This window comes from Amyelois transitella, chromosome 13 (genome assembly GCF_032362555.1).
Source record: "Amyelois transitella isolate CPQ chromosome 13, ilAmyTran1.1, whole genome shotgun sequence".
NCBI lineage: Eukaryota > Metazoa > Arthropoda > Insecta > Lepidoptera > Pyralidae > Amyelois > Amyelois transitella.
In genome coordinates this window covers 9,478,333-9,622,511 of record NC_083516.1, presented here as the reverse complement: position 1 = coordinate 9,622,511, position 144,179 = coordinate 9,478,333, and the positions used below count along the sequence as shown (strand labels likewise).

The 144,179-nt window shown below is 36.0% G+C and overlaps 2 protein-coding genes across 4 annotated transcripts; one reads left to right on the top strand and one right to left on the bottom strand.

The window, feature by feature from the left end:
- Positions 1–54,929: 54,929 nt before the first annotated feature.
- On the top strand, positions 54,930–124,947 carry LOC106132887 (RING finger protein nhl-1). Of its 3 annotated transcripts, XM_060947307.1 has the most exons (13): positions 54,945–54,968; positions 56,224–56,297; positions 83,191–83,287; positions 112,109–112,268; positions 112,550–113,986; positions 114,187–114,397; positions 114,482–115,417; positions 115,516–115,688; positions 116,742–116,882; positions 120,594–120,734; positions 121,842–122,059; positions 123,864–124,078; positions 124,791–124,946. In XM_060947307.1, exons 4-12 carry the CDS (start codon positions 112,134–112,136, stop codon positions 124,075–124,077), a joined length of 3,606 nt encoding a protein of 1,201 aa, XP_060803290.1. In that variant the 5' UTR covers positions 54,945–54,968; positions 56,224–56,297; positions 83,191–83,287; positions 112,109–112,133; the 3' UTR covers position 124,078; positions 124,791–124,946. The 3 variants fall into 3 exon arrangements, with proteins under 3 accessions (XP_013187903.1, XP_060803290.1, XP_013187902.1); XM_013332449.2 differs by having other exon boundaries at positions 54,930–54,968; positions 114,187–115,417; positions 124,791–124,947; XM_013332448.2 differs by lacking the exons at positions 54,945–54,968; positions 56,224–56,297; positions 83,191–83,287 and adding an exon at positions 103,509–103,597 and having other exon boundaries at positions 114,187–115,417; positions 124,791–124,947.
- On the bottom strand, positions 104,997–106,511 carry LOC106132883 (piggyBac transposable element-derived protein 3-like). Its single transcript, XM_013332444.2, has one exon. The coding sequence runs from the start codon at positions 106,509–106,511 to the stop codon at positions 104,997–104,999; it is 1,515 nt and encodes a 504-aa protein (XP_013187898.2).
- Positions 124,948–144,179: the final 19,232 nt, after the last annotated feature.

Here is a 144,179-nt window from a genome sequence, read left to right as displayed (position 1 = left end):
CACTGATGTGGGAATAGATTGAACTATGTGATAGTTTTTAACATACATACATACATAAAATCACGCCTCTTTCCCGTGGGGTAGGCAGAGACTACCTTTTTCCACTTGCCACGATCTCTGCATACTTCCTTCGCTTCATCCACATTCAATAGTTTTAACATACATACATATAATCCCGTTTTTATCCCTTACGGGGTAGACAGAGCCGGCAATCTCGAAAGACTGAAAGGTTTACGTTCAGGTATATGGGAGGGTGCTAGCCAATCGCCTTAAATAAAAATCCCAAATTTAATATATATGTATATGTGCCGTGTGGTCCCCGGCACCAATAAAAAAAAAAGAATAGGCTGTGCCCGCGACTTCGTCCGCGTGGAATATTTATTTTGGGCGTCATTGAAGCCCTCAAGGATGAATAATTTTCCCCGATTTTTTACACATTCTCCATTATTTCTTATATTTTATCTTAATAATTTCTTATAATAGGTGCAATGTGATGTTATTTAGCCTAAAGCCTTTCTCGATAAATGGTCTAATCAACGCAAAAATATTTTTTCAATTCGAACCAGTAGTTCCTGAGATTAGCGCGTTCAAACAAACAAACAAAGTCTTCAACTTTATAATATTAGTATAGATATTCGTCTAATGATTGCAATTAACATATTAAATTATCAAAAGTGCATTTCAAAACGTGGATGAGATTTTTTTTCAAACAAAATTTCATTACTCTGATGAAAACGAGATTGGATCTCGCCGGCGTGGTGTCGATAAAAGGAGTTCTTGATTTTTACAGTTCATGTTGAATAACATACATACATTCCATAGTCTCTGCCTACCCCAATGGGAAACGGGCGTGATGGTATGTATGTATGTATGATGTTGAATAACAGTTCAGATATTTCATAAAGATAGATAAAAATATATTTATTATACTTAGTCTTTTCAAGACTGCGGACTCTGTCTACCCCCAAGGTATAAAAACGTGAGTATATGTATGTATTTATTATACATACATACATACATATGGTCACGTCTATATCCCTTGCGGGGTAGACAAAGCCAACAGTCTTGAAAAGACTGAATTGCCACGTTCAGCTATTTGTCCTATTCCTTTTTGTATTGGTGCCGGGAACCACACGGCAAACTAGCTACTAGTCCGTAAAGTTGGATTATTAAACTTATTTATAGGTATCTTCTTCCTACCAAGACTTTTGGCTCTGTCTACCCCGCAATGGATATAGACGTGACCATATGTATGTATGATGTTACGGGCTAGTATTTAAAGTTTAGATTTATTCAATAACCATATCAATGAGGTGAGTAATAGTTGAGCAGTTATCGTGAAGCTTCGTTACATCAATTTCTGTGGCGTAATATTTCTGTGGGTATTACGTGGGATTAGTTCCGAGTTCAGAACAGTGGTATAATTGCCACAGTATATGATAAAACAGAAGTGAAACTGATTAACTTACATATATAAATATAATCACGTCTATTTCACTTGCGGAGTAGAAAGAGCCAACAGTCTTGAAAAGACTGAATGGCCTTTTTCAGCCGTTTATCTTATTGATAGAGTTGAGATTCATACAGTGACAGGTTGCTCGCTCGTCGCTTTAAAGTATAATCCGAAGTTTTTAAACCAATCACACACACACCTTTTAATTTTTTTAAATTTTAATATAAAATTTATTTTTCGTCTTTAATTAAAAAAAAAAAAAAACAAAATTCTCTCAAAACATTTGAAATTGATATTTTCTGCTTGAATACATACTTATTATAAAATATAGTTTCGAATTTCGAACATACATCGAGGTGCACGCATATGAGCCCTGTTTAAAACCAGCGCATAGTTCCTTTAAAAACAGTTCACATAAGATTTAACAAAAATAAACATGCAATAATTATTTCTATGATAACATACTGTTAATTTTATACTATGACAAAAGTTATCTTTGTTCAACCAAGTTATTAATTTCCCTGCCGATTTGCTAACTATGGATATGGCCATTCTCAAAGTGCTAATTGTTAGTTACCTTGAAACGGATTTTGAATGAATGAATGAATGAATGGATTTAGTTAAGACAGTGGTTCCAAAAGTCTTATTATTGTGCCGTGTGATTCCCGGCACTTCAGAATAGGATCCTCTCTTTGATATGGATGTCGTAAAAGTCGACTAAGGGATAGGCTGAAACTTTAACTTGGGATTCTTCATTTAACCGATTGCCTAGCAACCTGTCACTATTTGAAGCTCAATTCCATCATGAAGCCATACAGCTGAACGTGGTCTATCAGTCTTTTAAGACTGTTGGCTTTGTCTACCTCGCAAGGGATATTGACGTGACTATATACATATGTATGTATGTCTAATAGGGGTAGGCCAATACCAGCTACGGTATTGTATCTACATCTGTTGTTATTTCTACGATCAAAGTTTAAAGACCGTTGGCTCTGTCTACCCCACAAGAGACATAGACATGATTATATGTATGTAAGCTTTAAATAACATGGCATACTATACATATATGTATATTCATTAATAAAAATTTTAACCATCATAACTAGCTCAACCAATTTCTTTCAAACATTAAACATACTAAAGAATGATCTAAAATCCCAGATTTATTTCAAAATCACGCCCTTATTCCGGACGGGGTAGGCAGAGACTACATCTTTCCACTTGCCGCGATCTTGCACACTTCACTCGCTCCATTTTACGATTTGAATTTAATCCAGAAATACATTGTAACAAATATAAGCTTCAAACACAATTCTATACAAAAGTTGTCAAGCTCTCAATGAGCTTGAAAGCGAACGTCTTCGTGAGGAAATGAAATCGACCCGAGTCGTCAGCGGAGAATACAGAATGCCTAATACATGACGTCAAACGTCGTCGTATACGTTAAGGCGAAGCCATACATTAAAGTTTATGACGTATAATTTTATAAAAATCATTTATCACTATACGATACACATTTTATAAAGAACCCATACATACATTTAATCATACATACATACATATTATTACGTCTATATCCCTTGCAGGGTAGACAGAGCGAATAGTATTGAAAAGACTGGATATGCCACGTTCAGCTGTTTGGCTTAACAATGGAATTGAGATTCAAATAGTGTCAGGTTGTCAGCCCATTGCCTAAGAGAAGAAACCCAAATTTATAAGTCTATCCCTTAGTCGCCTTTTACGATATCCATGGGAACGAGATGGAGTGGTCCTATTCTTATTTATACAGGTGCCGGGAGCCACACGGCACATACACCACAGAGCTGTGCATCTACCATCCATATTTTTCTTTTGGATATATATATATATATATGGGTCGCTAGTTAATGTAATAATGAATTATTAGGTGGACATTTTAGATTCTGATTCTTTCCTCAGTGTCGATAAAATTGGAATCCCACCTCTGCCTCCCCCAATCTAGAATCCATGATCAAAGGCTCCTCCAGAAAGGTGAGGATTCAACCTATGTTTCAATATAGGAACAGGTAAAATTGGAATCCCAAATTTAATGCGGTATTTTTGATAAATTGTTTTGTTTGAAAATCTTGGTAGAACGTGTAATGGACTATGGATACCATAAAATCAAAGACACGATGAATCCTCACAAGAATTTAATTTTGCTCGCTTTTGTAAACGTTGAGAGAAATAAATATTGTAACTAGAATCCTCAATGCGTCATCTTAAGGCCTTTTAAAGTTACTTTCTGACCTTAACTGAAAACATACCCTATTCCTGCTTCATAAAGTCGAGATTCTTCTACAAGGTTTTCCATAGATTGTGTGTAAAAGCTATTGGAAATTAGACGTTGTTGACTTTGTAATAGAATTTGTTTTGCATTGTGGATTTTTGCTAATACTCGTCAATTGGTATTAGCAAAGTATAGAGATTACAAGTCTTATGTCCAAAGGTTCCCAAAGGCGGATCTAATATTGATTAAGCATGGTAATTTGGTTTCATATTGACAGTTTAGCATAATGATTAATGACATAATTAGGATGTATGATGTCATTATGCAAGAAAGTAGATTGTCACTGTGATAATTTTGACGGGCTCTTTGGCACAGTTGTCGGATTTACGGCACTGAATCAAAAGGTACCGGGTTCGATTGAAAAAGTTTTTTATCTACTACTACTAAACAACTATGACACTCAAAGTGAATTCACTTTGGAATAGAATATGTTTATTTGTGAAACTCTTCTGTGGAGAGTGCAACTTGGACCACGCGGAGATAAGAGAGATGAGAGAGAGAATATGTTTCCTTGCTTATGTAGAATGATCACATATATTGAGTGAGCCCCAAAGTAAGTTTAAGACTTGTGTTATGGGATACTATCTCAGCGTTACTATGTTTTATACTAGCTTTTGCGGGTTGCACAATCCGACCACTGTACCAAATAGGCCAACACAAAAGTACAGCAAATCCCATTGGGGTTCAATTCTTTGACGTATAAAATTAATCTAACTAAAAAAAGTAGAATCACTCCATCTCTTTCCCATGGTAGCCGTAAAAAGCGACTGAGGGATAGGCTTATGAACTTGGGATTCTTTAAGGCGATAGGCTAATCTGTCACTATTTGAATCTCAATTCTATCATTAAGCCTGACAGCTAAACGTGACCTATCACTTTTTCCAGACTGCTGACTCTGTCTACCCTAAAAGGGATATAGACGTGATTTTATGAATGAATGAATGATTGAAAATACAAAATACACGCCTGTGTACACGTCTCTAGCAAAACACTTAAGATACAGAGCGGATCTCAATCTAATGGTAGTTGGAGTGTTTGTTTATACGAATTACATAGGAAGGGAGCTACGAATTGCTCCCAAGACAGACGTAATACGGATTGAAAATCTCGACTTTGTTACGTCAAAATGAGAGGGCTGGCTCACCGCAAAACCTGGAAAATAACATTTGTTCCGACAAAAGAGTATTTTTAACTCTTTTGTCGAACAAGTGTTATTTCCCAAAATATTAAAAGAAAACTTTACTAACGTGTAAATAGTAATTTCAACTTACTCCCATAAAGACCTGGTAAATAACATTTTTTTTAAGAGAAAGTAATATAATTTTTTTTTAAATAAATTTAGAAATGTCTTTTAAAATTTTGACGTAATTTTTATAACAATTTTAATTGGTATGTATATAAAACATTATGATCGCAGATTTTGCACAGCTATTTATAACTAATAGAATTATAATATTTTTCATGTAATGCAACTAACTAGCTTAACAAGTCAAATAAAGTTCGGAATCCCAACAAGCCGAGCAAAAATAGGGCACGGCCACATAAACCCTTTTCCGAAATGTTCGCCTTCAGGCCATTTTGACCTTTTCTTAAATTTGTTGTGGAAACACTAGTGATCTGAATTTTTATTTGGACATAATTAAGGTTAGGTTAATTACAAATTAAACTCCGCCTGGACTAATGTGAGTAATACATAACTCATACTTTTATAAGGTCAAAAATTCTGTTAGATGGTTACCTACGTAGTATTATGGGTTCGTAGTTATTTTTTTCTATGTTATTATCGGGGCCATGTGGTTGCACAAATGGTAAAAACAATAGGACCACTCCATCTCTTTTCCAAAAGGCGACTTAGGGATAGGCTTACTTATATGGGATTTTTCTTTAAAGGCGATGGGCTAGCAACCTGTCACTATTTGAATCTCAGTTCTATCATTTAGCCAAATAGCTGAACGTAGGACACGTTCAGTCTTTTGAAGACTGGTGGCGCTGTCTACCCCGCAAGGAATAAAGACGAGATTATATTATCAATAATGTATTATCAAGAAGAAACGAAACCTTTTTTTAGGTCTTCCGGAGGTAAACATTGAATGTATTTACTAAGTTTTAATTTACGCCAGCCGTGATTTCATTCTATTTATGTCTCTGTTAGAATCGGGATCAAATAATCAAGAAATCTAACTAAGTTTTCAAAATAGTCCTTTAGACCTTTTTTTTGTTTCCAATTTCTTCTTATTTCTGTCTGAAAATGAAAAAAAAATTATGTATTAAAAAAATTATGTATTATATAAGTTAATATCGTTAAATTAAAATAGACTGACCGTTAGGGATAAGTAATTTCGTCATTACACAACATGCAGCAAGAAATCTTATACATAAAATTCTCGTGTCACAATGTTTTTGCCCGTACTCTTCCGAAACGACTTGACCGATTCTCATCAAATTTTGTGAGCATATTGAGTAGGTCTGAGAATCGGCCAACATCTATTTTTCATACCCCTTAGCGATAAGGACTGTCCACCCTTAACATTTTTTTAACTAAAAATTATTTATATGGCAAAACAACGTTTGCCGGGACAGCTAGTAATATATACATATTTGTTATCTTCAATTCCTGAGGGTAATACAACAGTGGATTATTCACGTTTAGTTGGAAAGACTATCCAGCTTTAGTTCCCTCGAGAGGCTAAGTCCGGACGTGGTCCGGTCAGTCTTTTGTAGAATTTGGTACCCAGTGGTATTGTCTCGAGAAATATAGTGTAGTTCGAATTATGTTTACAGGGTACCTCCCTTCTTCCTCCTGGATACATCCTCACCACTCTGGAGAGGAGCCCGGGGTATGCCTTTGACCATGGATCCTTTGGTGAGTCAGGTTTTTACACGAAGCGACTACCAGCTGTATAGTTTAGTTCGAATTATGTTCACAAGGTTCCTCTCACATTTTCTTCTTCCTCCTGGCTTTACTCCCGGTAGCATCTTCACCACTCTGGAGAGGAGCCCGGGGTATGCCTTTGACCATGGAGCCTTCGGCGAGTCAGGTTTAAACACGAAGCGATCTGACTTCCGAAACCTTTGCAGGTAAACCTAAGCCGTATTGGATCGATCATGGTTACACTACACATCCAGTTTTGGTGCCTCATACATCTTTACTTATGTGCCTGTGAAAGTGTGTTTGACTCCACGATTTATTTACTATATGCGCCTGCTACTGCTGTTATGCTATGTATATGTATGCTGTTATATACGACAATCTTGCATGAACAGACTTATGATTATGTATGAAGCGTAAGAAGTAAGAAGTATGATCATGGAAAATGTTATCTCTGCTTATCTCTCTAGGAAAGAGATGCGATTTTATTTATTTAAGTACATTTTTATGAGCTACATACCTATGTATCTGAATCTGTTATATCGAAAAAGCCTGTACGTGTATTATTTAATATAAACATATGCAAAATGGCGCGTAAAAGCTGGTATTTCTATGAGGAACGCCTCCCTAGAGAAAGGCCTCCCTAGAGATACAAATGATCAAATAGCCTCACAAATAACAGCTGGCAGTTGTAAAAAAAAATTTCGTCAGCGCACAATACGCCACTTTATCATCGTTAAATAAAAAAGATCCTAAATCCTTCTCGTCTCAAACCCATATTTTTTCTTCGAAACAACTGAACCACTACTATGTGTGCGTGCGTACCTTTGTCGTACCATAACATAATCACGTCTATATCCCTTGCGGGGTACACAGAGTTAACAGTCGTCAATAGACTAAAAGGCCACGTTCAGCCGTTTAGCTTGATTTCGCTAACGGGTGTAGGTGTGGTATTTTTTTTATTTATCCGATCATTTTTTAAAGGCGATGGGCTGAAAACCTGTCACTATTTGAATCTTAATTCCATCATTAAGCCAGCAGCTGAACGTGGCCTATCAATCTTTTCAAGACTGTTGGCTCTGTCTACGCCGCAAGGGATATAGACGTGATTATATGTATGTACTGTATCAGCATTGATTGACACAGGAGGCTCCGTGAACTCGTTAGCGACAGTATACATTTCTATTCTAAATTTGAACTGAAGAGGAAAATGCTGCAGTGCAGTTCGTTACCACTTCTTCTGCACTGACGCTTTGGAAGCGGCAGCAAATTTAATAAGTAATTTATTTGACATCAACCAATGTTGTGAAACCAAAAGATACGACAATTATTCAATGATATTGAGGTGTCTCATAAGAACGAATGAAAATTTTAAATTTGAATTTGAAGTAGTATTTTTTGTCTCATGGTAGTGGTACCCAAAATCTAAATAGCACACGTACCGTCTCGCTCGCTCAAACTGCCACTCGACAGTTACTACGTGGTGCTTGTTTTTGAGAAATGGTAATACATATCTTGTTTCATCGACTTCGACACTGTCTTTTTCACTCTTTTATATATGATGCGGAAGTGTTTGGGTGTTAAGACTTATGATATTCATTCATATAATCACTTCTATAATCCTAGCGGGTTAGACAGAGCCGGAAGTCTTGAAAGACTGGACTGACTGGCCACGTTCAGCTGTTAGGCTTAATGATAGAATTGAGATTCAAATAGTGACAGATTGCTTTCCCATCGCCTAAAAGAAGGATCCCAAGTATATAAGTCAATCACTTAGTCGCCTCTTACTCCATCCACCGGAAATGAGATTGAGTGGACCTATTTTTTTTATATTGGTGCCGGGAACCACACGGCACATTTATGAAATTTTCTATTCACACATATAGATCAGGTGAAGACTAGCTTATCCGCTACGTCCACGTGGATTTTTTCACAATGAAAGTAACCTATATTCTTCCTCAGGGTCAACTCTATCTTTGTACAAAATTTTATCAAAATCGATTCAGTGGTTTAGGCGTCAAAGCGAAACATACAAACAAAGTTACTTTTGCATATTGGTAGGGAACTTGGGATTTAGAGAGTTGCTTTTAGGTCGCGTTTTTACACAAAATGAATTCCGGCGTGTCTATTTTTTTTCATCATGAACGAATTCAAGTAGGTAGTTCTCGTATTTTTGCAAGTTTTCGTTAAAATATTCACAGACGTGGCCCAGCTTTGGTCAAATACGGATATTAAACGACTCGGCTCGGTGAACACCCGCTATAAGCTGTGTTCTTACAAAGACTAAGAATGTGTGGAGGTGATGTGTGTGGTTCCCGGCACCGATACAAAAAAGAATAGGACCACTCCATCTCTTAACCATGGATGTCCTAAAAGGCTAGTTAGGGATAGGCTTACAAACTTGGGATTCTTCTTTAGGCGATGGATTAGCAACCTGTCACTATTTGAATCTCAATTCTATCATTAAGCCAAATAGCTGAACGTGGCCATTCAGTCTTTTCAAGACTGTGGCTCTGTCTACCCCGCAAGGGATATAGACGTGACCATATGTATGTATAAAATAACTAACAGCTTGACGGTTGTGGTCTAACCGTTAAGGTGCCTGAATGAAAATCGTGATGTGCAGAAGAACACAGGTTGAAACCCTATTGGACATGTGCAAATGAGTTTTGTAGGGCGTTAACTGGTTCTATTACACTAAGGGAAAACATTATGAGGAAACCTCAATACGGGTGAAGCTACGGGCAAAATCTAGTAAATTATTAAGGCAAAAGTCGTTACATTTTCATTTTACAAAATAATTAAAATTTTAGAAAAATTAATTCGATACTTACATGTGCCTTATTTTTTTACGAAAACATTCTTCTCATTTGCCAGTGTCACGGACAGGTAATTAAAATTGGAAGTTGAGCGTATTCTAATTGTTCCAAACTTGAAATTGGTTAAGACGTTCGAAATTCGAAATTGACTCCAGAGTTTATTGGCTCCCCCTAAATTATTTCAGTTCGAAACTTTTTGACTTTGTCATGTTTTCTGTTTAAAACAATATTGTATTAATTATTGCAAGCCTTTCAACATGGGTTCTTCCACGTTAATTTTCTCAGGTATTTTTTGCCGAAGCGAAATCCTAATTCCTCAGTGGCTCAACGACGATAATCTAATGATGACATCCGAGGTTCTCTATCTATTAGCATAAGTAGTAAGTAAGTGGTCCTATTCTTTTTTGTATTGGTGGCGGGAACTACACTGCACTTTTAGTTAGTTATTTAACTTATACTTACTTAATTATTATTTTATTTTATTACGTGCCATATCCAAATAATATTAACGCTTTCTCTATATGATCGTATGACTGCTAAACCATGGTTGAGCGCGCGGCGGATACCTATCAGGAACTTAAAATATTGGTGCAAGTTAAAAGCGAATCCTGCTAATATTATAAATGCGAAAGTTTGTTAATTTTGAAAATTTGTTAAGTTAATATTGTAGATTCTCAGCTAAGTGACTATGTTTGAACTTAAGTTTGTGAGTATGTAAGGATGTCAGTATGGATGTTTGTTACTCTTTCACGCAAAAGCTACTGAACCGATTACAATGAAATTTGGTATGTACGTAGCTGAAGAACCAGAATAATAAATAGGCTACTTTTTATCCCGGAGTTCACGCTGGATTGATTCCACGCGTACGATGTCGCGGGCGGTCTCCAGTGTGTGAATGAAGACCCAGAATATCATATAGACTTTTTATCCCGGAGTTCGCGCGGGATTGATTCCAGACGAAGTCGCGGGCTGCCTCTAGTGTGTGAATATAACATGACTTCATTCATCTTTCTATACATACATATACATATCTAGGCTTATATACTTGGGGTTCCTCTTTTAAGGCGATGGGGCTAGCAACTGCCACTATTTGAATCTCAATTCTATCACTAAGCCAAACAGCTGAACGTGGCCTTTCGGTATTAAATTATAATATTATGCCAGACGCCCATGACTTAAACCGCTGGCTGTAAATTTTTATGCTTACTGAGCTTACCACAGAACAGCTGAATAGCACTAAAAGAATATTGGTTTCTTGCAGTCTTATCATTTTTTTTTTTCAATTTTTTTTTATTTTACATAAATGGATATTATATTGTGCAGCGTGGTTTCCGACACTTCCCATTCCCGTTCCTTTATTTTCTTGAAACATAGACAGTTTCGCTGTATAGCTAAAGGAAGGAATTGACTTGAATTTATCCCTTAGTCGCCTTTTACGACATCCGTGGGAAATATATGGAGTGGTTTTATTCAAAAGTGCCAGGAACCACACGGCTCTTTACAAAAATGTGATTATTACAGTATTTTTAAATTATGAAAATCAATGTTTGATCAAACTTTTCATGACTGAAACTGGCCACTTAGAAAAAAAGAAAAATCAAAATAGAATGTTAATTCAGATGTTGTTTAAAAAATCGTATCATTATGAAATATGAGTCTATTGTCCAGTTCCGAACTTACTTCGAGGCTAATTCAATCTGTGTAATTTGTCCCGTATATATTTATTTACAAGCTGTGCCCGCGAATTCGTCCGCGTGGAATAGTTATTTTGGGCATCACTGAAACCCTCAAGGATGAATAATTTTCCCCGTTTTGTTTTTCCACATTTTCCATTATTTCTTCGCTCCTAATAGTTGCAGCGTGTTGTTTTATAGCCTAAAGCTTTTCTCGATAAATGGTCTATTTAACACAAAAATTTTTCAATTCGGACCAGTAGTTCCTGAGATTAGCGCGTTCAAACAAACAAACTCTTCAGCTTTATAATATTAGCATAGATTTTTTTTTATTTTTGATTTATTTATTTATTGTAGTTCATACCCTTAATATTGATTTTAATTGTATTGTCAAACTACCTTAATCAGTTATTACAGCAGTGTTATATTCAAGCAAGTGCAGTTTTACTTGTATCATCATAAATTCCAACCGTCAAAATCAAACCAAGATCATCTTTAACGATGGTTGACTTTAATGATGAAAAGATACATACATATGGTCACGTCAATATCCCCTGAGGGGTAGACAGAGCCAACAGTCTTGAAAAGACTGATAGGCCACGTTTAGCTGTTTGGCTTAATGATAGAATTGAGATTTAAATAGTAACAGGTTGCTAGCCCATCGCCAAAAAAAGAAACCCTAGTTTATAAGCCCATCCCTTAGTCGCCTTTTACGACATCCATGGGAAATGAGATGGAGTGGTCCTATTATTTTTTGGATTGGTGCCGGGAACCACACGGCACAAAAATGATAAAAAGATATACATTACAATATCTTTATTTGTGTGTTCATAGAGTTTTTGATTACTCGGAAATAATAAAGGTTTTTTGTTGAACGACAGATGGCGTTAATAGCACCCATTACAGAGGTCGAGTGGGGGGGGGTCGTTCGCTATAATCGAGTCTAATCTTGACAACCCCATACATTTGAGAGTTTATGTAGCTGAAGACTAGGTAATATTAATATATTGACTTTGTCATAGGACGATTTGTTTTAAACAATACATTTATACTATTTATCATTAATAGTTATAAGTGTCGTGTGGTTCCCGGTACCAATACAAAAAAAGAATAGGACTACTCCATCTCTTTCCCATGGATGTCGTAAAAGGCGATTAAGGGATAGACTTATAAACTTGGGATTCTTCTTTTAGGCGACAGACTCATGACTAGCAACCTGTCACTATTTGAATCTCAATTCGGATGTGGACTGTTTTCAAATAAGTATAAAATTTTACCACAAAAAGGTAGTTTCTATAGTAAAAATAATAAAAAACACAATAGTTTCCTCAATAAACAAGGGATTATATTTTTATTTAATAAAATGTAGTTAAGTTTTTCACCCTAAAGTCACGTGGCAATGAACACCAATGTTGCTAACAAGAATTTTCGCTATCAAGTACTATGGTGTTTGTTGATATTTGGGTAATATTATTACTTTGATTTTCGTGCTACTCCTTCGAAATTAGTTTGATTATTTTTTTTAATAAATTTTTAAAGCCTTATCCATTATGGAAAGTGGATATATTAAGATAGTTCAAATTTGCCAAGAATTGATTGTTTTACGATGGCTAATTTCTTTGCAACGAATATTAACTTCTGCTCTGCTGAATTTAGAAATGTGAAGACATCCATGTAAGTAACATACCCACTCAAGATACATGATAATAGTAAATAGTAAGTATTTTAAAACTCGAAAAGGTAAATTATAAGGTAAAAATAAAATAATATGATTTTGAGGTTATTTTTGATCTATTTAACAAATTGTTTCATTTCTTTTTAGTTCCTCGAGGCAGTCGATATGGACGTGATTATATGTATGTATGTATGTTTTTATTTTAAATCCGACACAAAAATTTCATTTTCGTTACACATACGAGTATAACCATAAACTTTTACGCAGCATGCAAATATGTCGCTGTGACATCACATGCCACGTTGGGAAATTAGTGTCGCATGACACATAAAAGCTAATAAAACATTACAATTTATCATTGGTATGCAAGCGTTGTGCTATGACGTCACACGCTGAATATACAAAACGTCACCTGTTGCGATACGTGTGCAATTTCATGACACTCACTCAATGCAAAATGATGAGAGAACAGAGAAAAAGCCTTCAAAAAAACTTATTTATTTACTAACTAGAGGCCGCCCAGGACTTCGTCCGTATGGAAATCCTATCAATTCCGCGGGAAATCCGGGATAACAAGTAGGCTATATATTATTCTAGGTCTTCAGCTACCTACATACCAAATTTCATCGTAATCGGTTCAGTAGTTTTTGCGTGAAAGAGTAAGAAACATCCATACTGACATCCTGACATACTCACAACATACATACATACATAAAATCACGCCTCTTTCCCGGAGGGGTAGGCAGAGACTACCTCTTTCCACTTGCCACGATCTCTGCATATTTCCTTCGCTTCATCCACATTCATAACACTCTTCATGCATACTCACAAACTTTCGCATTTATAATATTATAGTAGGATTTATGTACACAGAGAACATCGATAATTATAAACACAAGAAACAAAATAATATATATCCTCTTACTTATAAAAAATTATAAGGACCACTCCATCTCGTACACATGGATGTCGTAAAAGGCTACCAAGGAAAATGCTTATGAACTAGAGATTCTTCTATTAGGCGATGGGCAAGCAACCCGCCACTTTTTGAATCTCAACTCTATCATTGAGCCAAACAGCTGAACGTGGCCTACCAGTCTTTTCAAGACTGTTCGCTCTGTCTACCCCGCAAGGGTGACTATATGTATGTATGTAATTTTTAACGAAAAGTCAAGTTGGTTTATTCAATACACGCGCCAATATTGATAAAATACAGTACATAAAGGACTTAAGTTTTAATTAATTTTTTTTCGCTTTTGCTTTTCACTGTCGCTAGTTTATGCTCATATAACCGGAATAACAGCAGTGGACTGTACAATTTTACGTTACACAAACAGGGTGACATTACTCTGAAATGAATATTGTATTAGGGTACATTTTTACACGAATTTTTATTAGGTATACATATTTCTTGTATCATTTATGTGTTTTTCCTATTGGTATGAAGAAAAAAAAATTAAAAAATGTTCGCACATTTATTAATTTTCTTTTAAAACTGTAAATTGATTAAAGTTTGAACCAATGCTTTTTTCTTCTTCATGGCTTTAGTCCCGGATAAAACCTCATTTCTCCGGAGAGTTGGATTTGAACTTGTGCTTTTTCATGAGATATATGTAATGTTTGGGCGTTTTTACATTTTTAGCATTTCTGTCAGTCTGTCAGCATAGTTGAACTGAAATAACGCGAAAACTATTACTCCGTTAAGCTTGGTCCAACTTAATTTGTATACTTAAACTAACCTTATCCCTCTAAAGCAATACAAGGGGTCAGTTTTTTTAATTAAGGTTTTATTTAGACAGTTTCTATTTTTTAAGTCGTCAACATTCGTAAATTAAAATAAAAAGATCACTATAAACAAACAAACATAAATACACATAATCACGTTTATATCCCTTGTGGGGTAAACAGAGCCAACAGTCTTAAATAGACTGATAGGCCACGTTCAGTCGTTTGGCATGACAGCTTGCTAGCGCATCACCTAAAAAAGGAATCCCAAGTACATAAAGCACACGCTTATACAAGTCTTTCCCCTAGTCGGTTTTTACAAAATCCATGGAAAAGAGACGGAGTAAATGTAAATTGTATTTTAAATATTGATAATTTGTAGAACTTACAAGGAGCTTTAATGTCAAGCGTATAATAAGTTAATACAATTTAATTTAATAACGCCTACACTGTCTGCGTACGAGAATTGAGTATTATATTCGTACTTATATGTAGGTAATTAAGTTAAAAGATTCAGAAATTATGGTGAATAGAAACATAAAAACTTATATGACAGACAATTATTAAGACTTTGATAATAAAATACTTTGAATGGCTAGATACTAGAGTATTTTGAATAAGGAGAATTTAATTTTAAGAACTACATGTTTTGCTACTAAGTCGTTGAGCAATCTTGATTTTAATATCGAAATGTTTAAGTGAAAGATAGGTTCATTAACTTTTAATTTCTCTTGTACGAGTAGGCGATGAGCTAGCAACCTATCTCTATTTGAATCTCAATTTTATCATTAAGCCAAACAGCTGAACGTGGCCCTTCAGTTTTTCAAGACTGTTGGCTCTGTCTACCCTGCTGGGGAACTAGACGGGATTATATGTATAATGTACTTTTATCCTTGACTTGGGGTATACACAATTATCATAGTTCTCGAAGTCAACCGAAATAGTGATTCCTTAACAAAAAAAGCGAACAACTCTTCCAACCAATAAAAACGCAACACTATATTTCTCGCATGCTCGCTTAAAAAAAAAGGCGATAACGTTGCATAATCCTTCATTTTATAACACTATTACGTCCCAAGATCACATTTTCGATATGGAAATCAAACCCTTCTGTCATTGTAAGCCGACCCCTGTCGGTTAATGTTTTCGCAATTTTCTCCAAAACTCTCAACCGTTCAAAGTAATAGGTAATAAAGGACGAGATAGCATGACGCAAGGTATATTACACTGCCTGTCCTCGACTCGACATTAGAGGCGTGAAATTAGGCGTTTTTTTCTTAGAAAATAGCACAGTCTTTTGTGCAAACGGCCAAGAGTGATGTTGGAATTAATTAAGTTGATAAAACGTGTGATACTGTTTAATTTTACGCGTTTTATATAAAAAGAGGAATGGAGACGTTTTTTTACGCGTGTCTTACTCGAATAGGTATTGGCGCTGACTACCTTTTTTGTATGTTCAGAAAAATATTTCTGTGATGTTTTATGTACTAAAAACAGATCTTACGTTTAAGAGATACGCAAGTTATTAACAATTAAGGATTTTACTTATACTATTTGAATCTCAATTTCATCATTAAGACGTGGCCAAATAGTTTTTTTAGACAGTTGGCTCTATCAACCCCGCAAGGTATATAGACGTGATGACATTAATCTGTTGTATATATCTAGGATTCAATTTAAACATATACATATATATAATCACGTCTATTTCCCTTGCGGGGTGGACAGAGCCAACAGTCTTGAAAAGACTGATAGGCCACGTTCAGCTGTTTGGCTTTATGATGGAATTGAGATTCAAATAGTGACAGGTTGCTAGCCCATCGCCTAAAAGGAAAATCCCAAGTTTAAAAGCCTATCCCTTAGTCGCCTTTTACGACATCCATGGGAACTAGATAGAGTGGTCCTATTCTTCTTTTTTTTTATTGGTGCCGGGAACCACACGGCACAATGTAGGACAACATAATACAGCAAGGAATAATTAGAAGGCAAGAAAATATATAGCCTACCGATCAAGATCTTATTTATAGCCCGAACAATCAGTAAGAGGATCCAACAGCAGTACAAAACTTTGTAGGAGCAACTCCAACTTGGATCCCCGTAGCGTCGGCTTAGTCCAAATCCCTGGATCTGACTCAAATTATCCCGTCGTAACGATAGTTCCCCACTACAAGTTGCGCCGTTCCATTTCATGTGAATGTCTCTTTAATTGTTTGTTTAGTTCCAAATTGGCTTAGATGGAGTGTTATGGTTATCTGGTATTTAATTCGATTGTCGTATGTTGTGGCTGAAGATAACGGAATATTACCCAATGATTTCTCTTCTTCTCAAATTTAAGAGCTAACTCATCTCGATGGAGTTCAGTACTCCATGCATATATGTATTTTCTCAGTATATTTTTACATGGCTGTTTTTTGCTTCATCTGGTCAAAATATTATTACTTGGTTATTCTTTTCCTCTCTTTTCATAAATTTTTCCTCCTACTTTATTTTTTTTTAAATCGTCATGATTTCGAAAATAATAAAATGTAATTGTATGACCTATGTTCTGAATTTTGTTTAAAAAATGCGTTATGCGCATAAAGTCTCAAATTGGATGTAAAACCATAATCCAATATGCATTAGGTTTCACTGCAAAGGTTGGGGAGGTCTGACAAGAATCGTTTACTGTGAACACCTGACACACCCAATCCAGGATCGATCTCAAAATCGTCCGGATTCTGAGATTCGGACAGAACAGACAGAATCCGGACTCTTCTCCAGAGTGGCGTGGATGTAACCAGGGCTATAGCTAGAAGGAAGAATTTCTTACATACATATGGTCACGTCTATATCTCTTGTGGGGTAGACAGAGCCAACAGTCTTGAAAAGACTGAAAGGCCACTTTCAGCTATTTGGCTAAGTGATAGAATTGAGATTCAAATAGTGACAGGTTGCTAGCCCATCGCCTAAAAAAGAATTCCAAGTTTGTCAGACTATCCCTTAGTCTTATAATTTCTTCTTATATGGACTTTTTTGAAGAATTGTTCTATTCTTTCTGTTATCTCTTCCATCATTTAACTATCTAGCTAAACATAGCCTTCTTTCGGACCTCAAATTATTGGTTACGCCCGTCATTAAAGGACCCAGTCATATCATTATAGATAGATAGATAAAACTCTGTATTGCACCATAAGAGTAAAACATACAAAACAGCACAAAACAGATAGAGTTGGTACAAGGCGGACTTATCGCTAATGCAATATCTTTTAGTCAACCTTTGGGTGGAAGGAAACCAAACAGGAGATTGGCGTTGGCGCAGAACAAGATAAATACTTAAACATAATAAAATGTACACAGAATATATATAATATATATATACAAATAACGCAAAAATATTTAAAAATACAGATAAATACATAATAATAACATGCACTTAGAATAGAATAGAAAGATAATGAGATTTTTGAAACTATCAATAGTCTGAGCTTTCCTGATATCGACAGGGAGAGCATTCTATACACGGACGGACATGATAGAAATTCTAAACCTGGGCATACATAATCGGTTGTTAACTACAAGAAAAGAAGTCACAATTTAATCTACTGATACCCAACGCTGAAAAGAAATCAAATGTAGATTTCTTTCATTTAGCGAAGTGAAAATAAACGATGTGCTACTATGAATAATGTATGGTATAAATTCTATGTTGGCTCGCTCCTGGTCACTTGTAGAGACCTTTCTTATAAGGATTTCGTTCAATTGGAAACATATCATACTAGACTTTAACTTATAGCTTTGATGCTTTGGGAATTATCAAAATATTAACTCCTGAAGACCAATTTATCGCTATGCCTACTTTTTTTTTTAAAATCAGAACCATATTTTTTGAGGTTATAAAATATACTTATATCTCTTTAAAATCTATGGATTGATTTTTATTACAAGTTATTTGACCGCCTGTTTTTGGACTCTCACCTCTGGTTAGGTTTAAGTTAGGTTATGACGAATACAGACCTTTTTCAGATTGGCTTGGCCTTTGGATGTTTAACTATCTAAGGCCTTCCTTCTGGCTTTAGTCTCCGTTGCATCCTCACCACTCTCGAGAGGAGCCCGGGTATACCTTTGACCATGGATCCTGGATTGGGTGAGTCAGGTTTTTACACGAAGCAACTCCCGTCTGACCTCCGCAACCTTTGCATGGGAATCTAACTCGTATTGGATCGATCATAGTTACACATCCAGTTGCCTGAATGTGCAGGTTTCTTCACAATGTTTTCCCTTACCGTAAAAGCATCGGTTAGTATTCAAACTAATGTATTACACTTACAGCTTGCATGGAGAGTTAGGAATGTGGATGAAGCGAAGGAAATATGCAGAGATCGTGGCAAGTGGAAAGAGGTAGTCTCTGCCTACCCCTCCGGGAAAGAGGCGCGATGTTATGTATGTGTGTATTACACATAACTTCGAAAATATGTAGTAATTGGTACATAGCCGTGGTAAGATTCGAACCTGTACCTTATTGCGCGTTTAAACTGAACACTTTACCGAAGCGACCACCGGCGCTCTGTAAATAAGGCATAAATGTATTTAAGAATAAAGTACCGTTGAGTTAGTATCTCATAACATACATACATACATATGGTCACGTTTATATCCCTTGCGGGATAGACAGAGCCAACAGTCTTGAAAAGACTGAATGGCCACGTTCAGCTATTTGGCTTAATGATATAATTGAGATTCAACTAGTGACAGGTTGCTAGCCCATCGCCTAAAAAGAATCCCAAGTTTGTAAGCCTATCCCTTAGTTGCCTTTTACGACATCCATGGGAAAGAGATGGAGTGGTCCTATTCTTTTTTGTATAGGTGCCGGGAACCACACGGCACCTCTCTCTCATAACGGCATCTATCTCATAACACAAGTCTGGAACTATTTTGGGACTGGCTCAATATAGGTATGTTACACTAGCTGACCCGGCAAACGCTGTTTTGCCAATTATTTTTATATATTATTACGGAACCCTATTTTTTTCCAAAATAAAATATAGTCTATGTTACTCGTGGATAATGTAGCTTTCGAATGGTGAAAGAATTTTTAAAATCGGTCCAGTAGTTTTTGAGCCTATTCATTACAACCAAACAAACAAAGTTTTCCTCTTTATAATATTAGTGTAGATAACCCGTATACTTATATTTATATCTATTAGAATGATCATGATCATTAAGCCAAATAGCTGAACGTGGCCATTCAGCCTTTTTAAGACTGTTGGCTCTGTCTACCCCGCAAGGGATATAGACGTGACCATATGTATGTATGTAGAATGATAACCCCAAGTAAAGACATAGGTATCATATTAAAGTCAAGTACGGTCGCTTTTGTCACCGCAAACACAATATTGGTCTAAGAATGGTCTGCCGATCCAATAATGTCAAGTGAAAATTGCTTTTTAGTTTACCATAGAAATGTTCCTCACATTATTATTGACATTTTCATCCAGTTTCCTACAAATAGAGTGTGTATTCATCTGTTAGTTTGTAGAGAGCAACGTGATGTGGATGACAACAAATTGAAGTGACTGTGCTGAATAAATAATAAAAATGGGGCGTCGTCGGATGACGATACTACTCGTGAGGGTACGCGTCCGACTTATATAGGCGTATCGACAAAAATGAAAGTTATAATATTAAAAAAAATATTTTAATTTTTATAAAATATAAAATTTAATAGTCTCTTTCTGCATTATATAAATAAAGCGGATTTTTGTACATCACCGTATCACAAGTCTAAAATAAGTTATTTTTGTTATAATACATACATATGGCCACGTCTATATCCCTTGCGGGGTAGACAGAGCCAACAGTCTTGAAAAGACTGAATGGCCACGTTCAGCTAGTTGGCTTAATGATAGAATTGAGATTCAAATAATGACAGGTTGCTAGCCCATCGCCTAAAAGAAGAATCCCAAGTTTATAAGCCTACCCCTAAGTCGCCTTTTACGACATCCATGGGAGAGAGATGGAGTGGTCCTATTCTTTTTTCTATTGCTGCCGGGAATCACACGGCACTTTTGTACATCACCTTGTCATAAGTCTAGAATAAGTTATTTTTGTTATAATTTATGTGCAATAAAATCTATAGGGTATTCAATTGTACTCTGCAGAAGCCTTTACGGCTAAAAGTGAATAGTGAAATGAAGTGTATTCCTGACCTACATTGGTGGAAGTCTGCCATCAACATTTGGTCAAACGAAGCTAAACTTCAACTGAAATCTACTTTTTAAGCGGACGCCATTTATAAGTCACGACTATTGTCACTTTTTTGATGTGTTCTTGAATTCTATCTGCCCGATGTTGAACATGATGCGAAAACGTGAATATAAAAAAAAAAAAAAATAAATAATAAAAAAAAATATTTTAAAACAAAAGTGATGACGGTAAGGATGCCTTCGTGCGCATCCAACTCGCACTTGGCTGGTTTTAAAAAAAATATTCTCATATTTCTCCCGTGAAAAACAAAATCTATTTATTTTCAAGGTAACATTGCATACCTATTTGCGTGAACGTGCAGTTTTCCTCACGACGCTTTCTCTCATCGCGACATTATTAACCAAACTAAATTCAGGTAGGCAGTTGTACAACTAAAAAAATCAAACTGTTTTATTCTATTACTGATTTTAAACTTTGGCGTTACATTATATTATTTATAAATACTACAGGTTACCTTTATTTTACGTCAGACGTTTCGTATAATGTTACAATGATCTGTAATCACCGAGCGACTATTCTGATTTTCTATTATCGTTCGACCACCGAAACTCTGACTTCAGAAGAATGGTGACTTTAAAGTTACTACTATTTATGTGGTTTTTCAGCAGTCAGCCTCGGCATGTTGACTTCTATTTACAAATATATATAGACGCATCTATATCCCTTTGGGTAGACAGAGCCAACAGTCTCGAAAAGACATGGGTCACCTTCAGCTATTTGGCTTAAAGAAAGACTTGAGATTCAAATAGTGACAGGTTGCTAGCCCGTCGCCTAAAAGGAGAATCCCAAGTTTATAAGCCTAAATCCTATCCTACTCGTGTCCGAAAGCCCTTCGATCTAAAGTAAAAATCAACAAATCCATCCATGGGAAAGAGATGGAGTGGTCCTATTCTTTTTTTTTGTACTGGTGCAGGGAACCACACGACTAAAAAGCAATATCTTATATCGTATAGTATAAAAGAGGATCTAATCAATCCCCAGTCCAAACAGAGGCTCTTGATTTGAGAGAAACTTTGCCAGCACTGGACAGTAATTAAACCGGCAACTTTCGATACGGATAGCTTTAAAGCACACACGAAACGATTTTACTTACTTTAAACGACAAAAGTGCCGTGTGGTTCCCGGCACCAAGTGAAAAAAAGAATTATGACCACTCCATCTCTTTCCCATGGATGTCGTAAGAGGCGACTAAGGGATAGGCTTATAAACTTGGGACTCTTCTTTTAGGCGATTTGCTTGCAACCTGTCACTATTTGAATCTCAATTCTATCTTAAAGCCAAATAGCTGAACGTGGCCTATCAGTCTTTTCAAGATTGTTGGCACTGTCTGCCCCGCTAGGGATATAGACGTGATTATATGTATGTGGACTTAATGCCACAAGGCATTTTCAACCAGTCGAACCTTTGGACCAAACTGAGATGGATGTTATAGCACTACACTATATTTTTATCTTTGCTATCAGACTACCATTGAAATTTGATTTCACCATAGAGAAAATTTAATTCAGTAGCTCAATCCCCAGTGACAAATAGACAGATATCGGTGGAAATAAAAACCGTTTTAGGATTACCGCCTCGTTTTCTAATTCCACTTTGGAGGATAATAGGCGTGCACCGATAAGCAGGGCTTTATTTTTTTGTAATTTTCTCCCGCTAAGCTATATTTTTGAGTTGCGAATTAACGCAGAATCGATACGTGTATATCTCACCCCTGTAGACAGAGCCAGCAGTCTTGAAAAGACTGATATGCCTAGTTCAGGTGTTTTCAGAATTCCCAACTTTATAAGCCTATCCCGTAGTCGACTTTAACGACATCCATGGGAAAGAGATGGAGTGAACCTATTTTTTGTTTTTCTATTGGTAAATAATACACCTAAAAAATAGGTGCAGCGCTACAGCGTACATACGTAGTATGTACGTAAATAAACTTGCACAGATTACATACAATAAACAAAAAATATCGTAACTGCTTGGTTTAAAGATTTTAAATTTGGACTGTAGACTAGACTACACTGTAGCAGATGACGTAGTCTAGTGATGCACTAAAACCGCAATTCCCGAGCAAACGGTAATTACCGGTATTTTTATTTCACGCGGGCAACAACTAGGCCGTACTCTAGTCTAACTATAAGCTCCGATTCACTCACCCGTATCACCCAAAGGTATTAATATGTAAATCCCTATGCTAATATGTGTCTATCAGTTACAAATATGGTTAGGTTAGGTTATAAGGCTAGCTTAGAGGCAGCCGTGTCGCATAACAATATGTTTGTTATGTAAATCGAAGTTACTGATTCAAATGAGCTGAGTCCCTTTTGCAGTTATTCAGTCACTGATCCCTATTTTTGTATACGTATGGTCAGGAGCTGTACGGTACTTATTGGATATAGAAATGAATTTATCCTACTACTATTATAAAGGCGAAAGTTTGTATGGATGTATGGATGTTTGTTACTCTTTCACGCAAAAACTACTGAACCGATTACCATGAAATTTGGTATGTAGGTAGCTGAAGACCCAAAATAACACATAGGCTACTTTTTATCCCAGAGTTCCCGCGGGATTGATAGGGTTTCCATGCGGACGAAGTCGTGGGCGGCCTCTAGTTTTATATAAAAACAGAATAGGACCACTCCATCTGTTTCCCACGGATGTCGTTAAAGGCGACTAAGGGATAGGATTCCAAACTTGAGATTCTTATTTTAGGGAACCTGACACTATTTCAATCTTAATTCTATCATTGAGCCTAACAGCTGAATGTGGCCTATCAGTCTTTCAAGACTGCTCGCTTTGTCTAACCCACAAGGGATATAGACGTGACCATATGTATGTGTGTAAGTAAATTTATTTTGAGAATACTATTTACCGTGTGGTTCCCGGCACCAATATAAAAAACGGAATAGGACCACTCCATCTCTTTCCTTCTTCACTACATAGTATAAAACAAAGTCGCCCATTTTGTCTGTAGTCCCTTCGTATGCATAAAACTTTAAAACTACGCAACGGATTTTGATGCGGTTTTCACTAATAGAAAGAGTATTTTCTCCGACAGGTTTTTATATATAATTGAAATTCATTGAAACTATATTAGCTGAGTTATAGCGATTAATGTCCAAGAAGTCAGAAAAAAAATCTAATTGAAGATTGCATTTGTGCGTGCGCCGCTTATACCGTTGGATACAAGTAAGAACAATGTATAGCAAAAACATTGGTCTTTATTAGTTCTACAAAAAAGTCCGCGATGACATATATCCAGCTTTTTTATTTAAGTCACAAAAACTACTTTTCTGTATTAAAAAAAACATTTAATTCGTTGGGTGATGTTTAACTGGTGATATAACCAATAATACATATATCCTTATCAAAATAAGTAAGTTCATCATCACGAGCATTTAATTTAGATTATTTTTGCAGTTTACAGTGTGTTATTTAGACATATAGTTTAGGAGATATCACGATATTAGTATTGCGGCACGGTACGGGCCGGCCGCGGCGGCGGGGGCAGCGGCCCTATAAGACAAAAAAAAATCTGTACATTACTTAAATATTTTTTCCAAAAACTGATAGGGGGGGCGATCAAAGAAGAGTCACAGAAACCAAAAAACATTTTAATATTTTAAACGCGGTTAAGGGAAAGAGAAGTTATTGTGAATTGAAAATTAGTATCCAATATGTGTTGGTGCGTTGACTGTATTTGTCGAAGTAGCGGGATACACGCAAACGAAGTTGCGCGGGTCAGCTAGTTTTTAGATAATGTGAAGAGGGAAATATAAACAAACATACCTTCGCATTCGTCGTATACGCAACCCTAATAAACCCTAATAAAATTGTGGCTCATAGAGAAATGTTTTTACACTACTGATGAGTTTTTCCAATGGCGCCAACGGTGATATTATTGTAGTTAACATTGATATTAAGATGACATTTTAAATTATTTAACTTATTTGTAACAGAATTTTAATTAAGCGCGATTGTAAATTAGGATTTAGATAACTGACATCCAAATATTTGTACGCCTGATTATGATGAAGGCAGAATGCATGTACTTAATTATATCGTGACCATCTGATTGTAAAAATTGTATTCTAACAAATAAATGATTTGATTTGATTTGAAAACCCTTATGGAATATGCTGACATCGAACGTTCTAGAACAACGTGATGTTTCTATGTACCTAAAGTAAACCGCTGACGACACGTGAAGTCACATTGGAACATCAGCTGTGCATTGCGTCAGCCCTCAAGACTTGAATTCCTAACTTCGGATCGTCACTACGTTAGCTTATAAGTTATATATTGTAATTCTTTTACTTTAAATAAATTAGTAATAAATTAATTTCGTTTTTTTTAATCCCGCGGGAACTGCTGTCGTAATTCATTTATAATATGAGTTAGTTATTGACTATGATTTTTATCAAAATATATATAAAATGGCCGTGTGGTTCCCGGCAGTGCCGTGTGATTCCCGGCACCATTACATAAAGAATAGAACACTCCATCTCTTTCCCATGGATGTCGTAAAAGGCGACTAAGGGATAGGCTTATAAACTTGGAATTCCTCTTTTAGGTGATGGGCTAGCAACCTGTCACTATTTGAATCTCAATTCTATCATTAAGCAGAATAGCTGAACGTGGCCATTCAGTCTTTTCAAGACTGTTGGCTCTGTCTACCCCGCAAGGGATATAGACGTGACCATATGTATGTATATACGTATGTATATATAAAAAATAATAATAATAAAGTCAATACTTCACACCTTAATGACGACCCGATCCACAACGATTCTCGGAAAAGGATCTCTTTTACTTTCAAAATAAAATGAAAAAATATCTTCTGAAATTCTATTCTGTACAAACTTGACTCCCCGCTTGGTCCAAGGCATGCATCTTGGCTGCAGTTTTTGTCGAGCTCAATAAATTCCGACTGCGGAGGTAAAAGAACGGTAGCTTAAGCTGACAAGTTAGGATAGGTAAAGTGTGAAGTTAGTAGATATTAAATAAATAAATAAATATATACGGGACAAATTACACAGATTGAGTCAGCCTCGAAGTAAGTTCGAGACTTGTGTTACGAGATACTAACTCAACGATACTATATATTATAATAAATACTTATATAGATAAACATCCAAGAGCCAGGCCAATCAGAGAAAGTTCGTTTCTCATCATGCCCTGGCCGGGATTCGAACCCGTGGCCTCCGGTGTCACAGACAAGCGTACTACCGGCGCTGCGCCACAGAGGCCGTCAAAGATAATGATAAGCGATTTATAGAATAGACATACATACATACATACATACATATTGTCACGTCTATATCCCTTGCGGGGTAGACAGAGCCAAGAGTCTTGAAAAGACTGAATGGCCACGTTCAGCTATTTGGCTTTATGATAGAATTGAGATTCAAATAGTGACAGGTTGCTAGCCCATCGCCTAAAAAAAAAAAAGAATCCCAATTGTGTAAGCCTATCCCTTAGTCGCCTTTTACGACATCCATGGGAAAGAGATGGAGTGGTCCTATTCTTTTTTCATTGGTGCCGGGAACCACACGGCACAGAATAGAATAGATTTATTTTCAAAATTGGATACAAGGTACCACTTATTGACGTCACATCACTTAAATCTAATTATAACTACTACCGCTTCCAAAGCGCATGTGTAGATAAAGCGGTGGAACAAACTACACTGCAGCATTTTCACCGGAGGTCAATTTACAAATACAGATCTCTTAAATCTAAATCTACAGTTAAATTTCTGTAGCGAAACTTTGAAATTTCTTATTATTCCGCAGTTTAAGCGGTATAACCTTGATCTCAAAGAGTCTTTATCTTGGAATCTCAAACGGGACGAGACTTTAAAGTCGTCGTGCGTCCACCATTGTAAGTTTTAGACAAACTCTCGTCTTTAAAGCACATATTGACTATATTAACCTTGGAGACAAAAAGAGGGTTATTTAAGTTGACCTATCTGTGTCTAACACACATACATACATACAGTCACGTTTCTATTCCTTCCGGATTAGACAGTGCCGTGTTCCCTTCACCAATACAAAAAGAATAGGACCATACATACATACATACATATGATCACGTCTATATCCCTTGCGGGGTAGACAGAGCCAACAGTCTTGAAAAGACTGAATGGCCACGTTCAGCTATTTGGCTTAATGATAGAACCGAGATTCAAATAGTGACAGGTTGCTAGCCCATCGCCTAAAAGAGGAATCCTAAGTTTATAAGCCTATCCCTTAGTCGCTTTTTACGACATCCATGGGAAAGAGATGGAGTGGTCCTATTCTTTTTTGTAATAGTGCCGGGAACCACACGGCACTGGCACGTGGCCATTCAGTCTTTTCAAGACTGTTGGCTCTGTCTACCCTGCAATATACCCGCAACGGATATAGACGTGACCATATGTATGTGTGTATGTACATGTATGTTAGACAGTGCTATCTTTCTTGAAAAGATTGAAAAGCCGCATTCAGCTGTATCGCTAAATAATGGAATTATTTAGTCGTGTGGTTCCCTGCACCAGTACAAAAAAAAAAGAATAGGACCACTCCATCTCTTTCTATTGGATGTCATAAAAGGCGACTAAGAGATAGTCTTACATACTTGGGATTATTTTTTTAGGCGATTTGCTTGCAACCTGTCACTATTTGAATCTCAATTCTATCTTAAAGCCAAATAGCTGAACGTGGCCTATCAGTCTTTTCAAGATTGTTGGCACTGTCTGCCCCGCTAGGGATATAGACGTGATTATATGTATGTGGACTTAATGCCACAAGGCATTTTCAACCAGTCGAACCTTTGGACCAAACTGAGATGGATGTTATAGCACTACACTATATTTTTATCTTTGCTATCAGACTACCATTGAAATTTGATTTCACCATAGAGAAAATTTAATTCAGTAGCTCAATCCCCAGTGACAAATAGACAGATATCGGTGGAAATAAAAACCGTTTTAGGATTACCGCCTCGTTTTCTAATTCCACTTTGGAGGATAATAGGCGTGCACCGATAAGCAGGGCTTTATTTTTTTGTAATTTTCTCCCGCTAAGCTATATTTTTGAGTTGCGAATTAACGCAGAATCGATACGTGTATATTGAGATATACAGGGGTGAGACCCCTGTAGACAGAGCCAGCAGTCTTGAAAAGACTGATATGCCTAGTTCAGGTGTTTTCAGAATTCCCAACTTTATAAGCCTATCCCGTAGTCGACTTTAACGACATCCATGGGAAAGAGATGGAGTGAACCTATTTTTTGTTTTTCTATTGGTAAATAATACACCTAAAAAATAGGTGCAGCGCTACAGCGTACATACGTAGTATGTACGTAAATAAACTTGCACAGATTACATACAATAAACAAAAAATATCGTAACTGCTTGGTTTAAAGATTTTAAATTTGGACTGTAGACTAGACTACACTGTAGCAGATGACGTAGTCTAGTGATGCACTAAAACCGCAATTCCCGAGCAAACGGTAATTACCGGTATTTTTATTTCACGCGGGCAACAACTAGGCCGTACTCTAGTCTAACTATAAGCTCCGATTCACTCACCCGTATCACCCAAAGGTATTAATATGTAAATCCCTATGCTAATATGTGTCTATCAGTTACAAATATGGTTAGGTTAGGTTATAAGGCTAGCTTAGAGGCAGCCGTGTCGCATAACAATATGTTTGTTATGTAAATCGAAGTTACTGATTCAAATGAGCTGAGTCCCTTTTGCAGTTATTCAGTCACTGATCCCTATTTTTGTATACGTATGGTCAGGAGCTGTACGGTACTTATTGGATATAGAAATGAATTTATCCTACTACTATTATAAAGGCGAAAGTTTGTATGGATGTATGGATGTTTGTTACTCTTTCACGCAAAAACTACTGAACCGATTACCATGAAATTTGGTATGTAGGTAGCTGAAGACCCAAAATAACACATAGGCTACTTTTTATCCCAGAGTTCCCGCGGGATTGATAGGGTTTCCATGCGGACGAAGTCGTGGGCGGCCTCTAGTTTTATATAAAAACAGAATAGGACCACTCCATCTGTTTCCCACGGATGTCGTTAAAGGCGACTAAGGGATAGGATTCCAAACTTGAGATTCTTATTTTAGGGAACCTGACACTATTTCAATCTTAATTCTATCATTGAGCCTAACAGCTGAATGTGGCCTATCAGTCTTTCAAGACTGCTCGCTTTGTCTAACCCACAAGGGATATAGACGTGACCATATGTATGTGTGTAAGTAAATTTATTTTGAGAATACTATTTACCGTGTGGTTCCCGGCACCAATATAAAAAACGGAATAGGACCACTCCATCTCTTTCCTTCTTCACTACATAGTATAAAACAAAGTCGCCCATTTTGTCTGTAGTCCCTTCGTATGCATAAAACTTTAAAACTACGCAACGGATTTTGATGCGGTTTTCACTAATAGAAAGAGTATTTTCTCCGACAGGTTTTTATATATAATTGAAATTCATTGAAACTATATTAGCTGAGTTATAGCGATTAATGTCCAAGAAGTCAGAAAAAAAATCTAATTGAAGATTGCATTTGTGCGTGCGCCGCTTATACCGTTGGATACAAGTAAGAACAATGTATAGCAAAAACATTGGTCTTTATTAGTTCTACAAAAAAGTCCGCGATGACATATATCCAGCTTTTTTATTTAAGTCACAAAAACTACTTTTCTGTATTAAAAAAAACATTTAATTCGTTGGGTGATGTTTAACTGGTGATATAACCAATAATACATATATCCTTATCAAAATAAGTAAGTTCATCATCACGAGCATTTAATTTAGATTATTTTTGCAGTTTACAGTGTGTTATTTAGACATATAGTTTAGGAGATATCACGATATTAGTATTGCGGCACGGTACGGGCCGGCCGCGGCGGCGGGGGCAGCGGCCCTATAAGACAAAAAAAAATCTGTACATTACTTAAATATTTTTTCCAAAAACTGATAGGGGGGGCGATCAAAGAAGAGTCACAGAAACCAAAAAACATTTTAATATTTTAAACGCGGTTAAGGGAAAGAGAAGTTATTGTGAATTGAAAATTAGTATCCAATATGTGTTGGTGCGTTGACTGTATTTGTCGAAGTAGCGGGATACACGCAAACGAAGTTGCGCGGGTCAGCTAGTTTTTAGATAATGTGAAGAGGGAAATATAAACAAACATACCTTCGCATTCGTCGTATACGCAACCCTAATAAACCCTAATAAAATTGTGGCTCATAGAGAAATGTTTTTACACTACTGATGAGTTTTTCCAATGGCGCCAACGGTGATATTATTGTAGTTAACATTGATATTAAGATGACATTTTAAATTATTTAACTTATTTGTAACAGAATTTTAATTAAGCGCGATTGTAAATTAGGATTTAGATAACTGACATCCAAATATTTGTACGCCTGATTATGATGAAGGCAGAATGCATGTCGTGACCATCTGATTGTAAAAATTGTATTCTAACAAATAAATGATTTGATTTGAAAACCCTTATGGAATATGCTGAAATCGAACGTTCTAGAACAACGTGATATTTCTATGCACCTAAAGTAAACCGCTGACGACACGTGAAGTCGCGTTGGAACATCAGCTGTGCATTGCGTCAGCCCTCAAGACTTGAATTCCTAACTTCGGATCGTCGCTACGTTAGCTTATAAGTTATATATTGTAATTCTTTTACTTTAAATAAATTATTTATAAATTAATTTCGTTTTTTTAGTCCCGCGGGAACTGCTGTCGTAATTCATTTATAATATGAGTTATTGACCATGTATGTTTTCTAAATACATACATACATATAATCACGCCTCTTTCCCGGAGGGGTACGCAGAGACTACCTCTTTCCACTTGAAATAAAATAAAATGAATATATATTAAAAATTAAATTGTAAAATCAATACTTCTTACCTTAATGACGACCCGATCCACAACGATTCTCGGAAAAGGATCTCTTTTACTTTCAAAATGAAATGAGACAAAGTGAAAAATATCTTCAGAAATTCTATTCTGTACAAACTTGACTCCCCGCTTGGTCCAAGGCATGCATCTTGGCTGCAGTTTTTGTCGAGTTCAATAAATTCCGACTGCGGAGGTAAAAAGAACGGTAGCTTAAGCTGACAAGTTAGGATAGGTAAAGTGTGAAGTTAGTAGATATTAAATAAATAAATAAATATATACGGGACAAATTACACAGATTGAGTCAGCCTCGAAGTAAGTTCGAGACTTGTGTTACGAGATACTAACTCAACGATATTATATTTTATAATAAATACTTGTATAGATAAACATCCAAGACCCAGGCCAATCAAAGAAAGTTCTTTTCTCATCATGCCCTGGCCGGGATTCGAACCCGTGGCCTCCGATGTCACAGACAAGCGTACTACCGCTGCGCCACAGAGGCCGTCAAAGATTATAAGCGATTTATAGAATAGAATAGAATAAATTTATTTTCAAAATTGGATACAAGGTGCCACTTATTGACGTCACATCACTTAAATCTAATTATAACTACTACCGCTTCCAAAGCGCATGTGTAGAAGAAACGGCGGAACAAACTACACTGCAGCATTTTCACCGGAGGTCAATTAACAAATATAGATCTCTTAAATCTAAATCTACAGATAAATTTCTGTAGCGAAACTTTGAATTTTTTTATTATTCCGAAGTTTAAGCGGTATAACCTTGATCTCAAAGAGTCTTTATCTTGGAATCTCAAACGGGACGAGACTTTAAAGTCGTCGTGCGTCCACCATTGTAAGTTTTAGACAAACTCTCGTCTTTAAAGCACATATTGACTATATTAACCTTGGAGACAAAAAGAGGGTTATTTAAGTTGACTTATCTGTGTCTTACATATATATACATACTTATAGTCACGTTTATATCCCAAACGGGTTCGACAGTGCCAACTTTCTTGAAAAGATGGAAAGGCCGCATTCAGCTGTATCGCTAAATAATGGATTTCGTGTAAAGTTCTGAATTCCAGGATGAAAGTTAATAGTCGCACCTCAGGCTCCTCTGAAGAGAGGTGCCGTAGTAACCAAGACAAAATCCTAATCATCTTAATCAGTGTTAAATTTTTAAAACAACATAAGAAAATATTCCTCATTTTTAAATCGTAGTGCCGTGTGGTTCTCGGCACCAATACAAAAAAGAAGAGGACCACTCCATCTCTTTCCCATGGATACCGTAAAAGGCGACTAAGGGATAGGCTTGCAAACATGGGATTCTTGTATAGGCGATGGGCTAACAACCACTCACTATTTAAATCTCAATTCTATCATTAAGCCAAATAGCTGAACGTGGCCATTCAGTCTTTTCAAGACTGTTGGCTCTGTCTAGCCCACAAGGGATATAGACGTGACCATATGTATGTATGTTTTTAATCGTAGGATGAAAATATAACAATGAACAAACAAACTTGCAATTTCATTAAACAGAACACATCCAATTTTAAATGCTAATGCGCTGTTACGTATTCAATCTGAATGTGATTCCCAGCAGATACCGATGTCTTACTAGTTGTATTGAAATCCGGTTAATTCCATAGAATAGAATAGAATAGAATAGAATAGAATAGAATAGAATAGAATAGAATAGAATAGAATAGAATAGAATAGAATAGAATAGAATAGAATAGAATAGAATAGAATAGAATAGAATAGAATAGAATAGAATAGAATAGAATAGAATAGAATAGAATAGAATAGAATAGAATAGAATAGAATAGAATAGAATAGAATAGAATAGAATAGAATAGAATAGAATAGAATAGAATAGAATAGAATAGAATAGAATAGAATAGAATAGAATAGAATAGAATAGATTTATTTTCAAAATTGGATACAAGGTATCACTTATTGACGTCACATAACTTAAATCTAATTATAACTACTACATACATTATGTATGTATGGAATTAACCGGATTTCAACCGGAATTCTGTCATACCTAAAGCCAAACAGCTGAACGTGGCCTGTCTGTCTCTTCAAGACTGTTGGCTCTATCTACCCCGCAAGGAACATAGACGTGACTATATGGATGGATGGTATAATACTATAATAAAATTACATTTCAAATAACGTACTAACAAAATTTTATCATTTACATTGGTATGATAGTTTAACTCGAACAATAAAAACAAACATCTAGTTTACAGAATTAACTAGTAAAGTTAAAATTGTCCCATTTGTATTAAAATACTTTAGGTGGGACAATTTCGTGCGGGCGGTTGGAACTGGTATTCTCTGGACGAATCCCCAGTTTAAACTTGTAAATACCGTTGGAAAATTGAATATGCCCGCCATTTTGTTTCGGATTAGATAGTCGGAACCCTTATAATTGTTAACTTTGGATGTAGTACAGTTTCAAATTCATACGAACTACATGTACAATATAGTCACGTCTATGTCCCTTGCGGGGTAGACAGAGTCTTAACAAATACATCCTTTTTCCCAGAATCTCTCCACTTGCCAGGATCCTCGAATGTTAAACAATTTTTTTAACACTTAAAAGTAATTATTGAATAATCGTTAGTGGTATTTAACTTTTTGCATCAATTTTGTACATTGAATATAATCTTTTTATACTTATCTAACTAAATAAGTAAAGAAAAACGTATCAAATTCGATCAATTCATATTATATCCATATTTTTATTCATTCATATAGTCTAGTCTATATCCCTTGCAGGGTAGACAGAGTCCTGAAGAGACTGATAGGCCAGCTGTTTGTATTTATAATATAATTGAGACATTTGTATGATTAAAGTGTGTTGTAATGTATAAAAAAGGAGATTTTCATTTTTTTATATACGGGACAGATTACTTTATTTGTATTACGGGTATTTGTATTACGAGATACTAACTCAACGATACATACAATATTTTATAATAAATACTTATATAGTACTACATCCAAAACCCTGGCCAATTAGAAAAAGTTCTTTTCTCATCATGCCCTGGCCGGGATTCGAACCCGGGACCTCCGGTGTCGCAGACAAGCTTACTACCGTTGCGCCACAGAGGACGCCAATATCCTTTTAGTCCAAGGTTATAAGATATGACAGTCTAATAAAATTTTCAATATTATCTGATATTCTAACTTAAACTCGATTTGAACCTCATAACTTATATCAAGTATCAAGATCAAGTAAACTACGCGATAAACTTAATTTCGAAATAAAATTTTTCAAATATCTAAAATTTGCTTTCCGAGCGGTTGGCTTTATAAATCTACTTAAAACTTTGAATCTGACTTCGGATCTAAATGTAAGTTCAAAATCATATTATCTCAGTTTTTGCCTCTAGAGGATCCAAGGTTCGATGCCAGGGTTAGACGTTGTTATTGTTGCTAGTTAAATGTATCGTTGAGTGTCAAAATAATTTTACTTTCCATTTATATCAGCGTTATTTCCCCCAATAGTTTTTATAAGACTATTGAAACTTGCCAAAATAACTTTATGATAATAAACTGAATTAAACTTACTTTTAATTATACAGTAGTAGTATGCTAAGATGGTTTGGTCATGTGGAGAGGATGAATGAAAGCAGTTTGACCAAGCAAATCTACAAGGAGAGTGTGAAGGGAAAGGTCAGAGTGGAAAGGTCTAGATGAACGTATCTTGATCAAATTAAGGACGTCCTGGTAAAGGGTCAGGTCACCCGAAACCGTCGAGCTTGCATGAAGAGAGTTATGAATGTGGATGAAGCGAAGGAAGTATGCAGAGATCGTGGCAAGTGGAAAGATGTAGTCTCTGCCTACCCCTTCGGGAAAGAGGCGTAATTTTATGTATGTATGTAAGGCTTTAGCTTTATCTACGTAGGCACATACTGGCTATATTTTACCTATACTTAGCTACGTACAAACATAATCTATACGTTTAGCGACAAAGTTCAACGCACTCTTCTAGAGTGACCAGTCAGATAATCAAAAAGACAGTATCTTGATATAAAAAAGTCGGAAAACTACGAACATGTCTAGCCTAGTTCATTTTGATGAGGTGAATTTTATACTGGTCAAGTTAGTGTTAAACTGGCACGTTGAACATCCTCATGTCATGTCCAGGTAAATTCTTTTACGGAGAGATAGATACAGATATGTCAGTCAGTCATTCACCATCTCTTTTTTACATTCTATTCTAAGTTTAATTGATATTGTGAAGTTGACGTTGTTGAAGAAAATGCTGCAGTGCAGTTTGTTACCGCTTTTTCTGCACTGACGCCTTGGAAGTGGCAGTAAACTTAGTTTTAAGTAATTTATTTGACGTCAACCAATGTTGTTAAACCATACGTTTTGACAATTATTAAGCGATATGAAGTATCCTATAATAATGAATTAAAATTTTGAATCTGAATTTTATTTTATATATTAAGATAGATTACTCGTTCGCTCGGACAACGACAGTAGACAAACTTGCCCGTTCCACTCGCCTTGTGTGAACTACTCGTATACCGTGTCGTGGAAATGTCAATGCAATTTTCACATGTGGCTGCGTTTTATCGAATTATTTTAGTGGATTAAAACTATGCGGTTAGAAAATATTTGTATTTCGGTTTCAAAAGATAAGTCCTTAAAGAAACAAAACCTAAAAATATTAAATGTACTTTCTTCATGAATTACGTATCTTAATACAAACATTCATTTAGTAATGTCTGTACGCCTTGCGGGAAAGACAGAGCCAACAGTCATAAAAAACTGACAGGCCACGTTCAGTTATTTGGCTTAATGATAGAAATGAGATTCAAATAGCGACAGGTTGCTAGCCCATCGCCTAATAAAAGAAGTTTATAAGACTATCCCTTAGTCGCCTTTTACGACATCCATGGGAAAGTAATGGAGTGGTCCTATTCTTTTTTGTATTGGTGCCGGGAACCACACGGCACCTTAATATGAGCATGTTAACATAACTTTCAAACTTTTTGTGTAATAGTTTATAAGTAATTATTACTACGAGTATAATACGTCTACGTCTAATCTCTTTAATTCAACCACGTATCATTAAATTGTTTAAAATAATTTGGATCATTACATCCTATTCTTTTTTTTTATTTAAATTCTAACATTTCGGTGGTACAAATTTCAGATTCGCAGGCTCATACCAGCCTCAATTAAAGGGCTTAACACAATCAGTGCAGGTGGTGTAGTCATGAATAATACATGGTTTTGTCCGCGTACCGCATTCATATCCCGGGTACGCATGTGAATGTTAAATTTTAGGGTGAATTGAAGAGGTCACGGAGGTCAGATGATAGATAGATAAAATATTTATTCGACAATGTTTTTCGAAACCGCCGAGCCTGCATGAAGTGAGTTATGAATGTGGATGAAACGAAGGAAATATGCAGAGATCGTGGCAAGTGGAAAGAGGTAGTCTCTGCCTACCCCTCCGGGAAAGAGGCGTGATTTTATGTATGTATGTTTTTTTCACATTTTCCATTATTTCTTCGCTCTTAATAGTTGCAGCGTGATGTTATATAGCCTAAAGTCTTACTCGATAAATGGTCTACGCAAAAAGAATTTGTCAATTCGGATTAGTAGTTTCTGAGATTAGCGCACAAACAAATATTATAACAATAACAAATACTCAAAACTAACACAGGTGAGCTGTAGCAAGTCGAAATGGTCATAACTCGGCTATTTTTTGCACTGAAAGAGTACAAAAATCAGCTGATTTTCAGTTATTACCATTTGATGTAGATGCGGTTAGTAAAACAAATATAAAAAATAATATGTGGGTATTGTCACGACGTGTAGGCACGGAAACTATTGTGTATAGAAAAAAAATAACTAATAATTAAGTGATAACTTAGTTTAGCCCCGTATATATTTATTTATTTATGCCGTTGTATAACAAAAAGTACCCGAAACCATTGAAATAGCATGATGCATGATGCATGAAGCGTTAGAAGCAAGCAAGGAATGGTGGCAAATGGAAAGATGTGTCTCTGCCTACCCCTCTGGGAAAAAGTCGTTATGTTACGTAAATAATGTTAAAAAAAGATACAAAGAAAACTTAACATCGCACATATCACGTATAAGTACATATGTATATCCCCTGCCGTAGACGTATGATAATTACTTGATCTTAGAAATTACATAAGTAATACATTATCACTTAATTCTCCTCCTTTGATCAGCGGACTGAAAATAATATTCCAATGAATGTTAATAAAAATATTGACATGTATTACATAAATAGATATACATGGAGGGTGTGGAGGGAAAGGTCGGAGTGGGAAGACCTAGACGAACGTATCTTGATCAAATTAAGGACGTCCTGGTAAAGGGTCAGGTCCAAAGTACCCGCAACCGCCGAGCTTGCATGAAGATTGTTATGAATGTGGATGAAGCGAAGAAAATATGCAGAGATCGTGGCAAGTGGAAAGAGGAAGTCTCTGCCTACCTATTAGGTACATAAATATTCAAATCTTGCGTAATATATAAGATGTAATCTAAGGGATAGCCCTTAGTCACCTTTAACATCACGGAAACCACACGGCACGCGTAACAATAAGACATTATTTATTTTTACAGACATATTATTGTCATTAATTTTATGTGGATGAAGCGAAGGAAGTATGCAGAGATCGTGGCAAGTGGAAAGATGTAGTCTCTGCCTAACCCTCCGGGAAAGAGGCGTGATTTTATATATGTATGTATGTATTAATTTTAAACTAATCTTATGATTCCAATTACATTCAATTATTATTTCCAATTTAGTAATCTTTAAAAGTCGTCTCAAAGATATATTGAAACTACAAAGGATTCGGGATTTAAGCCTGTCTACTTGATACCCTCCAGTTATTCCAGAAATTCTTGAAACAACTGTCACCGTAGTTCAGTGAGCTGGATAAATAAGCCGACTGAGAAAGGGAGGTTTTGTTTTTCCATGTTTTTACTTACTATGTGAATATAAAATATGTGCCGTGTTGTTCCCGGCACCAATACAAAAAAGAATAGGACCACTCCGTCTCTTTCCCATGGATGTCGTAAAAGGCGACTAAGGGATAGGCTTATAAACTTTTTTAGGCGATGGGCTAGCAACCTGTCAATATTTGAGTCTCAATTCTATCATTAAGCCAAATAGCTGAACGTGGCCATTCAGTCTTTTCAAGTCTGTTGGCTCTGTCTACCCCGCAAGGGATATAGACGTGACAATATGTATGTATGTGAATATACAAAGCGAGTTCACGTGAATGCGAAAAGGACATGCTTAGAACATTATTATATACTAGCTGTGCCCGCGACTCCGTCCGCGTGGATTAGTTATTTTGGGCATCATTGAAGGCCTCAAGGGTGAATAATTTTCCCTTTTTTTTACATTTTCCATAATTTCTTCGCTCCTAATAGTTGCAGCGTGATGTAATATAGCCTTAAGATTTTACACAAAAAGATTTTTTCAATTCGAATCAGTAGTTCCTGATATAAGCGCGTTCAAACAAACAAACATACTCTTCAGCTTTATAATATTAGTATAGATTTAGTATAGTAAATATATACATTATTTATTATCAATGGTAGACTGTTAGACAATGCTATTAACACTAATTAAATAATACATACATAAATTATTATTACGTCTATATCCCATGCGGGATTAACTGAGCCTATTTCAAGACTATTAAAAAGACTATATATACTAATGAAATTGAGATTCATATAGAGATAGGTTGCTAGCCTATCGCTCTTCTTTAGAAATGAAGATTAAGCCAAATTAGCAACTATCATTAGTCACTTATGGGTCTACTGCTACAAAAGAAGTTTACAAGTCTCTGCCTACCCCACCGAGAAAGAAGTAAGATCAAGATGTAACAAAACTAATGTCTTCCCTTTGTTACCAATTGTGCTGTCTCACGTGTGTTTATTACATGCCTAGGATAGCAGGGGAGGGGCTAGCCTGTCAAACAGGTAAAGAAGATTATACACCATGTTATTGAGGCATTATATCTATTTATTATTTATTTATTTATTTAAACTTGTTTTTAATTTGTTGAAACATATATGGTCACGTCTACATCCCCGTGGGGTAGACAGAGCCAACAGGCTTGAAAAGACTGAATGGCTACGTTCAGCTATTTGACTTAATGATAGAATTGAGATTCAAATAGTGACAGGTTGCTAGCGCCTATCGCCTTAAAAAGAATCGCAAGTTTGTAAGCCTATCTCTTAGTCGCTATTTACGACATCAATGGAAAAGAGATGGAGTGGTCCTATTCTTTTTTGTATTGGTACCTGGAACCACACGGTACAATTAATTTGTTGAATTTGAATTAATTTGTTTTTAAACAAATTTTTAGTAAAATAATTTGTAAAATCGGTCCGGTAAAGTATGGTTAGGATTTCGCCTCAAACATACAAACACACAAACGCTTACGTCTTTATATTATTGTTATTTATTTAAACTTCATTGCACAAAATACAAATGTATAGCACAATTGGCGGACTTAATGCTAGTAGCATTATCTATTTTTATTTTTATTAATAACAATTCCCGTTTTTTTTTTCACGGTAATGACGGGAAATCCTCAGTATCAGTCAGTTATTCATTTTCTTTCATTAATTAATTCATGCATATAATCACAGTTATATCCCTTACAGAGACAGCAGTGTTGAAAGACTGACAGGTCACGTTAACCTGTTAAGCTTAATGAGAGAATTGACATTCAATTAGTGACAGGTTGCTAGCCCATAGCTTATAGGGAGGATTCAAAGTTTATAAGCCTATTCCTTAGTCGACTTTTACGACGTCCATGGGAAAGAGATTTACTAACTTCTTTTATAAATCTTGTGTGTAGTCTCCTTAACAGTTACCTCAGGCACGCCACAGGAATTGTTGTAATTGGATGACTCCGGCGCATGCCAATTTTCTACCTGCACGAACTTAATCTATTGCACCAATAACACATACATGAATCATCATTTCACATACTAATGATTGCATACAAACATACACGTCCCAAGGATTTCGTAAGGCGACTAAGGAAATAGGTATCCAATACATCTAGTGCAAGATTCCATGCTGATATGGTGTCTTAGAAAATACATATTGTATTATATGAGCAACTTTTTTTTTCTATATCGTGTGGTTTTCGGCACCAATAGAAAAAGAATAGGACCACTCCATCTCGTTCCCATGGATGTCGTAAAAGGCGACTAAGGGATATGCTAGCAACTTGTCACAAGTTGAACGTGGCCTATCAGTCTTTTCAAGACTGTTAGCTCTGTCTACGACACAAGGGATATAGACGTGATTATACATATAAAGATAAACATCCAAGACTCAGGTCAATTAGAAAAAGTTCGTTTCTCATTATGCCCTGGCCGGGATTCGAACCCGAGAACTCCGGTGTCACAGGCAAGCGTACTACCGCTGCGCCACGGAGGACAAAAACAGAAAAAGACTCATTAAAAATTAAAGATTTATTGACTGCACGTTTCCAAAATTTATATACTACTCTGTCAAGAAAGTAGCAGGAAAAGATCAATAATACACAAACTGTTTGTTATTCATCCAAATTTATTTTATCACCTTCAAAATATGCTCCTTTAGAAACGATACACTTACGCCAACGAATAATCCAATCATCAAAACATTTTTTAAACGCTGTTTCCGGAATTGAGGTCAGTTCTCGCCGCGAATTCTCTTTTATGTCTTCTACCGATTGAAAACGGGTGCCACGAAGTGGTAATTTGAGTTTAGGAAAAAGAAAAAAGTCGGCTGGAGCCATATCTGGTGAATATGGTGGTTGCTCGATGGTATTTGTTGAGTGTTTGGTTAAAAATTCGTTCACAATGATGGCCTTGTGCGAAGGTGCATTATCATGGTGCAAAATCCAAGAATTTTCTTTCCACAAATCTGGCCTTTTTCGTCGGATTTGCTCTCTTAAACGCCGCATAACACTCAAATAATATTCCTTATTTACCGTTTGACCTTCCGGCAAGAATTCCGAGTGCACAACACCGCGATAGTCAAAGAAAACAGTCAACATGACTTTGACTTTTGAACGACTTTGGCGTGGTTTTTTCGGTTTCGGTTCAGTTGGAAGGCGCCACTCCGAAGCTTGTTGACTAGTTTGCATGTCAAACTCGTAAACCCACGTCTCGTCACCAGTAACAATGCGTTTCATGAATGTTGGGTCGGAATTGACTCGTTCTAGCATGTCCTCAGCGACTATCATGCGATTGAGTTTTTGAAAAAAATTCAGGTCTTTTGGGACTAGCCGAACGGCAACATGTTTCATACCCAAATTATTAGTTAAAATGTTACGGATCGACTCGTGAGATACAGAAAGTTCGGTGGCTATCTCTCTCAAAGTTGAATGAGGATTTTCAGTCACTATTTCCTTCACTTTTGCGATGTTAACTTCAGTTGCAGACGTTGATGGCCTACCAGAGCGAGGCAAATCTTCCATCACATCTCGACCGCTTTTGAACGCTTTGTACCACTCATAAGCACGAGTTTTTGATAAAGTCGATTCACCGTAAGCCTTCTGTAACATTTTCAGTGACTCCGAACACGATATTCCATTGGCAATGCAAAATTTAAGACAAACTCTTTGTTCGATGTTTTTATCCATTATGAAATTAGCAATACACACTAGATATGATATAACTAAAAATAGCACTGTATTTAATGTAAACAACAGATGCAACTCAAACTCCGCGCCAAAATGGAAAACAGTTGTGCCAATCTAACAACAACAAAAAAAACAAAAATTTGAATTTGGAACCATAAATAAATAATCCATTCCCGATACTTTTCTGACTGAATGTATATATATTTAAGTCAATTAATTTTAATTTGCCAACAGCTCATCGATAGAATCATATTATCAGGCTAATACATAAATTGTTTTTCTGGAAAATTAATTTAACTTTGATACAAAATCTCCGAGTGTATAATATTCCAATAATTAAGCTGATCTGTAATTTCATCATTTAAAACGATGTAAAGGTATGTGTACACCACATCTTTTATTTTTATTTGCAATTTATTTACTTGTACTTATGCTGGCCTGGTAGCTAAAAAATAAAATAGTGTTTGCCAGTTGCTTCTCTTCCCAGGCAGATTGAAAAAATACTTACATACATATAGTCACGTCTGTATCCTTTACGGGGTAGCAGAGCCAATAGTCCCGAAAAGACTGAATGACCACGTTCAGCTGCTCGGCTTAATGATGGAATTGAGATACAAATAGTGACAGGTTGCTAGCCCATCGCCTAAAAAAGGAATCTCAAGTTTGTAAGCCTATCGTTTAGTCGCTTTTACGGCATCCATGGGAAAGAGATGGAGTGGTCCTATTCTTTTTTGTATTGGTGCCGGGAACCGCACGGCAGATAAATATAATCACATATATTTAAAGTAGACACAACATTTTACAATTTAGCGTTACAACTACACAAAAGATAAAAAGCTACAGTAAAGAAATACAATTACAAATAATTAGATCTGCTTTAAAAGTACTAAAGTGATTATTATTATATCTATGCATATGACGGCCTCTGTGGCGCAGCGGTAGTGCGCTTGTCTGTGTCACCGGAGGTCCAGGTTCGGATCCCGGAAAAGGCATGGTAAGAAACGAACTTTCTCCGATTAGCCTGGGTCTTGGATGTTTATCAATATAAGTATTTATTATATGTGCCGTGTGGTTCCCGGCACCAATACAAAAAAAGAATAGGACCACTCCATCTCTTTCCCATGGATGTCGTAAAAGGCGACTAAGGAATAGGCTTACAAACTTGGGATTCTTTTTAGGCGATGGGCTAGCAACCTGTCACTACTTGAATCTCAATTCTATCATTAAGTCAAATAGCTGAACGTGGCCATTCAGTCTTTTCAAGACTATTGGCTCTGTCTACCCCGCAAGGGATATAGACGTGACCATATGTATGTATGTATGTATGTATTTATTATAAAATATAGTATCGTTGAGTTAGTACCTCGTTACACAAATCACGAACTTACTTCGAGGCTAACTCGATCTGTGTAATTTGTCCCGTATATTATTATTTATTTATATTTGTTATTTAAATAGGTAGTTGATGTAAATTGTATTTTCTTGTCAGTGTAAACACGACTTTATAATATCGTTCATATTCATAAATGAATTTTAGTAGGCGTACCTAATATTTGTTACATCTTATATTTTTTGCAAGCTTTGAATATTTATGAAATACATATTAATATTTTTGATTAACATTCATAGGAATTTTATCTTTAGTTCGCTGATCAAAGAAGGAGAATTAAGTTATATAAATATAATTTTGTAATTTCCTTAGATCAAGTAATTATCATTATGATGATAGAAAGATTTATTTTTAAAATTGGATACCAGGTATCACTTATTTACGTCTACTACTACAGATTGATGTTGTAAAAGGCGACAAAGGGATATGCATATAATCTCAGGATTTCTCTTGCAGGCAATGGGCTAGCAACCTATCACTATTTGGAACCCAAACAGCTGAACGTGGCCTATCAGCCAATCTATAAATTAAACTTTTTGTTGTCTATTAAACTTACCTTTTTTTTATAATACGAAACGTCAAACGTAATGATGTTGTCATGTAGTTTTCGTAAAGATTGAATCAGTTACAATACATTTTTGCACCTTTCCACAATTTGTTTGACTCAATATTCCTAGCAATTACCCAAGAAACCTCATCATCTTTTCACTTTTTAATTATATATACGTAACATTTCAAAATGATGGGTTCAGTAACGATAACTTATAACACACAATAACTTATAACACAGATAACGCGTGATTAGCAAACGAACAAAGTTACATACATATATATGTACATATCATCACGTCTATATCCCTTGCGGGGTAGACAGAGCCAACAGACTTGAAAAGACTGAAAGGCCACGTTCACACTATTATATTTTTATTCACGAACAAACTTACTTTCGCATTATAATATTAGTTTGAATAAGATACCATAATCTTTCCCCTAACAAATTTTCATATAAGAATACTCTCAAATCATACGAAAAAAAAAAACTCCCTATATTCCGCGGCTTATCCCGAAAATGTTTCCGCGTTCGTCTCTAGGGGATCCCCTAGGGGTACCCTGAGGGGTTCCCTGAGGAACGGATGTGATCGTTAATCAATCCTGGATGTCTATACGCGTCTTGTATATTTAAGTGGATTATTGAAAAGTTGGTAGACTCACAGAAGTAAGTTATTATTGATTCCTTTGAGATCGGAGTTATAGGCTGTCAGTCTTAGAATTTATATGAGAAATATCTCAATCTTATTATTAAGGTTTCTTAGAGACATCAGATTTGTTTGATGTAAGAATGAGAGTGATTTAAATAAGATTTTTTAATACAATTAGGAGGTGCCGTATGAATTCCGGCACCAATAAAAAAAAGAATAGGTCCATTCCATCCCTTTCCTATGGATTTCGTAAGAGACAACTAAGGAATAGGCTTATAAACTAGAGATTCTTCTTTTAGGTGATGAGATAACAACCTGTGACTATTTAGATATTAACTCTTTCATTAAGCTGAACAGCAGAACGTGGCCTATCGGTCTTTTCAAAACTTTCGGCTCTGTCTATCCCGCAAGGGATATAGACCTTATCATATGTATGTATGTATGTAACTAGGAGGTTGGCGATCCCCCTGACTTTTAGGAGGTAGTGTAAGTCAACTGATTCATTCATTAATAATTTAGTTATTTGATTATTAATTAAGTTAATTATTAATAATTATTTATGTAATTATTTAGTCTATATCAAGAGAACCAATAATTACAATAGATGATCAGATTTTTACAACGCATTTTTTGCAAAATTAAAAAGATAATTTAAACATACATACATATGATCACGTCTTTATCCCTTACGGGGTAGACAGAGCCAACAGTCTTGAAAAGACTGATAGGCCATGTTCAGCTGTTTGGCTTAATGATAGAATTGAGATTCGAATAGTGACGGGTTGCTAGCCCATTGCCTAAAAGAAGAATCCCAAGTTTATAAGCCTATCCCTTAGTCGCCTTTTACGACATCCATGGGAACGAGATGGAGTGGTCCTATTCTTTTTTTTTGGTGCCGGAAACCACACGGCACTTTTATTAGTGCTGGGAACCACACGGCGCTGCCACAGTTACACACTAATTTAAACACATGCCTTATATAAATCGGAGCAATACTATGACAATGATATTCCGAATTTAGTGTCTGACTCCCTTATCATGTCAATAGGGAAAATTAATCCAACAGTTTAACCCTTAGTCGCTACTTACTTTATTGGAGAGAAGTACACACAAACGATTTTTTAAATACGATCATTAACAACAAAAATAAATCGTAGCAGCTCTCGTAGCTTCGTAGACCTCTCGTAGCAGTCTCGTAGTACAAAATAAAAAATATAGTAGGCAGAGAAAAATATGTTCCATTATAGTCCATACAAAATCGTATTTGGTACGTGGTTGAAATGCCCAATAATTCCCAAAACCATATTTCTGTCACTGACCGAAGGAGAACGTTAGTGGAAGTGAAGCGCGAATGAATTATTTTATTACAGGTGTTCTGTATTATATTATTTTTTTTTTGGTAAGATTATATTTAGTTAGAAAAAAAAGTAATTTATTCAAAAAGTTTCTAATAGAAATAGGTATTATTAAACACTAAAATAAAAACAATATTTTTTATAGGAACATTTTATAAGATAAAGATTTACATACATACATATGGTCACGTCTATATCCCTTGCGGGGCAGATAGAGCCAACAGTTTTAAAAAGACTGAATGGCCACACTCTGCTATTTGGCTTAATGATAGAATTGAGATTCAAATAGTGACAGGTTGCTAGCCCATCGCCTAAAAAAGAATCCCAAGTTTGTAAGCCTATCCCTTAGTCCTTATTTACGACATCCGTGGGAAAGCGATGGAGTGGTCCTATTCTTTTTTGTATTGGTGCCGGGAACCACACGGCAAACACGGCAAAGATTTATTTGCCAAACTAACTAAAATAACTTTTAATTCATAAACTTTATATAACTAGAAAGGTGAGAATCAAAAATCAAGAAAAAAAAGAAGCTAAAATTAAATTTGTCCTTAACTTTTTAACGTAAAAATGTCGAAGCATAGATCATCAAATCGTATTGAAATTGATATCGTGTCGAAATATTTACGTAAATGTCAATATTCTGTTCAAAATTTTGTTTTCAAATTAAAGTTTTAATTAATAATTTGGGTTTCATATACGAGTATATTCGTTTTAGCTAGCCAGGTTATAGTTTTATATATCACCCGCGGGCCCCTAAAGCCTTAACTGTTCCCAACAAAAGCATGAATCACTGGCGTCATGAATGGATTTTAGTCATTCGTCTCTCGTTCAGTAAACAATGTGAATGCGACATTTTATTTCAGTGCGCTCCCAATTCAAAAGTGTCGAAACTGTATTTATTTATTGCAGTAAAAAGTGGGAAACTGCTGTGGTTTTAGGGAATATAGTCTTTGAATATTTGAGATTAGGAGAGATAATATCGATAAAATTTATGTGTAAAAGTGAAGTGTCGTGTGGTTGCCGGCACCAATACAAAATAGAATAGGACCACTCCATCTCTTTCCCATGGATGTCGTAAAAGGCGACTAAGGGATAGGCTTACAAACGTGGGATTCTTTTTTAGGCGATGGGTAAGCAATCTTTCGCTATTTGAATCTCAATTCTATCAGTCTTCAAGACTGTTAGCTCTGTCTACCCCGCAAGGGATATAGACGTGACCATATGTATGTATGTTTGTATGTAGGATAATATCTTTATTTTATTAATTTGACGAAATATTCGTATTGAATCATTAATTTGGCTTATAAACTTGAGATTCTACTTTAAGGCGATAGGCTAACATCCTGTTACTATTTGAATCTCAATTCTATCATTAAGCCAAATAGCTGAACGAGGCCTATCAGTATTTTCAAGACTGTTGGCTCTGTCTGGCCCGTGTATGTAAATCATAAATTGCATATTAATTCATATTTCTCTAATGTAGACAATGTGCATTTGTCCACGATTTAGATTTAAGTGATGTGAGGTCAATAAGTAATACCTTTCCAATTTTGAAAATAAATCTATGCTATTATATTGTGTTCTAATAAAGGTTAGCTATCGTGTGGTTCCTGACATTTTAAAATAGGACCACTCCATCTTTTTCCCGTGGATGTCGTAAAAGCGCAAAGGCACCACGGTACCTAAAAATAGATTTTAGTATATTTGTGTACGCATTCCCAGAATAGATGTTACGCAAAATAAAAACAAATTCATGTTTTCATCAGTCAAACTGCGAAGCTGGAAGTGTTTTTCGTACAAAACAACAATACTTAGGCTTCGCAATACATCACGGACAGGTAGAAATCATTAGTTAACTGTCAATCAGGTTAAATGAAAAAAAGTTCAACTCAAGGACCGTGGTGGGCCATTATAACAGCGATCTGTAAATTTTTTAAAATAACTAGTACCTAGTACTATTGCCTTGTGGTTCCCGGCAGCAATACAAAAAAGAATAGGACAATTCCATCTCTTTCCCATAGATGTCGTAAAAGGCGACTAAGGGATTGGCTTACAAACTTGGGATTCTTTTTTAAGGCGATGGGCTGGCAACCTGTCACTATTTGGATCTCAATTCTATTATTAAGCCAAATACATAGCTGAGCGTGGCTTTACAGTCTTTTCAAGACTGTTGGCCCTGTCTACCCCGTAAGGGATATAGAAGTGACCATATGTATGTATGTAACGTAACTTAACGTAAGGCAACGTAACGTAACGTAACGTAACTGAACTAACGCCAGGATTATTAAAGATGAATAAGTACTTCACTTACGACTTGTAGGCCTACCTACCTCTAGGCTATATACACAAAATTTTAAGCCAATGCCACGATAGAAGAATCATAATCGTTTGGATTGTCTTATGATTCCTCTTGCAGGCGATGGACAAGCCATGCAGCTGAATTTGGCTGAATTCAAGACTGTTGGCTCTGTCTACCTCGCAAGGTATAAAGACGTCACTATATGTATGTAATATTGCGCTACTTGTAATATATGCGGTTTATTTTTATCACTAGTCTATTTTGGCCAGAAATATTCGCAAAATATTTCTAGCGTTACTTCAGAGCGGTCGCCGCGAGGTGAGCCAAAAATAAAATATGGCATCATAAGTAGGTAATTTTTATATTCGTTCCAAAAATTTTACAGGTGTTAATAATATTTTGCGTCGTAAATATTACGCAGAGTTTATTATTAGATAAGCTGTGTCTGCGACTTCGTCCGCGTGGAATAGTTGTTTTGGACATCGTTGAAGCCCTCAAGGATGAATAATTTCCCAATTTTTTTCACATTTTCCATTATTTCTTCGCTCCTAAAAGTTGCAGCGAGATGTTATATAGCCAAAAGCCTTCCTCGATAAATAGTCTATTCAACACAAAAAGAATTTTTCAATTCGAACCAGTAGTACTTGAGATTAGCGCGTTCAAACAAACAAACATACTCTTCAGCTTTATAATATTATTACAGATTTGTTTCGGAGAATTCTGTGAATTAAATCTGGGCTCGGCGACCACAGATCATTGTAACATGATCCGAGATAAAATAAAGATACGTTATATGCGCGCGTTTAATACCTGAAGTATGTACATACGTGTAAATAGTATAATGCAATGCAAACGTTTAAAATCAGTGATATACACTTATAATGCGCAAAATTTATTTATTTTGTAATTTATGTAGGTACACAGAAAACATCGAGCATGATAATCACAAGAAACAAAATAACATAGGTTCTGCTTATTTCAAAAGTTATATCTTTCAACAGACCCGAGATACTCGTAAGAGACATGACTGATTTATTTTCAAATAATTCCTCATTTCACTTTTGAAAACTTATTTTCAAATCGCTGAAGAACGTCAACATTTAACTCTTACATCCGCGCCCTAGCTTTTAAAGCGTCTAAAGCTGTGTCCACACTGCCAAACTACATCGCATGTAAAACTCTTGACCTTTCAGCAATTTGACGGGGAGAGTGTCAGGCAAACACATTACGTACCATTGACATACTTACTGTCAAGTCTTGTGTACACATTCGGCTAGTTTTAGGTTAATATAATGTTAATAAGTACAATGTCATTGAATTATATACCTTACTAGAGGCCGCCCGCGACTTCGTCTGCATTGAAACCCTGTCAATCCCGCGGGAACTCCGGGATAAAAAGTAGCCTATATGTCATTTTGGGTCTTCAGCTATCTATATACCAAATTGCATCGTAATCGGTTTAGAAGTTTTTGCGTGAAAGAGTAACAAACATCCATACCGACATACTCACAAACTTTCGCATTTATAATATTAGTAGGTTAACTAAAACACAAGCTGTTTTTTTTTTCATAAATTCTATATTCCGGACTACAGTGTCCTGGCTTTCCAGGATAGTAGGGACTGGCTGAAGCCAGTAATTTGCATAGTGTAAGATTTTTTGGATGGAAAATATATAATTACTACTCATAAAATAAAAAATAAAATAAAAATATACGGGACAAATTACACTGATTGAGTTAGCCTCGAAGTAAGTTCGAGACTTGTGTTACGAGATACTCACTCAACGATACTGTATTTTATAATGAATACTTATGTAGATTAACCTCATCATCACTCATGGTTCTACAAACCCTGTGGTTACACAATTTAGTGTGATGTACACATTCGGCTAGGGACTTGCCAAAGCCAGTGATTTGCACAGTGTAAAATATTTTAAATGGACACTATACCATTACTACTCATAATTCTATCAACCCTGTGGTTATACGAACCGAATCATGGAGGGAGTGAACAGCTTCCGCGTTTGCTCTTCCGGGTGCACTAATAACCTTTTTTTACATACATACATATCATCGCGTCTTTACATACATATCCTTACGGGGTAGACAGAGCCAACAGCCATGAAAAGGCTGATAAGCCACGTTTAGCTGCACCTTTTCTTGACTCCTTATAGTTCCCACCTCCAATACTTCATTTTTTCCTCATTTTATGTTATTTTTTCTAATAACAGAACTTGATTGTAACCGACGCACAAGCGTAACTCACTAACATACGGTTCCCAAAATTCAAATTCATTCATTCATTCATGTTTTTTAATGTAGACAATGTGCATTCGTCCACGATTTAGATTTAAGAGATCTATATTTGTAAATTGTCTAGATTTAAGTGATGTGATGCCAATAAGTGATACCTTGTATCCAATTTTTAAAATAAATCTATTCTATTCATTCTATTCTATCCAATGTTATGTGACTGATATTATTCACAAACATTTTGAAACAGAATCAGCCTTCTAATAATAATTATCATAACAATAATTGCACCTATTTCTTATTGTGTAAGACAGGATATATAAACTAAAATAATGCCTTCTCATTCTTAACAATATATACGTAACATTCGCAATCAAGTTGTATAAAAGTTTCTTCCCGAATTCTGTAGCGAACTACGTATTCTCTGTTAACAAACCACCAACTATCTTGAAGACAGTATACTTAACAAGTCACTTGGCATTTAAGAGTCGGAAGTATAAGTTTTCTGAAACTTTGTCTTTCATGGAACAGACACCTCATTTCAATGAGTAATTTCCTTTTCAACTTAACATCGGTATATCATTTTCATGCTCCACGTTAAGTATTGTATTATTTTTTTATTTTCTTTTTACATACATACCTACATACATATGGTCACGTCTATATCCCTTGCGGGGTAGACAGAGCCAATAGTCTTGAAAAGACTGAATGGCCACGTTCAGCTATTTGGCTCAATGATAGAATTGAGATTCAAATAGTAACAGGTTGCTAACCCAACGCCTAAAAAAAATCCCAAGTTTGTAAACCTATCCCTTAGTCGACTTTTACGTCATCCATGGGAAAGAGATGGACTGGTCCTATACTTTTTTGTATTAGTGCCGGGAACCACACGGCATATTTTCTTTTTACTTGCGTTAATCTCGGCTTTATCCTCACGATTCTGAAGGAGAAAGAAGAAGAGGAACCTAGGCCTAACCTTAACCTTAACTCCGGGATAAAAAGTAGCCTTTATATTATTCTGGGTCTTCAGCTACCAACATACCAAATTTCATCGTAATCGGTTCAGTAGTTTTTGCGTGAAAGAGTTACAAACATCCATTATGACATATAAACTTTGCCTTTATAATATTAGTAGGACGAGAAATACCACGACACATTAATTAAACTAACAATCAGAATTTCATCTCGCGCCATTTTAGCGCAACCGATTACGAACGCGTTAGTAATGGTACATTAAGTCGACATTAGCTGAAGTACAACTTCGTAGATGATGGATGTGACCAATGATAATATAGCGCATTAGATGAAAATTATGTTTGGCAGAATACAATGTGTTATCTTTTTACAATGATTGTGTTGTCTTTTATTTTCGTTCATTTTAATTAATCGTGGCAACAAACAGTCATACAGATACATACATATAGTCACGTCTATATCCCTCGCGGGGTAGACTGAACCAACAGTCCCGAAGAGACTGAAATACCACGTTCAGCTGTATGGCTAAATGATGGAATTGAGATTCAAAAAGTGACAGGTTGCTAGCCCATCGCCTGCAATAAGAATTCCAAGTTTATTTAGCCTTTCCCTCAGTGGCCTTTTACGACATCCATCGGGAGATATGGAGCGGTACGATTGTAGTTTTCTATTTTAGAAAAATGGTAAATAAATAACATAAGCTCTGTCTTATGAAGTGTTTATGTCTTATACAAGAATAATCTAAAAAAATTTTCTTTGTTTTACATCAAACTGGTATCCAAGACTTAAGATTTAACCTTTGAAGCAATAAAAAATGTCATGTCTATAACTTAATTCAGTCTATGCCACCACAAGTTGGATTGTCGTTTATACCTACCTATTATGTAGACATCAGATTGCAGTGTTAAGTTTGATAACATACCGTTTTTATCTGGGACATGTCTAAAGTTGTAATAGATGAGTTGATGGTAGGTACCATGATGTTCGGCTTCTTTGTAATAAGCGCGAAAATATTTTCTATCAAATAAGCTTCAATGGTAAGATTAAATGTCCTTGCAAATCCAAACTGTCACGTTGCTTGTACATACATACATACATATGGTCACGTCTATATCCCTTGCGGGGTAGACAGAGCCAACAGTCTTTAAAAGACTGAATGGCCAAGTTACTTGGCTTAATGATAGAATTGAGATTCAAAAAGTGACAGGTCACTATCCCATCGCCTAAAAAAGAATCCCAAGTTTGTTAGCCTATCCCTTAGTTGCCTTTTACGACATCCATGGGAAAGAGATGGAGTGGTCCTATTCTTTTTTGTATTGGTGCCGGGAACCACACGGCACGTCATGTAGCGTGTCAGTGTAAGTTTTCAACTTTGAAACTTTAGATAGTAAAATTGTCTTTAATACCGACTGGACATTCTGGTAATAAGAACTTAAGTGACAACAGAATATGCAGAATATATAGAATTTGTTCCGATTTATCTGGGCTTGTAATTTTTTTAAGTGTATTATAAGGTTAGGTATAGAGTGGACCCTGGATTCTGATTGACTTATTCCATCTAAAGATATAAATACTTTGTCTTTACCATGGATATCGTAAAAGGCGACTAAGGAATAGGCTTATAAACTTGGGATTCATCTTTTAGGCGATGAGCTAGCAACCTGTCACTATTTGAATCTCGATTCTATCGTCAAGCCGAAAAGCTTAACGTGGCCTATAAGTCTTTTCAAGACTGTTGGCTTTGACTACCCCGCAAGGGATATAGATGTGATCATATAAATGTATGTTTGTAGATATAAATACTACGTCTTTCACCTTTTCAGCCGGAGTGCTAAAATGGCATAGGTACCTATTGAGAATCAGAGTAAGTGACTGGTTGTTAGCTCTTTGCCTCTAAGTTCATAAACTTTTTCCTTAAATTGACTTTTAAATGTGCATAAGAGGAGAATCGTAATGTAAGCCTGGATTACGTTAATCTTAACTACTGGCCCAGAATAGAAGATTACTCTGCATGATTCCCTTAGTCGCCGTTAACAACATCCACTGGAAAGAGACAAAGAACTGCCGGGAATCACACATGATGAATGATTTCACACATACATACATACATACATATAGTCACGTCTATATCCCTTGCGTGGCAGACAGAGTCAACAGCCTTGAAAAGACTGAATGGCCACATTCAGCTATTTGGCTTAATGATAGAATTGAGATTCAAATAGTGACAGGTTGCTAGCCCATCGCCTAAAAAAGAATCCCAAGTTTATAAGCCTATCCCTTAGTCGCCTTTTACGACATCCATGGGAAAGAGATGAAGTGGCCCTATTCTTTTTTGTAATGGTGCCGGGAACCACACGGCACATGATGAATGATTTCATATACACCAGATATAAATATTATTTCATTTTCAAAAACTTTCCAGCCATTTCCCTCCTTACGAAACGTTGGCACGATCCAGCGTCTATTTCTGGCGGGTTAAGGGCATCCACTATTATTACGTGTCATATTTTACGGTCTTTGAAAAATAGTTCGTAATAGCCATACATTTTTGACAATTAAAATTGTAGAGTTTTAAATTCAAAATCTTTATTCATTAATATGACCTGTGGCCGCGACTTTGTCCGCGTGCAATAGTTATTGGGCATCATTGTAGTACTCAAGGATTTTCCCCGTTTTTTTTACATTTTTCATTATTTCTTCGCTTTTTGTAGTTGCAGCGTGATGTTATATATGTATAGCTGAAAGCCTTCCTAGATAATTGGTCTATTCAGCACAAAAATATTTTTTTAAATCGAACCAGTAGTTCCTGAGATAAGCGCGTTCAAACAAACAAACTCTCCAGCTATATAATATTAGTATAGATAATGAAACACTTCAATATCACTTAATAATAGTTGTTTAAAATTGTATAGCACATTGGCCACATAGAAAAGTAAATAATAAATTGAAGAAAAATAGTGATCTTCTTTTGTTATTTTCAGAATGATTGTCATGAATTAGAATTACTCACGATAATATATTTATGATTTAAGTTTTTATAATTACCTATAGTTTTATTTTGATTTACAAACACGTATTTATTTTATTTTATCCCGGCATATTCTTTTCAACAATAGTCATATCTTTTGGTTTCATAACATTAGTTGACGTCAAATAAATTACTAAAAACCAAGTTTACTGCTGCTTCCAAAGCGTCGGTGCAGAAGCTAACAAACTGCACTGCCGCATTTTTTCTTGTCGCACCATTACTTCGCTCTTCGATATAAAAGCAATATCAAATAAATAAAATGTCCTAACTTAATCCGCCTTTTTACTTCTTCTTCTTTATCTAATTCTACTTCTTTATCACAAATTTATTAAAAAGCTAAGTATGTGGTGAGTACCACAGCGCAGAAATTCCTTAATCAGTTGGAAACACTAATGGAAGCTTTGTTTAGAAGCTCTCGGGGCGCCGCTCAAAGCTTACAGTAAACTTGTAACGGAATTCATATATGAAATTTTACCTTGATCAAATCTGGGATGTATTGGCGAACGGTCATGGAATGAAATTCGCACTTATCATGTTTCGAACAGAGTTCGGTATCATGGTTCGAATTAGGAATTAACACTGGCTGGTAAAATTGGCTAAAAATAATTTAATTTATTTATGTCTCTAAAGCGAAATTTAGGTGTTCTAAAATTATAATTAAATCGAAATGTCACTAATGTAAAATTATGAAATTACACTTTCAAAGTTGTTTTTTTTTTATAGGTAACTGTGATTGTTTGCTTCATTTGAATTATATATTTTTTTAAAAGGTTATGTATACTACTAAAAAAGATGAAACGTGATATGTTTATATTTTCTAAAAAGAAAATCTGTACAACTTTTCGTAAAAAAAATGCAAAAATGTTCCCAAATAAATATTCGACTCATCTTGACATTAGTTATTTTAGTAAAAATTATTTTTAATACGTAAATACCTGTAGTCTCATTCATAATTTACGATTAGATAAGAATGTTTTAAATGCTACTAACGCTGACAACTATAGTACTATGAGTGTCTCGTCTTTTTATAGATTTCAGCGAACGAATTTCAGTGTCCACCTAACGCAGTATCGTTCTGATAGGCGCGCGCACCACAGTAAGTTCATTATAAAAAAAAACATTTTTTATAAAAAAAAAAAATTATCTCATAAATTATCCTAATAAATATATTTAACAAAATGTTATTTCAAATTCATGTTAAGAATCACATTCAAAATCCAAACAATGATGTTCGAAATCGAAAATAGTAATAAATGTGTCTAAAAAGTGTGAGTGGCCAGTGTTCGAGTGAAAGTGATACTGTGACGGATAGTGGCGATTTTTCTGATAAGATATAGGAATATTCGTTCACAAATGCGACATTTCTATTTTAGGATCGTCCGAACCGGTATTTTATTTAAATTGGACGGTATCGGATTCCAATTATTCGTAATGAAATGGTCATGAAATTGTTTTCAATGTAAATTAGGGAAAAATAACGGGTGTAAGGAAAGAATGAGTTTTCTTAATTAGTTATTTTCGTCCGTGGTTTTACTGACCAATAACACATACTGTGAGCAAAAAGTTCTAATATAATATGTTATCTAAATTGGACTGCTATTTTGCTTACAAAGTTATATTGTGAGATATGCATTTTTCTCACAAGAAACCTTACAATTAATGTTTAAATAATTAAGCTCATACATACATACGTACTCACGACTTTATCCCATATGAGAAACACAGAGCCAACAGTCTCGAAAAGACATTAAGCATATCAGTTTTATAAATTCATTCATTAGGACTTTTAGAAATTCCTAATTGAGTGAAAACTCTGTCAAAATCTATTATAAAAACTGTGTCGTTAAAATTACACATTGAACAGCTGCTGACAATACAATGTAAACGGCCCAGTTTTTATTGCTCTGTTGACAACAGAAAAAAATAGCACACTTTCTACACTCAATGTTGGCAGATGTCAATGATATTAGTATTGGCTTTATTTTTTTAAAGGTATTTTACAAATGATTTCAAATTCGGAATTGGAATTCTGGGGACAAAAAATGGTTTTATAGTTTTTATTTTTTTAACACACGTTCAAAAATCAAAAAATAACAGAATTTCATTTCAGGATTCCAAAACAAGCAGTTTTGAAATTTTGAAATGTTTATACATATAAACTTATTTCAAGACTGTTGGCTTTGTCTACTGCTCAAGGAATGACGATGATGAGGACGTGACTGTATTTAAAATTCGGCCTGCCTTATATTGTCTTAAGATATTATATCTAATGGTTAATTAGTTAGTACTATTTTTCTCTAAAACTATACGAGTATACGTACATTGTTTTCAATTAACATGTTAATTTTCAGGTGCGGCGCCAGGGAAGTGAAAATTAAGTGCAGACGTAAAAAACAACAAGATTCTCTGGATTTTTTAACACCAGGTAAGCCTTCAAAAATATTTTTTCCTACTTATAATTATTTGAATCTCGATTATATCATTAAGTATAACAAGTACGTGACTTATTAGTCTTTCGAGGCTGTGTCTACACCGCAATGGATATAGACGTGATTGATATAAATGAATGAAAGTATAATTTCTTCTTCTTCCTCCTGGCTTTAGTCTCGGATTCGAATGGTCAAAGTTTCTTAAATGTGCAAGTTTCCTCACGACGTTTTCCTTCACCAATTTTATTAGAGCAAGATCCCAGAGCCGTAAGACACAACTTATTTTCTAAAGAATGGATCTTTCGATTCTCAGTAGTCTTTCATGTACTTTTAATACCTGCATGTTTGTGAGACTTGCCCGGTGACACCTGCGCAGGTACCAGGCGAGAAAGGTAACTAAAAATCACAGTTACTTAACTTAAATTTTTATGACTGATTTTTATATATATTTTATAGACTATTACTCTGAAGTCATATCAGAGAAGTCAGACGCTTTCCATGCGCCAGAACTTTTGTCAGACGCTTTAAAGGTCTATCAAAAAAAATTAACTTAATTTATTTTTAAATGTCTGACTTTTATATATGTTATTCAGATAACTATTACAAAGTTGTATTAAATCAGTCAGACAGTTTGTAATGACCAAACACCCCTTAAACACAAGAATTACTCAGCCTCGAGTATGAGCGCGATAGCACAATGCGCATGCGCGTCAGAGTAAAATCTCTAATATTTGAAAAGTACTTACTGTTTTCAATTTCATATTTTTGCATATCTATTCAAATACGATGAAATTTATAATTAAAATAATAATTAATCATTTTTAATATAATATAATATATTGCATATAAATAGGGGAAAATGAATTTTTTTGTAGCAATAGCCTGTCAAAAAGAATGATTTTTATTTTATTTAAAAAAATATATCTGTTATAATAATTTCAATAAAAAAAAATTAATTATGATTAATCAATTGAATAATTATTTTATTGTCTCTTTATGATCTTCATCATCAAAATAATCATTTGAATTTTCATCATTTATTAAATCTCTATACTGTCCACTCAAGTCATCGTCCTCATCATCAGTTAGATTGTCGTTGCTGGCAGAATTTTCCGTAAAAATAAAATCATAAACAATTAAAAAATAGTATAGTAATTGTAAACCTATAACATATTAATATAAGTGAAAGGCGACTAAGGGATAGGCTTACAAACTTGGGATTCTTTTTTAGGCGATGGGCGAGCAACCTATCACTATTTGAATCTCAATTCTATCATTAAGCCAAATAGCTGAACGTGGCCATTTAGTCTTTTCAAGACTGTTGGCTCTGTCTACCCCGCAAGGGATATAGACGTGACCATATGTATGTAGTCTACTTTAATTTCGACACTACCGCAACGGCTTCGATGGTCCAGTGATTAGCGCGTGAGACTGTGAAGTTGGCGGTCCGAGTTCGAGTCCCAACAATAACAAGATATATATTAATTTTTATTAAAAATGTTTTTTTTTGTGTTGTTTGAGTATTTATTAAAAAAACTGAAAATCAAAATACTACATATAATCATACGGTAAAAATATTTTGTCTGTACATTTAATATTTTGACTGAAACAAATAGAGATTTTTTTTTTACATTTTTTGTCTGTCTGTATGATTAAGATTCAACTCGAACTTTACGCGGACAACGTCGCGGGCAACAGCTATTATGCAATATATTATATTATTTTAAAAATGATTAATTATTATTTTAATTATAAATTTCATCGTATTTGAATAGATATGCAAAAATATGAAATTGAAAACAGTAAGTACTTTTCAAATATTAGATATTTTACTCTGACGCGCATGCGCATTGTGCTATCGCGCTCATACTCGAGGCTGAGTAATTCTTGTGTTTAAGGGGTGTTTGGTCATTACAAACTGTCTGACTGATTTAATACAACTTTGTAATAGTAATCTGAATAACATATATAAAAGTCAGACATTTAAAAATAAATTAAGTTAATTTTTTTTTGATAGAGCTTTAAAGCGTCTGACAAAAGTTCTGGCGCATGGAAAGCGTCTGACTTCTCTGATATGACTTCAGAGTAATAGTCTATAAAATATATATAAAAATCAGTCATAAAAATTTAAGTTAAGTAACTGTGATTTTTAGTTACCTTTCTCGCCTAGTACCTGCGCAGGTGTCACCGGGCAAGTCTCACAAACATGCAGGTATTAAAAATACATGAAAGACTACTGAGAATCGAAAGATCCATTCTTTAGAAAATAAGTTGTGTCTTACGGCTCTGGGATCTTGGACTATATGTGCATAGTCATTGTTACATACATACATACATATAATCACGTCTATATCCCTTGCGGGGTAGACAGAGCCAACAGTCCTGAGCGGACTGATAGGCCACGTTCAGCTATTTGGCTTTAAGATAGAATTGAGATTCGAAACAGTAGTATTAGTCATTGTTACATTGTTGAATTCGAATTAACTGGTCACTATTTCGATTGGACCACTGACGCTCAATTTTAATTTAAAAAATAAAATCTTAATCCAAATTTATTTTACTCCTATCATTGTAAAACCCAGTTTTACGATGGCCAGATGGCAGTTTAAATTCGTTGATAAATCTGAAAATATTTTTAGATGAAGTCTTTTACACTAAACTAGTGTTGCCGAACTATCGACAGTCGACCTCGACAATAATGGTAATATAGACTTATCGATAGATATTCCGGAGCAACACTATTGGTAGCTAAAAATACTATCAATAGTTGTATATTTAACAGATTATGAATAACACAAGCATTTCTTACTGTAATTGTCACTGTGTCAGGGAATATTGCCAATATAATAGATAGTACTGTACTGTATATATATACGTTCTATCTAAGGACGTCTATATCCCTTGCGGGGTAGACAGAGCCAACAGTCTCGATAAGACAAAAATGCCACGTTCAACTGTTTGGCTTAAGGATAGAATTGAGATACAAAAAGTGACAGGTTGCTAGCCATTGCCTACAGGAATCCCAAGTTTATAAGCCTATCCCTAGTCGCCTTTTACGGAAAGAAATGGAGTAGTCCTATTACTTTTTTCAATTGGTGCCGGGAACAATACGATAATATTATATAATTTTATTTTTTTAAAGTTTCAACACCTGTAATTTAGAATTAAATCAGTGAACCATTGTATCTTGGCATCAGTACCTTCCGTGTTCCACCTGTCATGTCGTGCGAATTGAGTTTATTTTAGACTACAGCAAAGGTTTCGGTGTAAAAATAGATTATTGATTCACTTTTGACACGACTGTGCAGAAATTGGAGTGTAATGGTTGTTGCAAATGCAATTTCTAAAAATCTGATTTATGAAAAGAGTTATTAAGACGCAAAAGCTTTAACGAAGGTAGTTTAGGTTATTTAGCATACTATTTAAATATTGCTTTTTTCTATTCATATCATATACTTTACTACTACCTATTATGAAAAAAGTACTAATGGAACCTTTTATTTTATACCAAAATGGTGGTTCTAGTAATTCTTTGGTAAATTGTAGATCCTGTCAATATCTGAATAATAATTGTATCATTAAGCCAAACAGCTAAACTTGACCTTTTGGGACTGTTGGCTCTGTCCAGCCCGCAAGTGATATAGTTGTGATATATCTTCTTCTTTTTTCTTTTATTGGTAGTTTTAGTTTGTAATCATTAAGTTCACTATTTACATACATTTAATCACGACTGTATCCCATGCGAGGTTGACAGAACCAACTGTCTTCAAAAGACTAACAGGCCACGTTCAGCTATTTGGCTTAATGATAGAATTAAGATCCATATAGTGACATGTTGCTAGCCCATCGCCTAAAAGAAGAATCCCAAGTTTATAAGCCTATATCTTAGTCGCCTTTACGTCATCCTTGGAAGAGAGATGCAAATTCATTACTTAGTTGATAATATTATAAATTGAGTAATTTCAAGATGTTATTATATTAGGTTAGGTATTTCTAATTCAACGACCTTAGTTATTGAAGCAGTATATTTTTGACTCCGCTAAAGGTTATCGTGTAAAAATACCCACATGATTGATTTACAAGCTAATTTTGGTGCGGGATAACATTAAGGCTGATATTTACTCCTAGTATTTTTGACCTTTGATATTTTTACACTTGTTCATTTCAATTATTTTTCTTTTTTTTTCTTCCTACGCAGATTGTAATAGTCAATAAATTAAATGAACTTAATATTCTTTATTAAGGACGCCTATCGTCCTATCTCTGAATTTCAATCCCATCAAAAAGAATAAACACGCGATATGATATGTACCTATTTCAATGCCGTGTGGTTCTCGGCTTTGGAATAGAATCATTCCAAATATTTCCAATGGATGTCGTAAAAGACGATCAAGGGAAATGCTAATTAACTTTTGATTCTTCTTGTAGGTGATGGGCTAGCAACCTGTCACCATTTGAATATCAATTCTCTCATTGGCAATACAGCTGAGTGTGGCCTTTCAGTCTTTTCAAGACTGTAGGCTCTGTCTACCCCGCAAACTATTCCCTACATAATTTTATTCCAATTATATTCTGATAATTATTAACCTTCATACAATTTAATTTAATTTCGCGTCTAACGTCATAAACTGAATATGCAATACTGTAAAATACACAATCATTATGTGTAACTGCATAATATTTTCAATGGTATGCATAAAATTTTATTACCACAATACGTCATAGTTTGTTTTGATTGTACAAAAATAAACGGAACATGGAAATACTTTTATATGTTTATATTTTTTATGGGTATAGATCAATACTAAGGGGTAGACAGAGCCAACAGTCTTGAAAAGGCTCACAGTGAAAACAGATAAAGCCAGTGAAAACTAAATTAATTAAATAATTTTTTTATAATATCCATAAAAAAAAGATGAAAAGAGAATCTACATACAAACATACATATGGTTACGTCTATATCCCTTGCGGGGAAGACAGAGCCTTGAAAAGACTGAATGGCCACGTTCAGCTATTTGGTTTAATGATAGAATTGAGATTCCAATTGTGACAGATTGCTAGTCCATCGCCTAAAAAGAATCCCAAGTTTGTAAGCCGATCCCTTAGTCGCCTTTTACGGCATCCATGGGAAAGAGATGGAGTGGTCCTATTCTTATTTATTCTTTTTTTGTATTGGTGCCGGGACCCACACGGCACTGCCGGGAACCACACGGCACACGGCAAAGAGAATCTAAATTGCCGTAAATCATAATACTAATTATGTATAGCTATTTAATATAATTCGGCGTAAAACTTAATTTCACATAGTCATTGTAACTAACCATTCATTATCGTAGGCACTCCTCATACGTACATACATACATACATACAACAAACGCACGTCTGTTATGGCGTAGAAGACGAACACTAATGGCTTTCGGAGAGACAGTTTAGGTCGCATTAAAATTCCTTACATAGCAAACCTTGTCACTTGTTAAGGGGCGATTCTGTTAACTTTAACTGTGTAGATAAAATGTTTAAGATATTTATTTAAATCCTACTACTATTATAAAGGCGAAAGTTTGTATGGATGTTTGTTACTCTTTCACGCAAAAACTACTGAACCGATTACCATGAAATTTGGTATGTAGGTAGCTGAAGACCCAGAATAACACATAGGCTACTTTTTATCCCAGAGTTCCCGCGGGATTGATAGGGTTTCCATGCGGACGAAGTCGCGGGCGGCCTCTAGTAATATTATAAATTCGAAAGTTTGTGAGTATGTCAGGATGTCAATATGGATGTTTGTTACTCTTTCACGCAAAATTTACTGACCCGATTACGATGAAATTTGGTATGTAGATAGCTGAAGACCCAGAATAACATATAGGCTACTTTTTATCTCAGAGTTCCTGCCGGATTGATTCCCCGCTCTAGTAAATAAATAAATATATACGGGACAAATTACACAGATTAAGTTAGCCTCGAAGTAATTTCGAAACTTGTGTTACGAGATACTAACTCAACGATACTATATTTTATAATAAATACTTATACATATAGTTAAACATCCAAAACCCAGGTCAATCTGAGACAGTTCTTTCCGCATCATACCCTGGCCGGTATTCGAACCCAGGACCTCCGGTGTCACAGACAATCGTACTACCGCTGCGCCACAGAGGCCGTAAAAATTTAACTTAATGCATGCACATATCACGCGTGTTTATCTCGAACGAGGCAGTTTAATTGGATGACGTTGCGATTCAAAAAAGACTATTTTTTTTTTCTATTCTCAAGTTTATTTTGAATCTAATTGTCACAATATACAATCGCCAGGGTGTTCGTTATTAAATACAAAACCATGAACATACATACATACGTCACGTCACGTCTTTATCACTTGCGGGGTAGACAGAGCCGACAGTCTTAAATAGACTAATAGGCCACGATCGGCTGCTTGGCATTAAGCCAAGAATATTTATAATAGATAGAATTGAGATTCAAATAGTGACAGGTTGCTAGCCTGTCACCTAAAGGAAGAATCACAACTTAATAAGCCTATCCCTTAGTCGCCTTTTACGACATTCATGGGAAAGAGATAGGGTGGTCCTATGCTTATTACACTAAATATTGCATAACTTAGAAAAGAGTATTGAATACCTAACCACGGTAGGAAATACTAACGAATAAACGGAGAATGCCATCCTGATACTAAAACATACTTTAAAGCTGTAATACACACAGGTATAAAAAAAAATCTGAAACTAAAAAGTTTCCCCACAAAATGGGAGTAACGGAATAGCTCCGCGCGGTTTTTAATAAGCGATGGAAACTCTTTTTTTTTTTTCAGGGAAAGCTTTTAAGGCTCTCCAGAGACTCGATTGATAGGCAGCGGAGCCGTGGTCTTTGTTTGTGTTAATTTATGATAATGGTTATTGTACTAAGCACGTATTGAGGTAGATTGTAAAAATAGACCAAGGACTTTTAGGATTCCGTATCTTAAAGGTAAAAACGGGACCCTATTATTAAGCCCTATTATTAGAGCCGTGTGGTTCTCAGCACCAGTACAAAAAAGAATGGGACCACTCCATCTCTTTCCCATAGATGTCGTTAAAGGCGACTAAGGGATATGCTAACAAACTTGGGATTTTTTTTAGGCGATGGGCTAGCAACCTGTCACTAGTTGAATCTCAATTCTCTCGTTAAGCCAAATAGCTGAACGTGGCCATTCAGTCTTTTCAAGACTGTTGGCATATGATCATATGTATGTATGTATATGTTATTCTGGGTCTTCAGCTACCTACATACCAAATTTAATCGTAATCGCTTCAGTAGTTTTTGCGTGAAAGAGTAACAAACATCCATACTGACATAGGTACTTACAAACTTTCGCATTTATAATATTAGTAGGATTTCAAAAGTATAAAATGTGAAATTCAAACAATGCAAGTACATAGAACAAAACAAGTCATATTTTATGCTCTCACAAATGTAAATCTTTGCAAAGTTCCCCATTCAACTGAACTTACCGCGTCGAAATACCTGTTTTGTGTACTACAGTTTTTGTTATCTTGAAAATGCGTTGGTTTTTACCCGACTTTGCAATAGATGATGTGACTTTTGTTTACAAGTAATTTGGTGTAAGTATTTAAAAAAAATCATATTACTACCTCTTAAATAACGACTTATGTGTTTGCAAGTATACTTCTTGCAATGAAAACAAATATATAACTATGATAAAAAAAAAGTCAATAAAATTTTCAATATAGGCCTCCTTCGTTCCCTTCCATTTTTGTAGAAATTTCCATTGGAGTGAAGATTGGTGCTAAAGCTTGCAAATTAAGTAAGTAGTTAAATAGCATGGAATATCAATCAACTTTTATTGTCGCGTAATAAAAGAGCATTTTAGACTTTGTTTCGTCGCCAACTCTAAAATTCTGGCTCTAGTGCTGAAACAATGCTTCGTTACGTGTGTAAGTACAACTTTAGGTGTCTTAAACCTTGACTACCACAGAGATAGATCTAGCTAGATACGTCAAGTGTTTAATTGCGATTTCGCTAATTTGCGGAGCAAACCTCCAGAGTGATTGACCAATGGACCTATTTTCTCTGTTTACCCCGATTTTTGCTCTTCCAGTAGGCGTTAGACTCAGTTGCATCCTGACCACTTTGCTGTGAAGCTCGATACGCGTTAGGCACTATGATCATTGATTGGGTTTCACATTATTACGAGACTCCACTTCTGACCTCAGAAATATTCAATAAATCAGCGGAATATTTAGATATCCTCACGATATTTTCTCTCGCCGTAAGAGCATGAATTGGTTATCAGTTGTGACAAGCTCAAAAGGAAATTCAACAAAGAGTCATTGTAGTTGGCGATAGGATACGAACATATGCGCGCTAATTAATTTGAATATAACCATATGACCACTATCTCTTTTACTATGGGTATGAGTTGTTAAATTAATCTTTCATTCATTCATTACTTAAAAAAAAATGTAATTCACTGTAACAACTTACACAGGCGTTATCTAGTGGGACATATGTCTGTGCTGACAGCTCTTTGAGTGGGCAATTAGCGGGCGTAGGAAATCCGCAGCACTTTCACACCTTTGCTCAACTCTTTAGTGCCTTTTTTACTTTCTTCAAAAAAGGTTCCGCTCCTTTTTTTAGTGCGTAGTTTTTTAAAGGCGTTTTTAGTTTTTTTTCCCTCAGTTTTTTGAAGATCCCTTTGGGCATTTTCTTTTAAAGATTTTGTTACTTAGTTTCACAACGTTTGAATTGTCTAAAAAAAGACTCTAATACCTAGTTATAAGATGTTTATTCTGTTAAATTAAATTTGAATTTTTTTATAAAGTAAAAATGGAAATACATAAGATTGTTAATGATTTTCTTTGCATTGTTTGTTAGCTAATAGTTGTGTCATGAAATATTGTGTTCTTAAACAGTTTCGCGTTATGCAAGTCTATAATTTAATTTGAAGCTAGCTTAATCTGTGTAATAAATCCTATATTATAATTATGCTTATAATATACAAGCGTGGTCTTAGATACTCTCGCTTCGAAAATATTGGGTTTTGTCTACCCTTATATATGTATATCCTGTATGTCTCAATGTAAATAAAAAGCTTCTGGGTACGACGAGGTAGGACGAGTATTTACTGATTTATATTTTGTTCTCACTTTTTTATATTTTTTAAGGAATGCGATTACCTGTAAATATTCTAAAGTGATTGAATTAGTTCAGTTGCTTACTTCATGACATTTGTATGAACGTTTTCAAAATTACAATTCTTTAAGGAATTTAAAATTAAATCTCGGATAACAAAAAAGCTTTTTTCTCTTACTTGTACTGCATTTTTTTTAAATATACGAATAAATAAATAAAAAAGTTACTTGCCAAATTGTCGGAAATTTCTAGAGACTGCAGTATTGTTGCCAGTTTTCAAAAGAAGTAATGAGCTTTAGCATTCGCCGCACGGCTTCGCTTGTTTCTTAGTGCTATACTTACAAACATACATACATATTGTCACGTCTATATCCCTTGCGGGGTAGACAGAGCCAACAGTCTTGAAAAAACTGAATGGCCACGTTCAGCTATTTGGCTTAATGATAGAATTGAGATACAAATAGTGACAGGTTGCTAACCCATCGGCTAAAAAAAGAATCCCAAGTTTGTAAGCCTATCCCTTAGTCGCCTTTTACGACATCCGTAGGAAAGAGATGGAGTGGTCCTATTCTTTTTTGTATTGGTGCCGGGAACCACACGGCAGATATATGTATGTATGTACCTAAATATATTTTTTTTAAACAAATACACTATAATTGCAGCTCGTATATGAAATTGAGAAGTTAACAGAACGAGAATGTAACAACATTTAGTGCTAACTGGATAATATGATTTGTGCGCTCGGATGCGAGTTGAGAACTTGGTGTTTCATTTGCCACGTTTCAGATCTCAGAGTTCATTGAACTTGATACATACATATAATCAATACATATAAACGTCTATATCCCTTGCGGGGTAGAGCGAGCCAACAGCCTGGAAAAGACTGATAGGCCACGCTCAGCTGTTTAAAAGCAAGTTTATAAGCCTATCCCTAAGTCTCCTTTTACGACATCCATGTGGAAGGAGATGAGTAGTCCTACGAGTATTCTAATTTTTCATTGGTGCCGGGAACCACACGAAACTTGAGATTGGCTCACTATTCTATCTACGAATTCATATTACAGACTTTCGAGTAAATCTCACTCTCTGTCTAATCAATGTAAAGTAAATAAATGCTTTATAGTTTAATAAAGAAGTGCATTACCAATATAAAACCGTAGGTACAGTACAAAGGCGGGCTTATCCCTAAGTGGGATCTGTTCCAGCTAGCCTGACATTTAGAGGATCGCATACAAAATTGAGGCAAGGGTTAACAACAGGTCAGTTACGAGGTATTATGCTTTAGATTTTATATATTAACTTGAGATTCAAATAGTGACAGGTTGCTAGCCTTAAAGAAGAATCACAAGTTCATAAGCCCATCCCTTAGTCGCCTTTGACAACATCCATAGGAAAGAGATGGAGTGGTCCTATTCTTTTACCTATTGGTGCCGGGAACCACACGGCACTCTTTATGAGAGGTGATAATTTTGTCGCTTTTTTGTAGATTGCGTTAAATTCGCTTCATATAGATAGATGTAGCAAAAATCATGGCGGTTTAAACTAGTCAATTAATAGTTATGTAAGAATGGTTCTTCCATTCAATGCTTGCCGTTTAATAGAAGCCTATTTTCAAATTAAATAAACATCATAATGACTAGCTAATTGAGTCAATTTGCAAACGCCATTGTCACATACTGTTGTCTTTGTAGTTATTGTTTCACTAATTAGTGGCAAGAGCACAGATCTTGGAATAATATTAGACTATAGAAGTGGTAAGTGCTTATAAACGTGTCATCGTAACTTATAGCAAAGTCACCGTAACGTTTTGTCTTATTAGTCAGCTGTCAATCTGTGCGGAAAACACGCCACATTATTTCTATAGTTTTAATAACATTATTTCTGGAATAAAACCACTTTATCTCTTTCCTATGGATGTCGTAAAAGGCGATAAAGTGAAGGCTTAAAAACTTGTAATCCTTCTTCTAAACGATGGGCTAGCAACCTGTTGAATATCAATTCTATCATTAAGCCAAACTTAATGTTGACTGTGTCTACCATTCAAGGGTTAAAGATGTGAATATATGTATTTTAAAATATTTCTGTTGACCTTCATCCTGGCTTTCAATAAGCCTGTAATTCAGGTTTTTACAAGAAACGACACATGGCTTATCTCCGTAATCTTATGAAGAGAACACTTGTAATTATTACCTAAAATTATAATGTCAAAGTGAGTTTGTGTGTTTGTTTGTTTATCATTTACGTCAAAACTACTTAACCTATCTTAATATAATTTTGTGTGGAACACGGAGAAGGACATAGGGTATTTAACGCGAATGAATCCGAGGGCGAAATTTTGTAATATCGGATTATCGTTAGACATTACGAGTATATTATCGAAATTCACAGGTTTCCTCACGATATTTTCCCTCGCCGTTTCACAAGTAACATCGGTTATCACCTAAACTTATCAATGAAAAATACGTCAGAAATAAGTCGTTGCTACAAAGCAAGGTTAGGCAATTCTATTGTCTTATGCTATTCCAATTTCTATGGCCAAGAGTAAATTAACTGATTCCATAGAAATATTATGCCTTTGATGGCTATAATATCAAACATCTACTGCATGATAATTATCCCATTTAGTTTCGATTCAGAATTTAATGGAATAATGTTGATATTAGGCATCGTGGCGTGGAATATAGTTAGTATTGTCTAAACTTTACATACGTATCTTGCGGGGAACACAGCTAATATAAAGCCAGTCTTGAAAGACTGATAGGCCACGTTCAGCTTTAAGGCTTAATGATAGAATTTAAATTCAAATAGTGACAGGTTGCTAGATCATCGCTAATAAGAAAAATCTTATGTTTATAAACCTATCCTTTAGTTGCATTTTACGTAATCCATGGAAAAATATAGAGTGGTCCTATTCCTTTTTATATTGGTACCGGGGACCACACGGTATAACTTGACGGTGAGAGAAAATATCTTGAGGAAACCCGCACATTTAGGAAACTGGATATTGTAAAAGTAAATTCTTAGACGTAGATTTGTATTCTACTTGTAAATAGTATACAAGATAGCATTTCATGACATTAAGACAATTAACATATAATTTAATCAACAACAGCTTTCAAAGGGTAAATGTAGAAGAAGCAGCGCAACAGACTGCACTGTAGCACTTTCACCGGACGTAAATTCACAAATATGATATTTAAATCTAAACCACAGACAAATGTATAAACCAATTTTTTATCCAAACCCATTCAAAAAAAGCATCCAGTCTCGTGGAAAATATTTCAAATTTCCATGAAATTCGAGATTCAATAGAAACAAAAAAAAAATTGAATTATTCAAATAATATTCTCACTCAATATTGGACTTTCCCAAATCACCGGTCACTATGTGCGCTCATCAGTTGGGAAACGCAATGGTGCGTACCATTTTGAACAGACAGTGAGTGAATTTTATAAGGATAATAAGATAAGCCCTTTTGCACATCCCCACTCTGTTTTATCTCATTTAGTTACCCGGGTATCAAAGGCAGTGTTAAGGTTTTATTTGCAAGCCTATTTTGCGTTCACAGAAAAATAAAGTGAGAAATAGTATTGATATTTTTAAAGCTTTTGGAGAGACGGTTTACGTCATAACATACAATACACAAGTAATAAGTACCGGTTCAAGTCCTACCTCGGCCTGTACCATTGACTCTTATCTGAGTCATGTACATTAGTTTGAGTGCTAACCGAGCGAGCGGCGAGGGAAAGGATTGTGATAAACCTTTACATTCAGGCAACTGAATGTGTAAAATTGATCCAATATGGCTTCGCCTGAAAAGGTTGTACAGGTAAATTGGGAATTGGTTCGTGAAAAACTGACTGACTTACCAAATCTTAAAGCGAATCGATATACGTGGACACCATTTTACTCTCTAAAATGGTGAGGAAGTAATCGGGTCATCATCAAGGTGATAATACTTAGAACTAACTAACTAACTACGTCCCATATTCATGTACATTTTTTTGATACAAACAGTCATAAGAAACAAATAAATACAATAATACAGTTTTAAAAAGATAGACTAAACAGTATCGAGCAATTATACAAATACCAATTATCTTTATTGCCCATAAAAATACATATGTAGTAGAAACATACATTATGAATATGTTGAGCAAAGGCGGACTTATCGCTAAGCAATCTCTTCCAGCCAACCTTTGGGTAGTGAAAGGTAAAATCCTGGAACCGGGTGGGCAGCATACCTAACAGATGTAACTTATTTTAAATATAAATAAATATATACGGGACAAATTACACAGATTAAGTTAGCCTCGAAGTATGTTTGAGACTTGTGTTACGAGATACTAACTCAACGATACTAAATTTTATAATAAATACTTATGTAGATAAACATCCAAGACCCAGGCCAATCAGAAAAAGTTCGTTTCTCATCATGCCCTGGCCGGGATTCGAACCCGGGACCTCCGGTGACACAGACAAGCGCACTACCGCTGCGCCACAGAGGCCGTCATAAACAACTGATACCGAATATAGAGTTAAAAACTTTATTTCAAGTATCGGAAAAGTTATTAATATAACAATGCAATCTTTTCTCCAAATTTATATCGTTTGGAGTCAAGATTACTAGACTCTTCTATTGCTTTGTAGGGTTGACACAAATTGGATTTATTTTTTATATGTGTGGTGGTTAAGTGCATATTTTTTTCAAATTAATTATTTTGTCCTAATTTTCTTTGACATAAAGTATTTTGGCATAATAGGTCTAAGGCGTAACTAATTTTGGGCATAATTCACTTTTAGGCTAGCTATTATTTAAATAGATTTGCGTAAATCGTTATGACGATGAAAGTTATGTTTAAAAATCGTTATGCCATAAAACATGTAACATTACATTAAGGCTCATTTTTTATATGCTTCTCCATTGATTTATATTTCATAAATCACGCCTTTCTCTTAGAGGGGTAGGCAGCCCATATCTTCCTACTCATCACGATCCCTTCATTCTTTTTAAACAAGCCCGTCAGGATCGTGTACTCGTGACTGGATTTTTACCCGGAATAAATTCATTGGGATACATCCGTCTGGGCTTCCCCTACTACCCCGCTTCTCTGCCTCTGTCTACCCTGATAACTTGGGGATTTTTAAGGCAAGCGTGAATAGACATTATTTGAGCATGCGTGCACCACTCATCTTGCTTACCACCAGAGTGAAAAACGCACTCAAATGTTTCATTAAAAAGAAAATTGTCTTATTAATCTATGTACAATTATACAACAATAGCTGTTGCCCGCACCTTCGTCCGCGTAAGTTTTGAATTTGCAAGCAATTGGTGAAAGTTTTAAGTAAATCGGTTCAGTACTTTCGGAGATAAGCGTGATTATACATACAGACAGACAGACAAAAATTTAAAAAAAAAAAATTCTTTCTGTTATTCATTCTAAGTGTTTCTCTATCCATTTCAGTCAAAAATACTAAATGAACAGACAAAATATTTTTACTGTTTTATTATATGTATAAATAATCCTTTACAACAATTATTCGATTGGATTTGTTCTTTTATAGAGCAAATAAGAAGATTCGCGTCAGTAGTCCACATTCAGGTCTCACTAATATTTTAGTCTCAAAGTCTTATCAACTGTCACAGTATTTCCTTTTTCTTTGAAATTCAATTTTGTTTACGGCCTGAACTTTGGACTTTCAGAGTGCGATCTTCCATTAGCAAGCTAAAAAAATCAAGTGAACCAGCCCTATAAGTAAACATTTACAATTTTCCTTATGAAATACTCGGGTCTTTTAACGAGAATTTATAGAGGGACTTCGCGCAAGTAAGAGAAGTTTCAATACCGTCGAAATCGCGAATATTTTGATGCAATCTCGTTCAATTTCTACTTTCCATCGAGTTTTCCTTAGTATATTCCTGATAATTTACCTACGAATTTCTTTGAGATTATTTCACACCAAAATTTTTGCTAGGTTGCTTTGTTACATATATTTTTTTTAATTTTTTGAAGCTAGTAATTCTTTTGTTTTAAAGATAATCTGAGTTAATTTAGATAAAAGAAGGAAATGTTATTCAGTAATACTGAGATTCATCATTTCCTTCATTTGTTCTTCGCTTTCAGACCGTTTTTTAAGTTATTTCTATATTATTATAATATAAAAATTATAGCTTTTATCCGCAGCTTCGTCGAAATTAACATCACCTTAAAAAAGCAATTAAACGTCACCTGCAAAAAGCGATGAATTTAGCGCCACCTACAAAAGAGTAAAGATTTTTCACAAATCCACAAGATCTTTGGTTTTTACCGGGATGAAAAGAACACTATATTCTTCTCCAGACACGTTGCATTTAAAAGAAATTAAAAATATATGATTTTTCAACAAACAAATAAACTTACTTTTGCATTTATAATAGGTACATATATAAGTCGGGATTACGACAAGTGCTTACCACCACTCTCTGATTCTCTCTGATTCTTCTTCCTCCTGGCTGCTATACCGGTTGCTTTCTCGCCACTCTGGAGAAGAGTCCGGGTTATCCCTTTGACCATGGATCCTGAATTGGGTGAGTCAGGTTTTCATACAAAGCGACTCCCGTCTTGACCTCCACAACCTTCGCAAGGGAACCTAATCCGTGTTGGATTGAGCATGGTTACCAACCCCAGTTGCCTGAATGTGCAGGTATTTTCACAATGTTTTTCCCTGAACGTAAGAGCATCGGTTAATACTTATTGGATTGAGCATGGTTACCAACCCCAGTTGCCTGAATGTGCAGGTATTTTCACAATGTTTTTCCCTGAACGTAAGAGCATCGGTTAATACTTATTGGATTGAGCATGGTTACCAACCCCAGTTGCCTGAATGTGCAGGTATTTTCACGATGTTTTTCCCTGAATGTAAGAGCATCCGGTTAATATTCAAACTAATGTAAATTCTAAAATAGTCATCGGTACATGGCCGAGGTGGGATTCGAACATGTGCCCTTTTTGCGCCACACGCATTTTAACCGGGCTCCTTACCGGTTCGACCACCGACGCTTATTTGATACCGACAAAAATCAAAATATAATCATGGAAACATTGAATGAGAGGTGCAAATCTCTAATATCATTTCAATAATGTCGTATGCATTTATGTTGGTACCTAGTTTTTGGAGTGCAGCCAACTCGATCTGCGGCTTGCATCATGGAATCTGAATTCATTTTACAACTTCCCCGAGAATAATATGGGATTTTGTCGTTTGAATATCGCGTGGAAATTGAAAAGGGATCCCGCCGTGGATTTATTGATATCCTATTTTCATTTATAATTTTTAATCCTACATAAGTACATACATACTTATAATCACGTCTATATTCCCTGCCGGGGTAGACAGAGCCAACTGTCTTGAAAAAACTAGTATTATTATACCGGCACCAATAAAAAAAAGAATAGGACCAATAGGACACACGTCTCATTTCCATGGATGTAGAAAAGGCGACTAAGGTATAGGCTTATAAACTTGGGATTTTTCTTTTGGGCGATGGGCTAGCAACCTGTCACTATTTGAATCTCAATTCTATCATTAAGCCAAACTGCTGATCGTGGCCTATCAGTCTTCAAGACTGCCTGCTCTGTCTCCCCCGCAAGGGTTATAGACGTGATTATATGTAAGTATGTTTAATATGTTTTATTGTGATCTCCCGATAGGGGAAATAAAATTTTGGCCGAAATGGTTTTGGGACCAAAATTGAGCGTAATAGTTAAATCGATTGAGGTCTCCGTATCGCTAATAGCAATTTTACAATCATTGATAAAAATGTACGTGACTTTTGTGGGCCGTAACTGTAATAATGTTAAAGTTTTTATAGGTTTTGTTACTGATTTCAGTTTTATAGGCGATAAAATTGGTAGAATTGAGTCACTTACCATGTTATAACGTCGTACATGCGAAAGAGACTTTACGTTACTTTTTATACAAACTTTCTTTTCTATCTTATTTCTTCGTAACATACATACATATTGTCACGTCTACATCCCTTGGGGGGAGATAGAGCCAACAGACTTGAAAAGACTCATAGGCCACGCTCAGCTGTTTGGCTCAATGAAATAATAATTCAAAAAGTGACTTATTGCTAGCCTAAGAGAAAAATTCCAAGTTTACAAGCCTATCCTCAAATCGCCATCTTTTTTTAATAACCCAAGATTGGTTAGACAAAAAAACTTGCTCATACAGGCTTCTGAAAAAAACTTTTCTTAGGCGTAATTTTTTAGTTATGAGTTGCAAAATATAAGTTCCTTAATTTGTACTGAATTCTGTTTCACAACAATTAATTAACTTTTTGTATTAAGATGTAGTAGAATAGATTTATTTTTATATATCAAAATGGAATATAAGTATGTTTGTGGCTTTCAATCTTCATAGCTTGACGACCTGCCCATACGGTTTTTGATAGTAAACAAAAACAAAAAATAAAATAGGTTTTCGTCCTAAATCGTTTCATATTCAAAAATAGTTATATCCAAGCAATTTTCTTCCTTCACTTAGTCTTTATTATCAGTCAATATAAAGATGACCCCGACGGCTTAATATTTCAACCCCACATCGTTGAGTTTTAGTGCCACGAGATCACATGCGACGGTTTGCCGGTTTTCTATGGGCGAATAGAGTTAGCAACGAATAGACAAGGATAATAGTATCCTAACCTAACATATATACCTATACATTTTTATAGAAAAACTAGCTGTCCCGGCAAACTTTTCTTGTCATATAAATAATTTCTAGTTAAAAAAAAATGTTAAGGGTGGACAACCCTTAACACTTAGGGGTATGAAAAATAGATGTTAGCCGATTCTCAGACCTACTAAATATGCATGCAAAATTTGGTTGAAATCGATAAAGCCGTTTCGGAGGAGTACGGAGACAAACATTGTGACACGAGAATTATATATACATACATATAAGATGTATGCCCTATTTGACGGCCTCTATGGCGCAGCGGTAGTACGCTTGTCTGTGACACCGGAGGTCCCGGGTTCGAATCCCGGCCAGGGCATGATGAAAAACTTTTTCGGATTGGCCTGGGTCTTGGATGTTTATCTATGTATATAATTATTTATTATAAATATAGTATCGTTGAGTTAGTATCTCGTGACACAAGTCTCACACTTCATTCGTGGCTAACTCAATCTATGTAATTTGTCCCGTATATATTTATTTATTATTTACGTATGAAATTTTGTTGAGAGAGGACAGTTTTCTTTGTTTCTGTCTACTGGGGCAAATCCTTGTTCCAGCTTCACCCCTCTAAAGAGGAGCCCAGTAGCATGACACGCGCGACGCCGTTTTTATCGCGCGGAAAACGTCGCTTTTAATTATGACTTGAAACGGGACAGTGATAGTTTTTGTGTGCATCTCTTTATTAAGATTCTGGATTCAGCTCAGGTTTTTACATGAAGCGACTCCCACCTGTCTCCGCAAAATTTAGAATAGAATAGAATAGATTTATTTTCAAATTGGCTACAAGGAATCACAATATTGACGTCACATCACTTAAATCTTATTAAAACTACTACCGCTTCCAAAGCGAATTTTTAAGGCAGCCTAACCCATATTGGATCATTGTCACAACTGTACTAGACTAATGTGCCCATGCCCTTAGTCGCCTTTTACAACATCCATGGAAAATAGAGAGTGGATCTATTTAAAAAAATATGTTTTAATTTTTACTTCTACAGATCATTATATCGTTCGGTCCTAACAGAGTAACATAGTATTAAAGTTCGCGATATATTTACCGCAAAACGGACAGACATAAACACTGTCAAAACAAGTTACTATTGTGATCATTGGGTAAAAATAAAACCCGTTTAAGTACCAACCGCGATGTTTAACGTAGTAAAACTACGTTTTTATTGCTGGGTCAACATTTTGAGTAATTTTATTGCACTTTAGTGCCCTACTATTTTAAATGAGAATATATATACTTACATACATACAAACACGCCTTTATAGGGATATATGCGGGGTAGACAGAGTAAACAGTCTTGAAAAGACTGACAGGCCGCGTTCAGCTGTTTGGCTTATTGATAGAATTCAGATTCAAATAGTGACAGGTTGCTAGGCATCGCTTGAAAAAAGAATCCCAAGTTTAATAAGCCTATCCTTTAGTCGCCTTTTATGACATCCATGGGAACGAGATGGAGTGGTCCTATTAATATTATTAGTGTTGAATATTTAGAATTGAAACGAATAATTTTCTTGTAACTTCGCGTTGGTATGACGTTTAATTGTGACGTATAAATTTCTGTCACAATTAAGATCATTAAATTTGAAAGGGTAGTTATTACTTTGATAATAAACAATAAAAAGTAACTATTCTGTTCACAACACTAATGTCTTTATCCCAACAACTACCTGCGCCCGTGACTCCATCCCCGAGGAATAATTATTTTGGGCATTATTGAAGCCCAATCAAGGATGAATAATTTTCCTCTTTTTTTTCACATATTCCATTATTTCTTTGCTCCTTATAGTTGCAGCGTGATGTAATACAACCTAAAGCCTTTCTCGATAAATGGTCTATTCAACGCGAAAATAATTTTTCATTTCGAACCAGTAATTCCTGAGATTAGCGCGTTCAAACAAACAAACTCTTCAGCTTTATAGTATTAGTATAAATGTTATAAATGGGAAAGTTAGTTTATTTGTCTGTTTGTAGACTCTACAGGCGTTATCTTCTGACCCAATATTCTTGAAATTTTACGAATGTATAAGGAAGTATCTGGAAAAGGACATGGGCTACTTTTCATCCCTGTAAAAACTATGGTTCTCTTGGGATTTGCGAAAAACTCGTATGTTTTTGTAGATGGCGCTAAAAAGGCTGCGGTTAAAAGCTGGAATTGTAAATTTAACACTTCGCTAGTTGGCTTGGATGGCTTAATAATGGAATTAAGTTTCCTAATATGGTAGGTTGCTAGCCCATCATTCTTAAGAACGTAAAAATCATAACTAACTTACCGAACAGAAAAAATCTTAGCACTGGAACACCGCCTTATAAATTACTTTTCCTCATTTACCGACCTTCCACCCACCCCACCCGTTAAGTTTTCATATGCTATTATTTCTTTTATCATCAGAAAGGGAGGGTGAGAAAAATGAGCGAATGTTAAATTTCACCGCTTACAATTTATCCCGAAATGTGTTTCCCGTAGTTTTTTTTCCTTGAGATATATATATATATATGTTTCTGGGAAATTTTTCTATTGTTTTACTAGTCGAAGTGAGGATTGGAAAACAAACTTTATTATGTTGCTTTAAGATGTAGGCTAAAATAAATTTCTCAGTTAGCTATGATGAAGAAATGTTAACTATAAAATAATAGTAATAACAGTAATATATATGTATTTGTTTGGGGGAACTTATAATTTTATTTGGACAGACAGCGGAGGCTACCCTGTACTAAAGTATGGTCCTGTTTCATTTTGTAATTTATTTATCTTTATTAAAGTGTAGCGGGAGCGATTATTCTTCTCGACCGCCACCAAAAGGAAGACCTTCCGCCAGGCTAGGTATTATGCCTAGAGAACCGCGGCTCCGAAGTTATTGTGTCGGAGTTTGTATAAATACTCTAATCTGAGAAATCTTTGCTTGCGCGATTTAGACTATTCGCTGTTTTTGTGACTTGTGACGTGGAGAAATCGCCACAAAGGAAACAAGCAGTTAGGTATATGGTTGTTTATTAATATAATCTTATACTTTGATGCATAAACCTTTTACCATTTTAGCTACGGAACACCAAAAAGGATTTCTTATTTCAAACCATTAAACATCTTTTCTCAACGGATAATCCGGTTAGAGAAACAAAAGTGATACTCCAGCAAAAGTCGAGTAAAGTCCGGTTAAGTTTAAATATAGTTAGCGAATCGTGAATTGTTACATTGATTAGATTCGCCGACGTCTGCGCTCTGTGCTTTCTTTGAGAAAACCCCCAGTATCGGCAACGTTGGCCTTTGATCTCATTAAAATGGATCTGTGCAAGGTGGGACGGCGGGTCGTGGATTCAAATTTGGTGAAATTTCATTAAGTTTATTGCTTGTTGCAAACTTAAAAATGCTTTTGTGAAATCACGCCTCTTTCTAAATTGTTAATAATAATGTCACTTTACTTTGTATTTACATGTTTTTATTTAATTGATGATGGAATTGAGATTCGAATAGTGACAGGTTGCTAGCACATCGCCTAAAAGAAGAATCCCAAATTTATAAGCCTATCCCTTAGTCGCCTTTTACGACATCCATGGGAAAGAGATGGAGTGGTCCTATTCTATTTTTTATTATTGCCAGGAACCACACGGTTCATTTAAACTCGCATAAAATAAAGACGAAATTCACAAGATCGTATAGAAAGCGGACGGAACAAATGCCGTAGAAGCAACACTCACTCCCAGATAAACAGCTTCTTGCAATAATTCTCGCTATCCGCTAGATTTACTTCAGACAGATTGTTCCTTTTTATTTTCTGTGCCATTTCTACGGCACATTACTGGGAACCTTCGGATGCATTCGCTATGAAATGGTTTTATCACGTCTCATTGGATTGTGAATTTTATAGATTGATTTGTTGGTGTTTGTTACGAGTTTTGTTTAGAAAATTTTAAAACTTTTTAGTGTGAAAATCTGGATATTTATTGATAGGAAAATTTAATTACAATTTTTTTCGGATGCGGTCGGAGTTGTCCACTTTGTGATAAGGAAGTGAAGTGCGATTTTAGCATTTTTTATATCTATATTTCTAAGTTGAATTTCTAATATTTTAATACCTTTTCACTATTTTAAAATCCATTAGCTTTAGTTTTATATTTATACCTTTGCGATTTGTCTTTTTTTTTTTGTAATTGTAAGTTGAAATTCCATAATTATTTTTTTTCACCACGAAATAATTGACCACCTTTTTTGTATTCGAAAACGTATCGTGTGATTAGCGTGAATGTAATCAACCGGTATTGTTAGCGGGTAACAGGATGTTCACCAAAGTCACTAATTTCAGAACCGCCTTGCGTTGGGGACTATTTTGATAATAAAAAACTTATTTTTTTTTAAGTTACATTTTTGGCAAGCTGCTACGACATATTATTCCCTGTCCGCATTGCTATTCCCCGATGCCTTAGACATTTTCATGGCATCATTTAATATATCGTTCACCTTAAAGTTGGTGTTTACCATTAGGCAGATTGGGAATAAATTCATTCGAGTTTCGTATATAAAAAATAATTTACCGGGTATATTCACTAAACGTACTATAACTCTTATACTTGAGCGGGTGTGTTGATAAATTTTCTTATTCACTTCATAATGAAATTAATCCAATTTAACTTCAAACTTTTTGTAGCCGACAAAAACACAGTAAGGTATTGCCTATAGCATAGAATGAGACTAGGAATTAGATAATTCCTACAGTCTCTTTCATAATTTTATAGTCCTCCGTTAGTAAAAAAATAAGCATCAAACACACGATTTTAAATATCTTAAAATGTAGTCGAGAAATTTTCCGAACGTTCTAAACGTACGAGTGCGAGATAGACCACGCATATAATTCTATTCACGTAGGCGCTGGCTTCGGATAACTAAGTTTATGTGAGGTTTTACGCGATAATGCCAAGCGCCTGTTTTGCATACACTATTAGAAATTGTTCTCATTTCTGTTTTAGGCTGAAGCAGAGCTATATACATGCACACATATAATCATATACATATATACTAGTCTATAGACATACTACTCTCAAAGAGTGATAGGTTGCTAACCCATCGCCTGAAAGAAGAATCCCAAGTTTATTCGCCCACTCCTTAGTTGCTTTTTACGACAAAATAAGAATGTATGTACCTACATTCTATAAATATGCGAGGGAAGTTTTACTTTTCAATACAATGTAAAACAATATCGTTACCAAATACATTAGTTTGAATACCAACCGATCCTCTTAGGATCCTCCTCGGTAAGGGAAAACATTTTGAGGAAACCTGCACATTAAAGTAACTGGATGTTACTTTAATGTGCAGGTTTCCAACAAAGGCAGCGGAGGTCAGATGAGTGTCGATTCGTGTAAAAACTTGACTCATGGTCAAAGGCATACCCTGAGCTCCTCTCCAGATAAAGATGGAACTAAGACTAAAGTTGGGAGGAAGAAGAATATCGTTATTTAAAAACTGACTGACAAAAAAAGCATACACCCACAACTAACGGACACAGAAAACTGAAATTTGGCGTGATTTTTTATGCATACATACACACATATGGTCACGTCTATATCCCTTGCGGGGTAGACAGGGCCAACAGGCTTGAAAAGACTGAATGGCCACGATCAGCTATTTGGCTTAATGATAGAATTGAGATTCAAATAGTGATAAGTTGCTAGCCCATCGCCGAAACAAAAGAATCCCGGGTTTGTAAGCCTATCACTTAGTCGCCTTTTACGACATCCATGGGGAAGAGTAGGAGTGGTCCTATTATTTTTTGTATTGGTGCCAGGAACCACACGGTATCGGTACGAATTTTTATGAATTGTGAAAAACTGGGACAAAAACACCAGGATTATTATGACGATTATTTAAAGGAATATCCTCACATCTCAAGGGATGGGAATCCAAAGTTATAAAGGGTTAAGAATACGTCAGTCACTTTGACAAAGGTACTCGTAATATAAAAATTTCAAGTAAAAAATGTTTTAACGAGTTTTTCGACTTATTTTTAGTACAGTGTACTTTTGCCTCATAATTTGTAAAAAATATTTATTGATTCGAAAATACAAATACTATCAATTAATGACGAGTAACTCGCAGATTACGTTTTTTAACCATACACTTTTAAGTTGAGTGGGTACTCTAAAACTTGTATAGATTTCTGGGAGTTTGAACGAAGAGATTGATGCAAATGGATGAATTAAAAGAAGTATCTTGGCCATGCCAATGCCTGCCTGCTCTGCCTTTCCCTTCAAGAAAGAGGTGTTTTATGCACCTAAGTGATAGGATTTTGCAAATATAAACCGATTAAATAAATTAAATTAAACAAAGAAACGTAAGATATTTAATTATTTCACTGTGTCACTGGTGAATTATAGTTAAAGTAGCTGCTACCTGCAGCTTCGTCCGCGTGAATTTTTCGCCATCATGCAAAAAGTACCCGTAAGGAAAAGAGACGTGACTTTATGTATGACATTGTTACCTTATTCTATATCTTTAAGAAACACTTAAAGAGATCACGGATTTTCGTACATATAAAAATATAAACTTAATATTAAGTATAAACTTTAAGTCATAAACCCTTAATACTTAATACATATATACGATTATATAATATGTTTTATAAAGAAATAAATCTTTCCAAAAATAGAACGATAAATTCATCCATCCACACCTCTGGTCATTTTTCATATGGCCCTAAACAGTGGAAATCTGACCGGGCGCAATCTCCTACGCTATTTGTCTTTTCCATATTATTTCCCTGGAGGGGCGGACTTTTTGTTCAGATTTCCTGATAAGTCTCCAGCGATGATATGGTGGTGATGTGCGGATCATTAGATTTTGCGCGAGAAAAAATATTATCTTTATTAATGTGGTATTTCCTTTTCGGAGGAAATGAATCAATTAGAGTTATGAATGTACTTGAGATTCTTATATAGATTACAGATCAAAAATGACGAATTACAACGACAGACACTTATTTTTAAATAGAAAAAAAAAGTAGATTTATTTCCATAAAAGGATTCAAGGTATCACTTATTTGACGTCACATCATTTAAATCTAATTATGACTACTATCGCTTCCAAAGCGCACGTGCAGAAGAAGCGGCGGAACAAACTACACTGCAGCATTTTCACCGGACATCAATTTACAAAATCTGAAATTTTAAGTGAAATTTCTTAAAGTACCCGGTTTTAAGATGGACCAATCCATATATTTTCCATTGATAAAAATAAGGCAAGCAACCCGTCACTATTTGAATCTCAATTCCATCATCTATACTAATATTATATAGCTGAAGATTTTGTTTGTTTGAACGCGCTAATCTTAGGAACTACTGGTTCGAATTGAAAAATTCTTTTTGCGCTGCATAGACCATTTATCGAAGAAGGCTTTAGGCTATGTAACATCACGCTGCAGCTATAAGGAGCAAAGAAATAATGGAATTTGTAAAAAAAAAACGGGGATAATGATTCATCCTTGAAGGCTTCAATAATGCCCCAATTAACTATTCCACGCATACGAAGTCGCGGGCACAGCTAGTTAAGCCATATAGTGAGCTGAACGTGGTCTTTTCAGTCTTTTCAAGATTATTAGGGCTGTCTATCCCGCAACGGATTTAGACGTGATTGTATGAACGTTTGTATGTGGATTTCATTGCAACGTATTCAATTTGGAACAGTGCCAAGAGGCTTGTGGAGTTGTTTCATAATGGCGACTAAACTAATTAAATTAACTTGGAATCATTGTCACGTTGTTAGGTTAAAAGCTCTTGTATTTGTGTAATTTTTTAATATATTTTCTTGAGGTTATACTAACTTGCAAGTAAGTTAGCATAACTTCAAGAAACCTAAAAAAGTAAGTTCTTTAGTGTGAGGAAAGCAACTTCAGGCAACAAAGCTTATTTTTAAGCTATTGACAAATTAAGGAGAGAGACATTTTTTTATGTGATGGAAATATTAGTGTTACAAAAAAAAGTTAAAACAATCTAAATCAAATACCTATTAACCAACAAATGATAAAATTACTACGAAGAATGAACGGAGTACCAAACTTAAACAGACTTAAAGTTCTCTGTCAGACCCAATGGTTGACTGGTAGATAATGCTTTTAGCATCAAGCCCACCAATTGTGCTATACATTTGTACAATGAAGTTTGAATAAATAAAGTTTCAGTTAGAATAACGTACATTCCAATTCATGTGTATACACCAAAATTTCCTCTTGAAGATTTTAAAAAGAATCAGTGTGAAATTTGCAGAGAAGTTTCTTATGAAAATCAAATGCCTCACGTATTGTTAAACAGCGAAGTACTGTGAATAGGCTTTCCTTTTCTTCGTTTATCTGTGCTCCCGCAGGCAGCTGGCGGTGTGCCATAACATGTGTGGTGTAAGGGATAAGAGTCGAGCAAGGGATAAATAGTACAAGAGAAAGGAAGTAAAGAACGAAAACCTGATATGTGTCGGTGTATTTGGATGGCATGTTTGAGACAATGTAGTGTTGCTGCCTCAAAACTAAAGGTCCTAGGTTCGATTCTCCTACGGTCAAGATGATTATAAATAAACTAGGTAATTCTAATTGGACAAAATCTTGTATATTAAATATGTAATGAAAAAGATCCACATTTGATTTTGGAAGTGGAAATAAATACGTTTCCTTAAAATTCTAGAACTAAAACTTTAAAAAATTTTAGACCACACATTTAAAAAGTGGTTCATGTACTCGTAAGCCTCAACTTCTAAATCAATGTAAAATTGAGACGAGCTGTTTCAATAGGTAATATGTTAATTTAAATATGACTTAATGCGAATAACATGTTAAGAGTGGACAACCCTTATCACTGAGAGGTATGAAAAATAGATGTCGGCCGATTCTCAGACCAACTCAATATGCTCACAAAATTTCATGAGAATCGGGAACGAACATTGTGACACGAGAATTTCATATACATATAGGTAGGTAAGGTATTATACACTAAGTATATTGAATTTTATTGATTTTTTATTATCTCAATTTCAGGAAGCGGGTCACCCAGCTGATAGGAAGCGGTCACCGTAGAGACGCGTGCGGGCCCGCCAAGCTGGTGGGCCCGCCACCGGAGAGAAGAAGAAGAATTGTAAGTCATTCTGCACCACCTTCTCTTTTTCTGGGTTTTTTTGATTGAGAGAACAATTGGGAATAATCAAAAGAAAGGGTTCCAAGTTGTTGTGTACCAAATGTACACTCATAAAATCGACGACTCGATGGTTTGCGTGGTGTAGCGGTAGTGCGCTCGTCTGTGTTACTGGAGGGCCCGGGTTTGAATCTCGGCCAGGGTATGATGAGAAACGTACTTTATCTTTATATAAGTATTTATTATAAAATATAGTATCGCTGGGTTAGTATCTCGTAAAGTCTCGAACTTACTACGAGGCTAACTCAATCTGTATAATATATCTCGTATGTACTTGTTTATTTATTTATATCTATAAAATATTGGAGATAATACAAAAAAAAAAATGATAAATTAACCTGAAGTTACTGCTTAGTTTTCATTAAATTTAATTTTCGGATCACTATTACGCGGTTAAATTGTTTTGATTTAATTTCCCTTTTTTTACCAAACTTAAAACAACAAAGTTTTAGAGTATGTTATATACATATATTCTCCATATCAAATAGATTTCTCTGATCCAAACTCTGAAACTTCTTTCGTTCAAAACAGCTTGACAATGCAAGAAAATTCAATAAAAGTATACAGAACGTATAATGCTCAATTCGTGTTTTCTTAGTTCTAAGTTGTACTTTCGTCTATTGTTATGCTGTAACAGATTTTAAACTTTCACGTTGCATTTAACTATTTATACAATTTTACATCAAACGCGCACATAACGTACTTTTATGTCATCTTGGATATTGAAATGATACCCGACCCAACAATTACTTCAATTCTTGTCACGTACATTTTGTTTTCAAACTCATCACATGTTGTTTTCATTCATTACTTTCCATTTATCATAGATAAGCTATTAATAGATAAAATACCGACTCTTCCTCCTGCTTTTAGTCCCGGTTGCATCCTCACCACTCTAGAGAGGAGCCCAGGGTATGCCTTTGACCATGGATCCTGGATTGGGTGAGTCAGCTTTTTACACAAAACGACTCCCATCCGGCCTCCGCAACCCATGCAGGGGAACCTAACCCGTATTGGATCGATCACGGTTACACATCCAGTTTCCTGAATGTGCAGGTTACGACGTTTTCCCTCCTAATATTATTCCACTTCCAAAAAGATTATACCTGCATAGAAAACTTTTAAAATTTTAATGCGAAGTTTCATGAACATCACAGAGCAAGAAAGGCCCGCAAACTTTGTTCTGTGAAAACAAACAGAAAACAGAAACTGGTTGAATGAAAACATGTTTTTGTAAGTCTTCTACGATAATATTATTCACGGTTTTTTTTTAATTATTCAGTTAATTGATTAAAAATAACTGACTCATCGAAATTTCAATTTTTCTATAGATTTTCTTTACTTTTAATCTTTAGCCTCTGTGACGCAGTGGTGATGTACCTATTTGCGTCTGAGTACAAGGTTCCAGGTTCGAACCTCGATAAGGTTGAATAACAACAATAACAATAAACTCGAATTTATTATAAATGCAAAAGTAAGTTTGTTTGTATGTTTCCTCTTCACGGTTAAACACTTAATCTATCTGGATGATATTTTTCATGCTTATACGGAGGTTCTTCACTAGTAGTATTTGGTAATTTTATACTTAATTATGTATTTATTTCCTACATTTTTGTCTAATAATATTTGCCGTGTAATTCCGGGCACTGTGGAACTATGGTTCCATGGGAAAGATATGGTGTGGTCCTATTTTTAGAATATAATAAGTATGCATGGATATAGTAAAAGGCGACCTAGGAAAAGACTTATAAACTTGCGATTCTTTTTGTAGGCTATGGGCTAGCAACCTGTCACTATATGAAACAAAATTCTATCATTAAGCTATAGAGCTGAACGTAGTGTTTCAGTATTTTCCAAGACTGTTGACTCTGTCTACTTATTAAGGGATATAGACGTGATTATATGAAGTAATTATAAACAAATAATTGTTATCAGGTAGCTGTCACAGGATTAAGAGAAAACACTATTAAACTTATGGTTTACTAGAGGCCGCCCGCGACTTCGTCCGCATAAAAACCCTATCAATCCCGCGGGAACTCCGGGATAAAAAGTAGCCTATAATATGTTATTCTGTGTCTTCAGCTACCTTCATATTAAATTTCATCGTAATCGGTTCAGTAGTTTTTGCGTGAAAGAGTAACCAACATCCATACTGTCATACTCCCAAACTTTCGCATTTATAATATTAGTAGGATGTACATACATACACATGGTCACGTCTATATCCTTTGCGGGGTAGACAGAGCCAACAGTCTTGAAAAGACTGAATGGCCACGTTCAGCTATTTGGCTTAATGATAGAATTGAGATTCAAATAGTGACAGGTTGCTAGCCCATTGCCTAAAAAAGAATCCCAAGTTTGTAAGCCTATGCCTTAGTCGCCTTTTACGACATCCATGGGAAAGATATGGAGTGGTCCTATTCTTTTTGTATTGGTGCCGGGAACCACACGGCACAAAAAAAGTACTTAACAGCGTGTTACTAACATCAGAAAATTTAGTGCCATCTTAAATCATATTTTTACGATGCATAAACATGTTTCGTGTGCGTAACAAAAATGCATAATAAATGAAAAATACATAAACAATGATCTGGAGAATTTTATGTGACAGTTGGTGAGTCTAAAAGTACCTTACCTAGTTGCAATTTCGCATAATTTTACGGATTTGCTCAAAAATATGTATATATATGATACCCGCGACTTCTTTTGACTTAAATTTAAACTTATAATATACATACTCGTATGTTGTTCCAATGTAAGTTATAATTTTGCAAGTTTAATTAAATACCATTCGGTAGTTTTTGCGTGAAACAGTAACAAACATACATTCTTATCTTTGGCAATTATTATATTAAATGTTATTACATTAAATACATAAATATACATAATTATAATGCAATAGCATTATCAGGATTTTTGTAATAGGACGAATTTTTGTAATTGGTTTTCTTCGTCCTATTCTTCCTTTTATTAAAGAAAGTGACTAAAAGACATAAATATAAATCCCAACTAATTTATTTGTGCCGTGTGGTTCCCGGCACCAATAGAAAAAAGAATGAGACAACTCCAACTCTTTCCTATGAATGTCTGATCCAAGACCCAGACCAAACAGAGAAAGTTCATTTCTCATCATGCCCTCACCGGAATTCGAACCCGGGACCTCCGATGTCACAGACAAGCGTATAACCGTTGAGCCACAGAGGCCGTCGAACAATTGTGAACAAAAAAAAAAAAACAAAACAGTTGTGCGCAACAGAAACTTTTACCTGTAAAAATATAATAAAGAAAATAAACTGTTTCAATTAAAGTTAACGGGGATTCCTCAGGTAACCTTTTACATGATCTTAATGTGGCGAGTCGTTTTATGCTAATTTTAGTGCACAAGAAAATTAGAAGCCTGGTCCAAATGGCTTTGTTAAAAAAATAATGTAAAGGCAACACATCCAATTTGCAATAAATAGAATAGAATAGATTTATTTTCAAAATTGGATACAAGGTGTCACTTATTGACGTCACATCACTTTAATCTAATTATAACTACTACCGCTTCCAAAGCGCATGTGTAGAAGAAGCGGCGGAAAAAACTACACTGCAGCATTTTCATCGGACGTAATGAGGAGATAATGTCTAAACAGTTTATGACCATATGTACTGTATCTATTCTTTTAAATTCGTTGCTTTTTGTACGTGGTGCTTATTGCGTCGCCTTTTGCTTTAATGGCGTTAAATTTTAATTCGACGCTTTTGTAGATTAAAATAACGAAGGTGAAGCTGCGGTTAAAACTTGTATTTACATAAAATCACGTCTCTTTTCCGGAGAAAGGTCACATACTACATCTTACCGTTTGTCACGTTTCCTGCTTACATCATTTGCATCATCCACATTCATAACTCTCCTCATATCACCTCCTCGGTTTTGGGTACTCTTGACCTGACCATTCGCTAGGTCGTCCTTGAATTTATCAATAACTAGCGACCCGCCACGGCTTCGCACGGGTGCAAAATTATAAATGTTATTATACATAAAAACCTTCCTCTTGAATCACTCTACCTGTTACAAAAAACCGCATCAAAATCCGTTGCGTAATTTTAAAGATTTAAGCATACAGACAAACAGACTAAAATAGCGACTTTGTTTTATACTATGTAGTGATTAAATGGCTATGGTCCGCCTGTGACTAAGATCCCGGCATGGGTAAGTCTTAAACCGTCTTACCAAGGATCTTAGTCACACAAAGCCACTCCTGTCTGATCTCTGCAACCTTGCAAGGAAACCTTATCATGGTTACACATTCAGTTGCCAAAAGTTTTCCAGTATTATATATGATGATTACCAACACTTTTGAATTATGTATGAAAACAATATTCACTTCTAACAAAAAGCGGCGGTAAATAAAATTCAGCCCTCTAGTTTATACGCGGCCAAAATTGATATTATAAAGGGTCGTGTTACAATAGATTGTTATTGTTATGGCGTATATTATCGTATAATTTTCTCAGTTGAAAGAAGCAACCTGGTCTGGTAACGAGGGAAAAAATTGTGTGTAGAATCTTCTCTTCCCAAGTAAAACTCATGTAAGGGAAATGCGTAGGTATATACGTATTCCTTATGGGGTAGAAAGAGCGATTTACTGTGATTTTAAAAAGTGATTTACTGTTTGACCTGTATGTATGTTTGAATAAATGTATACCACATCTCGTCTCACATTCAGCTTTCCCTTTGCTAGCATATCACTACATATTATAAAGTAAACTTCCCCCATTTTGTCTGTCTATATACATACACTAATCTCGGAAAGTGATGGACGTAATTTTATTTTTGTCAAAATGTTTGAAAGTGGATTTTTCTGACGAAGTTTCACATATTTTTAAAAGTTACCCATGCGTTAGTGAAACAATAAATTATTTTACTTAACACTGTATCAAGTTTGTAGTTTATAACCCTAAGTCTGCCGACTGCATAGCTTCTGGACCCGGCGTTGCTTGCCCCATAAAAATGCAACGTTTTACGATCTCGAGAACCGTCATAAACACTGAGCCTTTACCATTGTTATTTAACGAAGGAAATGAAAAAAAAAAAACGTAACTTTTAGAAGAATAGAATAGAATAGATTTACTTTCAAAGTTGAATACAAGAAAATTATTTTCAAAATTGAATACAAGATATCACTTGTTGACGTCACATCACTTAAATCTAATTATAACTGCTACCGCTTCCAAAGCGCATGTGTAGAAGGAGCGACGGAGCAAACTACACTGCAGCATTTTCACCGGACGTCAATTTACAAATATGGATCTCTTAAATCTAAATCGTGGACGAATGCACTTTGTCTACATTAAAAAACATGCATGAATGAATAGAATGAATGAATGAAATAAAATGAAGGCATTTTTTTTTGTACGATGCTAATAGTTTTCCATCATCATCATCATACATAAATCAGGTTTTATCCCTTAAGGGGTAGACAGAGCCAACAATATCGAAAAGAATGAATACGTTTGGCTGTATGGCTTATGATGAAATTTACATTCAAACTGTTACAGGTTCAAAAAAAACCGTGTGGTTTCACAGTGCCATGTGGTTCGCGGCTAAAAGGATAGGATAGATGGACCTTTACCATGGATGTCGTAAAATGTAAATAAGGGATAGGCTTATAAACTCGGGAGTATTCATCAAGGCGATGGGCTAGCAACCTGTCACTATTTGAATTTCAATTCTATCTTGAAGCCAAATAGCTGAATGTGGCCTGTCAGTCTTTTCAAGGCTTTGTCTACCCCGCAAGGGATATAGACGTGATTATATGTATGTAATTATTCACACAACGCGAAAGTTTAAAAGAAATGGATTTTTGTGCCGTGTGGTTCCGGCACCAAAAAGAATTGGACCACTCCATCTCGTTCCCATGGATGTCGTAAAAGGCGACTAAGGGATAGGCTTATAAACTTGGGATTCTTCTTTTAGGCGATGGGCTAGCAACCTGTCACTATTTGAATCTCAATTCCATCATAAAGCCAAACAGCTGAACGTGGCCTACCAGTCTTTTCAAGACTGTTGGCTCTGTCTACCCCGCAAGGGATATAGACGTGATAATGTGTGTGTGTGTGTGGATTTTTTTCAACCTAATCTTTAAACTTTTCTTTAGAATCGTTTAAAAATCTCGTGGTAAGAGTCTTATAAAGTGACTTCGTAATAGAAAATGTCGGGAATATTGCGTTGATAATGTTGTTTATGAGAAGTAACGTCGCCGAGGCATTACATCGTTTGAACAAAGTAATGATACAATAGAAAGAAGAATAGGACCACACCATCACTATATCCCTTGCGGGATAGACAGAGCCAAAAGTCTTGAAGAGACTGGTAGGCCACGTTCAGCTGTTTGGTTTTATGATAGAATTGAGATTCAAATAGTGACAGGCTGCTAGCCCATTGCCGACGAACGAGAATCCCAAGTTCATAAGCCCATCCCTTAGTCGCCTCGTACGACATCGATGGTAAATGAGATGGAGTGGTCCAACTCTTTTTATGTTGGTGCCGGGAACCACACGGCACTGCCGGAAACCACACGACATATTAACTCCCCTTCTAAAAATACTCGAACATTTCAAAAGAGTAAAACCTAGAAGAGAATAAAAGTCTAATGAAAACATTAGTCTTGTGGAAATCTACCGTCCAATTTTGTGCCTTATTGCAACCTATAATTAAAGCTAAAAAAAGAAGACATTTTCCAATTAAAACGAGATCGGGTTCTTTACTTTTTAAACTGAAACTTTTAAAATTAGCAAAATTGTTTTGTTTAACTTCCTAATGCTACATACACATAACGTCTTCATCCCCTACGGGGTAGACAGAGCCGGCGGTATCGAAAGGACTGAAATACCACGTTCAGCTGTCGCTTAATGACAGAAAAGAGAGTCTAATAGTGACAGATTGTTAGCCCATCGCCTTTTATAAGAATCCTTAATTTTATTTATTTGTTTTTCTTTCTTACATCTACCATTACAGACTTTACATTATAGACATAAGTTAATAAGCTGTTGATAACCTTTCACTAGTAGACAACGGAGCTTATATTGTTGTTTCAAATATTTGAAATTATGTTTCTTTTTTTTGACAAATTACACTGATGGAGTTAGCCTCGAAGTGAGTTCGAGACTTGCGTTCGAGTTACTAAGTCAACGATACTATATTTTATAATAAATACTTATATAGATAAACATCCAAATCCCGGGCCAATCGGAGAAAGTTAGTTTCTCATCATGCCCTGGCCGGGATTCGATTCGAATTAATTTATTCTTTTTATTAAAAAAAAAACTCTATAAAACTATTTTTTTTTGACTTCATCAAAGAATTCCATTTTCATTAACACCACTGTGATATAATCTCGAGTTTTATGATAACTGGTTACGATGCGTTAAGCATCAAAAATCTTGAACTGTCAAACTCCCGAGTTCAACCAATCACAACAGATTGGATCTGAGTTGACAAAATAAGGGTTTATTAAGATGACGTAGATTCACATAAAAGTGAATGAATGGATGAAGTTCTGATATCTTTTCATGGAACAGGTAATAGAGTTTTTGCTGCGGAATTTATCGTTGCTTTGGCTTTGGAAAAACATTTGCTTTTTCCTGTGACTCGGCTCGGTTTTTGTGGGATAAAAGCACTCTGTTTCTTCGTTATGCCTCGGTGGCGCAGCGGTAGTACCCTTGTCTGTGACACTGGAGGTCCCGGGTTCGAATCCCGGCCAGGGCATGATGAGAAAATATCCTTTTCTTATTATTATTATTATTTATATTTATGACAGTCAAGTTCACAATGGTCTGGTCAGGTCAAGAATATTCAAGCCGATGAACTTACATGAAAATATTGTGAATAAAGTTAAAAGAAGTATGTATATATATAAAGTAAATATGTATCGATGCCAAGTTGAAATTAGTCTCTGCCTACCCCTCCGGGGAAATTCGTGAATAGAATAGATCCATTTTCAAAATTGGATACAAGGTATCACTTATTGACGTCACATCACTTAAATCTAATTATAACTACTACCGCTTCTAAAGCGCATGTGTAGAAGAAGCGGCGGAACAAACTACACTGCAGCATGTACGTGATAATTGAGAGTATGAGTGTGTATGCTTTTTTCATTGGGGTTAAGTCGTGAAGGCGAGACCAATAAACACACATTGTTGTGGTTTACAATAGATAATCTTGCTGACTTTGTAACTCCCTACAGAGAAGTAACTTACTCTTCGCTGTAAGCTCTAAACAAACATATTTATATTTCCTTATGATATAGACAGAGTCAAAATACTCGTAAGGCTTCATTCAACAGCTTAACATTGTAATGTAAATTTTGATAGTGACTGCTAGCCAATCGCTTAAAAGACTTCTCCCAAATTTCCTTTGATCAGACTTTACAAACTGCGCTTTAGGACAGCTTCTAAGTATGAGTATGTTTGAAAGCTTTCAAATAATAACAATTAATTAGTATCGTAAGCTCTATCTGCTCCGTAAAGAATAAAGGTGATATGCGAAAGTACAGTTCTACGTCTATACCTTCTCAGTTAAATTTGTCTTATAACATAACTAGCTGTGCACGCAACTTCGTCCGCGTGGAATAGTTATTTTGAGCATCATTGAAGTCCTCAAGGAATAATAATTTACCCCGTTTTTTCACATTTTCCATTATTTCTTTGCTCTTAATAGTTGCAGCATGATTTTATATAGCCTAAAGCCTTCCTTGATAAATGGTTTATACAATACAAAAAGAATTTTTCAATTCGTACCAGTAGTTCCTGAGATTAGCTCATTCAAACAAACAAACTCTTCAGCTTTATAACATTAGTATAGATTCCTCTCGGTTGTAGGTACATTACCCGACGCAGAGGCTTCCACGCCTCGAGTTACCTTCTTGATGTTGTAACATTATACTGACATAATATGTAACGATTATTATGATACCATTCGCTCCCGGCTTTTAACTAATTCACACATTTTATGTTTAATTTTTATGTAAAATATATAATTTAAATAGTTATTTAACAAAATATTTTGTAACAATATAAGTGTCGTGAAATACGTTTCATTAATATTACTATATTCATGATAATTTTGTCATTATTTATTTTATTGCATAATTTGTTATGAATGTGGATGAAGCGAAGGAATTATGCAGGGATCGTGGCAAGAGGAAAGAGGTAGTCTCTGCCTATTCCTCCGGGAAAGAGGCGTGATTTTATGTATTGTTTAACTCTAAAGTTTAATTGAAAAAAACTAATAAAAGTATACAGCCGTGATAAAATTATGCTAATTTTATGGCAACACTTACCAAAAAGTTGTTTTTATTTTTTCACCACAATTTACATTGCGTGTGCGCTCGCCTTAACTTTCCTAAATGACTCCTATTTGTGACATGTATTTTTTAATAATTTCGAATGTCAATTTCAATTTACTACTCTCCTAATGATCAGGGCTTACCGTGACATAATTATTTAAGTTTAAATAAATAAATATAACGGGACCGACCCAAGTCTACCCCGTAAGGTGTATTATATGTATGTATGTCACTAAATTTATAAGTACGGGACAAATAATACGGATTGAGTTAGCTCCAGAGTAAGTTTGAAACTTATTCAAATTCAAACTTTTATTTGCATAATATGAGTACAACAAGGTCTTAAATATAATGTATAACAGATCTTCATATTTACCCTTTCGGATGTTGCAAACATTTTTTATGTATTAGTAGACATACAAACTTATACATAGAGGTACCTACTTAGTATCACATTATAATTTTAAATCTAATTAGAATTGTTTAAACCTAGTATTGCACAATTTATATTTATACTTAAAGCTAACTTAATATAATATAGACCTAATACAACAACTTTTTTAGAAATACCTACAGGAATTTAAACTTTAAAAATAACATTTAGAATCCTTTAACAAACTTATCACCGTATCATAAACCCTTGGGCAAAATGGCCGCCATGTTTTCGCCAATATTAAAGGTTTGCTGAGGGTAGATACAATCTTAATGTGAATTTATTAAAATATATTGCCGATTACTTCGCTGAGATTACAAGACGCCGTAAAATGCTTGGGAATTAAATAATAAAGCTTTTAAGAACGAATTGTTTTAGGAATAGAATAGGACCACTCCAACTCTCACCTATGGATGTCGCAAAGGGCGACTAAGTTATAGGCTTATTTACTTTGAATTTGGCTAGCAACTTGTCACTATTTGAATCTCAATTCTATCATTAAACCAAACAGCTGAACGTGGCCTTTCAGTATTTTGATGACTTTTGACTTTGTGTACCCCGCAAGGGATATAGACGTGATTATATGTATGCATGTACCAATCCCTCTTAAGCCAAATGTTTTACCACGTTTTACTTAACATACCAAAGAAAAAATAAATGTGTAAGTGTGCATAAAATGTAGGCAATCTGGCATAAAATCCCTTTTGGGTGCTATGAAGCGTTGTTCTGTATAATGCGACCATATTTCGTAGACGATTGTCATATTCGACGCGTAATTAAGTGGAGGGGTGGCGCGTTTTGGTTATGTTACCATCAGAAAACAACTTACTTTGGATTACATCATCTTTGTTTTTGTATTTGCGACTTTTTGTCACAAGATTTTATTGTAGTGGTTTAATGTTTTTTTTTTCATACTTTCCGTTTGGAAGTATAAGAGTTATAATTCAAGAAACTGGACAAATTGCAATAGAAGTATGCATTCAGCGGTCATGGCAATTGGAAAGATGTAGTTTCTGTATCATACATACATATCATGTCATGTCACATACATATGTACATATAGTCACGACTATATCCCTTGCGGGGTAGACAGAGCCATCAGTCTTAAAAAGACTGGAAGGCCACGTTCATCACACTTACATATAGGTACATAAAATCACACCTCTTTCCCGGAGGGGTGGGAAGAGACAACATTATTCCACTAGCCGCGATCCTTGCATTCTCAACATTTTTAAATTTACTCTTAACCTGACCTTTTTCTCACAAACTTTTTCAATATTAAAATTTAATTCAGATGCGAAATTCACAACACCCAATACGACATTTGAATGGAAACTATTTGGCAAAATGTCCGAGCAATAATAACAAATGTCAAACTTTACACCCCGGAACAATAGTTGTTCAAGTTTTGGGGATCTGTCCAAACTCAGTAAGTGGTTGAACACAGGCGGTCATCAATTTTCGGCTCGGCTCGGCTTGTGTGTTACGACCATTAATGAACACGAGTTATTCCGGTCTGATCACCCGAACGGATCCATTCTTCATCATTATTAGTACCTGGTTGACCGAGCTTTGCTCGGTTTTTTGTTTTTGGTAGAAAGAAATAATAGCACCGCTGAAAAACAAAATAGCAGTATTTATGAACGGATTCTAGCATCAGAAAGCTCCATCTAGTATCGTGTAGAAAGAGTTTTTTACTTTTATACCCAGTGTGGCCCTCATCGGTCATGGCGTTATAGATGGCGCTGATATAGTTTCTAAAAAGGCGGTTTTTAAAATGTTTATATATCTTGGGAACCGAGCTTTTCTCGAACCTAGGACCTTGATAAATCGATTCCTTGAACCGAAAAGCCCCTAATGTGTAACTTTCATGAAATTCGTTGAAGCCGTTTCCGAGATTCTGATTATATATACAAGAATTGCTCATTTAAATATATTAGATTATGTTTCTCCTCTTAGATATCACGGGTCTATACACAACGGATTTTTGAGTGGCTTGCGTGGGGATATAAATCCAACACGTAGAGGCCCTTTGGAGAAGTTACATACATAGATACATATGGTCACGTCTATATCCCTTACGGGGTAGACAGAGCCAACAGTCTTGAAAAGACTGATAGGCCACGTTCAGATGTTTGGCTTAATCATAGAATTGAAATTCAAATAGTGATAGGTTTCTAGCCCATCGTCTAAAAGAAGAATCCCATGTTTATAAGACTATCCCTCAGTCGCCTTTTATGACACCCACGGGAATGAAACGTGGTCTTATTCTTTTTTTTATTGGTGCCGGGAACCACACGACACTATCATTACTGCACAAACTAATAGAAATATAACGGGTGTGTCAGATGGCTTCAGTTTACGATGCAGTGGATTCAGAAACTTAATGGCTTTCCGTCTGTGGTTAAAGTAGCAATGAATTTAAAACCTCAGTTATATGAGCTTGGCATCTAAGTCCATTTAACTCAAAACGCACACTAGAGTGAATACTATGTATGTATATGTCTTAACGAGTTTAAAAAAGAGGAATTATTAGCTGAAATAGCTGAACGTGTCCTATCAGCCTTTTCAAGACTGTTGGCTCTGTCTACCCCGCAGGGGATATAGACTTATGTATTTATGAGAAAACATTCTCAAACTCTTATTGAAAATTTGTTCCATGATTAGAATTTTATACAGCATGGCTTGAATTTTAAGACATCTTTTAAACAGTCGCCGCTATTTATCGCTGACTTTGCTCTTTAGATGTAAGAAAAGAGAGATGTTGTATTTTTTTATCGTATTAGGCATTAGCCTTATATCATGTACTAGCTGTGCCCGCGACTTCGTCCGCGTAAGGAGGAATAATTTTCCCCGTTTTTTTTTCACATTTTCCGTTATTTCTTCGCTCCTAATAGTTGCAGCATGATGATAAATAGCCTAAAGCCTTCCTCGATAAATGGTCTATTAAAGATTTTTTCAATTCGAACCAGTAGTTCCTGAGATTAGCGCGTTCAAACAAACAAACTCTTCAGCTTTATAATATTAGTATACTTAGATGTGTTCGGTCTATAAATTAGATTTTTTTTCTGTTTTTGTTTTTTTTTTGACAAATTACACAGATTGAGTTAGAGTTTCTCATCGTGCCCCGGCCGGTATTTGAACCTGGGACCTCCGCTGTCACAGACTAGCGCACTGCCGCTGCGCCACAAAGATCATCTAATTGACAAAAAATTTATACAATCACCAAGTTCAGAAGTCACATCTTCCAATATCTCTGATCTCCACCACATTTTCTTCCGCTCGAAACGTAATTACGGAGATATAGTGGCAATTGGAACACTTTTATACCACCGCAAAGAAAGAAACGTCTATAATGAATTTATTTGTTGATTGTTCGTTGATAATTTCTGTTCTTCCTGCCATCTCTTTAGTCATATTAAAGTCTAGATTTCAGCATAACCACTACATATGATAAAGTCTCGTTATTTTCTCTGTCTGTATGTATTCTCATATCTCAGTAAAGCTGCGGGTATAAGCTAGTTTACTAATAAACAAATCTCACAACCCACACAGCGTGTCATTCAAAAAAATTCAAAAATTCAAATTCAAAATTCAAAATTTTTATTCATTATTATAGGATACCTCATATCGCCTAATAATTGTCAGAACGTATCGTTTAACAACATTAGTTGACGTCAAATAATTTACTTAACACTAAGTTTACTGCCGCTTCCAAGGCGTCAGTGCAGAAGAAGCGGTAACAAACTCGAACATTAAATCGTATCCATAATCTTCCTCCTGGCTTTAAGTCCCGATTGCAATCTCATCTCTCTGGAGAAGAGCCCGGGGTATGCCTTTGACCATGAATCCTGGATTGGGCGAGTCAGGTTTCATTTACACGAAGCGTCTCCCATCTGACCTCCGCAATCTTGGCAGGTAAACCTAACCCGTATTGGATCCATGGTTACACATCCAGTTGCCTGATTGGCAGGTTTCCTCACGATGTTTTCCCTCGCCGTAAGACTTTAGGTTAGTATTCAAACTAATGTACCTAACTTTGAAAATAGACATCACGCATTAAAACCAGGCACCTTAACGATTCGACCATCGACGCTCTCGAAATCATCACCATGATCATCAGTTAAAAATAACAAGCTAACACCATGATTATTTTTGATGAAATCGTCAATACTTACGTTTTCGTAGGTGGTAACCGATGACGTCACTGTATGTGGGCTGATCTGAGTTATAATTTGACTGATAAACATCCGGAATGATACAATATCAGTTTTCGAATGTGTGGCTGAAGACTGTTGGCTCTGTCTACCCCGCAAGGGAAATAGACGTGATTATATGTATGTATGTTTGTAAATATGTGGCTTATTTTCGACTCGGAAGATATCTATTTAGACGTATGACGGTTCTCACTACATCTCTTTCCATGGATGTAGTAAAAGGTGACTAAGGGAAAATCATTAATCTAGTGCAGCTTTGATCAAGATATAATAAATTTGGGTGGGAGTAGATAAATGCCGTGTAGTTCCCGGCACTAATAAAAAAAAAGGACTACTCCATCTTCTGACCATGAATGTCTTAAAATGCGACTAAGGGATAGGGCTTATAAACTTGGGATTCTTCTTTTAGGTGATGGGCTAGCAACTTGTCACTATTTGAATCTGAATTCTATCATTAAGCTAAACAGCTGAACGTGGCCTTTCAGTTTTTTATAAGACTGTTGGCATTGTCTTCCCTGCAAAGAATATGTATATGTATGTAGCAAATTTTCAATCATGTATTTAAATTAATTTATATTTAGCCCACAATCACTCTCAATTTCTTTACTATCACATCACATACCTGACATAGATCAGCTAAAAATATTATTCGCTGTCCTTTCCGATACAAATGCCAATGACTCCGTTATAAAATGTCGGTTGATGCTGCCAAATATAAATGAAAGCATGCTTTGATGTGGGGCCAGATGGTGTTTTAGCTTCCAGTTATATCTTAAACCTAGTTTGTAGGAAAGGTTACACCTAGCCTAGTTTCATAAAGGACTAGTGACCCGCCTCGGCTGCTCAGGGGTAGGTAGTATATCTATATATAATTATATTATAAAATATATAAATATCTTATAATATAATAATGTTTTATAATAAAGGTTTATATCTACATATAATTAATAAATAAATGTATTATAAATTATATGTAGTATAAACCGCCCTCGGATTAACCTATTTCCAATATTTCAAAGAGAAACAATTTCCGAGATTAGCCCATACATATAGACACAGAAAATAGGGAGATATACTTTATTATATGTAGTGATGACTAGTGATCCGGTGAAAGTGAAGTGATGGAGTGATAAAATGATGAAGTGACATGCACAGCTGCTTTTTGTCCCACGCAGAATATAAAAGCCAATCAAAGGAATGGTTTAAACACGTACACAATAAATATTGTAAGTCAAAGCTTAACATATGTTGAGCAAGAAATTAATATTTCCCTTAATGCTTCTTAGAAACTCGTGATCAAAGAATGGAAGTTTCCCCACAACTCCAAAACTCCCGAACAAAAGGCCAACAAATGTATGCTAATTACAAAACCTTAACGATGTCTCTTCATGTAGTAATCAACGAAATATGTTATTTTTTGTTTACGTAGAAAATAAATTTAACTCATAGTAAGCATTCTTTTTGATAATCAGACTTCTTTTTAAGTACTTAAACATTGAATTCACGCATCATCTTCCAATTTGTTTATGCCTACGGGAGGTATTCCAAAAAAAAAAGATGGCTGACGTAACTATTGAAGGTTCAGTACATTTCTGGGCCAATCATCAAGGTAGCGTGTTGCTTTTAACACAAATAATATACCCTATGTCTAAGGACATAAACATCGCTTACTTTTTCAGCTTTGTTTTTTTATTACCCGAATAAATATTCCGGTTCATCACGGAATGAGTAATTTATTCTCGCTGGGTTTTCAACGTTCCGTGGTTTCAAGGTCTGCTCTAAATATTTGACAAGATGGCGTCCTTTTAGATGGTTTTTATTCGATCTTTTACGAGTTAGGGCGTCAAATAGTACATAATAAAGACTACTAGTACTGGTAATAAAGATAAGGACATGTTAGATTGCTAGTCTTAACTGACTACAATTTTTGGTAGTCAATAGGCGGATTTTAGATTTGGGAGACCAAATCTAGTCTTATCAAATTTGTCTGATCAAGTCAGTCTAGTCAAATCAGACCGACGGACGTCTGACCTCTTCAATATTTAATTTAGACATACATACACATATAAATACGTCTATATCTCTTGCGGGGAAGACAGAGCCAACAGTCTTTAAAAGACTGATAGGCCACGTTCAGCTGTTTCAATAAAAACAAAACTACCTGCGTTATAAAATATATATATTTAAAAAGTTTCAAAGCAAATAAGAAAAAAAATAATACGCGAAAAATTTCTTAAACAACGTCTTTGTTTGCAGTAGTAAAAGTAAAAATAAAAGACACAAAAGCAGTTGACTGCAAGTGCATAACGTTTTGTTCACTCTGCAAAACGCAGTACCTGCCATTTTTACACGTAAAAATATATAAATTTACAAATTGTATTCGTATTTTTTTTCTCACATCACTCATTTATATCGGATTATAACTAGAAAAAGAAAACAAATTTGTATTTTATTAGGCCAAAGAGGCTTACCACAAAAATATATGTCGTCATTCTTAAAGTTAAATTAGCAGCGGCCTTAAGAGAAAATGTTGTAATATATTTAGCAGTTATTGCAAAGGCACACTTGAGTACTCTTATTGTAGGTACGTATAAAGTTTTTTCTTTAGTCAAGCTAAAGTTAAGTTACTTATTTTTTATTTTTCAAATTGTAGTCAACTTAAGTTCTTACATTTCGTGTAAAAAAATGTTAGGTTACGGTTTAAGATTTCATATAAAGGTAAAAGGATGTTTTTGTTTTTAAATAGTTTTTAGTTGGATATAATTATGTTTAATTTCTGCCCCTATAGCATAACACGCGCGACGCAGTTTTTACCGCACGAATAACTATCTCAGTCCCGTTTCACGTCTTAATGAAAAGCGAAACAGCGATAGTTTTCGCGCGATAAAAACAGCCATTCTACTAGGGCTGGTTCAACAAATTAATTAAATTTGTTTTATTCATGGTAAAATAAGTTTTTTCAAAAAACATGTCACTTACTGCATCTTCCGACTGGACAACCGAATGGCTCACCTCATTCTGCACAAACCAACAATGCTACTTTGCACGGTCCACGATTTCGTAGTTACTCGCCAATCTGGGATCAAGACGAAGTTTAATTTTCACACAATTTTCTTATTAATTAAATAAGAAAATTGTGTGAAAATTAAACTTTCTAATATTGCTTAAAAAAAAATAAAAACGATTTTTATGCAATCAATTACAGATGTAATCCTACATACATATAGTCATGGCTATATTCCTAGCGGGGTAGATAGAGCCAACAACTTTTTAATACTTCTGTCTGCTTATCTGTCCAATAAACTTGGTATTCTTTTTTAGGCGACGGGCTAGAAACCTGTCACTATATGAATCTCAATTCTATCATTAAGCCAAACAGCTGAAGGTGGCCTATCAGTCTTGTCAAAACTGTTGGATATGTCTACCTCGCAAGGGATATAGACGTGATTATATGTACGTATAGATGATATTCTTATCCCTAAGAACCCTGTCCCTTTGTTTACGTCTACAATACTGCGCAATTTCACAAGCGATATGTTTGCTAAACTTTAAGGAAATGGTCATACTCGTAATTATATGTACGAGTATTTTGGAAGGTATGCACTTGACCTGAACTCTAAGGACGGTCATTCAGAAAACTTTTGATGACCTTTCAAAGGATTCTTTCTCAATTTGTTTGTCTTGTGTTGCCAAATATATATTTATATATTATATAAAAAAAAGAGAGTTTTTACACCTATCTTTCCCCTTTTTCTCGAAAGCTTAAGAAGAGACTACATCTTCTTATCTTCTTCTTTATTTGTCGTTACCTTTTCCCGCTGCGTCGTCGGCACAGTATGTTAGTTTTTTTCCAATTACTTCTGTCACTTGCCATCTCACTGGTCAATATTTTTTTACTCATACTATCCTTCACGCTTTCCATCCATCTCTTTCTTGGTATTCCTCTATTTCTAAAACCTTTCACTTCTATCTTTACCACGATATAAATAAATATATACGGGACAAATGACACAGATTGATTTGAACTCGAAGTAAGTAAGAGACTTGTGTTACGAGATACCAACTCAACGATACTATATTTTATAACAAATACTTATATAGATAAACATCCAAGAACGTACATACAAGAACTTTTTCTGGTAGGCCTGGGGCCTACCAGAAAAAGTTCTTTTCTCCTCATGCCCTGGCTGGGATTCAAACCCAGGACCTCCGGTGTTACAGACAAGTGTACTACCGCTGCGCCACAGAGGCCATTGAATACGAGATACTTCGTTCGCTTTATCCACAAGCTCTCAAAAGGCGAAATAAGTAAAAAGCGGTTGGTATTTATACCTAAGATAGCGAGAGCGTCGATGATTGAATCGGTAAGATGCCGGTTAAAATGCTGGATGCGCTGAAAGGGACAGGTTCAAATCTCACCTTGACCATGCAATGACTATTTTCAAAATAAGATACATTAGTTTGAATACTAACCGATGTTTTTATGGTACGGGAAAACATCCTGAGGAAACCTGCCATTCGAGCAACTGGATGTGTAACCATGGATTCAATATGGGTTAGGTTTACCTGCTAAGGTTGCGGAGGTTAGATGGGAGTCGCTTCGAGTAAAAACCTGACTCACCCAATCCAGGATTCATGCTCAAAGGCATAACCCGGGCTCCTCTTCAGCGAGGTGAGGATGCAACTAGGACTAAAAGCCAGGAGGAAGAAGAGAAGTCTAAGATAGTGATTTAGAAGATAAATTATATTCTTTCAACTGTAATGAAATCAAAAAGTTTTGCAAAAGTTCATACGCTTTGTACACATAAATATCTTAAACGACCGCCATTTTGGCAATATGAAACAATATAAATATGGAAGAAAGCATATTGCAATATGTTGGTATATGTTTTACATATGCCCCCCGACGATCGTATAAAGAACTAAGTAATGTAAAACAGATATTGGTATTGCGAATAAGATGGTGAAATATAGATAGATAGACTCTTTATTGCACGATAAGAGAAAGAAAAACAGAAAAAAAAAAAACACAGGTACAAAGCGGACTTATCACTTAAGTTATCTCTTCCAGCCAACCTTATCCTTATATACTTCTAAAAAAAGGGGCAGCTCAATAGTTCGCTTATTTGATAATAGCATACATCTTTGGATCAAACTTTAGTTAGCCAATAGGTATTTCTGTAACTAATTTCTACTGCAGTAATTCACACTAATATTATAAATGTGAAAATGTTTTTGTGTTTGTTTGTCCGTCTCTCACGTCAAAACCACGATTCTCATGATATTTTGCATACTTATAGCGTGTAGTATGGCAGCCATAGGTAACTTATCCCATGAGGGAGAGCCGCGGAGGAAAGCATGGTATTTGAAGAAATTGTAATTTATAAGTGTCTGAACTTATTTTTTTTTTTATATTGCCGTGTAGTATCTGGCACTTTAGAATAGACCCACTCCATATCTTTTCTATGGATGTCGTTAAAAGCGACAGGGACAAAGCAGAATCCCAAGTTTTATAAACTTGGGACCTCTTGTAGGGGATAGGCTACCCAAAATGTCACTATTTGAATCTCAATTTCATCATTAAGACTGTTTGCTCTTTCTACCCCGGGGGAATATGGACATGACTATATGTCTATATGTGTGTTTGTATGAATTAGTTCCTAAAATATTTGTAACCTAAAAAAGCATGACACAAATACTATGAACTTACTCTTAATACTTATCCAACGAAAATAACTTGAAAATTAACAGGTTATTTAAATGCCACGTGGACTATAGCGGAACAACATCAAAGCTAAAATGAAAACGAGATGAAAACGATAAGAAACTGTCAGGTAGCGTCAGATCCTCACAAAGAAAACAATATGAGGAATAAACTTAATATTTTGTACAGTGAGCGTAATGTGTAAATTCAAATATAAATTCAAGACGTAGTCACTACTGAAAAAGGGTCAAGTTTCAATGATGTTCATTGTAAAAACACAATATATCGATGATCCGTCAAGCGCAAATAAAATACGTCACAAAACCAATTTCATTATACAAAAACAATCGGCCGCGTGTCCAATGACCTTTTCACATCCAAAAGTAAACTGTGACGGGAAGAAAATAAATCGTAACAGTGCGCAGGCGCGACTTCGTATCCCAAAATAAGATCCCGCGCACGCAGTATCGAGTTCCAAGCAGTTTCTCTTAGCACGCTCGTGTGCGCAAACGCCTGTGATAAAAACTAGTCGAAAGTGCTGCCATCTATACATCAGAATGACAAGTAATTTGCGAGTGTTCTGAACCCAGATTCCTTAATTCTTTGCTTGTGTTAACTGGATTGCTATAATTAATATTCCGAAGTCTATGTACACCAGCCGAAGTATATGATACGCGTTTAAAAATATCCATGTCATGTGTAAAGTTTTGGCGCACGCATTTCACCATATTGTCGGTAAATTGCACCTCTAATTATCACGCCCTATTCTGCACACCTTTTTGATGATTTCCTAAGCTGGTTTGATTAATATCCTTGTAACATAAACTTTGATTTCATCCCATTCCGCATTTGCACCATAACTTAGAATTTCAAGCAATTTTGAAATTGTCTTGATTAGTTTAGGGAGAAAATAAGATTTATATTGTACGTGCTTTATAATTTATTGTATCAGTTAAAGTACGGTTAATCTATATAGATTTACAAGACATACACTACAAACTCGAACGTATTAAATGACAACTTGTAATCACGAGCTATAAGCATTAACTCGATTATTATCAGCGCCATCTTTTATCACACGTCGATGCCTATCAGTATTTTCAAGACCATTGGCTCTGTCTACCCCGCAATGGATATAGATGTGAGAAAATTAAATATCTATTCTGAATCAGAATTTTTAAGTCGCAAGAACTATTTTAAAATCATTAACTAGGCACCTGCCAAATGTATAGTTGACAAGACACTTAGCCAAGGAATAAAGACAACAAACTGATAAATATGTTACACTAGAGGCCGCCCGCGACTTCGTCCGCATGGAAACCCTATCAATCCCGTGGAAACTTCAGGACAAAAAGTAGCCTATATGTTATTCTGGGTCTTCAACTACCTACATACCTTTCATCGTAATCAGTTCAGTAGTTTTTGCGTGAAAGAGTAACAAACATCCATACTGACATACATACATACTCACAAACTTTCGCATTTATAATATTAGCCCATTAGAGGCCAAATAAAAACGCACATGTTAATTTTTAATTTTTCTTTATTTATTCATGAAAGAGGAGTACAAAAACAAATAAATCTGCTCGAAAATGAAAAAAAAACATTTTTTCAGGAAATTACAGGGGTGTACCCAAATTGGCACAGTGGCCACCTAAGAGTGAAAATCAGCGAAACACGATTTTTCTATACAGAGTGTTTTCTTGCATTTTTTGCACCCCCAACGGCTTCTATTATGACAAACAACACACCGTACACGTTTCACAAGTTTTTCAGGGACGTGGTTCTTACCATCTAATTGTAACCCATCAATATTTGATGACGAAGGACGAGTGTTTTGTTTCTGAATTGAATGCCTGAGGTAGTATCTGGCTATGTTTCGCCTAAACAACAATTGGTCCATGGGATCTTCTTTAGCAAGGACATGTAGACGCCATGCGTTTGCTATGGTCATGTCAATCATTTAGGTAAATAGAACCCACCACCATTTCTTGCCATGAATCCCAATCCTATAGAGTGATATCGACTGGTCTAATTCATCCACTCCACCCATGCCTTTATTGTAATTTTGAAAGAGATGTGGAATCGTCACCTCAGCCTTCTCCTTTTTTTCTGGACACCATCTCTTTACAAGTCCTAAAGGCTCATATGAGTCGTAATTGGTAGCCATTGTGCAAATACTGTTATCTTTCCAGCGGACCAAAAGAATTTCATTATTTTTATCAAACCTGTAGTCATATACTGCTCGTGATTTTTTCATCATTTCCTTTACAGACGATAATGGGCATTTTTTGGTACGATTTTCTCTCACAGTTCCAGTGGCCCGAAATCCTGACTGACGTAAGTCATAGAGTAGATCACAGCTGGTAAAAAAATTATCAAAAAATACTTTATGATTTGCAGCATTCGTCGTCAATTTATTGAGTAGCAATTTTACTACTCTTGTACCAAGTGGCTCAGTGGTCGGCGTGGTAGACTTTCCACAGTAAATATCAAAGCTATAACAATATCCTGAAGAACTTGCAGCAACCCAATTCTTGTAACCAAACCGAACAGGTTTGCCTCGAATAAATTGCTTGGCTGGATGATGGCCATAGTACCGAATCATTGATTCGTCGATTGAAATAAACTCGTGAAAAATACCCCACTGGTTATATTTTTTCATGAGTACTTCGGACAATTTTCGGACCTTGAACATTTTATCAGAAGTAGTCGAAGCATCATTATTGTCTACCAAATGCAAGTTTCGTTTGATTTCTCTAAATCTATTTCTTGACATCGCTTTTGACACGACTTCTACGCCAACATCTTCATCCAAAGACCAATACATGTGTTCTCGAGGTAACTTATGGTAACCTGAAAGAATGAGTATTCCAAAAAATATCCTTAGCTCTTCAGTTGTGACACAAAAGTTGTGTCTATTATTTTGGCTCGCATAAAGATTGCTAAAGTGTACAATCATCTCAAATACTTCATCATCAAAAAGCTTTTCAAAAATTTGAACAGGAGTCAAATCTTTTAGTTGCTCTTTCACATGGTTCTCACAGAGTAACCGTTCCTCAGTTTCTTCGTATTGAGTAGAATAGTTAGGAGCACACTTTCGCCAAATTGGAATATTCAAGGCTTGACGACGAGATGGTACAGTGTTTCTGGATTGCTCTGCATGTGATGTACTACCTGTGTCTTTACGTGCTTTTTTTGCAGCCAAAGGCTCATCATCACTACTGTCACCAGAGTCTGAAAGACTACCAATATTGTGAACAAATACTTCAATGTTACCAGGAACGTCATTTGGTAAGCTCGACGGCATCAAATCTTCGTCGAAACCCTCTTCTTCATCAGTAACAATACTTGGATCTGGAGGAATAATGGCTAGGTCATACTCCAAACCGTCATCACTATCCTCTATTATGTCATGAATGGCATCCTCAAGTCCTCTGTAGTTATTACTGGCGCTAAAAGTCTGTTTTCGACTCATCTTGAAGTCCTGAAATGAATATTCAATTATTGCACACTTGTAGCCACTGTACCAAAATTGGCACACCAATATTTACTTGACCGTATAATTGCATACATAAGATAAAAGTTACTAAATTTACATATAAACGTTTGTCCAATATCTTATTTTATAATAACTAAAACCACTATCACGATATCGTACATCGACCTGTCGTATAAGTAAATAATATGCACTTACCTCGATGCTTCTATAAATAGATATTTTTAATTTATGAAAACAATATCACTTTTGATGTTTTATGCTTTTATTTAATTTTTTACCATAAGCGCACTCTTTTGCCTTCACAACTACGCAACAGAACATACACTGGTGTCAACACTTTTTTTATCTACCCTCAAAAAATAAGTGTTCCCAAATTGGCACGGTGGTCAAGAATGGGTTAGTAGGATTACACATCACATGGATGTTTCCAATTTCATCAAGTGTCCAAAAATAATTGGCCGTGCGATACGACCTTCTCACATATACATAATTTACGAAAGTCATGCACACTTCACTAACAATGAAATTCGCGTATTTGTGTGGGCGGTTCTTGATCAGTCTTCCTGCTTTGTGACATTTTAGAATAAAATAGAATAGATTTATTTTCAAAATTGGATACAACAACAACAACAACAACATACAACAAACTACACTGCAGCATTTTCATCGGACGTCAATTTACAAATATAGATCTCTTAAATCTAAATCGTGGACGAATGCACATTGTCTACATTGTTTGTCGCGCGATGAAAGCTGCGCAGAAATATACCTAATACAAAAGAAACACTGCTTTTAAGTCAGCCGCTGTGTTGAATTTTATGATTATCTTAATAATTCAATTAAAAAGCTAATTTTGTAGTTGAATGCAAACAATGAAATGGCTAATTTTTTCCTAACGATTTGGTTACGACTTATGGCTTTTACTAGCAGCTATACCCGCGCGAATTTAGCGCCACCTACGTAACAAACAATACAGGTTTTTTGCAAATCCCACGAAAACTAGCTTTTATCGGGATAACCCCTATCTCCTTTTACAGACTCATAATTCTATTTGTGCAAAATTTCAAGTAGATATTAGTTCAGTAGATAACGTGTGAAGTGACAAAAAACAAACGAATGATCTTAGATCCCTATCTATACTAATATAACGCTGAAGAGTTTGTTTGTATGTTTGAACGCGTTAATCTCAGGAACTACTGGTTCGAATTGAAAAATTATTTTTGTATTGAATAGACCATTTATCGAGAAAGGCTTAAGGCTATTTATCATCACGCTGCAACTATTAGGAGCGAAGAAATAATGGAAAATGTGGAAAAAAAACGGGGAAATTTATTCCTCCTTGAGGGTTTCAATAATGCCCAAAATAACTATTCTACGCGAACGAAGTCGCGAGCACAGCTAGTTTAGGTATAATATTAGTTATAAGTGAAGTAGATACACTTCATATAGATAGATACAGCGTGGGCAATAAAATTTTTGTATCTGTTCTTTGTTTATATTTTCTACTAGCTGTGCCCGCGACTTCGTCCGCGTGGAATAGTTATTTTGGGCATCATTGAAGCCCTCAAAGATGAATAATTTCCCCCGTTATTTTTTTCACATTTTGTCCTTATAGTTGCAGCGTGATGTTATATAGCCCAAAGCCTTCCTCGATAAATGGTCTATTCAACGCAAAAAGAATTGTTTCAATTCGAACCAGCAGTTCCTGAGATTAGCGCGTTCAAACAAGCAAACAGACAAACTCTTCAGCTATATAATATTAGTATAGATATTGTGACATTTCTTGCAACATTCACAGATACTACGTCCAAATATCTTCCGCATTCACACGACGTTCTAGTTCCAAATCATCTCACTTCGAGTATCATTTTAAGATTTGATAATCAAATTCTATTCGTAATATTGATATATTTATAATAAAATTGTGGCGTTAATAAGGTTCTTCATAAATCAATTAAAAATTACAGTTGACTAAATTATCATATATTTTCGAGATTATTTAAATTAATTTGATCGATTCTAGCTCTTACGGTAAGGAAAAACATTATGTTCCGTCGGATCTGCACAATCAGGCAAACTGATATGAAATGAGAATGATAATAAATAAATAATGATACCTCTTAGGTTCACCTGCAAGGATGTGGAACTCAGGCGGGAGTCGCTTCTTATATTATTGAAATCGATGCAATACTTTAGAAAGCCCGAGTTATAAAATCACTGAACCAAATGCTTTGCAACCATCATATTTTCGACTTATTCATCATTCCATTAAGATTCTATCATTGAGCCAAACAGCTGAACGTGGCGTTTCAGTCTTTTGATGACTGTTGGCTCTGTCTACCGCGCAAGGGATTTAGTACTTTATGTTATGTTATTTAATATTTTCTCCCCTTGCTCGAGACATTGATGATCGCAAACTTAGACTTATCATTAAATCTTATTTAAGCTCGGCTCCTATGATCTCGATGTTGAATTGGGTAACTCAAGTCAAGTCTTCATACTAAAAATTGAATATTTTTGTATGATCTTTGTAGCTATGGTAATTTCACACAATTTGTTTCCCAAATGACTGTTTCTCTCACCGTGTTTTGTGACAATGTAAAAGTATGGGTTGGCAATCAAACTATTATAAGTACCTACTTAAATCAATAATGTCGATGACACATCGTAGATTAAAAAAATATATTGAATCGCTGTTCATTATCACGTTATTGAGAATGCGAGCAAAAGTGAGAAACGAGATGAAACCACTGAACCAAAATCTTTCAGTCATCTATTTCCGTCTTGTTCATCATTCTTTACCATTGACCGTAACGTAGATGATCTCAGAGCGATACTAAATGACGCTAATCAACGTCACGCGGTTTCACGCGCAATTTCAACTAGCAACAAAAATAAACAGCAGGTGCATTCATTTTATTTACAGAGCAAAGAACCACCCTTACTTGCTCTGTGTAATCTGATGGACACAATTTGTTAGTGATAGTTTACCTGATAATATTATCAATTCGAAAGCTTGTAAGGATGTGTGTTTGTTACACTTTTACGCAAAAACAACTGAGCTTTGGAATGACAGAGCCAAGACATTGGAATAATATAATACGTTAAGATTTAACGCGGACGAAGTGTCGAGTAACAGCTAGTATTAGTATAATGATAATAAAATCCTAATGAACTGTAATATCTTCAGCTATTTTTTTTATGATAACGGCTGAACATACTAAACTGCAGCATTTTTACCGGACGTCAATTTACAAATGTAGATCTCTTAAATCTAAATTGAAGTTAACATGGATGTGAAAAGTGGAATGAAAGATGTAGGTGCTATTTGTGCCCCTGAGATAGAGGTATAATTAATATATCTTTAAATTACAATATTCAGCATCCATCAGAAGGATTAATATTATTTCTGCTCTGGAAACCACACGACTGTAAAGAGCTTACTTTATTTCCGACAACTAGTACAAAATGAATGAAAATACGGTTGGATGTTATAGACAAAAACAGAATTTTGTTGATTTTAGTTCAAACGGTAATACTTAATTAGTGTTATCGTTGTATCACTTTGCGTACAATTTGTTGAATGAATGAATGCTTTATTTATTCAGTATTAATATAAATGTATATCGGTAAATACAGAGAAGACTTTAAATAGAACTGATGTTTGATATTCCTACGTAATAAACATAAATGCCTTGTATTTTTATTGCGTAGGATGATAGCTCATCAAATTCCTTTTTCTGATATGAAAAGTTACAAATTTAAAAGAGTGTTTTGAATAAGAATATTATTTCAACACATTGTGAACTCTGTACGTGATACGCTATTTTTATTTATTTATTTTTTTACACCAAAAAATTGAACAAAGAAATAAATACTGCGCATATTCCAACGAATCACGTACATTATTAATTTTCCAAGAACGTTGCCGCACAAAAGAATAAACTTGGCCAAATACGAAGAAAAATGAAACGTAAAAAAGCAAATGTCTGCCAAAAATAAGAATAAATGTGACTTACACCTCACGCCAAGCTTCCTGGATGCGGTGTCGCAATCACTATTTCAGGAATTCAAACAACTCAAGGACTGCGAAATTTTAGTTAGAGTTAAGCATGTTACGAATATAATATAAGCCCACTAATTGATGTCGATCACTCTAATGAAACAGTTTGAAAATAAAATAATAAAGCTAGTTTACATTTTAACAACTATAGTAGTTAAGAAGTTTTTTTTTGTTGAGAAATATATTCACACTACAAAATTATAAAGGCTTTTTAAGATCTTTAAATTTTAAAGACTTTCTAAAAAGAAGTATAAATTAGAAAGTATATATTTTATATTCAATACAGGTATACGAGAGAGATATAAATAGTTCGAATGAATCTCCTAAATAGGTAACAAATGAAAAAATATTCCTCAATTTTTCAAGTTGCAACCATCATTAGTAAAAAATATGATGCAAATATGTCATGACTAATGTTTTTTTTTTTAATTCAAAGCAATGCCAAATTTCTAGTAACACTTCATGACACATTTAAACAAGGCCGTCTCAAATTGACACGTAAGCAACTAATTACAAGTACCTAGTTTGCCTAAACCATAATCTATTTCACCGTCTATAGGGATTTGATACATACTCTTACACGTGATCTTTAGCATCATTAACACAAAGTTTCATATTGTTCAAAACATCTGTATCATCTGCTGAGCTATTATCATCTTTGACATCTTCAGCAGTAGGTCTAAATTTGGTAACGTCGTTATTTACTGAGCCAAGTGTTTATTCAAGTATAGGGCTGCGTGAAACGCCAGACGCACCTATTTATAAATCACCGGATCTTTGCGGAAACTCGCATGAGCGCCAAATTAAATCAGCTTCATAATCCTGATCTCAGTCACTTTATGAAATAATCTTATCAGAATACTAGAGAATGCCCACGGCGCTGTCTGCTTGATACTAATAATTGATAATAAATTTCTGTTCCTGCGGGAAGTTTGGGTATCGAACCAAATTTGATCTCTAGTTCCAGGAGTGTGGGTTCGATGTTTAGCAAGCAGTCGGTCAGTGTCCTCTTCTATATGTATTTGGGGAAAGTAGTTTGAGGGATAAACTTTATGACTTTTTACTTGCTAGCTTTTTATCCAGTTTTCGCTTGTGTGCTATAAAATTTTTGTAAGCGGCCGAATACGTAGCACATTCAGAGTTTTGGTTGTGAGATACATAATGACATAAAATTACGTCTATATCTCTTGCGGGGTAGACAGAGCCAACAGTCTTGAAAATTAATGAAATTTATTTAAACAATCGAGTTCACTTAAACAAGAAATCTATTTGGGTTAAAGAAATTAACTAATAAATTAAATTTTAATTTTAATACATTTAGATATTTCATGTATACTCGCTATTCCAATACTTAATACTCCAGGCGAACTCCTACAGCAGGCATAACAAGACCGATTTATCTGTCACTTGATTCAATCATTTGTTGATGATGAACAGATGATTGATCAAACACAAAATTAGTCCTTAAAATATTCTTTACTAATATAAGCCCTACATTTATATTTCACAGGTACGTAAAGCAGCACTAAGCCAAGATGGAGCAGTTCGAGTCGCTGTTGACGTGTTGCGTCTGTTTGGACCGGTACAGAAATCCCAAGCTGCTGCCATGCCAGCACAGCTTCTGCATGGAGCCGTGCATGGACGGCCTCGTCGATTATGTTAGAAGACAGGTTAGTGGGATAGTCATCGTCAGCTTGAGCCTTCTTTGACCAATTCGGTGTAAGCCTCCTTCAATCTGCTCTGTTTTGAGCAGTTTAAGTTCAGTTGGGTTTGCCTGACTTTACTTTTTGTCCTTTCAACTCATTCGTGGCTTTTTTTGCTCCTATGGCTGCCACTGCCGCGCCTGTTAACGTAATAAAACAGACGGAGAGAGAGAGAGATAGCAAATATATATTTGACGTATAATTACCGAAACAATAGATGATATGTTTATCAGAATCTTGTCTTACAGGTCAAATGTCCAGAATGCAGAGCAGAACACAGGATCCCGTACCAAGGAGTCCAAGGATTCCCGACAAACGTTACCCTGCAGCGGTTCTTAGAACTGCATGCTCAAATAGCAGGGGAACTTCCAGATCCTACTGCTGGCCAGGTCATGGAAAGGTGCAATGTTTGCTCGGAAAAAGCATATTGCGCGCCATGTGCTCATTGCGATAAGAAAGTCTGCGAAGACTGCAAAGCAGCACACATGGAAGTACTTAGGAGGGAAATCTCAAGAATTAATAATCAAATCCGTCGTGGTGTAAATAGGCTTCAAGATATTTTAGGTATAGTTGAACGTAACACGACAAATCTTCAAACCAACTGCGCTTCAGTAGCTGCTGAAATTGATGAGATACACAAACGCTTATCTAAAGCATTAAAAGATCGTACTGACTTCTTAAGGAATGAAGTTGACAGGTATCTTGCAACTGAGCTAAGAAACTTAACAAACCTTAAAGATAATCTAGAGTTAGAATTAAGCAATATACAGAGCAACTGTGATCTCGCTGATAAATATATGAACGATGACGTCGAGTGGGAAGACACTGAGTTAGTCGACACTAAAGAAATTTTCTTAAAAACCGTGGAGTTCCTCAGAAACTTTGATTATGAAGCTGGTGACTACAATCGTAGAATGAGGTTCATAATGACACATGATCCAAATCAATTAGTGTTACATGTTGCAAGCTACGGTGAATTGAACATAAGTCATCCTAATGCATATTCAAGTGGTATTCAACAAAGTCAGTCGGGGCTCACAAGGTCTAAAAGTGATCATCGCTTGGCAACACAATTCCGCCAGCAAGAAGAAGCTAAGGGTTATACGGAAAACGATGAACCGATATTGGGCGGACGCAAATTTGGTGAGCGCCGTCCACCACCTCCTGAAAAACATACAAGAGATTATGGCGCGGACGATTATAGTGGATACGAGTCTGAACATAGACCTTCGCGTAGGTTCCGTTCTCGTTTTGTAAGAAGTCATCAACAAGATAACGATTCTGACTCTGAACAACAAACAACAACCAAACAAAAAGCAGAAGAGAAACAAAAGGAAAAAGAGAAGGTGACTGACACCGAAGATGCTACTCGTGGGCCACTCAGTGGCATCTTCAGATTGAACGATTGTCCACGTGTCATCCAAAGAATATTAGACGTAGACAGTGGAAAAAAGAAAGAAAAAAAAGAACCACCACCACCCCCTAAACCTGTTCAACCTACACCGCAACCTCGTCGTCCGCCACCACCCACACAGAGGCAACAGAGTGAAGATGATGAAATATCGCGTCTAAAGAGACAGAACAAAGGAGCAGCCTCTTCCCAAGAAGCGGACCGGGCTTCTCAACGCGCTGCGGAAGAAGAAAGAAACGCTGTTAATCGTAAACCACCGACTCCTGCCCGGGAGGTGAGTTGGGAAGAAGACAACGAATAAATATATACGGCGACAGTACAACGTAGAACGTAGACAAATCATCGATACTAACAAGGAAAATGCGAAACTAACGGCATTCCATAAATACACTCCACGTTTAACATATTTCCACACATACACAATATGACAATTACCGTTTTGGTGTCCAATTCGAATTTCAATATATTTCTCAGGCGTCCAGCGACGGTGAATCTGATGAATCTGTTGGAACTCGACAACAAACACAGCAGCGTAAAAACGCTTCTTCAGTTCCAAAGCCAGCGGCACCAGCTAGAAGACCTTCAGCATCAGATACACCATCCGCACACCGACCGGCAGCCCGCGCTCCCAGCACTGAATCAAGCGCATCCACAGAAAGTTCCGGCTCGGCGGTAAAACACACAGGTGCGATACTCACTATTGCTGAATTAAAAGCAAAATACAACAGTGATGGGCTTCCACCAAAACCTACTCGTTTATTTTCCACAGGAAATGAGAGAACTGCGTCAGTAACTACGAATGGAACAGCCGGCGGGGCACAGCGGGTCCAGAGTCGTTTTGTTGGTTCTCAACGACCGGCCCCCGCCCCGGCGCCCGCCGAGCCGGCTCACGAAGATTCCGATACAAGTTCCGAAGAGGAAACGGATTCGTCGGAGGAGAGTGAAGAGGAGCCTGCTTCGCAAAGAAAGCCCGAGAGTCAGGCGATGGCTCGCAGCGACATAGGTCCGCTATTAGCGCGTAGCACAAATGCTCGTAATGACGCCCATGATACTAAATCTAAAGATCCTCCTACCCCTTCTCGATACCGTACTAGAAACTCATCTCAAACAGAAGAAGAACCCACTTCTCGTTACGGCACTAGTACTCAATCTTCGTACAGCAATCGTTACGGCAGCAAGCCTAAAGATGACGAGCCTTCATCTTCGTTCGATGACGATTCAAAATACCCCACCGCTCGATCAAGATATCTTGCTCTTAAAGAAAGGCGTAACCGTCTTGCAAGAAGTAAGAGTAGCCATACCGGTTTTGGGGTAGGCGACGACGATGATGCAGATGAGCCTGTGTCTCCAACTACAGCTTCACCTTCAGCTTATCTTGCGGCTCGATACGGCTCCGGCACCGGAGGTTCGGAGTTGTCTCGAAGCCGTTCGTCGCACGCTTTGAAATCTAGAGAGAGCTCGCCAGAACGACCAGTTACAGGCGAGAAAGACGGAGCGGCCTTGAGTTCTTGGGCTAGATACTTGAAGAACAAATACGGGTCGCGGGGCAAGGAGCGCGATACTGGCACGTCGTCTAGCACGTCACGTCGCCTTTCTCTCGGGCTGCCCTTGCGTTCAGCCAATGAGCTTGCCAGTTCTGATGACGATTCAAAAAACGCGGCAGGCTCCCCCATCTCCCCTACGGCGGCTACAGCAGCGGTAGCAGGTTAGAAACACGAGTGGCGTGTAAATAGGTTTGACGCTTGTGGTCATTGAGTTGTTTGATTATGAATTAGATTTTTTAACCTCGTTTTTTGATCATAGGTTTCGCAGCAGCAGGTTCCTCCCCTAGGAGCCAGTATCTGCAGAAACGCCGTTTACAATTCAGCGTGGGGAGTCGGGGGAGCGAACCCGGTTGTTTCACATGGCCTCGTGGTATCGCTGTAGGTCCCGACAATACAATGGTCGTGGCTGATTCTTCTAACCATCGAGTGCAGGTGGGTCCAAAACATATAGAATAAATATAAATATATACGGGACAAATTACACTGATTGAGTTAGCCTCGAAGTAAGTTCGAGATACTAAATCAGCGATACTATATTTCATAATAAATACTTATATAGATAAACATCCAAGACCCAGCTCAATCAGAGAAAGTTCTTTTCTCATCATGCCCTGGCCGGGATTCGAACCCAGGACCTCCGTTGTCACAGACAAGCGTTCTACCGCTGCGCTACATAGGCCGTCAATAGAAATATGTAAGGAAAGCAATGACTTATTATTTCTACGTACAGATGAAACTTTACATACAACAAAAACAACGACAGTTACAAAAGCATCTAGAAACAAAAATATATGTACATGTATCAGTATTCGAAACATCTGAAATAATTAAAGTGATATCCGAAGTATTCAAAGTGGTATGAAACTTCACTGAGCTCGTAATGAAATACTCGTAATTCTAATTTAGCTGTGTTCTCCTGGTAAACACGCCCAGGTATCCTATTCCTGTCTGGAATTTGTCTGTTTACAGCGGTCTGAAAATAGTCCCACCTCAGCCCTGACCTTGTGCCAACATTTTGCGTGACAAAAACAGAAAATAATGAGAAAACAGAGCATTAAATTTGGTCAACCTTCTCTTAAACTAATTTATCAAACAAATAACTTTTTTTATTCTTTGCAAGATAAAACAAAAGATAGAAAGCATTAGTAAAAACTGACCTTGTATGGAGATTTTGAAAATTATCGGTGTTGATCTACCTACATACATACATACATATAGTCACGTCTATATCCCTTACGGGGTAGACAGAGCCAACAGTCTCGATAAGACTAAAATCCACGTTCAGCTACATTACTCTATGATGGAATTTAAATTCAAATAGTGAAACGTTGCTAGGACATCGCCTAAAAGAAGAATCCCAAGTTTATAAGCCTATTCCTTAGTCGCCTTTTAAGACATCCATGTGGAAGAGATGGAGCTCTTATTCTTTTTTTCTTTTTTTGTTGATCTATCATGTCAGATTCTAATAAGTTTATCATTCAACAGGTGTTCGACTCCAATGGCATATTCGTGAAGGAGTTTGGTCAATACGGTAGTGGGGAGGGAGAATTCGACTGCCTGGCAGGCGTCGCTGTCAACCGCATCGGGCAGTACATCATTGCTGACAGATACAATCATCGCATACAGGTCAGTTTTCTGGTTATCTCATTAATTCACTAGCTGTGCCCGCGACTTCGTACGCGTGGAATAGTTATTTTGGGCATGGGTTATTTTCACATTTTCCATTATTTCCTCGCTCCTAATAATTGCAGTGTGATGATAAATAGCCTAAAGCCTTGCTCGATAAATGGTCTATTAAACACAAAAATAATTTTTCATTTCGAACCAATAGTTCCTGAGATTAGCGCGTTCACACAAACTCTTCAGCTTTATAATATTAGTATAGATTGCATGATGCCGCCGTGCCTCGATTTTTGTTTTTTCAATCCTTTTAATAGAGAAGGAAATTCGTGAATTCTGCTTTATCAAAATTACTAAATTTGCACATATTTATGAAGAATGAGAGGTGATATACCATACATACATATAGTCACGTCAATATGCCTTGCGGGGAAGACAGAGCCAACAGTCTTGAATAGACTGAATGGCCACGTTCAGCTATTTGGCTTTAAGATAGAATTGAGATTCTAATAGTGACGGGTTGCTAGCCCATCGCCTAAAAGAAGAATTTCAAGTTTATAAGCCTACCCCATAGTCGCCTTTTACGACATCCATGGGAGAGTGATGGAGTGCTCCTATTCTTTTTTTCTATTTGGTGCCGGGAACCACACGGCACTTTTCAGGATATCTTATTATTAATTTGTTGCATGATGCCGTCGTGCCTCGTGATTTATGTTTTTTCAATACCTGAATAGAGAAGGAAATTCGTGACTTCTGCTTTATCAAAATAATTAAATTTGCACTTATTTGAAGAATGAGAGGTTATACACTATTCGTACATTTCAATAGTCACGTCTTAATCCCTTGCGGGGTAGACAAGACAAGACTTGAAAAGACCAAAAAGCTGTACGTGACCTACGTTCAGCTTTTTGGCTTGATGATAGAATTGGATTCAAATAATGACAGGTTGGTAAGTTTATAAGCCTATCCCTTACTCGCCTTTTACGAATTGGAAATAGAAATAGTGGTCCTAATCTTTTTTATCCTGGTGCCAGGAACGACACGGCACGGCACAGCATTATACACGATGTTTCAAAATTCAAAATTCAATTTAAATTTTTTTTTTATTATTATAGGATTTTTCATATCGCTTAATAATTGTCAAAACGTTGTACAACAATGTTGTGAAACCAACATGTTTATAAATAATACAGGTATTAAACGCGCATGTAACGTACCTTTATTTTGTCTCAGAGGTTTCGAATCATGTTACAATGATCCGTGGTTACTGAGCGACTGACTTATCCTTGTATCATGATTCAAACGTTTTATACATACATACATAAAATCACGCCTCCATCCCGGAGGGGTAGGCAGAGACTTCCTCTTTTCACTTGCCACGATCTCTGCATATTTCCTTCGCTTCATCCACATTCATAACTCTCTTCATGCAAGCTCGGCGGTTTCGGGTACTTTTGACCTGACTCTTTACCAGGACGTCCTTAATTTGATCAAGATACGTTCGTCTAGGTTTTCCCACTCCGACCTTTCCCTCCACACTCTCCTTGTTTATCTGCTTAGTGCACGTTTTATATCTTTATTATTTAAAAATAGCTATGATATATCATGTGCACTTTCGACTAGAAATTCAGAAAAATGCTCTTGTTGCCTTTTTGTTTATTTACTAAGGGAATGGAATCCTAAAATATTCAATATTTAATTGCAGAAATCATAAGAAAAAAATTACCTTAAATAAATCTAATTAATTAAAAATTCTTAATAGCACAACAGTGTATACGTGGAAATTCCTTTTGGAATATTTCCAATGCAATCCCCGATTTTGCTGAAATGAACTCTACTAGAATACATTAAACTTTAAAATTACATGAATAAGCAAAATGTGTTTTGTAGAATAAACGAAATTTGAGAGGATGAACGCGTAGCCACGAGAATTGAATAAAATAATATGGTTTTAATGCGATTCTATAAATTTAGATTTTATGATGTTTCCTTCTAAAATTATGAATGAAAATGTTTGTAAGACTGCGTGTGTGTTTTTGTTACTCTTTCACGCAAAATCTATTTGACGAATTTAGCTTTTGTAGTAGTTAAAATATAACCTGGAAAAATTATTTTATAACATATATAAAAACTTATTTTTGATCCAGCCCATCCTACAAGAAGAACCCAAGTTTTTCAACATGTCCCTTAATCGCCTTTTACGGCATACATCAGAAGGTATAGCGTAGTCCTATTCTTAATAGCGGGAACCACACGGCACTATCTTCCTCCTGGCTTTAGTGCCAGTTGCATCCTCACCTCTCTGGAGGGGAGCCTGGGGTATGCCTTTGACTATGGATCCTGGATTGGACAAGTCAGGTTTTTACAAGATGCGACTCCCATCTGACCTCCGCAACCTTTGCAGGGTAACCAAAACCCGTATTGGATCGATCATGGTTACACATCCAGTTGTCTGAATGTGCAGCTTTACTCATGATGTTCTCCCTCCATGGCACACATGTGGTTCCCGGCACCAATAAAAAAAGGAATAGGACCACTCCATCTCGTTCCCATGGATGTCGTAAAATGCGACTAAGGGCTTATAAACTTGGGATTCTTCTTTTAAGCGATGGGCTAGCAACCTGTCACTATTTGAATCTCAATTCTATCATCAAACCAAAAAGCTGAACGTGGCCTATCAGTCTTTTCAAGACTGTTGGCTCTGTCTACCCCGCAAGGGATATAGACGTGACTATATGTATGTATGTATAAAATAAAAACGCTTATTTCATTGCCCTAACATTTAAGCCGTGAGAGAACCACTTAAAATTCCCAGTAGTCACGTGTACCTACATTCGATCTTTTTCCCAAATTTCCCTCAGGATAAAAGTAGGAATTAGTATTGTTCAAATATTTATTGAATTCCGTTCGCGTCCCCATAGACTAGTTACCGAGTGACGGCGCACAAACAAATTGAAAGGGAAATATCTCTTTTTGTTGCTAAATCTGCTTCATCTGTCCAATTAATATTGTTTTTTTTTCTTCTAAGAATCTGAATGAGATGATATGTTTCGCATGAAAGATTTTTGTTGGCAAATACAGAATTATAAATACAGCCATGTGGTTTTCGAATAGAACTACTTATATTTTGCCCATGGATAGTACTTAGTAAAAGGCAACTAAGGGCTTATTTACTTGGGATTCCTGTCGTAGGCGATGGGCTAGCAACCTTTCACTATTTGAATCTCAATTCTATCATAAAGCCAAACAGGTGAACGTGGCCTGTCAGCCTTTAAAGACTGCTGGCTCTGTCTACCCCAAAAGATATAGACGTGATTATATGTATGTATAATTTAGGCGCGAAAGCGTAACAGAGAGACAGACATAGTTACTTCCTCATTTATAATATTAACAGGGATTATAAGGCTTCTGGAAAATTGCACTGTTCTTATAAAAGTATAGGAAGATATTAGTCTCTGCCTACCACTTGTCTTGTTAAGACTGAAAGGCTACGTTCAGCTATTTATTTATCACTGAACCGATTTTAATAAAATTTTGTACAGAGAGGGAATTGACCCTGTGGAAGAACATTTTTATTGCGAAAAAAGGGGAAGAACGGGTTAAGAGAACTTACAGAGAAATAAGTTGGCATTTACATAAAATAATACCGCTTTCCCGACGGGGTAGGCAGGAACTACATCTCTTCTTAAACTTAACCTTAAACATGGTCTTCAACAGGTCTTCGACCCAGCTGGTCGCTTTTTACGAGCATTCGGCAGCCAGGGTACTGGAGACGGTAAATTCAATTATCCCTGGGGAATTACCACGGACGCGCTCGGCTTTATATACGTGTGTGACAAGGAAAACCATAGAGTTCAGGTAAATAGATATTATAATTAGACATATTCTTTTGTAGGCGGCGCTAATTTTGCGCAACCGAAGCTGCGGGTGAAAGCTAGTAAATAATCATATAATAATACATATATACGAGATAGATTACACAGATTGAGTTAGCCTCGAATGAAGTTCGAGACTTGTGTTACGAAATACTAACTCAACGATGCTACATTTTATGGTAAATACTTATAAAGATACACATCTAAGGTCCAGAACATTTAGAGAAAGTTCGCTAATCATCGTGCCTTAGCCGGGATTCGAACCCGTAAAGTACAAAGTATACCTAGTAAAGGACAAAGCACGCTGTATTTAGACAACAGAAGTAACTGACATTTAACACGTGTATGACCAGATAAAGACAGTTGTGTGCTCCGTCACTATTGTTGGCAAAACGCCCGCTCGTCACAAATAAAATTGGTCTGAGTGTGGCCTCAGCTGGATTTGAACGTGTGACTTTGACCTTAGCTCGAATAAAATCATTTTCTGTAGACTGAGATGTACCTAAATGAGAAAGCTTTGTTTGAGAGAAAGGCCTTATGTTTTATTTAGTACTTAATTGAAATCGTACATCATCGTCATTTAATTTGGATTACTTATCCAAATTAAATGCATTCTACGACATAATTTTAATTTATTTTTCATCGGAGTCCGCTCAGCCTGACATATAATGGTGTGGGCATTCGTATTATATGTCCTTGTGTCCTATGATATAAAATATTTAAAAACTATCGGAAAATTCATGAACCGAATGTTTTTAAGGGGTTTATTTTTACATTTAATTTATTTATGTACACAAAATTATATGCAGGAGCATTTAATACATAAATCGTAGTACAAAGGTGCTATTTACTTAGAAATCTTTGTCAATACTTACTTACTATTACTTTGTGTCTGAAGTCTTTGGATGTCAATTTCCACGTAACTAACATGGAAATTGACATAAAAAGACTTCCACGACCAGGACCACGATCAGACGACCATGTTTTTTTTTTATAAACTAAGTTCGTATCGAAATAACTTATTTTTTTTACTTATATTTTTAATAATATTAATAATAGGTATATTATATTACATAACTAATATTTTTAGGTGTTCCAATCGGACGGTACGTTCGTGGGTAAATTTGGATCCTTTGGCTCCAAGCTTGGTCAACTCGAGCATCCCCACTACATAGCCGTATCCAGCACCAACAGAGTCCTGGTCTCGGACTCCAACAACCACAGGATCCAGGTCTTCGATGTCAATGGAAGAGTTCTCTCGTCATTTGGCGATGAGGGGTCGGAAGATGGGCAGTTTAAATTCCCGAGGTAAGATAATTTTTTTAGCCATTAAAAATGAAGTCATTCAAATTTGACTACTTATGTAAAAATACTTATGCTACTACTTATGTATATAATTATTGTTGTGACTTACCCATTTCAAAAACATGGTCATAGATACATATAGTCACGTCTATATCTCATATTTGTGATTTTGGTAGACAGTGGCAACAAACTTAAGAGGCGGATTTTTTTTAATTTAAAATGAGTTTTTTCCAAGATCTCCATATCAAATGTCTCAAATTCCATGTTTAAGCGAATCAGACGGAGAGGCAGACATGCATTTACAAGTATATCAATAGTATTTGTACTAAAACTTCTAACTGTAAAATATATCCCACGACAATTTATTGTCGTAATAATTAAGATCCAAATAGTTTGATACTAGTTCCGGTTGAACCTTGTTCTCAATATCCCGTAAACTGTGGTTTTTGGTCGTGTAAATTCCGTTTATGACCTCCAAAGTTCAGTTCATAATGTCTAATGTCAAAATAGTTTATGGTTATGTCCCTAGTTTTGATATATCTTCTTCTAGTAGGTAATTGTGCCGTGTAGTCTACGGCACTTAAGAATTAAAATAAATCTAAGTCCTTAAACAAATACAACAAATTTAAAACCTTTTCAGAAATATTCCAAAAGGGTTTATATTTTGTTTTATACGCCCGCCAATTAGATCCTAAAATGTTTAAATTAAAACCTAGAAGTATTTATTCTACTAAAAATTTTGAATGCAAAATTGCATTTGAAATAAGAATCATTCCTTCATCAAGACAGAGCTAGCAGTCTTGAAAGTCTGACAGGCCACGTTCAGCTGTTAGGTTTAATGATGGAATTGAGATTCAAATAGAGACAAGTTGGTAGCCCATCGCCTAGAAGAAGAATCCCAAGTTTTTAACCCATTCCCTTAGTCCCTGTTGTACATTTAAGAGCAATAAAATTTAATTTTAAAAATATCACGCTTACATGCTTTCCATTAAGAATAACCTACATCGAAAAAAGATGATAATAACTTACCTCAATACCACAAAACCATCTAATGACACGTATGAGATTAAAAATCATATTTAAAGAACAACTCTCGCTTGTTGTAAAAATGATAAATAACAACACCTTGACCGCAATCTTTACCCCGTTTCAATAATAGCCTATATGACCCAAATTACTTTAAAACTTCCGACGACCTACGTTTCTCAGAATATGAATTCAGATCAAGGATTATTTTGGAAAGATCAACCCGGATTTCAAGGTGCAGCGATATGTTATCAAAACTGCATTAAACTTGATAATCTTAGAACTTTCATCTCAGTTTAGGTTTAAAAGTTTCGACTGATAGATAATGCTTCATGTAAAACCCATCTTTAGTACATTTTAAGTGCTTTATGATAGAATTGATATTTAAAATGGCTAGCCGCATATCGCCTACAAGAGGAATCCCAAGTTTATAAGCCTACCTCTTACTCGCCTTTTACGACATCCACGAGAAAGATATAGAGTGTTCTATCCTATAGTGCCGGTAACAACAATACAAGTGATATTTAAAAAAATAATTGTAAACTTTACATAACAAATCTTTTGTGATTTGAAATCTTTTAAATGAATACACTATATTTTTACATTAAAAACAATATTTTTACTCCAAAAAAAAAAAAAAAACTTTTACTGATCTCGGAAATTATTACAACCCAGTTATTTGTCCACGTATACTTTTATTTATTAACTCTCATTTTATATGTACATTTATTTATTAACTCTCATTTTATATACATATATTAATTTCTATATTTCTCTCCAGGGGCGTAGCCGTGGACGATCAAGGCTACATAGTGGTGGCTGACTCCGGTAACAACCGTATCCAGATCTTCCACCCCGACGGGACCTTCCTCAGGGCCTTCGGGTCCTGGGGCTCGGGCGACGGGGAGTTCAAGGGTCTGGAGGGCATCGCAGTCATGTCAGGCGGGAACATCATTGTTTGCGATCGGGAGAATCATAGGGTTCAAGTGTTTTGAAGTAAGTCAAAATTTCTTCTCTGACCTTTGCCTTATGGACTTTTTACATCTATACTTAGGTATATTATAAAGCTGAAGAGTTTGTTTGTTTGTTTGTTTGAACGCGCTAATCTCAGGAACTACTGGTTCGAATTGTAAAATTATTTTTGTGTTGAAAAGATCAAGGAAGGTTTGGGCTATATATCATCACGCTGCAACTATTAGGGGCGGAGAAATAATGGAGAATGTGAAAAAAAATCATCCTTGTGGGCTTCAATAATGCCCAAAATAACTATTACACGCGGACGAAGTCGCGGGCACAGCTAGTACATACATGTAATCACGTCTATATCCCTCGCGGGGTAGAGAGAGTCAACACTCTAGAAAAGACTGATACGCCACGTTCAGCTGTTTGGCTTTATGATATATTTGGATCTCCAAATAGTGACAGTATACTAGCCTTAAAGAAGAATTTCAATAAGGAATTGTCCAATACCAATAAAACCAATCCATAGGAGGTCTTTATCAAGACTGTTGGCTCTTTCTACCCTGCAAGGGATAAAGACGATAATATGTATGTATGTACAATTTTAACGAAAATACGTGCATGTTTGTACGTACTCGTATGACCACTTTTCACTAAATATTGTTTCTTTTTAAGAACTTTTGGCAACTTAAATTGGAAATTAATTAATTTTTTCTCTTATTATTTCAATTTTTTTTTTTAATTACAGGTGCCCGTATATTACACCCAGTGCCGAATGCAGCCAAAGAATATACCAAATATCAATCAGATTTAATAATATTTAAATGTAAATAATTTTTCTACAAATCGAGTCACTGTTTATAACCATTTGCTATTTAAAAGTGTTTTGTTATACCAAATGTTATTGAATAAACATATTTTATGCTTTCTTATTTGAAATTCTTATTTTTCTTGTCCTTATTGAAATTAAGCTAAAATAACTTATTAAATCATCACATCTCGCGGTGAGGGAAAACATCGTGAGGAAACCTGCATGTTCAGGCAACTGGATGTGTAACCATGATCAATCCAATACGGGTAAGGTTTACCTGCAAAAGTTGCGGAGGTCAGACGGGAGTCGCTTCGTGTAAAAACCTGACTATCTCAATCCAGGATCCATGGTCAAAGGTATACCCCGGGCTACTCACTACCAGAGTGGCGAGGATGGATTTGGGGCTATAGCCAGGAGTTCAAATTTTAAATTATAAGTAATTATAATTCTAAATTAATTCAATTGTAATTTAATATATATAATTAACTTATTTCGGAAAAGAAATTTATTTTACTGTGGCGCCATCTCTTCGCCACTCGTCACAACATCCAATCAAACAACTACTGTCAATCATCTCGAAGAAATCGACGCGCTCAGCCAATAGCAGCGAAGAACCCAAAACGCGATTTCAGAGATTTCACGGATTGGAGCTATATATACAACCTCCGACACAACATCGTTGGAGCCGCGGTTCACCAGGCATAACACCTAGCCTGGCGGAAGATCTTCCCTTTGGTGGCGGTCGAGCCGAATCATCGCTCCCGCTACATTGGTGACCCCGACGTGATTGGAAGCAACCTTCTTCATCAACTCCAATCCTTACCATCATCACTCCTCACTCTGCAAGCAGTCTCACAGCAAGCCAGCAACTGGGTATCGCAGCAGGTCCATCGCAGCCGACTCACCGAGCTTCCTGGTCCTGTCTCCACCCGCACTCACTCTCTTCGACTTCAGCGACCGACGTATCAACCGCAGCCCACGCCTGGATCTCTTCGACGGCCGCTCTTCTCTCCAGCGTGGCAGCTCTGCACGATTTCTCCCGGCGCCAACAAGTCGACTTCGCTCTCTACTGTCTCGACTCACCGCAGACTACGAGCAACGCAACGGCTCACTTCCTGACTCACTAGGACTTCGAGCAACTTCCGACTCACTGGAAGACAACTGGCACTTGCAAGCTACAACTGAAGCACAGATTGCACAGCAAGATCTCAAGACTTCAGACCTCCGGTCTTGGGGGGGAGTACTGTGGCGCCATCTCTTCGCCACTCGTCACAACATCCAATCAAACAACTACTGTCAATCATCTCGAAGAAATCGACGCGCTCAGCCAATAGCAGCGAAGAACCCAAAACGCGATTTCAGAGATTTCACGGATTGGAGCTATATATACAACCTCCGACACAACATCGTTGGAGCCGCGGTTCACCAGGCATAACACCTAGCCTGGCGGAAGATCTTCCCTTTGGTGGCGGTCGAGCCGAATCATCGCTCCCGCTACATTACCATTCAGAAAAATGTGGACACGAATTCGAACTGTAGGTGTATAACAGTGATCTTTTCCCCATTTTTTGCCCAATAACATATAAAAAATGCTCTCAGTGAGTTTAGACCTTATCCGGGTCGGAAAGGTGTGTTCGGAATATCAATTTCGTTGATATCAAAAAAGGTTTTGGTGTTCAGGCGAAACACAATGATTTAGTAATCGACTTGTCTGTGCTGTAATAAAAATTTTATAGATGGCAATAAAAGCTAGCTTGTTCTGTAATTCGAGTTGGAAAATATTTCTTGAGCGTGACCGAAATTAAAGAACACACTGTGTTCGATAGTTTGAACGAAAAAAATATATATATCTATACATATAATAAAACAGTAAAAATATTTTGTCTGTACATTTAGTATTTTTGACTGAAATGGATAGAGGGACACTTAGAATGAATAAACAGACAGCAATTTTTTTTTTATTTTTTGCTCGGTCTGTCTTTATGTATGATCATGCTTATCTCCGAAAGTACTGAACCGATTTACATCAAACTTTCACTTTGTTTCATCAAAATCGGTTCACTATAAAAGTTATCGCCATTTGAATGAACTCAAGGCATGAGTTTGCCTGCAAATAAGTTTACGCGGAAAAATTGGAAATTTACGCGGACGAAGTTGCGGGCAACAGCTAGTATAGGTATATTAATTTGAAACGAGCTTTTACAGGTAGCTTCACCTGCGCGAATTTAGCGCCACCTTCAGATGAACTCAGGTTCTTCGCAATTTTTACGAGAACTATAGTATTACTGGAATGACATATACTCTATGAAACTCCTAATATATAAACATGTATAAGGTTTCCCTGCAAAGGTTGCGGAGGTCAGATGGAAGTCGCTTCGTGTTAAAACCTGACTCACCCAATCCAGGATCCATGGTCAAAGGCATACCCCAGGCTCCTCTCCAGAGTGGTAAATTTGCAACCGGGATTAAATCCAGGATGAAGAAGTATGCCGTGTGGTTCCCAGCACTAATACAAAAAAGAAAAGGACCATCCATCTCTTTCCCATGGATGTCGTAATAGGTGACTAAGGGATAGGCTTACAAACTTGGGATTCTTTTTTAGGCGATGGGCTGGCAACCTGTCACTATTTGAATCTCAATTCTATCATTAAGCCAAATAGCTGAACTTGGCCATTCAGTCTTTTCAAGACTGTTGGCTCTGTCTACCCCGCAAGGGATATAGACGTGACCATATGTGTGTAAGTATGTATGAAGAAGAATAATCCACGATTTGGAATCAAATTACATAATTTATTCATGTTAATTAAGTATACTATTGTGAAACCTATAATAAATAACATTCAGTAAATAGATAGCTTAGCCGATAGCTAGTAATTTAGTCAATGGGTGATTAAGGAGAATATATTGTATTGCAGTACAATGGATCGGTCAAATTAGGGAACATATTCATAGAATCGCACGCATACTCGTATAATCACGTCTTAATCACTTACGGGGTAGACAGAGCCAACGGTTTAAAAAGAGTTAACCACCTTTCACACATTGCGGAGTGGTTCTAGATACTTTAGAAAGGACCACTCCATAGCTTTCCCATGGATGTCGTAAAAGGTGATTAAGGGACAGGCTAATAACTTGAGATTGTTTTTGTACGCGATGGGCTCTAGATATTTGTCACTATTAGCTGAACGTGTGACTTTTCAGTCTATTTGAGTTATGTATTCCTTACGGGGTAGACAGAGTCACCAATCTTAAAAAGTCCACGTACAGATTCCAGTACTTATATGAAACTTATCACAAATTCAAACAACAAGAGGCAAAGCGCAATAAATAATGCCATTATTTACCAGAAATGTCGTAATAATTTTGGCAAACGACGATAATTAATCAAACTTATTAGCAACGTAAGGGTGGAAGGAAATATTTCGTGCGACAACATTTGGTGCCGTGTGGTACCCGGCACTAATGGAAAAAAGAATAGGGCCACTCCATCTCCTTATAATGGATGGAATGATCGTAGAAGGCGACTAAGGGATAGGCTTATTAACGTGTTATAAAAGTGGCGTTTCAGTTTTTTCAAAACTGTTGGCTCTATCTACCCCGCAAGGGGTATAGACGTGATGATATATATGTATGTATGTATGTTCTATTAGAGTAAATTATATTGATAGCTTAACTATTCAGTCAATATTAAATTTTATTGAACTATAACACTGTAACGTTCTGAAGAAGGTTATAAAAAATTACTAAGTATTTTTTTTAACCCTCAAAAATTACTAAGTATTTTTATTAAAATATAACACAAAATCTATTCTCCAAAGTCATCCTAAAAGTTATCCAAAACAAATTATATTTTTGATTTATTACTTTTCTGTAAGAACAATATTACTTACACGATCCGAAACCTAGGGCTTCTTTAATGAATTCTAGAATTCTAAATGTTTAACATACTACAAAATTATTAATATGAAGATCGATAGCGTAATGTCCTGAATATTCTAAAACAACATACATTCGAGATTTTGTGCCGTTTGGTTCCTGGCACCAATAGAAAAAATTAAAAGGACCACTCCGTCTTTTTGACATGTATGTCGTAAAATGCGACTAAGGGATAGGCATATATGTATATATACTTGAGACTCTTCTTTTGAGCGAAGGGCTACCAACCTGTCACTATTTGAATCAAGCGGCTGTACGTGGCCTGTAAGGGACTGTTCACTCTGTCTACCCCTCAAGACATATATACGTGATTTTATATATATGTATGTATTCGATATTAGGTACCTTTTAAAGTGAAATTTGGGGGAAATCGCCTTTATATATCATATTACATCTACATTCACTATGTCGTCACATCATCCACCAGAACTGCCATTCACATACAAATAATCACGTCTTTATACCTTACAGGGTAGACAGAGCCAACAGTCTCGAGAAGACCACGTTCAGCTGCATGACCCCATAATGGGATTGAGATTATCACGTAAAAAATGAGTCCTCAGTTTATAAGCCTTTTCCTTAGTCTCACCTTTTACGACATCCATGGGAAAGAGATTTTTTTTTCTATAATATTTCAAAAAATTAATTGGAAGGAAACTATATCACGTCCTCAGTATTTGGCCATTTTATGTCAACTTACAGTCTAGGTAATATATTCCCCGTTAGTCGAATTTGCATGAATTGTGAATAGTGTATTTATATAGTCTCTGCCTACCCCTTCGGGAAAGATGCATGATTTTATATATGCATAATATACATATTTACTTGTTCTTGTTTTTCTATACTAAAATATTGCAGTAAGTAGATAAACTAGCTGTGCCCGCGACTGCGTCCGCGTGGAATAGTTATTTTGGGCATCATTTAAGCCCTCAAGGAGGAATAATTTTCCCCGGTTTTTTCACATTTTCCATTATTTCTTCGCTCCTAATAGTTGCAGCGTGATGATAAATCGCCTAAAGCCTTTCTCGATAAATGGTCTATTAAACACAAAAATAATTATAAAATTCGAACTAAGTAGTTCCTGAGATTAGCGTGTTCAAACAAACAAACTCTTCAGCTTTATAATATAGTATAGATATGTTGCAAAAATATAATGTTCATTTAAATATATTCGATATATATTTATGAAGCGGATATTGGAAGAGGGGCTTTTTCTATTACGACCGCGCCATTTTTTATATTGACATTTTTTGAGAGAATGACGAATAGCAGAATCGGGAAATGTGACAGAATAAATCTTTTATTATTAGATGTCTGAAAGTATTATAAGCTTGTTCTACCAATTGTACACTAACCAAGTTGAGTACCATAAGTCAATATAAAAATACATACATACATACTATAGTAACGTCTATATCCCTTGCGGGGTAGACAGAGCCAACAGCCTTGAAAATACTGATATGCCACATTCAGCTGTTTGGCTTAATTAAAGAGAGGGAGATAACAAATGTAACAGGTTGCTAGCCCATTGCCTGAAAATGCATCGCAACTTTATAAGCCTACTCCTTACCCGCATTTTATGACATCCAGGGGAAAAGATGGAGCGGTCCGATCCTTTTTTGTATTGGTGCTGGGAACCACACGGCACATACATACTGTAAGACAGAAATATTTTTTAAGTTCCAAATAAGGAAATTACAATACTTACAAAGTCTTATACGTACTATGTCTAAAACAAAAGTAATTAAGACACAGTCCCATATCCTTCACGCCTTTTTGCGCAATGACATAAAGAAATAACGTTTCATGAGGCCATAAACCCTTGTCTACTTGACAAACTTACCTTGAGGACAAATGGCAATTTAGGAGTTTAAGGACATTTTAGGAGTAGAATACACGTTGTATGCAATTGAAATAGAGTAAAAAAAAAAACAAAAACAGATTAAATCATGCTTTTTCCCAGAGCCAGTGACTATATTTTATTTTGAATTGACGCGTTGCATTATTTTATTAATAAATACTACATACATATAATCACGACTTTATCTAATGCGGAGTAGACAGAACCACCAGTTTTGAAAATTCTGATAGGCTTCGTTCAGCTCTTTGGCTTAATGATAAAATTGACATTCAAATAGTGAAAGGTTGCTAGCTCATTGCTTAAAGAAATAATCCTACGTTTATGAGCCTATCCCTTAGTCGCCTTTTACGACATCCATAGGATAGAGAAGTGGTTTTATCCTTTTTCAATTGGTGCCGGGAACCATACGGCATTTTACGTGCGTGAGAAATAAAGTTGGTACATATGTTGATTTGATAAGGTACGTTTTTTACTTACAACAAAAAAAAAACAAACTAAATAACAGAAATATGAAAAAAATAAAATACATTCGCATCACACACAACAATGTATGTATGTAGTCATACCCTAACAACACAAAAGCAGAATTACTACGCAATAATTTCAAAGACTCGTAATTTCGGTGCTCGATTGAGGCTGAGATAGTGTCGTTAAACTACGCCGGGGTTGTGATGTATGCTAGTTGAGTATGTTGCATAAAGTCAAGTTCATAAGCGGTAGAGATTCTTAGGGCGTGTTACCTGTCGCGCGTTTCGTCGCCCGCTTGCGATTTGATTTGCATGCCCACGAGTTTATACATGTTTATCCTATAACAAAATGTGCCCGCGACTTCGTCCGCGTGAATAGTTACTTTGGGCATCATTGAAGCCATCATTGAAGTTTTTTTTCACATTTTCCATTATTTCTTCGCTCCTAAAAGTTGCAGCGTGATGTTATATAGCCTAAAGCCTTCCTCGATAAATGGTCTATTCACCAAAAAAATTTTCAATTCGAACCAGTAGTTCCTGAGATTAGCGCGTTCAAACAAACAAACTCTCAGCTTTATAATATTAGATTGGCTGCGGGTGCGCAACCCGGAATCTTCGTCCAGAGCGTGCAACCAGGAGCGTAAGCATTTTTTTTTTTATTTTTATTTTTTTTTACTTAAATAACTCAACGTACACAAGCTTCTCAAATACAACATAAAATAATAATAAAAAAAAATAACTTAACTCTAAGCAGGTGTACGCCGCAGCAATTCAAAAAGGTCATAAACTCAGCGGATTTCTTTGCTCGGGATAAGCAAAGCACTGGTTTTCGGCTATAACCCGGTTGACAGACTCGGTATTTCCACGCAACTACTAAGTACTAAGAATCAACAGCACAGGTTTACGTACGTACAATCTTGTGTCAGTTATAAATAAATAAATATATACGGGACAAATTACACAGATTAAGTTAGCCTCGAAGTAAGTTCGAGACTTGTGTTACGAAATACTAACTCAACGATACTATATTTTATAATAAATACTTATATAGATAAACATCCAAGACCCAGGCCAATCAGAGAAAGTTCGTTTCTTATCATGCCCCGGCCGGGATTCGAACCCGGGACCTCCGGTAACACAGACAAGCGCACTACCGCTGCGCCACAGAGGCCGTCACATATACATAGTTACATATAAATATTCATATTTGTGCGTATGGACAAGATCCACACGCGTGCTATGAAACGCATGGCAGGATAAGCAGTCCGATACAAGAGTGAGTTCTACAGCCGTCCTTTTTGACAGCAGCGCTGTGTCATTGCACTTGTCAAACACGTCAGATAATAAACTCTTTGTGTGCTCTTGCTTATTTTGTGCTTAAGGGAGTCGAAGTGTCTTTTATACCAGTGTCAAGTTCTGTCACAAGGGAAAGATCTATCAAAGGGCATCGATGATCGCGAGGGGTTAAAGAATCCGACTCAAAAATTGTACGTGTTCAAAGAACTGGTTTAATTTTATCACGACCATAAAAAATGATTCTTTTTCAAAGTTACTTAGATACGTTATTTTGGTGATTTTCAAATTTGACCGGCATAATGGCATGATCATACGAGTTAGTTAAAGATATCGAATGATTCAAGAAATCCGACTTAAGAAAAGCGTGTCCATCGGTTCAAATCCATCTACCGCGTTCAAATCCATCTACTATTTTTTGACTTACGTACTTTAGTTTGATGACAACTGAATGGATAACCATTATACTAGTTGGATTTGGTAGAAACCTTAACTTTTATTTAAATATATTATTATATCTCAATTCTATCATTAGGCCAAATAGCTGAACGTGGCCATTCAGTCTTTTCAAGACTGTTGGCTCTGTTTAGCCCACAAGGGATATAGACGTGACCATATTTATGTATGTATGTATGTATATTATTAAATTTATAAAGATATAACAGTTAAAAGGAATAAATATATCAAGAATTTGCCCAGATTCTAAATTAACTTTATCATAACACTGTGAGCTTATAACTTAATCCACAAAATCCGCTACTATGCTAGAGATACGATTCTCGGGTCGACTGATATAGTACAGCCTACGCATTCACCACGCCAATCAAGAAAGACCCTTCTAATTCACTTAAGATCCCTTATTTCATCCGATTCTCTTTAAAACGCCTGAAATGCTAGGTCTAAGTAATCTGGTGATGGTAACTATGGAAGCATTGGGGAGCTTGAAGATTCTTACTCACATGTTTGCCTGTTAGGGGAGAGATTAAATTATTAGGACACGCCATCTTTATTACGTGGAAAATACCGTACAAACAATTTAGCACATACATAAATACATATTAACCACTAGCAACCTGTTTCTGTTTGAATCTCAATTCTATTATTACCCAAGCCACACAGCTGAACGCGACCTATTAGTCTTTTAAGTCTGTTGGCTCTGTCTACCCGGCAAGGAATACAGACATGACCATGTGAATGTATGTATGTATAAATACTCTAGTTTTCTCTTGATATCTCTCATTACAATGCATCTTTTGTTCAACATTTTATCCACAAATTCTATTGCTTTGAATCAAAGAGATAATTTGTTTTCCAACATTTAGATGAAGACAAGGCTAGTTAGGGGGATCTCTATAACGTCGTTAACGTCGTAAACGTGTTAAAGGCCACGTCCATACATACATACATATAACCACGGCTACATCCCTTGCGGGGTAGATAGAACCAACAGTCTTGCAAAGACTGATATGCCACGTTTAGCTGTTTTGTTTAATGGTAGAATTGAGATTCATATAGGGACAGGTTGCTAGCCCGTCGCTTAAAAGGAGAATCCCAAGTTTATGAGCCAATCCTTTAGTCGCCTTTTATGACATCCATGGGAAAGAGATGGAGTGGTGTTATTCTTATTTATATTTTTTCCAGCAACCACACGGCACACGGCAAAAACGTTATAAGTATTCAAATTCTGTAAAAAAACAAAACTTCAATGTTCGCCGAAATAAGCGAAGGTGAATCTACAAATAGCTGAACGTGGCCTATCAGTCTTTACAAGACTGTTGGCTCTGTCTACCCCGCAAGGGACATAGACGTGATTATATATATGTTTGTACGTATGTATTAATCTACAAAGGTTAAACATTATTACCACATACCACAAGAAGAATTCACTGACAAATATATATTGGCGTTGAATTTTAGTGCCACAAACGGGAATCGAGTCACGTATATGGCCTATCAGTCTTTACAAGACTGTTGGCTCTGTCTACCCCGCAAGGGGTATAAACGTGATTATATGTATGTATGTATTAATCTACAAAGGTTAAACATCATTACCACATACCACAAGAAGAATTCACTGAGAAATATATATTGGCGTTGAATTTTAGTGCCACAAACGGGAATCGAGTCACGTATATGGCCTATCAGTCTTTACAAGACTGTTGGCTCTGTCTACCCCGCAAGGGGTATAGACGTGATTATATGTATGTATGTATGAATCTACAAAGGTTAAACATTATTACCACATACCACAAGCAGAATTCACTGACAAATATATATTGGCGTTGAATTTTAGTGCCACAAACGGGAATCGAGTCACGTATATGGCCTGTCAGTCTTTACAAGACTGTTGGCTCTGTCTACCCCGCAAGGGATATAGACGTGATTATATGTATGTATGTATGTATTAATCTACAAGGGTTAAACATTATTACCACATATCACAAGAAGAATTCACTGAGAAATATATATTGGCGTTGAATTTTAGTGCCACAAACGGGAATCGAGTCACGTATATGGCCTGTCAGTCTTTACAAGACTGTTGGCTCTGTCTACCCCGCAAGGGACATAGACGTGATTATATATATGTTTGTATGTATGTATGAATCTACAAGGGCTAAACATCATTACCACATACCACAAGAAGAATTCACTGAGAAATATATATTGGCGTTGAATTTTAGTGCCACATATGGGAATCGAGTCACGTATATGGCCTATCAGTCTTTACAAGACTGTTGGCTCTGTCTACCCCGCAAGGGATATAGACGTGATTATATGTATGTATGTATGTATTAATCTACAAGGGTTAAACATTATTACCACATATCACAAGAAGAATTCACTGAGAAATATATATTGGCGTTGAATTTTAGTGCCGCATACGGGAATCGAGTCACGTATATGGCCTATCAGTCTTTACAAGACTGTTGGCTCTGTCTACCCCGCAAGGGATATAGACGTGATTATATGTATGTATGTATGTATTAATCTACAAGGGCTAAACATTATTACCACATACCACAAGAAGAATTCACTGAGAAATATATATTGGCGTTGAATTTTAGTGCCGCATACGGGAATCGAGTCACGTATATCGAGTTTGGTATAAAAAGGCAACGTGTGTCGCCCCTGTAGATTTTTTTCTATTAGTCTCTCGATCTTTGACACGTTCACTCGGTAACTTTTAATGCCGTTCTCTTTAGGGTTCGCTCGGAGGCGGGTCGAGGTGATTTCTCAAGTTTGACTCATGTTAGGAACGTCACTGGTTCGTAAACATGAGTTGAATGTCAACGAGAGATTGTTCATTTTCAATTTGTTTTTTTTTTCTCGTTTATAGAATACTAGAGGTTGCCCGCGAATTCCGCATGGAAACCCTATCAATCCCGCGGGAACTCCGGGATTTAAAGTAGCCTATATGTTATTCTGGGTCGTCAGCTATCTACATACCATACCAAATTTCATCGCAATCGGTTCAGTAGTTTTTTGCGTGAAAGAACAAACAATACAAAAAGAATAGGACCACTCCATCTCTTTTCCATGGATGTCGTAAAAGGCGACTAAGGGATAGGCTAACAAACTTGGGATTCTTCTTTTAGGCGATGGGCTAGCAACCTGTCACTATTTGGATCTCAATACTATCAATAAACCAAATAGCTGAACGTGGCTGATCAATCTTTTCAAGACTGTTGGCTCTTCTACCCCACAAGGGATATAGACGTGACCATATGTATGTATGTATGTACGAGTAGTAACAAACATCCATACTGACTTCCTGACATGCTCACAAACTTTCGCATTTATAATATTAGTAGGATAAATGCAGTATATATCTATTCATTCATATAGTCATGTCTATATCCCTTGCGAGGTAGACAGAGCCAACAGTCTTGAAGAGACTGATAGGCCACGCTCAGCTACTCGGCTTTATGATAGAATTGAGACTCAAACAGTGACGGGTTGCTAGCCCATCGCTCAAAATAAGAATCCCAAGTTTATAAGCCTATCCCATCCATCCATAATACACATCTATATCCCTTGCGGGATAGACAGAGCCAGCATTCTTGAAAGGCTGACAGGCGACATACAGCTGTTCTGCCTAATAATAGAATTGAGATTCAAATAGTGACAGGTTGCTGGCACATCGCCTAAACGAAGAATCCCAAGTTTATAAGCCTTACTCCTTAGTCACCTTTTACGACATCCATGAGAGAGAGATGGAAAGATCCTATTTTCTTTTCTATTAGTGCCAGGAACCACACGGCACTCTTTTTAATTCTAATTCTTACTAATTTCACAAGATACAAAAAAAAACGAAAGCCTGAAGCTTACATAGCGGTATTCCCTTAAGCGTGACCCGAAGTAGGCTGCCCAATCAGAGTTCCCCTTTAATTACACTCGTGTTGCCCTTTTCTATGGCTTTCGGGGTTCCTTGGGAAATAATTAAAAACGGCAAGATGTAAATAAACAAGCCAATTCCATGTTCATTAAATTACAAGCTTTCTTTTATTTTGTATCGAAGTGTTTTATAATATGGATGTGGATGACGTAAAAGGCGATAGAAGAAATAAGTTTTTCATCTAGTAAAGGTTTGCATGCTTGTCTACTTGCAAAAAAACACTTGCTGTACCGTGTGGTTTAGAATAGGACCACTACTAATCTTTCCCATTGATATCGTAAAAGGCTACTAAGAGAAGGGCTAATAAACTTGGGATTCGTCTTGTAGGCGATGTGCTAACAACCTCTCGCTTTAGAATCTCAGTTCCATCATTTATTCATCAAAATTTCTAAACAGCCAAAGTTTAGCGATAAAATTGATTGACCTTTTTCTATACAAATACATACTGATCATGCTGACACGACAATGAAAATATCTAATAATGAATGTCTTAAATGTTCTTATATATATAATTTTGTGTACATAAATACATATAAAAATAGTCCCGTTTGGTTCCCGGCACCAATAGAAAAAAGAATAGGACCACTCCATCACTCTCCCTTAAGGCTTATAAACTTGGGATTCTTCTTTTAGGCGATGGGCTAGGATACCGTCACTATTTGAATCTCAATTCTATCTTAAAGCTGAACTTATAGCTGAACGTGGCCTATCAGTCTTTACAACACTGTTGGCTCTGTCTACCCCGCAAAACATATAGACGTGATTATATGTATGTATGTAAATATATAAATAAATAATGCTTCGTCTTAAAAAACTACTCGCACTTGACTTTTTTCCTCCTGTAAATTATTATTAATGGGACATTATATCATCGTTAGGAGTCCCGCCTCCGAGGCGAATGTTCATTTCTAATTGTATAACGCTGCTAAAAATAGAAGGTGTTTTGTGTAATATAATTTCGGAAGATGAGTTATTGGGTTTAATTTGGTTACACTATTTTGTTTCACTTACTATGTTTTTTGGCAAGTTAAGTATCGTTATTTTTTGTGCTCTGAGATGTGATTATGAATTTTCCTTTATGTTTTGGTTGACTGGAAGGAATCCCAATTAGAATAAGTCCGCCGTTTATATATTTTTCTGGACACAATGACTGTTTTGTAATTTGTTATATTTTTTTAAATGTGCTATTTGGTTGGCAACAAACAAACAAAAATTTAATGGGAATCAAGTCTATTATGGGTCGTCACATATTGGCCTGAATGTGCAGCCTTCCTCACGATGTTTTGCTTCATCGTAAGAGCATTGATTAGAAATTAAACTTCCGTACATTATTCAGAAAAAAGAAACTTAAAAGACAGATGAATTTCAACATCTGCAAAATTTTATACATTAAATAACGCTGCATGGAGAGGACCACTCCATCTCTTTCTCATGGATGTCGAAAAAGGCGACTAAGGGATAGGCCTGTAGCGGGAGCGATGATTCGGCTCGACCGCCACCAAAGGGAAGATCTTCCGCCAGGCTAGGTGTTACGTTGTATATGAAGCTCCAATCCGTGAAATCTTTGCTTGCGCGATTTTAGATTTTACGCTGTTCTTGATTGATAGCGTCGCGTAATTTTATTTTTTATTTTTGTGACTTGTGGCGTATAGATTTCGCCACAGGTATATAAACTTGGGATTCTTCTTTTAGGCGACAGGCTAGCAACCTGTCACTTTTTGAATCTCAATTCTATCATTAAGCCAAACAGCTGAACGTAGCCTATCAGTCTTTGTAAGACTGTTGGCTCTATCTACCCCGCAGGGGATATATGCGTGATGATACATATGTATGCATGGGTGAGTTAGTTATTTACAAGAAGCGACTCTCATACGACCTCCGCCACCTTTGCAGGGGAACTTGACTGATATTAGATCATGGTTCCTCATCCGTTCCCTGAATGTATAGGTTTCTTCGATGAATGGCATGTAATATCAAGGATATAAACGTGTGCGTTGTAACCTTGGCGTTTCCTCTTAAGACTGAGAAATCGACGCGTCGATAACGCTCGCTCCTCACAATACCACTAATGAGGCCTGAAACTCGTAAGGATAGCAAAAAAGCCCATATTTCTTCTATTTTCACCCGAAGCTTTGCTAACGCTAACTTTTATTGCTAACGCTAACTTTTATTTTCAAAACAAGAAAGGCGGTTTGTATGTTAACAGGTCAGGTCGACATTCAGGCTACGCAAGGCGTAACGTATATCGTCACCTCCCCCAGAATACGGGGTGAGAAATAGTAAAGTAAAAGGTAAAAGGTACTATTCAGATTTTTTAAGTCAAGAAAGGGGATGCGCTATAAGAGAGCAAACGGGAGAGCAGCGCAATACTTCTACTACTACTTCTTTTTTCTTCTTTTTTAGGCGATGGGTTAGCAACCTGTCTCTATTTGAAATTATTAAGCCAAATAGCTGAACGTGGCCATTCAGTCTTTTCAAGACTGTTGGCTCTGCTATCCAGCAAGGAATATAGATGTGACCATATGTATGTATGAAAGCAAAACATTTCTTCATTATTTTCAAATCTATATATATAAAACTCTTCCGTTACTGAGTGACTGACTGACAGACAACGCACAGTCGAAACTACTGGTCGTAGACAGTTGAAATTTGGAATGTAGGTTCCTTTGGATATGTAGGGGAGCACTAAGAAAGGATTTTTGGAAATTCAACCCCCAAGGGGGGGAAAAGGGGTAAAAACGTTTCTATGAAAAATCTTATTCCTTGGGTTTATAAACTTGAAACTTGGCATGAACACATACATAGGCAAGTAAATATGTTTGACATTATAAGTTTTTTCAAACTACCCTCCAATCGTGATTTAGGGGGTGCGATTGGGTGACTGATTTATTATATATATAATAGAAAGTCGTGTTAGTTACACCACATATAACTCAAGAACGGTAGAACAGATTTGGCTGAAAAATGGTAGGGAGGTAGCTTAGAGCCAGGAGACGGACATAGGATACTTTTTATCCCGTTCGACAGCGTTCCCGTGGGACTTGACATGAAACGTCAGTCACTATAAAACGTGGTATAACAAAAAAGAATCAGACTTGGAATAACAAAACGCAAATGACAGCTATGTAATTGACGTAAAATGACAGCTATGTAATGACGTATGGATGTAAATTTGTATGAAATTTCGTCAATTTTAACGTTGGGCACATGAAATTTTAGAATGTATGAAATAATCATTAAAACATTGGATTTTAAAAACTGCATCTCAAGGGCAAAAATAAGGGTTGGAAGTTTGTATGAAACTTCGTTTTTTGATAGGTGTCGAAGTGCGAGAAGTCTTAAATATTGGTTAGTAAAAAATACGTATAAGTTGCGGAAAGCAGGATGGCACTAAATAGGATGGGATGGGACAAGATAGGACTGGACGGGGCAGGACGGGACACAACAGGTTGGGACGGGACGGAACAGAACGAGAAGAGACGGGATAAGACGGGAGAAGCCATATGAATTTAAACCAAATATAAACTTAAAACAGTCCCGCACGATACGGGATTAAAAAATGGGTGAAATTTTATGGCGTATCCTTATAATCTAAAATACATTTACGCGGGCGAAGCCGCGGGCAAAAGCTAGTATTCCTCATAAAACTTCTTTTTTTTTTTTTTTTTTTTTTTTTCATTTATTTTGGCACAAACAGTCATAAGTACAAAATAAAATATCTTATAGAACAGTATACAGTATTATAGACCAAACAGTGCCGATTAAGTAAATATTATATGAATTATAATAACTTAAAACTACGCGTGTTAACGAACTTTGTGTTATTTAAATTAAAAGTATGTAACGGGATGCATGCATACAATTAGCATTACACAAAAATCGTAAAGAATATAAAAAATAAAAAATAAAACCGAAAACAATATTAAGAAATCTGTTTCAAGATAAATTTTGTACACACTTTGTTTTTAGTGGACAACAGAGAACAGGAAAATATGTCTATGTCTGAGAAAAATTTGTTATAATTTACAATGCTTCTATAAATATGCGAACAAAAATTGAAAAAAACCAGCCTCGAAGGATTAAATTTTCAGTTCTTCAATTTACAGCTCATCGTTATTACTGGAACGATAGCTCCCTTGTGTATAATGTGCCCAAAAAGTTTCCTACTGAACGCGCTGTCAAACGAAAATGTGTTTCATTTACATAAGGCTCAGGAGCAGCTCTAGCTTACGTAGCACACGTGGGCTACAACAATTTGACGCCCTTTACACCCACAGCTGTCACACGTTTTAATGTTGAAATTTAGTTACACGTACATACATACATAAAATCACGCCTCTTTCCCGGAGGGGTAGGCAGAGACTACCTCTTTCCACTTGCCATGATCTCGGCATATTTCCTTCGCTTCATCCACATTCATAACTCTCTTCATGCAGGCTCGGCGGTACATGTACATTACACGTACATGTGGGAACTTTTCTATGTTACAAGCTTTTAACAGAAAATCCTTGAAAAGAATAGATTTATTTTCAAAATTCGATACAAGGTATCACTTATTGACGTCACATCACTTAAATCTTATTATAACTACCACTTGATTGTGCAATCCGATTCAACACTATCAGAGTCGAGGTTTTTTCAAGCAAAATATCCTGCTGGGTGGACGATCCTCTTAACTTTTAATAGTCCAACTTGAAACATCACTCCCACGTTATCTCCCAAGTCCTGTTTTCCTACTCGCTATTATATTATCATGCTGAAACACTTTGATAATACTTTGCTAGTTGTAGGTAAAGCTCACATACTCTTTAACCCATTAGGAGCCAAAATATATACAGAGATACAGATAATTTATGATTATCCAAATCAGATTGTTAGTTAACATAAAAAAAAAACAATTAAAACCTAGCATGTTAGTGTTGCATGTTAACTGAGTCTATAATTTGATGTAAAATAACATGGCGCCCCTAAGAACTGGGGCCCGTGTACAAAGCCAATTCTACTAAGTAGGTCCGGCCCTCTATAAAGCTTACCCTTTTGGCAACAACTTGCCCTAGTCCACCCTGTTTAATTTCGTATGAATATTTTGTTAGTCAACAGTGTTACGACTATATTAATTTTGAAATAATGAGAATTTAGATTTAAAAGTCAAAATCAAATAAAACAGTAGTTGAGATATTGTTTTGAAATCACCGTAATCACAGATTTTTTATAGAGGTTATATATATATACAAACGGTGAAATGATTGACTGAATGTATTAGGCCATTTATATATTCTCATTGTCGCTATTTATTTATTTACTTATTTATATACGTACACAGAAAACATCGAGAATGATAATTAAAAGAAATAAAATTACATATGTTCTGGTTATTTCAAAAGTAATCACTTCCAGCAGATCCGAGATAGGAGATATATGTATTATATAATATTTTATTTACGTATTTGTTTAGATTTTGAGAGCAAAATCTTCTCAAATGTTTATTTAGTTTATACTTTATCTTCTTCTTTAATTTAGAAGCTTACACTTGTCAGCGGAGTTAATTGGAGCATCTAACATTCATTTCTTTTCTCTGTTAATTTTTTTGCTCGTTCGTATGTTCTTTCACCCTTATTTAATCATAATATTCCTCTTTTCTTCGTCTCGTTACATTAATGTTTATTTCTTATATTGTTTTGAAAATTTGTATGCCGTGTGGTTCCCGGCACAAATAGGAAAAAGAATAGGACCACTCCATCTCTTTCCCATGGATGTCGCAAAGGGCGACTAAGGGGTAAGCTTTTCAACTTGGGATTCTTCCTTTAGGCGACAGGCTAGCAACCTGTCACTATTTGAATCTCAATTCTATCATTAAGCCATGCAGCTGAACGTGGCTTATTAGTCTTTTTAAGACTGTCGGCTCTGACTACCCCGCAAGGGATACAGACGTAATTATAAGTTTGTATGTATGTATTGTTTTGTAAAAAAAAACAGTTTTTCTAATAAAGTTTTTTTCCTTATAAAAAATATAATTATTGCTTATTTGCTGACGCTACTTCCTCTCACCTATCCGCCCCCGCGTGGCCACCTCGCGCCGAGGCGTCGGCCACTCGGCTTTTAGCACGATTGCTCACAGATTCCAATGCACACTTTGATACTGTGGGGAGTTTAACGTGGCCTTGTAGCGCCCTTCTTTACGTTCAAAGTTAACTGACATAGATAATAATAAATATGTACATTCATATGGTCACGTCTTGCGGGGTAGACAGAGTTAATAGTCTTGGAAAGACTGAATGGCCACGTTCAGCTGTTTGGCTTAATGATAGAATTGAGATTCAAATAGTGACAGGTTGCTAGCCCATCGCCTAAAAAAGAATCCCAAGTTTGTATGCCTATCCCTTAGTCGTCATTTACTACATTCATGGGAAAGAGATGGAGTGGTCCTATTCTTTATAATATAGACGTGACCATATGTATGTATTATTAAAACTACTGCCGATTCACGAAAGCGCACACAGCTATTTCGAAATTATTCGTTGATTCTAGTCACAGACAATACTCTATTGGAATATTAAGGAACCTCACGCGTTCCTAATATGAGTAACTTTGTACAAATATCTGCTATAACACGAACTATACTATCACCGTGTATAGTATAGTTCTGGAAAGCTGTTCAGAGCATCCCTGACGAAATAAAGACAGTGAGTTTGGCGATATAAGGAAACTAAGTAGGGATGTACTATGTCTTTAGAAATGAAAATACTGTTTTAAATACGCTTTCGCGTCGCATTATTCTATTTATAAATAGTTCATTCTTATAGTCATTTCTAGTATATCCCGTGCTGTTAGCTCTGTCTAAGCTAACAGCCTTGAAAAGACTGATAGGCCACGTTCAGCTTTTTCGCTTGATTGAGATTTAAATAGTAACAGGTGGCTAATTCATCGCCTTAAAGAAGAATCCCAAGTTTGTAAGCCTATCCCTTAGTCGCCTTTTACAACATCCATGGGAAAATGACGGACTGGCCCTATTTTTTTTTTATTGGTGCCGGGAACCGCACGGCACTAAGTAATACAGGTATAAAACGCGCATCAGTCATCTGTTCCTCGGTAACCACGGATCATTGTAAGACGACTCGAAACGTCCGATAGAAAATAAAGATACTTTATGTGCATTTTTAATACCTGTATTAGTCGTAATAGTTAAGTAATATTTATTGAAGAGAGTGTAGCGGGAGCAATGATTCGGCTCGACCGCCACCAAAGGGAAGATCTTCCGCCAGGCTAGGTGTTATGCCTGGGGAACCGCGGCTCCGACGATGTTGTGTCGGAGGTTGTATATATAGCTCCAATCCGTGAAATCTCTGAAATCGCGTCTTAGATTCTTCGCTGCT

Excerpts from the sequence above, each read along its gene's own strand:
- LOC106132883 (XM_013332444.2), bottom strand. The coding sequence starts at position 106,511 with ATGAGTCGAAAACAGACTTTTAGCGCCAGTAATAACTACAGAGGACTT.
- LOC106132887 (XM_013332449.2), top strand. The coding sequence starts at position 112,134 with ATGGAGCAGTTCGAGTCGCTGTTGACGTGTTGCGTCTGTTTGGACCGG. Across the intron at positions 115,418-115,515 it reads GGCTACAGCAGCGGTAGCAG|GTTTCGCAGCAGCAGGTTCC; the intron begins GTTAGAAACACG and ends TTTTGATCATAG. Across the intron at positions 116,883-120,593 it reads GATACAATCATCGCATACAG|GTCTTCGACCCAGCTGGTCG; the intron begins GTCAGTTTTCTG and ends GGTCTTCAACAG.